This window comes from Phocoena phocoena, chromosome 16 (genome assembly GCF_963924675.1).
Source record: "Phocoena phocoena chromosome 16, mPhoPho1.1, whole genome shotgun sequence".
NCBI classification, from domain to species: Eukaryota; Metazoa; Chordata; class Mammalia; order Artiodactyla; family Phocoenidae; genus Phocoena; species Phocoena phocoena.
This window is the reverse complement of record NC_089234.1, coordinates 73389555-73531174: the sequence shown is the minus strand read 5'-3', so window position 1 is coordinate 73531174 and position 141620 is coordinate 73389555. Positions and strand designations below refer to the sequence as shown.

Below are 141620 nucleotides of genomic sequence, written 5' to 3'. Positions count from 1 at the left end.
TCTTACCTCAAAAAAATAGACACTTTTAAAATATAACCACAATACTGTTATCACATCTGAAAAGTTAACCATAATTTCTTATTTTCATCAGATATCCAATCAGTGTTCAAATTTCCAGTTGTTCCCCAAAAGTTCTTTTTACAGTTTATTTGAACCAGATCCGAGGAAGGTCCACGCTTTTAATCTATCACTGCTGTCCCACCCCATTCTTTATTCTCTGTAATATTCGTTGAAGAAATGTTTGTCTGTAGAGCCCATCCCCCTGCCCGCGTCTGCGTTTGGCTGGTTGCACGCACATGGTGGTGCATGACATCTTACCCTGACCTGGGTATTTTCTGCAGATCGGCTGCTGGATCCACAGGCCACGGGACTTTTACGCCTGTCACAGTGTGTGCTTCTAATTCGTGGGGCTGGTGAACTTTTCCTTGAAGGGACAGGCAGTAAATATTTTCAGCTTTGTGCACCATGGGGTCTCTGTTACAACTACTCAAGTGAAAGCAGCCACAGACAATGTACAAACAAATGAGACTTTAGTTATACAGACTGGTAGCCCCCTGGACAAGGCCCATGGGGTGCAGTTTGCTGGCCCTTGACCATGGATCACAACAGCAGGAAAAGCCCCCTTGACTCTGCCAGATGTGGGCCCACGCCTCCTGGGAATGACGCCCAGTAGGAGGACACGAGGGCAGCATAGAGCGCAAGTGAAACCCTTACGGTGCTTCCCATTTCTTACATGAATCTGACGTCTGCCTGCTAGAAGGATCCCCAGGAAAAAAGACTTCTTTCTCTGAATACATTCCAAGGGCAAAGCTAATGGCCTGGGCAAGGGGCTCTCTCTTGAGGAAGCTGGCGATGGTGACGGGAACAAGAGAGGGATTCCCTGGCCTTGTCACCTGCCTCCAGCTGCCACACAATCACTACTACAGCCCTGGCCTTCCCAGGGCCATCCTGCCAGTCCCAGGTGCCCAGGCCGAGGCAGCGTACCCCAGGGATGCTTGGGGCGCTGCCTGTTTGGGGCAGTGGTAAGCAGCTCCTCTGCTGGCTTACTGGGACCTCTCCAGGTATCCTTCTCGGTATGGGGTCCTGCTTTACTACTACCTGTCTTTTAGGCTCCGCCCCCTCCACCAGCTGACAGGCCGCCCAGAGAGCCCACCTCTCCTTCCTCTGCAACATGGACCCCTACTGTCAGCGTGGGCGGTGGGGAGGTCTAGCTGCTCCAAGAGGCCCGAGGAGGGTCCCAGAGAGGCCACGGTGACGCTTCCAGTGAGTTGACCTCAGCAGGCTCCCGGGTGTTCCTGGGGTGGACCTGTCCAGGTGCAGAGGTTGACGAGGACCAGCAGGGTCCAGGTGGACACATGGTAGGCAGGCATCCACAGAAAAGCCAGGCTCAGAGGTGCTGGATGGGCAAGGCTGACCCATGTACTCGTCCACGCCCCGTACCCCTGCATCCTCTGGGGTCCCAAGGTGAGCGAGGCAGAGCTGGCTTCTAGGGAGCCCTGGCCCCTCTTTGCTGGCACCCAGGGCTGTGGAGTGGACTAAGGGGAACAACTTGGAGGCCAGGGGGACCCCAGGAGCCCCACTCACCTGGGGCTGGCAAATGTCCTCCAGACATCTCATCTCAGACAGCTCGGTGCACAGGTAGAGGCTTTGAACTTCACTTGTGAAGGCCTGGGAATCCTGAACCCTGTTCTCAGAGGACGTGGACGGTATCACAGTCAGGTGCCATATACACATCCACACATACACACACACCACACACACTGCATACACATATGTATATACACACCATATACATACACATACCACACATCACACACACACACACATACACCCACTAAATACTTATACTATGGGACATACACACATACATACATATACACACCGTACACTTATACATATATCACATGTGCCATACACACTGCACATGCCACATACAGACGTGCACACACATGCACACATATACACATGCCATGTGCACATACATGTACCACACCACCCATGCCACACATACATACACCACACCTACCACATGTACACAGAAATTACACACACCACACACATGTATACACACACCCCATACATACATATATACACACTATATGCACACAGCACACACATCACATACACACGTCTATGTACATACCACATACGTACACATACCCCCCCCACACACACACCCCATACATACACCTACCACATACCACACACACATGCACGCCCCGAGAGGGAAGTCAGGACATCCCAGCACCATGGTCCCTCATGAGAATAGGCCAGGCCGAGCAACAGGAGTCCTGGGGTCAGAGTTCCTGCGGTGATGCCTCACATCTCAGACCTGAGTCTTTTTTTAAAAATTGTATTGAAGTATAGTTGATTTACAATTGTTGTGTTAATTTCTGCTGTACAGCAAAGTGACTCAGTTATATATATATATATATATATATATTCATTCTTTTCCGTACTCTTTTCCATTATGGTTTATCACAGGATATTGAATATAGTTCCCTGTGCTATACAATAGGACCTTGTTGTTTATCCATCCCATATATACTAGTTTACATCTGCTAACCCCAAACTCCCAGTCCTTCCCTCCCCCTTGGCAACCACCAGTCTGTTCTCTATATCCATGATTCTGTTTCTGTTTCAGAGATAGGTTCACTCGTGTCATATTTTAGATTCCACATATAAGTGATATCATAGATATTTGTCTCTCTTTCTGACTTGCTTCGCTTAGTATGATAATCTCTGGGTCCATCCATGTTGCTGCAAATGGCATTATTTCATCCTTTTTTATGGCTGAGTAATATTCCATTTTCTATATATAGCACATCTTCTTTATCCATTCATCTGTGGATGGACATTTAGGTTGCTTCCACATCCTGGCTATTGTAAATAGTACTGCTATGAACATAGGGGTGTGTGTATCTTTTCTAATTGTAGTTTTGTCTGGATACATGCCCAGAAGTGGGATTGCTGGACTGTATGGTAACTGTATTTTTAGTTTATTAAGGAACATCCATGCTGTTCTCCATAGTGGCTGCACCAATATTCATTCCCACCAACAGTGTAGGAGGGTTCCCTTTTCTCCACACTCTCTCCAGTCTATTTGTAGACTTTTTAATGATGACCATTTTGACCAGTGTGAGGTGGTACCTCACTGTAGTTTTGATTTGCATTTCTCTAATGGTTAGTGATGATGAGCATCTTTTCATGTGCCTATTGGCCATCCGTATATCTTCTTTGGAGAAATGTCTATATAGGTATCCTGCCCATTTTTTGACTCGGTTGTTTGTTTTTTATTATTGAGTTGTATGAGCTGTTTATATATTTTGGAAATTAAGCCCTTGTCGGTTGCATCATTTGCAAATATTTTTTCCCAGTCCGTAGGTTGCCTTTTCATTTTGTTTATGGGTTCCTTTGCTGTGCAAAAGCTTATAAGTTTGATTGATCCCATTTGTTATTTTTGCTTTTATTTCTAAGAAATAAAACTGACATAAGAAAACATTGCTATGATTTATGTCAGAGAATGTTTCGCCTATGTTCTCCTCTAGGAGTTTTATGGTGTCATGTCTTATATTTAAGTGTTTAAGCCATTTTGAGTTTATTTTTGTATACGGTGTGAGGGAGTGTTCTAACCTCATTGATTTATATGCAGCTGTCCAACTTTCCCAACACCACTTGCTGAAGGGACTCTCTTTTCCCCATTGTATATTCTTGCCTCCTTTGTCGAAGATTAATTGACCATAGGTGTGTGGGTTTATTTCTGGGCTCTCTATTCTGTTCCATTGACCCATGTGTCAGACCTGAGTCTTTTACCTCTCCAAACCTCAGTTCCTTCACCTGTGAACTGGAGAGTGTCTGTCTTTGCCCCAAAGCCGTCATGAGGGTGAGTAGAGTGGAAGTGTGCATGGTGACACTTCCTACCACGCATACCCACCCCCCTGCCAGGATATACCAGGGAACGAGAGGCCCTCATCCTGGATGAGCCTGTGCCACTCAGCCTTCAACACAGGAGGGAAGTGCTTCTCCAGAGAGGGGGACTGGCCCCAAGGCAAGGCCCAACATGGTGTGAGCCTCTTCCCTTTCGTCAGAGGCCTGGATTCAAGTGGCCTTGACCCCACTGTCACTGCTGGGCCTAATGGCAACCTGTGTGGGGAGAGTTCCAGACTTGGGGGTTAGAGCCCATCATACAACAATTTTACCGTTTTTGCAGGTCCAAGGTTGGGGCTCAGCTCCAAGTGTGCCCAATGGGAGGAGGTGGCCCTGTGCGGCTCAGGCCTCGGGTCCCCTCCAGGGACAGCTGGGTGGGCAGTCAGGGGACCCAGACCACAGGCTGCCACACCAGGGTCTGCTCTGCTGAGATCTGGATGGCGAGGTGGGTCCCCCAGTGCCCCCAGCAGCTCACGCCCTTCTCTCTGGCAGGGCCCGCAGTTCTGGGTGGGCCTTTCGGGGGCTCCTGTGTCCCACGTGAGCCCTGGTGGGTCACTCTCTCACCTGGGGCGCGCTGTGCCAGGTGCTGGGTGCAGCCCTCTTCAGCCAACCCTCCTGAAAACCTACAGAAGCAATAAATGGGAAACAGAGGCTCAGGGAGGTCTCTTGGGGTGATCGTAAACTGGGGTTTCCTCACCCTGACCTCGAGGAAGGGAGGGGTCAAGGGCATCTTTCTGGATCACCAGGAAACCAGGAAGCCTGCGCTTGGTGGTCTGTGTCCCTGCCGGGAAACGCAGCACCTCTGACTTTCTGTGCTGCCTGGAAGCCAGACTTTCTCTTGGCCAAGGGGGAGCCCAGGGAGGCCGATGAGCTGCAAACGTGCCTGTGAATCAGGGTGAATGCTGACCCTGGAGAGGTGTGAGGGCCCGGGGCTCGGCATCCTCAGGTCTCAGGCTGGATGCGACTGGGGAGGGCTGGGCCAGGTTGCATGGGCCCTGCAGCAGACCACACACAGGCTGAGGAGCTGGTCGGGCAGTTCAGCGCCAGGATCTGGAACTCTCATTCCTTTATCAGAAAATTGCCACGTTCCCTATTAGGAAGGACTGGACATTATCAAATTTAGTTCTATTGACTTCTTTTCAGAACCTATTTAATTTGTGCCAAATGAAAAATATCCTTGAATAGGGTGCTGTGTCCTGTGGAGCTGCTCTTGGGCCCTCCCAGGTGCTTTGCAGGGAAAGGAGCCGCAGCCCCAGGGCGCCCACCTTTCACCTCCTTGGCCACAAGGAGCCCCACCCTGGCAAGGGAGGAAGGGACAGCCTAGGTGGGCGTGTCCAGAGCCTAGAGGAACTGGGCAGGCTCAGTTGCTTGCTGGCTCCAGGACACACCAAGGAGGTGTGACCCAAACAGGCTGGAGCTTGGTCTTTAGAGCAGCATGGGAAGCATATGACCCAGGGTGGGAAATGAGTGATGCCCACGGTGTGCTGGGGTTGACTGGACCAAGCCTGACCCAGGTCAGTGCAATCACATTGGTTTCGGGAAAGGACTGGAGCTAGCGAGAGGGAATGGCCCCATAGCTGGTGTTGGCTGCCCCCCCACACACAGCGTCCCCAGTCTCCCTCGGACCTCATCGCCGCCATCAGTGGTCCCCAGTCATCAGATCCTGGCCTGGCAGAGAGCAACCCAGTCATTCTGGCTTGATAAAGGCGACATCAAATGAGAAAGGACAGGACCATGTCACGGGGCCATGCCCACAGTGCCTAGCAGCCGGCAAAGGCTCCCTGGTGAAGGGATGCTTACAAGCATGAAGGGTGGAGTGGAGGTGAGGGAGGAGGGCTCCAGGCAGGGAAAAGCAGGGATGGGACGCCAAGGCCAAAGGCCCCTGCTGCCTAGGGCAGGACTGACAGGCCTGGCACGGCGGGTGGGGAAGTGAGAAGAGAGCAGACAAGCAGGGCCACCTGGCTTCGGCTGGAAGAAGAATGCCACCCAGGAACAGTGGAGAGGCACATGTCCTTGGAGAGAGAGCTTTGTGTCTGGCGGGGCTGGCCCACATGGCACTTTTGTACCCCACGTTTTATTATGAAAAGTATCAAACACAGATGTTGGAAGAGTTGAAAGAGTAGCACAAGCCCACCTGGACTGAGCAGCTGTGAATACTGTTAACGCTTATTCTCTCCTCTCTCCCTCCCTCTCTCTCCTTGCACACACACACATACACATACACACCTGTACACACAGATGCACAGATAATTTTACTAAATGATTTGAAATTAAGTTGCAAATGTCATGACACTTCAGGCCTAGATATTGATATTTCAGCCTGCATCACACAAAAGGGAGGACATTTCCTTATATTCCAGTATGAGACCTTAGAAAATTAAGAATGACTCCAAAATATCATGCAGTCTCCACTCTATGCTCAGATTTCCCAAACTGATCTAAGAATCTGTTTTATGTCCTTTTTAAAAAGTCCAAACCAATCTGGGACCATGCTGCCATTTGGTTTTGCCCCTGTGGTCTTTCTAGTTGAGAAGAGCCCTTGTTATGATGTTGTCTTTCCAAAGAATCCAGGGCCCATTGTCTCATGGAAGACCCACGTCCAGGATCTGCCTGTTTCCTCATGGTGTCACTGAACTTGTTCCTCTGTCCCCTATATTGCCTGTAAACTAGAAGTTAGGCCTGGTAGCTTGATTAGATACTTCTTAGCCCATTTGAGGGAGACTGTCCTGCAGACAGGGCTTCCTTGGTGTGGACGAGGGGTTCCCAGTGAGGTCACCCACCGCCGGTCCCATTGCATGGTGAGGTGCTGACTGCCAGGCCTCCTCATTGTAAGGGCTCAGTTTCCTTGAAGGGACATTTTCTGTCCCATCTCTTGGATCGACAGAGCTGGGACCCTATAGGAACTTCCAACTGGGGACGCCAGCATGCCTGCCTGGACCAGAGAGGGCCTCTATTTACAACTGCCCAAGATATCCCGCCAAGGGACAAGTAGAGGCTGAAATCCAGCCAGGTGCCGCTCTCCAAGTGGGCGCCTGGCTGAAGACTGGCTTGATCTAGGTAGGGCCGAGTTAGGAGGAAATGTCCTGTCAACTGTGGGCCATACCACTGGCTCTGACACCCTGGGGTCAGGAGAGTGGTGTCCTGAGTCCCCACCTCCACTTGCCAGGTCTCTTACACCATCCAGTGGACCCACTGCCACCCTGAGTCCATGCTCAGAAGGTAGATGCCTTCCTCTGGGGTGAAGTGGAGGGGTAGGCAGCAGGGAGTCAGCATTTATTACTGCTCAAAATCACCCCCTAATTTCCTGGAGGCTCCTGCATGGATGCACGCAGAGCTGGGCAGGGTGAACAAGGGGTGGGCTGGGTGGGCGCAGCAGGGGAAATCGAGGAAACAGACCCTAGGCTGGGACACCCAGAGAAAAGGAGAGGTGGGTGGAGGCTGCAGTTTGCACGGGGTCTTCTCTTTCTTGTTTCTACACTCTCCCCAACCCGTGTAAGAGCGGGAGTCGGCCACCAAGACCATGACTCTCTGTCTCTCTGTCTCTGTCCTCGACACACACAAACACACACACAAACAATACACCCATGTTCATGGGGACTTTCGTCACTGGGAAGGCGGGTGTTTCTTGGCAGGGGTAGGGGGCACAGAGCAGGTGGTGAGAGGGAGAGAGGGTCTCCCTGGGGCCCCTGGAGAGAGGGGGGTAGAAGCAGCAGCTGGTGGACAGGGAGAAAATGAGGCCCTGCAGCTTCAGGCTGGGCCTGCTGGGGCCCCAGACATGACTGCAGAGCCCTGGGGAGAAGCTCAGAGCACGTTATCGAAGGGGTCGGTTCCTCAAGACAGACCATTCTGAGGGTCTTTGCTCTTTAGAATTGCCCCTGCAGGACAGCTCCAGTCCCACTTTACGGAAGAGCCTGAGGTTCAGGGAAGGAGCCTCTTCGTGGCTCTGCCTCCATGCTCTGCCATCTCTGAGTTCCAAAACCCATGGCCTTCCCCTCGGCCTCCCACAGGCCTTTCCAGAAACCTTGCCCAAGGCCAGGACGCTGGGGCTCAGCCTGCACTCCTGAACAAGCGAAAGAGAAAGCTGAACACTGAGGGCCCGGTCCCCCATCCTCTCTGGGCTCTGAGTGCCTGGGGGTGAGGCAGACACCCCAGGAGGAGGGGGCTAGGCCCTGGCGCACCTGCGACGGTGGACAGCCTGCAATGGCCGCTGGACCTCCCCACATGGTAAGGCCAGGCCTGAGAGGCTGTGTGGGACGGGGGGAGGCTGCTTCTCCAGCAGTGGTGCCGGCCTTCCTCCAAGCTGCCCTGGGCTGACCCTGAGCGATTTGAAAGGACCCCTGAGATTTCCCGCCAGCACGTGCCCTGGAGCTGAGCACAGCCCAGAGTAATCAAACAGGCCGTCAGTCTCAGGAGCCTGGAACCTCCCCTGCAGGCGGCCCGACCCTGCAGAGCCCCAGACACCCCCACGTCTCCTCCCTGAGGCTCTGCACCTCCCAGAACCTCCAACACCAGCTCAGAGCCACTCTGGAGGGGACAGGCGTGGGGCAAACGGGGAGAGGGACGGTCCTGGGGGCAGAGGGCAGAGGGAGGCAAAGGCAGGGAAGTGCCCTGACCTGCAGTGGGAGTCAAAGGTGTTTCCCACCCACCCTGGGCCCAGTGAGCCACCCACACGATCTACTTCCCCACGCCAGTAATCCCGGGAGGGAACTGGAAGCATCAGGGCCAGCGAGAGACAGACTGGCAGCCCTCATCCCTCTGAAGTTCAGAGAAGAGATCACGGAGTCAGGAGCAGGATTTAAAGCCAGGACGCCCCCCGCCCCCGCCCCAGTGCCAGTGGGCATGGGCTGATCCATCCCTGGGGACATGCACAGGGCCACCATTGACCACATCAGCGCCCTCAGTCCCAGCGTGAGCAGAGTAGAGGCACTGACCAGATGTGAGCTCAGGCGTGCGGGATGCAGTGTTCCTGGGCAGAGGTACAGTCCGCGGCCCAAATATCCCGTCTTCCAGAAGAACAAGGAACACGACACCTCCCATGAGTATAAGAAGACCGTTTTACCAGGCTGTGCGTTATGGATGGGGTCACAGATTGGACCTACTGATAAACACTCGCTTTGGGGACACATCATGGGCAGATGAGAAATTCCCGACGGCTTGATGGTCAGGGTCCCTGTGCCCCCATATAGCAAGGGGAGGGAGATGGATTCCCCCACCAACCACCCGCCCACCCAAGGCCTGTGTATCGACAGCCGACAGTGTATCAGCCGCTGCTGAGGGTGATTGATGGGGTCTGTGACTATGACTGCAGCCGCTTCCTGAGCACAGGGAGCATTTCAGGCGGGATCTGGGGTTAATGCAGCCTTCCTTATCTCCAGCTCCACTGGGAGAGAGGACGCTTTTCTGTGATTCAGCTGCCAGCTCTCCCTCGGGCTGGCAGATAAGACTGATAGAGTGAGGCTGTGCCCCTGAGAAGCAGAGCTTGTGGGCGTAGCTGAAGGGGACAGACGCTGGGCCCCGGGCAGGGGCTGCCTCACTGTCTGGACGGAGGGCCAGGGGCAGGCTGGGGCCAGCGTGTGAGCATGGGGGCTGGGAGGCAGGGTGCCCCATTCAAATCCGCACTCCATCTTCCTGCCCTGGGCTCCTGGACAGGTTATTTATCCTCTCTGAGCCTCAGTTCTCTCATCCATGAAGTGAGGGTGGCGATGCTGAATAATATCTCATGGGGATGGGTGCTAGCACTCCCTGCTAGCCGCAGGGTGACGTTTTGTGGAAGCGCTTGTTATTAGGAGGCCTGAGGAAAGACCAGGGCATTTGGCTCTGTTCCTGAGAAGACGCCAAGAGGGCAGGCAGTGGAGCTTGGGGGTAGCGCCTCCCTGACTCAGATCCTTTGGTGGGAACTTCTGCTTCCTGCAGACCCCTGGAATCAGAGCACCTGGATGGACACTAGACGGAGCTGAAGGCCACAGCAGGACATCATCCTGTCCTCTGAGCCCTCTATCTTGTGGGGAAGCACACTGCCCACTGGGGCTCTTCTTCACATTTGGGGAGGCAGGAGTGCAAACTCCAGGTTCCACTTCCCTCTGTTTTTAACTTTAAAACTTTAGAACAAGTTGAGGGAATAAAGAGCTGGGCAAGTGCTCACTTGCATTAAACTCCTTACATGCTACTTCATGTTGATTCTCATACGTTACATAGAGTTTTATGGTTGACCAAGAGCTTGGTCATCCTCAACTTCCCTTTGCTTGCTTACCCTGGGAAGAAGACAGGGCAGAGACAGGCAAAATTACTTGCCACTGTTTTACAGAACACAGGCTGTCCAAACCACAAGGCCTTAGAGAGTACCTAGGTGCCCTGAGAACTAGAGGAGATAACTCCACCAGGGCCAGAGATCAGACCTGGAAGGACAGGGGTGGGGGGGGCACCCAGGTGCCTGGGTTCTTAAAACAGGGTTTCTTCCTTCCTCGTCAATTTCATTAGTATTTTAAAAAACAGAAATAACGTTCAGCCTTATTTGTGCTTGTTTCTTCTTAATTTTTTAAAAGTTAATCTCTGCCTTTTAGCACTGCTTTACTTGCTTTTTCTGTTTTTTTAATTTAAAAACTTTAAGATATTTCTTGCTGTTCAATTAATGTATTCAAGGCTATATATTTTCCTCTAAATACCAATTTAGCCGCATTGCACAAGTTTTAATATATAGTAGTTTATATATTATATCCTGCCCTACTATGCTAAACCGTTTGAAATTTCATCTTGAATTCAGTCATTTAGGAGTACATTTCTAAATTTCCAAGAACACTTTTATGTAAGTACTTCTTAGTTTTTGATTTCCAACTTACTGCACTGTGGTCAGAGTGTGGGCTGTATGGTATTCTTTGAACGTTCATGAGACTTTCTTTCCTTTTACTTACTAATTTTTTGTCTCGTTGAGCTATCCATTTCTGATTTTGAAATATTTTAAAGCTTCCACTGAGGGGTGAATTTGTTAGTTTTATGCAAATCTTGCAAATTTGCAAGATTGTATCACTAAGGGCACACAAGTTCATGGTCAGTGAGTCATATTGGTGGACATAATTGTAGTGTCTTTCTTTATCCTCATTAATGCTTTCTGCCTTGCATTCTGTTGTGTCTGAAATTACTATTGCCATGTGAACTTTTTTTTGACATTTTGGTCTAGGACTTTCAGGGTATATATTTTATCCCTTTACCTTTTTCTATGATCTGATTTTAGGTGCAGTCGTGGGAACCAAGTTCTGCTCTGATGTAGGGACCTTAACTGGTCCTGAACCCTCAGGAATAAAGAGCCTAGAAGTGTCTGTGCTTCAGTTCGTGCTACATGCACACTCCTGCACATACACGCCTCACACACATCTACACTCTTATACAACACACACGCGCAAACACACTCTCGAAGCAGTTTTAATTAACAGAAAATTTCCATTTAAAAATAGCTACTGGTTCCTACCTGGGCATTATAGACCCTGGAGGAGATGAAGGAGATAACTGTAATTGGCACAATTCATTATACACAGAAGGAGCTTGGTGTGACCCTTCTCTCTGGGGCCTTTGTTTTCCCTTCGCTAAATGAGGCCCATCGGAGGGCATTTCCTGCTGAGCCGCTTCTAGCCACCCTGCTGGGGCCTGCTGGGAGGGGAAGTGCTCCCTAGGGGCTTTGGTTAGAAGGATGTTAACTGCGGGAGGAGGGGTGGGAGGGACTTTGGAGCAAGCGGCCAGTGAGGTCTGTGGCCCCCTTATCAGTCAGTCACACACACACTGTGCACGCATGGACACAGGGTTCTGCCTCCAGGTGTCAGACCAGGCAATTTAATTCAACAGAAATTGAGCAGCCAGCAATGTGACATCATGGTTCCTGGAAACTGAAATTGTAGCCATAACTCTAGCAACTTTTTATGTCCTTTAAGTGTTCTAAAAATTTTTTTTTAATGTGTATCTTTTCGGTGCTCTGGGCTTTGTTTCGTTACCTTCACAGGGGCTGGCCTTCCTGGGTGAGGCCCACCTGCTTGTTAGCAGCCTCTCTCTGGCCTCACTGTGGTCCCACCAGTAATTAAGCCTTTTAAGAGATGTGGGAGCTTCAATATCAGTAATTCAATCTTCCCTGTTTACTGATCTCTGCCATTAGTAGAGTTGAAAGCAAAATGTTTTAATTAAAAAGATTGGCAATAAGTTGGTGTAATGCCGTAATTTGCACAGGGCCCTCTAGAAAATGACTTGTCCGGTCTGGGTTGCTATGACAACTAATGGACGTGATCGGTGCAGTGTGAGAAGCAGCAGGGTGCGGTGGGCACAGGGAGTGGGAAGAGGGCCTTCTGAGGGGACAGAGCCACAAGGTGAGAAGGCCAGGCCTCTCCGTGAGCTCCAAGGGAGTCTTTTTACTCAGAAATTCCTTCTGCCATCTTTGCTGCCATCCCATTTGGCTTGAAGAGTCCATGCCCCTGGCTTGGCGACTCACCAGAGTCTCTAGGTACCCAGGCTAATGCCGTCACTGACCAGTGCCATCCGGGCTGGACAGTCTAGCCCAGAGTGGAGGGTGACACCCGAAGCAGCTCACCTTTGAACAAGCTGGGGGAGCCTCCCTGCCTCTGAGCTGGGCAAATACACAGAGGGGCAATGGCAGTTTCGGGGGAAGGCACTGTGCTGACCCCTCCCACACCCCTCTCCCACACAGGGGAAGTTCACGGCCACGTAAAGGGACACTGGTACTGGTACCTGGCCTCAGTTGCTGAATGGCAGCCGGGACAGCCGGGGCGCAGACACGGGAAGCCAACACACTGCAGGTCTCCCTCAGATGCTTGGAGGGCTGCACAGGAGACGCTCAGCGTCTAACTGTGGGGGCAAAGCCCCTTGTGGGAGCAAAGGAGGAGAGGCCTCATGGAAAGGGACCAGGAGGGTCTGGATCTTAATTCCTCATCTGTGAAGTGGGAATAAATGTATCTCTCAGCGACACTCTAAGGATTGACCAAGACCCCACGTTGAGTTCGACAGCTCTGCTGGTGCATGCATGGGCGTGGGGGGAGGGACCAGGGGCCCTGCCAGTCACACTCTAGGGTCCCTGTCCTCCACTCAGCTCCGGTCTGCATCGAGGGCCACAGGAAAAAGTGGGGGGCTCTGAGACAGCAGATGCAAACCGTTGGAAGTCTTGGCTTGAGCACCAGGAGAGGGGCTCACGACCTGTCCGTGAGGAGCAAAGAGGGTGGGGCAAGTGAAGGGTACACAGGTGAGATAGAGAATGGAAAGGGCTGGTCCTCGATGCCTTGAGCCACAGCTGAGAGGGGAGCAGGCACCGCTCTGTTCCAGATACCCTGATTTGCGCTGTGCCACACCTCCCCCTACCCTGCCAGGGCGGGGTGGGAGTGGGACTCTATTCTGACGGGTCCAGGCCAGGCAACACTCGCCAAGGGGCGGCCGTGAGCGTGGTGAGGTCGTGATCTTGCACACTGGGGGGATAACCCGTGGGCAGAGGCTGGGCCGTTTCTGCATGGTAAGCTTAGGTGTGGGCCCCAACGGTGGCGGGCGCCATGTGAAAGCAAGTGGCTCTCACTCAGGTGGCCTACGGTTGTCAGCACCCCAGCGTCCTCCACCCCGACCAGGGCCACTTCATTCGCAGACCAGCCCCAAATCAGGTGCCGGGGACTGCTGTGTCCCCACCCTGTGTTGCCTGCCATAGGTGCTCCTGGACATTCACCTCCACTCCCTTCTGAGTCATCCCAGACTGGAGGGCAGGCTGGCAGAGGGCAGGGCTTTCTGGAGCTGGGGAGGTGGGGAGGCAAGGAGGCCGGGGTCCTCAGCTCCGGCGCCTGCAGCCTCGTCTGACCGAGCGGAGAGCCCTCCTTATCAGCAGCCAGGAGGGCGATCGATCACGCTCCGCCGCGCTGGTGTGGAAGGACAATAAAACAGATACTGACCGCGATCCTAATCTGGCAGGCGCGCGCCCCACAGAATAGAGCGCGCTAAATGATGGGCCCAGATGCAAGTGGAGGCAAGCCCACTTCTGAGCAGGAACGAGATAAGAAAATGCCCTGGTTTATTCAATTTAATGGAATAGCGTTCAGAGGGTCTACTCTTTGCTAAGTGCTATGGGGGTACAGAGACAAATGAGATAAAATCCAGCTTTTTCTGTCCTGACAGGCAGGCACGGGGCCCCATCCTGGTGGGAGTCAGAGGAAGCAGGGTGACATATGCTCTGGGGCCCGCCTGGGGTCCAGACTCAAGGCAGGGGTAGGAAAGGCAGCATGTGAGCAGGGCGGGGGAGAGCTGCGTGCAGCTGTGTGAACTGGCAGGTCCCAGGTGGAGCCGGGCGGGTGAGCCAGAGCTGGCTGCAGACTTCGCCTTTCTCTCCATCGCTCACATCACATAAGTCGGGCACTTCGGTTCCATCCCTGTCCCCTTGCCCGGCTATGGTCTCATTCAGCACCTCCACTCCATTGCCACCTTGTGCTGGCTACTCGGACTCGTGCCCTGGGCCCTCCTCTCCCTGGGCCCCGCCTCTCTTCAGCTGGAGACTTGCCTGCCAGCTGCACGCTTCGCATCCCCTACAGCATCTGGTACCCAGGGCCCAGAACCAGACTAAGGTCCACCTCAGATCTCCCTGCCTGAACTGACCTGTCCCTGCTACTCAGGTCAAACCCCTTTGAGTCCCCTCACCACTGTCCCCTCACCCCTACATCCAATCCAAGGAAGCTCTGTTGCCAGCCTCCAGAATGCCTGATCACAGCCACCCTCACCTGGACGCACCTCACTTGAACCCCTCTCTCACGTGGACTCGTCTACCCTGTCACCTCGGCGGCTACCCTAGTCCAGCCAGACTCTGCATACCCCCCTCCCACCCCCAACACCTGCAACACCAGGATCTTCCCAAGTGCATGTTGGTCCCGTTGCTTCTGGGCTTAACCCCATCAGTAGCTGCCGATGCAGCCAAGACAAACCCACCCACCTCGCTCCTACACAGCCCTCTACCAGCTCTCGCTCACCTTCCAATTCCATCTCCTCTCCCACCTCTGCACCTGCATCAGATGCTCCGGCCACTGCTGCCCTTGTCAACCTCACCACGTCCGTCCAGCCTCTGGGTTTTGCTTGGCTGTACCTTCTGTTTGGAACGCTTTATCTCGTATCTCTGCAGGCCAGCTCCTTCCCTCCACTCAGATGTCCCCTCGGGGGCTTTCTCTCCAGCCCAGCCAGAACCCCTCCCTGGGGCCCCCTCTACTCACTCTTACCACCCCCTGAGCCGAGCTGGCTCGTGTATTCGTTTACACCCCAATGGCGAGTCTCCCCTTTCACCCTGACGTGTCAGCTGTTTGACTCTTCATCTCATTCGCTGTGATGCCCAGAGCAGGGCCTTGAAGGTGCTCAGTGCCCCAGATATGCTGATTGAATGGCCTCCTGTGCCTCTGTTTCCTCATCTGTAAAACGGGGGCAATTATAGTCGTGGGGATTAAATGAAGGATGCATCTAGGGCTTTAGGCCAGTGTTTGGTCTGATTACTATTAATGCCATTAATGTTGAGCGGCGGGGCTTCCCTGGTGGCGCAGTGGTTGGGAGTCCGCCTGCCGATGCAGGGGACACGGGTTTGGGCCCTGGTCCGGGAGGATCCCACATGCTGCGGAGCGGCTGAGCCTGTGCATCCGGAGCCTGTGCGTCCGGAGCCTGTGCTCCACAACGGGAGAGGCCACAACAGTGAGAGGCCCGCGTACCAAAAGGAAAAGAAAAAAAAAAAAAAAAAAGGTTTAAATGTTGAGCGGCTTAATCTGTTTGGGGCAGTGCAGTCAGGGAGCACAGGGAGAGCAGACAGCACAGGGCCATGAGGCCACCGTAGACTTGGCTTCACTCAGAGCAGAATACACCTTAAACAGAGTCCCTCTTTTTCGTGCTTCTTGTGTCTGCCTGCTATTTCCTCCCTCACTCAGCAGTGTCCTTGGTCAGCCTGCTCTGCTGGCTGGGGCTCCGATCTCTTTGGCTTGGGGCTGAGGAAATAACACGGGTGGCACAATTGAGCGTCCCGACGGTCCCCACGTACATATGTGCCACGCAGACCCCAGTGCCAGACTCATCTCCAAAGAACCAGGTCCCTGATTTGATTTGGCTTTGGCCTCCCAGCACCTCTCGCCCGTAGCCCGGGGCCTGTCTTTTTAGAGGATAATTGTAGGAAGTAATTCTATTTGAGGAACAATCACTCCGGCAATATGACGGTGTACTCAAAGCTAATGGATCCAGCGTCCTTGCATACTAAGGACATGTTTCCACTGAGCACAGGGTGTTCTTCGAGAGAAAGGTCTCATTATCCATCAAGGCTCTGCCCTCTGAGCTATCACCAGGCAGGCTGAGAACAGGAGCGTCAATGGGAGGCGGGGGCTCAGAGGGGCTGTGTGCACTCAGCCCCTTCCAGGGTCCGGGGCAGCCAGGGGCAGAAGCTCAGCCTGCAGGGGCCTGGGCTGTGGGCAGCTGCTCTGCACACCAACGTCATCTAACTTCAGTCTGCCCTTGAGAGGTTCCCACTGTTAGCCCATTTTACAGGTGAGGACATTGAGGATAGGAAAATAAAGGAACATACCCGAGTCCACGCAGCTGGTGAACGGGGAAGCTGCGAACCCTCTAGAAAATTGCTCATACGCCACCGCCCCCCCGCCCCACTCCCACTCTCCCTTGGCCGACTCAGTTTCCCCCTTCCTGCCTGGCTCATGGTACTGCCCCCTCACTGTTCTCCCTGCATTTTCTCTCCCCTCCAATCCGTCCCGCCCACCACCAGCTTAAACTTCTAAATGCAAAATGTTCTCACTCCCTTCTTTTTTGGTGTCTTTTTAAATTTTATTTATTTTTATTGACGTATAGTTGATTTACAGTCTTAAGTACTACTGTACAGCAAAGTGATTCAGTTAAACATACATACACATTCTTTTTTCTTAATATATATTTTTTCCATTATGGCTTATCATAGGATATTGAATACAGCTCTCTGTACTATACACTAGGACCTTGTTGTTTTTCCATTCTACAGTATTTATAAAAGCTTACATCCGCTAATCCCAACCTCCCCCTCCATCCCTCCCCCAACCCCCTCCCCCTTGGCAACCACAAGTCTGTTTTCTATGTCCGTGATTCTGTTTCTGTTTCAGAGATAGGTTCGTTTGTGTCATAGTTTAGATTCCACATATAAGTGATATCACATGGTATTTGTCTTTGTCTGTCTGACTTACTTCACTTAGTATGATCAACTCTAGTTTCATCCATGTTGCTGCAAATGGCATTATTTCGTTCTTTTTATGGCTGAGTGATATTCCATTGTATATATGTACCACATCTTCTTTATCCGTTCCTCCGTCGATGGCCACTTAGGTTGCTTCCATGTCTTGTCTATTGTAAATAGCGCTGCTATGAACATACGTAGGCATGTATCTTTTTGAATTATAGTTTTGTCGGGATATATGCCCACTCACTCCCCCGGTTAAATTCTTCCCTGCAATTCAAGAGGTGTTGGAGCTCCACGATGCTGTGCTTGTCTCAAGGCCTGTCTTGAGTTCACATTCGCCAGCCCTCTCCTGGCCACACTGCCCCCCAGGCAGCGTCCTATTCAGGCCTGGACACTTTCATTCAACAGTCATTGATTGAGGGCCCACTGTGTGTCAGGCCCGGCTCTGGGCACTCGGACACCGCAGTGACAGAACAAACAAGAAACCTGCCCAAAGGGCTGCAGTGTTCACGGAGGACAGCCCGCATTGAGGCACCAAGCAGGACAAGCACTGGAGCTAGGGCCCTGGCCAGGCGTGGCCTGGAGGATTAGAGATGAGCACGGGACCAGCGGAGGCAGGACCTGGAGGATGAGCAGGGCAAGGTCAAAGAAGTTGCTGTGGGGAGGAGGGCGGCCACTGCTGGGCTCCGGACTTAAGCCTCAGAAGGACTACTGTGGCTTCTGGGAGAGGACAGACTGTAGGGCAGGGAGGCACAGAAGAACAGGCATTGGCTAGTGCAGGAACTGAGTAAGAGACGTTAGGGCTTCGGTGGGGTGGGCAGGGAGGTGAGCAGAAGTCAGGTTCTGGTGTATTTGGAAGGTACAGGCCACAGGATCTGCTGGAAGATGCACCGTGAGGGATGGGAGGAAAAGGCGCTGGGAGACACCAGGACTTGTTACTTAAGAAACTGGAAGGTCGGAGCTGCCATCAGCTGGGATGGGGGGAGGGGGAGGCTTGCTGGGGAGGGAGACCAGGCAGGTGCCTTTTGAAAACCTACTGGACACCCCAGTGGAAGTGTGTGTGACTGGACACTGGATCTGTGAGCCCGCCGTGACATCACCGCTCTGGGCCCTTGTCCCTGGCCTCCCACAGGGTCAGCACAGCACCAAGGCAGCAAATCCCCTAGGGATCCTGGTGGATGTGATAGGACCTGGGTACCACACATGGGCCTGACACGCAGGGGTGCCTAGTGCCTGTATTGTCCCTGAGGGCCGTCCCTGCCTTAGTGGACATTCTCTGGGAGCCAGTGCCCTGACGGTGGTGAGGTGAGGGACAGGTCTGTGCCTTGGACTGGAGCAGGGGGAGGGTAGCCTGGAAGCCATGGCCCTCAGACACCTGCTGGCCCCTGTGCATCTGAGCCTTCCACTCCCAGGATTGCTGCTGCATGCCTTCCCTGGGACCAGGCCCCTGGAGGTTGAACTCCTTGCCTGTCACTGTTGAGGGATGACTTTTCTTCTCTTCACAAGCGGGCAAATTAATTCATACCATCTATTTTCCCGACTCAGATCAAAGGTTGTCAAATTCCTTTACCCACTTAATGATCTGTAATATACCTTTCTATTTCCTGACCAGGCTATTAGATGCATTAGAATTCATAATAGCCTCCTGACAGCATCTGTGCACCTGTGTACATGTGCAGGGTCAGGCAGGACCCTAGGAGGCCCCCCAGCCAGGATACAGACTTTTTCAAGAGATTCTTCAAACCAGGTCTCAGGCCATGTGGCATTCTTGGTACCAAACAGATTCTGTGGTTCATCGAAGCTAAAAATATATGACATAGATTTTTATGTTCCACCACTGCCTATTCCATGCCCATGGCAGACATTATTAATCAATTATAGGCACTCTTCACCCCAGAGTTCAGACATGGCTCCCCTACACAGCCATCAACAGATGATATTAGTGAGCGTGGACAAGGAAACCTCTTGACCATCTAGACAAGAGAAGTTAATTAATGGCTCGCACCACCCTTCCTTCCTCCCTCCCTCCCCCCTTCCTTCCTTCCCTCCCTCCCTCCCTCCCTCCCTTCCTCCTTCCTTCTTTCCTTCCTTCTTTCCTTCCTTCCTTCCTTCCTTCCTTCCTCCCTCCCTCCCTCCTTCCCTCCCTTCCTCCTTCCTTCCTTCCTTCCTTCCTTCCTTCCTTCCTCCCTCCCTTCCTCCCTTCTTCCTTCATTATGACTTCTGAGCGTGGATAACATGAGGTGACTGGGTTCCTCCAGCTGAACTTCCTCCAGGCTGTTAAAGTGGACCCAGCCCAGGACTGTATTCCAGGGTCAGGAAAGAGCAGCCCCAAGCCTGCCTACCTCCCGTCCTACAGGGCTGTTGTGTAGACCACCCCAGATGCTTGCTAGACAAGGCCGGGATTACTGGCAGTCACCAGCAAACAAGCTGTGCTCCGTTGGTTTATGATATTGGAGAGTGAACATCAAGGCCGACCGTCAAGGCTGAGGAAAGCCTATGGCCGCCTGTCCTGCCTCCTTCCCTGCGAGGAGGGGCTGCTCTCAGCCTGAGTGTGACAGCGGGTTGGGGCACAGATTCCCCACCAGCTCCCTGGTTGTTTGAGAACCGTGTCAGCACTGGCCCCTCTGCTGGCCTTGGCCCACTTGGGCCTTCCCGCTCCCTCCCTTCTGTCCTGGCTCCCAGGGCACGGCCTCCTCTCCCAGCTCTTCTCAGCTGGGCCCGAGGGACGGGCTGTTGGGAAGAGCAGAGGAGGCCAAGACGGGGGCCTGCGAGTGGGCTGAAGAGTTGTCTCCAGAGGAAGCCAGGACCTCACTGTCAGCCCGGCTCTGAGAAAAGGGCTTCAAGAAGAGGGGAGGACAGAGCTAGAGGGAAGTTTGGGGAATGGAGGCGACGCTGAACTGGCTGCCAGCTTTGCTACATGTCCCTTTGTCACCAGCCCCTTCTGGCCCCTGGTGGTTTCCGTCGACCACAGCGTGGTCTTCCTGGACCTGCAGCCATGCTCTCTGGAGCCGTGAGGCCCGCTTCCCTCACCCCTGCCTCGACCTGAGCCTTTTAAGCAAATCAGCAATGTAATTATTGATCCGTGAGAGAAAAGGAATTAATACGGCCGCCCACATCCTTTGTACAGAAGAGTATTTAACAATGAACTCTGCTTAAACTTCATAAGAGCCTCTTCAGCAAATCAGCGCACAAGTATTGATCTGGAAGCCTGCCTGTGAATCCCAGCTATCTGCTTCTCCCACTGAAGGGCCATTAGTTTGTCCTGCTGGACTCCTTTTTATGTTTATGGCCTGGTGCTTACCTCCCGGGACGTTTCTGCTGCCTCTCAGCGAGGGCTGCGCTGCCCTGTTTTGCTGACCCTCCCTTTTCCTGGAGTCTGGGCTATTGACTCAGGAGTGCCGGGCGGGTGCTCTCAGGCCGGGAGTCCTGCAGGCTCATGCTGGCTCCGCACCCAGAGGCTCACCCCAGCCCCTCCCGCCCCACAGCTGGGGCACCTGAGCCCCCCTTCTCACTCAGTGTCCCATCAACCCCAGGCATTCCGGTCTCCACATTGCAGAGCAGAAAACCAAGGCTCGAGATGTCCCCACCCTCCCAGGATTAAATAGATGGTGAGGGCCAGGAATTCAAGCCAATAGCCTGAACAACTTTCTTCTCGGAAATGGGAGTCCAGGGTTGGCATTGCCCACAGTAGAGCAAATTGGGCCAACTGTCCATGATACCACGGGCTGTAGGGCAGACGTGTCCCTCCCCAAGGAGGCCAAGGAGTCCAGCAGGGCTCAGCCTGGGCACCTGCTGAACCTGCCTCCAACAAGATGACTTTTTTTTTTTTCTTTTTGGTTCAGGGAACAATCTTTAATTGATGCCAAATCTAGAAGAAATTTTGAGAAGGATCAGGATGTTTTATCATCTTAAATTGTTCTCTCACAGATTGCTTAATTTTTTTTTAATATTTTCTTTTTTAAATTGAAGTATAGCTGTTTTACAATGTTATATTAATAACTGCTGTACAGCAAAGTGATTCAGTTATACATATATATACCTTCTTTTTTAACTGTATTCTTTTCCATCATGGTTTATCATAGGATGTTGAATATAGTTCTCTGTGCTATACGGTAGGACCTTGTTGCTTATCCATTCTATATGTAAAAGCTTACATCTGCTAATCCCAGCCTCCCACTCCATCCCTCCTCCAACCCCCTCCCCCTCGGCAACCACCAGTCTGTTGTGTATGTCCATGAGTCTGTTTCTGTTTCACAGATAGGTTCATTTGTGTCATACGTTAGATTCCACGTATAAGTGACATCATATGGTATCTGTCTTTCTCTTTCTGACGTACTTCACTAAGTATGATAATCTCTAGTTGCATCCATGTTGCTGCAGATGGCATTATTTTGTTCTTTTTTACGGCTGAGTAGTATTCCACTGTATATATGTACCACATTTTCTTTATCCATTCCTCTGTCGATGACCATTCAGGTTGCTTCCACGTCTTGTGTATTGTGAATAGTGCTGCTATGAACATAGGGGTGCATGTATCTTTTTGAGTTATAGTTTTGTCCAGGTGTATGCCCAGGGGTGGGATTCCAGCAGGATGACTTTGACCCTTGACACTTTCCTGTCCACCCTGGACACTTTCCTTTCTACCCTGGACCCAGCCTATCAGCCCACCCATGTGCCTATCACTGCATATTCATGGCCAGGGGGCCCCGTACTGGCTAACTGGGAAGTGGCGGGGGCCACCTGTGGGGAGGGTCAGTCCTACCCTCCATGGCAGTACTCTGAGCCCCTCGTCTGCCCAGCCCGGGGAGCCAGGCCACCTGTGCCTCTTGGCCTTTTTATGTCCACCCTCAGCTTAGGCTTTGATTTGAGGGGTGGGGGGTGCCAGCGGGAGCCTGAGTGAGGAGTCTGGGTCTCTGGGTTTGGCCCAGCTCAGGGCTGACTTCCGGGGGGTCCAAAACGCATGCTTCTCTGGCCGCAGTGGCTGCCTCAGTGAAAGGGGCTCAGGCTGTGGTCTCTAAGACCCCTCCAGCCCTGGCACTCTGCACGGCAGCAGAACAGGGGCCCAGAGAGTCCCACACTAAGGCCCCAAGTCACTGGCCCAGTCCCTCAGAAATGCTCAGCGCCTAAGTGTGCTGCCCTGGGAACTGGCTGCAGGATCGTCCTCCCCCTCCTCTCCATGAGACACCAGCTCCCTCCTGCCCTTGTCCTGGCTTCAGCCTCAGTGCCTCTCTTCCTTCTCTGGTCTCCTTCACACCGTCCTCTCTGTCTCTCTTTCTTCTGTCTTTGCCTCCCTGTCTGTCATTCTTTTTCCTTTCTCTTAGTCTCTTTCTTATTTTTCTCTGCTTCTCCTTCTGACATCCTGTCTGTCTGTCCAACCCATCCCCATGATGGCCCATGTCCAGTTTTCCCTGGACCAGGATTGGTGATGTTCACGGCCAGGTCTCGGGAAGGCCCCCGGTGCTGGGATGCCTGAGCCTGGAACAGGTGAGGGGCTGCCCTGCACGGGGGGCCTCTGCCCCAGTGGCTCGGAGAAGCCTCCTCCTGCCGGGAGGCTCCTGCCCTGCCGCGGCATCACAGGGAACCGCGTTGGGTAGGCTCCCCTGAGGTGAGCTCACATGGTGCCCTCCCTGCCCCTGCAGGCCTCACTGTTCCCACCCACGTTTGCTGAGCCTTACAGGCCTGAACAGCCTGGAGGCATGGGTCTGGATTCTGGAGAATCTCCCCAGCATTCAGTGGATACCATGTTTCATAGCATCCCTTCCTCACGCCCCTCCACTCCTGGCTGCTGCTGGCAGGGAGAGGCAAGGTCAGATTTGAGGGGTGACCAGGACTCTGCCCCTGTGTGGACCATCAGGGGCTGAGGGTCACTGCCAACCGCGGGCCAGGCTGGGTGAGGTGCCGTCCTCAGGCTCAGACAGCTTCTGTAGAACGCCGGTTCCCAACGGCATAAGCTCTGGTGAGAGAACATTTAGAGGCCCTTGACATGTGGGTACTGCACCCCACTGGGAAGGGTGCCCTACTGGGCCATGGGCTGGATGCTCAGGCCTTAGTTGCCTGCACCCCTGTGGGAAAACTGGGGTGAGCCAGGCAGGGGCGTCCTGGGTTCCAGGCTCCATACGTGTCCGCAGTTGCGGAAGAAGGGGCACCATGCCTCAGAGCACCCTGCCAGCTCAGAGGCTGGGACCCCAAGCTTCGTCAGGCCACCTTTAGGGCCTTCCTTAAATTCAGGCTGCATTAGGAGGGTGTTCAGACCTTGGCACAGGGGATCGGAGTAGCATCAGGTCCTCAGATTTCTCAAGAAAGAAGCTGAGGTGTGGGCAGCTGAGGGGTCCCTGCTGGCAGGGACAGGTGGCCCAGAGGGGCCGTGCAGGGAGCATTTTGAGGAACCGCCGTGCAGCTTGTTCACTTCAGCCTGTCTCCTGGAGGTTGTCACTGCTGCAAGGGCAGGGAGAGTTCCAAGAGGGGCTCTGGAAAAGGGTCGGCCCCACCCTCCCGGAGCTGCCAGCCCTCGTGGTTGGTCAAGGCATACTGGGGCCCGCTGAGCTCGCTCTGGAGCACCCTCCCCGGACCTCCCTAGGCTGGGCCCTTCCTCCGTGGACAGTTCCATCCAGGTCAGGGGCCTGCCCCCCAGAGCCCTGCCCTCCTGGCCCCTCACCTGCCACCCCCACGTCCAGGAAACTCAGAGAGCTGGTCGACAGTGGTGTGTGTCAGGAAACGCAGCCCCCCTTCTTGACTACTCTGCATCCTGCCGCCCTGAGATCAAAGGGTGTCTCCTGGGTGGCAGTTCCTGTCATCAGCCTTAATGGAAGCTCTCCCTATTAGCACACGGGCCGGGACGAGAGGCAGCCAGGAGGGAAGCGCAAGCCTCAGACCTGGGCCCTGGCCTGGGAAGGAGCGAAGGGGAAGGCTCAACCCCCTCCGCCCCAGGTCCAGCACAGGATTTAAGAGTGCTCATGCCTGGGCCTTGCCAGAACACAGTCTGCAGGCGAGACTGCCCTGGGCCCCTGGTGTCTCAGATCCGCCCACGTGGAAGGGACGTGGGGTGATAGGGTAGGGGACAGGTATATCCTGCCTCTGCTTTTCAAAATCTCAAAAGGGTGGCCATTCCCCACAACGACCCTCATGAGTGTGCAAAGAGCATGAGTGGGGCAACAGCCTGGGCCCGGGCCTGAGTCCTCTCTGCGGCCCGAGGCCTGAGGTCCCACCTTCCTTACCCATCTCCCCATGGGTGTAGCAAGGATGGGTCTCATGGCTGTCTTTGCCCTTGTCCTTCTGTGAGCCCCGTGCTCAGGCAGGGACAGTGTGTCACAGACAGCGGTCGAGGCCCTGCCCGGAAAAGCTTGTTGGGGGCCCACACCCGCATCCCTGGCAGAGTTCGATCTGGGCCGTGTCCTAGGCAGGGCACTCGGGGACAGCTCGCAGGAGGGCTGTGAAGACCTGGCAGGTGGCCGCAGGGAGAAGTGAGGACCCCTGACATTTCTTCTGCGCTCCAAAGGCCTCAGGGCCAGTGGTGCGTAAGACAAAGGACAGGAGGGACGAAGGCTGGTAAGGAGGGTCTCTGGCCAGGCCCGGAAGGGCCCTGCATGCCCACTCTGAGACGACGTGTCCTCAGCGGTCTCGGAGGTGAGGGACGGCTGCGCAGCACTGCCCCACAGCCCTCAGTTGACTCTCGTTTCTGGGCCTCCAGCAGCACGCTGTCACCATTCCCACGGAAGCACCTGCTGACAGCAGCATTCCGAGGAGAACTTGTCGCCTTGTGGCCAGTGCAGGGCTTGGGCGATAAGCCCGCCCTCATGGCACCACCACAACCAGCACCCCACTGGCTCCAGGCTGTGAAGCTGGAGGGCCGCCAGGCTGGCCCAAGGGTGCTAGAAGGCCCGTGAGACACACAAGCACCTGGACGTTGAGCCTGACCAGGGAGTGGAGCCCAGGGCGGGCAGCAGACGGACAGCTGGCTCACGACTCAGGGATCCGCAGCCTGGCCAGGCCCAGCTGGCTGTGCGGCCTTGAGCAGGCCCCTCCCTAGCAGTCAGGGCCTGAGGGTCGCGGCACAACCCCATCCCTCGGACACACTGTGGGCTCACTGGGGCCAGGTGTCCTTTGTCCCTCGTCCCTCCCAGGCTGGGTCCGCTGTCCGAGCCTTGGAGCCTCGCCAGGCGGGGAGGTTTGTGTCTGTCAGCTCCTAGCATTTAGCTGCCTCTAGCCAGGACCCCTCTGTAATTCAGTGCAGTGATATATGGAGACCCTGTTACTGACAACACGCCTATCGGGAGAGAGATGGGGGAGGGTGCTGACCAGCTGCACCTTCCTCCACGTTGCCTGGCCGGGGGCTGGCATCCCGTTTTCACAGACGGGATGTGGTAACTCCAAAGACAGGGCGTTGATAGAAGCCCATGTGGTTATTGCGTGTGACCTCCTTTCATTCCCTGGGAGTGGGGGTGGCACAGGGGCAGTGGCTGGCCTCTGGGACTCCTGATTACAGAAAGTCTGGGTCCCTGCACTGGCCAGGCTGGAGGCTCAGGCCAAGGGGCCATGGGTAGGCTGCACCCTTGCACCCAGGGCCAGACCAGGCCAAGGAGCCAGAGGGCTTGTGCAAGGTGGTGAGGCAGCTGCTGTCAGGGCTTCGCTGTAGAGGGGAGGGGGCACCCGGGGGGGCCAGTCAGCCCCTTGGAGAAAGCCCACATCTCAGCCACATGAGCGGGTACCTTAGCTGTGGACCTCCTTCCCGCACCCCCAGCTCGCACCACTACCTGCTCTGGGCCGCAGGGCGAACCCCACGTGATTCAGAGGCCAACGTCACTTCCTCTGAAACACCAGCTCAGAGACAACAGCCTGTGGGCCTAACCCCCAAACTTTCAGCTCAGGAGGACGTGAACACTCCGGGGTGGACCCGAGAATGTCGTGAGGACCCCTTGTCACCTCTAGGCAGGGACAGGCCCAGAGGGGCTCACCGTGGGGGCAGATGCAGATCCACAGGGAGGAAGGAACTCCTGCTCGATAGCAGGCCCATCACACCCAGTGGTCAGCCAGCCCAGACCAGCTCGTGGTGAGGTGTTCCCCTCGGGGCCCGCCCTGCAGCCCTGCAGATCGCTCTCCGGCCTGCGTGGGACATGCACCCAGGGCCACCTGTGTCCACCACCTATGCTGGGGGCTGCTCCACAGAGATGACCAGAGGGCAGGCCTGAGGGGCGGGCAGCAGGTGGCCAGGGACCCCCAGAACTGCCCGCGTCAGCACCAGGAAGCAAACCCCACCTTGTCTCTTCATCCAAACAGGTCCAGGTAAAGGCAGTTTCCGTCCTGGGAAATGTGGCTGGTCAGGAGGCAGGAGAGAGCCTGCGCAGTCCTGCAGGCCACAGAGACCAACGGTGGGCAGCTCTGGACGGGACGAAGCCTGCAGGCCAGCACTCCCATGAGAGCTCCCCTTACACAGGTGGGATCTGTCTGGCGTGTCAGCCACCCATGAGGACAGTCCGTGACACGTGTCACCTGAGCTCGCTCAGGGTGAAGGTGAGCTTCAGTGGCTAAAAGATCAGCCGATTGCAACAGCCAAGGCTGAGGCTGGGGAGTGGCACAGATGGGGGGTGCAGTCCCAGGCAGGGGAGGGTGAGGTGAGGCAGGTCAGAGAAGGTCATGGCGGCCTATGGCTGCCAGTCGGGGGGGCGGGGACTCAGAGCCAGCCCCCCACATTTACCGGGCTCTGGGCTGCCAGCTGGGCGCAGCTGTGGCTGGGGGTGGGAGGGAAACCTGCTCCTCCCAAAGCAAAAGGGTCAGGGAGGAACTCAGGCCCGGCCCGGCCTTTCCAAGGTGCGATCGACCCGACGACCAAGCTACTGGGACCTCTGGGCGTTGAGCTCAGGGGCGGGTTGCCTGTAAGCAAGAATCCCGCGAGCTTCATCAGCAGGCTGCCTCATGCAATATGTAACAGCTCATTAACGCGCACCCCCAGGACGGAGCCCGAAAAGACACAGGAACAGGCCTAGGTGGTTCCCCGGTGCGCCAGGCGGGGACGAGGGGTCTGCGCCCCACGGCAGAGCCTGCAGGCCTCTCCTTCTTGCTGCCCTTCCATCGCTGCCAGGCCTGCAGTCGAGGTGGGCAGCAAAGCTGGCACCAGCACCAGCACTGGGGGTCACTTACAGCCCCATCCCTTCTGAGCCCAGATGAGTCGTCAGGATCTTTCTCAACTGGGGGCCCCGGGGGCCTTAGGGGGGCTCGCAGCCCCTCCTCCTCAAAGCCACTTTGTGAACCTTGACGAGGACTTGAATATTCAACGAAAGATCCTTCACCGTCCGTTGAAGAGGCCGCAGGAGGCAGAGCCAGGATCAAATCTCAACTCCACCCCGTCTCTGTGCGACTGTTGTAGGGCAGGTCTCCTGTTGCGGGCCCCAGCTTCCCTGTCCCCAAAAAGGGCACAGCAAGCTCCATTCCAGCCATCCTGGAGACCTTGGAAATCCTCTCCCCTTACCCCACCCCATCCACACGGGGCTTACAAAAACTGGGCAACATATAACAAACAACATTTAAATGCACGACTGAGCTTTCGAGGCAGCGAGGGGCATTTCCAAAGACAGAGATGAAGAGCGAGAAAGCACAGCATGTGAACCCAGGCACTGATCTGATGCTGTGCGAATGAGAGCAGGATGGGGGGACGGCTGCCTAGCCCAGGACTGGGGCTTGAAGATACACACAAAAGACCGACTGCACCCCACGACCTCAGCATCCAGCTAGCTGGACCTGCCTTAGAGGGCTGCCAGCAGGCTAAACCACCGCCAGCTAAACCTTCACAGAAAGCTTTAGAAACTGTTAACGACTCTATCACCCAATAGCTGCACACTTCATTTTCATCAAGGAAACAAATGTTTCTTAAATTGGTAAGTTTGCCATATTGGTCAGCTGGCAAAGCCTGTCTTCAGCAAATTGATTTTTTGAAAAACCGACTTTCAGCAAATTGACTTTCCATGAATTAGCCCTTTGGTGAATGTAGCGTCTTGGCCTGCTTCCAGTTTTAAAGGTCCTAACAGGAGAGGAGTCAAGAGCTTGGGCCCTCTTCTCTGGTGGCGCAGTGGTTGAGAGTCCGCCTGCCAATGCAGGGGACACGGGTTCGTGCCCCGGTCCGGGAAGATCCCACATGCCGCAGAGCGGCTGAGCCCGTGAGCCATGGCCGCTGAGCCTGCACGTCTGGAGCCTGTGCGCCACAACGGGAGAGGCCGCAGTGGTGAGAGGCCCGCGTACCGCAAAAAAAAAAAAAAAGAGCTTGGGCCCGTGAGAGAAGGTGGGAATGGATATACTGAGCAGCAAAGTCCAACATACTCGCACGGAGCAGGGCAGAGATGCTGACTGTGTCTAAGAAGAGTCTGCATGTTCTAGTAGACAGGGAAAGAATTTCAGGGCAACTTATTAAAGTAGTAGAAGTAGAAAAGATGACCTCTGTGTTAGTTTCCTGTGACTGCTACAACAAGTTACCACAAAATTGGTGGTTGACAGCAACAGAAATTTCTTCTACAGTTCTGGTGGCTGGAAGACAGAAACCAAGTGTCAAGAAGGCAGTGTAGTTCTCCCTCCTGAGGATTTATGGGAGAATCTTTCCTTGCCTCTTCCAGCTTCTGGTGGCTGCCCTAGCTTTCCTGGGCCTGTGGCCACATCACTGCAGCCTCTGCCAGTCCTTACAAAGCCTTCTCGTCTGTGTAGGTCTGTGTAAAATCTCCCGCTGCTTCTCTCTTATAAGGATATATTTGATTGCATTTAGGGCCCACCCAGAGAACCCAGGATAAACTCCTGCTCTCGAGATCATTAATTTCAGGACATATTTGCATATAAGGTAATATTCTCAGGTTCTGGGAATTAGTGCGCGGTCGTGTCTTTGGGAACTATTACCAGCCAACCACGACTTCCAAACCATTAGGAAGAGGAAAAGGGAAGACAGAAAATTTAGTCACTCTGATAGGAGTTAGGAAGGAGAGGGAAAATAGAAGTCTAGAAAAATCCAGGACAAAAATTAAGAGCTGGAATGAAGTTCTCATAGATCAATAAAAACAATAACCACAAATGTACTCCACAGAGACTGTCAGATTGGACACAAAAGCAAAATCTAGCCTTCTGTTGCTGACAAGTGTCACACTGAAGCATAAAAAGGTAGAAGGCAAGAGGTTAGGGGAATCCTGTCACATGAGCACTAAATGTGGATGTGTTCATCCCCAAACAATATGGACTTTCAGATACCAAGTGTCACGGGGATATATATGGCCACTCGGAGAAGACACAGGAGAAAGTGAAGCTCGCTTTCCTCTACTGAACCCTCACACCTACGAGGTCAAGTCAGTCATGGCATGTGGCCTGGCTTTGCAAAGAAAAAGGCATTTCCTTGAAGGTTGTGGTGTCATGGTCAAGATCAGCTCAGGACAGCCTGGCTCCCAGAGAACAGCCCGACCAACCCCGTCCTTCTAGGGACGGGGCCGCCCAATGAGAGGCTGCAGAGCAAAGCTCGACTCCTTAAGTCAGGAACTGCCTGAACCATCTTCATCTCTATGAGTCATGTTCATCGAGACAGTGTGTGGAGGGAAAAGAGACCCAAGTACGTTGAGAGACTGTTCGAAGGCTGACATTGCTTGGGATGAGACTAGGTTAAAAAGCGAGCTGACTTACAGGAAGTGATAACAAAGCTAAAGTGATTGTGGACAAGACACAAAGGGAGAAGGAGGGGCTGACCCCTGGGGTCCAGTGTGGGGCAGTGACCAAGCACCTGGCTGGTCTTGGCATGTGGGGCCTGGCAGGAACCTGCTCCTTTCCCTCAGGGGCCTCATCTGGAAGACAGACGAGGGGTGTGCGGGTCTCTGAGGCCTGGAGGGTGTGAACTGTGTGGACCTGGGTCTCGCCGTGAGCGGCCGTAGGCCAGAGCTTTCCCTGCCAGGGATGTTCATTGTTTTTCTCAACAGCCTCCATCTCTGGGTCCTGAGCCCTCAAAGACCCTGTCAAAAGTGTGCCAGCCTTAAGCAGAACCCTGGATCCACCCTCCAGGACCTCGAAGGCCATCCTCTGTGGTTGGAAGCCTGCTTAGGGCCACACTCACCCCCGTCACACACACACACACACACACACACGCACCAGGACTTTGGACCCAGTTCTACAAATCTCAGCATGTACCAGAATTACTTCAGTATGTAATGGCCCGTCCTGATTTTTAGAAGGAGCCGTTCTTAAACTGCATGTGAAGATCATTCTGTCTGGGATCTTATGGCAAGTCTAGGGGTTGCCATGTGGGGGTCATCTCACCACGGCATTGGGAGACTTGCCCCCTTCGAGGACATCCAGCCTCCCTCTGACTGCCTCTTCTGGACAATCCCCTGCGAGGCCAGCCCCTGGTGGGTTCAAGGGAGAGACATGATCCTCTCTCGGCAGGAGAGAGTCGCCCTCTTCACCCTCGGGGTCCCCCACCCTGCATTAGCTTCCTCTTCACATCCCAAACTGTTCCAGGGACCCCAGGCTGGCAGGCCGCCCAACTTCAGAAACAGCCGTGAGCCCAGTGAGAGTGGGGAAACACACCATCCCCTAGCGGGAGGCAGGCAGCAGAATAGACTGGGGCTGGGAGCCAGAGTACCTGGGTTCAGATCCCGGCAGCACCTCTGACTGACTGTGGGACCTCTCCGAATCCCAGTGCCCTGGTCTACACTGCATGGGTCACTGGTCATGAACAGTACACCCACGTACAGAGGAGGAAGGAGGTTCAGAGTGTGAAGGGCATGCCCAGGGGTGTGCTGTTAAGTGATCTCATCCACATCCAGGCCATACAGCCAAAGCCTGTCCCAGAGCAAGGTGTATGGCTGGCACGCACTCGGGGCTCCTGGGCCTGGAGTCTCAGAACCTGTGATAGTGAATTCTATGTGTCAGCATGACTAGGTCGGTGGGGTGCCAGGATATTTGCTCAAGCAGTATTCTGAGTGTTTCTGTGAGGGTGTTTCTGGATGACATTGGCATTTTTTAAATTGAAGTATAGTTGAGTTACAGTGTTGTGTTAGTGACATTAGCATTGAATCAGAAGACGATATAAAGCAGATTTCCCTCCCTGATGCGGGTGGGCCTCATCCAGTCAGTTGAAAACCTGAATAGCACAAAAGGCTGAGCCTCCCCAGAACAAAAGGGAACTCCTCCTGCCTGACTGTTGAACTGGGACATCTATCTTTTCTGACCTTCAGACTTGAACTGAAATACTGGGTCTCAAGCCTGTCAGACTAGAACTTATCCCATCAGCATTCCTGGGTCTCCAGCTGCCAACTGCAAATCTTGGGACTTCTCAGCCTCCACAATCAGGTGAGCCAATTCTTTATAATAAATCTCCCTAGATAGATGCATAGATAGATAGATGATAGATAAATAGATAGATAGATAGATAGAAAGGGTATCTTACTGGTTCTGTTTCTCTGGAGAACCCTAATACAGAGCCCAAGAGTGGGGGATGACCCTGGGCCCACTGTACCCAGAAAGGATCCACTCTTCTGTGCTTCCAGGAAGGGCCCCTCAAGTAGGGCAGGACCACACTGCCTCATCCAGCACTTCTGGGGTTTGTGAGGTCAGCAGCCATGGGCTGAGGGAACCACCCCCAAGGTCAATGCTGCTGTGAAAAGAGGCAGCCTGGGCTGTGAAGTTCAGCGGGTTGAGGTGTAAACCTGACTCAGACCCTCAACCAGCTGTGGCCTGGGGCAAGCTATCTACCCTCAGTTACCTCTCTGTGAAATAGGGATGTGAGAGCTCTTGCCTCATAGGGTTGTAAATACCCAGTGTAGTGCTTGTCACACAGCTGACACTGGATAAGTATTAGCTGGTGGTAGAAAACCTGGAGCGCAAACAGCTGGCCCCCATAAAAGGGCCAGACTTGTCCCATATCTAGCCGTGGACAGAGGGTTAAGCCCCATTGCTGAAGAGCCCAGGACTGCATGCCAAGAGGCACCTGGCCCAGGACACCTGCAACTGTCCATCAGATGCATCTACTGGGAGTGGGAGCCCCAGGGGAGACAGAAGGTGCAGCCTCCGAGACCCCGACCTTGAAATCCTTGTTCCTCGGCGGTTTGTGTGTCCAGCGCCTCTGGGAGTGCCCAGGAGGGTAAGCCCATACTCCCCACTGGGAGGCATCCAGGGCCTGCATCTGTGCCATGGGTCATACCCTGGAGGTTGGACCTCATGGAAACCTCAGGTCCCCAGCCAAGAGTAACACCCGCAATATGCCTGTCCCATGAGAGCTGGCCCAAGAGCTAACTTCCAGGGATGTGTTGGTCACCTTGCACTTTCAACCCTCAGTGCCAATCTTGTCATCAGCTTGTCATCAGTGGTCTCAGACACCTTTGAGGACTGCTCAGCACCACGATCCAGCTCCACAATGGGCCCAGGATGTCCCTGGCTTCAGAGGGGTTCTCCAGGGGAGGGGTCCTGCAAGCCCCAGTCCATATATGCCCCACTTCCAGGCACCTGTGCTGTCTGTGACTCTTGCTGATCATACCCCTGCTGCCCCAGACTCATAGCCCAGAGCATCTTTCTATGTACAACATTCCTACTGGGGCCATTGTATCAGTCAGCTAAGGCTGCTATCCAACAGAAATTTATTTCTCACAGTTCTGAAGGCAGGGTTGGTTTCTGGTGAGGCCTCTCTTCCTAGATTGTAGGCAGCCCCCTTCTCCCTTGTCCTCACATGGGCTGTCCTCCATGCATGTGGAAAGAGGGAGAGAGAGAGGTGGAGAGCTCTCTGAGGTCTCTTCCTCTTCTTATAAGGACACCAGTCCTGGGACTTCCCTGGCGGTCCAGTGGTTAAGACTTCGCCTTCCAATGCAGGGGGTGCGGGTTCGATCCCAAGTTGGGGAGCTAAGATCCCACATGCCTTGAGGCCAAAAAACCAAGACATAAAACTGAAGCAATATTGTAACAAACTCAATAAAGACTTTAAAAATGGTCCACATCAAAAAAAATCTTAAAAAAAAAAAATAAGGACACCAGTCCTATCAGATTAGGGCCCCACCCTCATGACCCCATTTAACCTTAATTACCTCCCTTTAGGCCCGGTCTCCCAGTACAGTCACAGTAGGGACTAGGGCTTCAACATATGCATTTGAGGAGGACACAGTTTAATTCATAACTGCTCTCACGGCATGTCCCTGCCCAGCAGTGTGCTGGTGAACCCCAGGAGATCCAAGGCCCTCAGACAGAGCTGGGACAGGTCCAGGGCACCCCCAGGGGTCCTGCCTGCCCTCCGTGGAATCCAGAAACCCTGAGCCAGCCTCCCTTTAGAGGGATGGAGGTCATCAGGCACCGAGGGCCGTTAGTCCCCAGTTCTTCTCTCCCTGCTGATCCCACCACCACTGTGCTGACCCATTGCCTGTGAGCCCACGGGGTGACCCTGACAGGAGCTTGTGTTTCCATGACACATGTGGGACTTGCCATGTCCTGGAGAAGGCAAGGCCCCAAAAGAAAGAGGGCCTGGGAATCTGCATCCCAACTCCGATGCTCCAGAGCAGGTCCAGGAGCCCCATGCAGTCCATCTCCAGACCTCTGGCCTTAGGCCCTCTGCTGAGAGCTCCTTTCTGCACTCTGCAGCTTTGGGGCCTCACCCAGGAGCTCCTCAGGGCTCCCCCAAGCAGTGGTGCTCAGCACTCACCCCTCCCTAGACTAGACTCCAGGCTTCCTGGCCCAGTACGGACGTTCCTCAGGGGCTCCAGCTTACAGCTTCAGGCTGAGGTGGGGGTGTGGGGTTGAGGGTGGCAGGACCTGAGACCCAGAGCAGGTCCCAGGCCCCTGAGCCCTCATCCTGCTGGTGCTCTGCACCCTAGGGTCCCTTTGGGGGAAGACACCCATACTGTGCTCTCCTCAGATGGGCATCCCTGATTGATCCACTTACAGGGCTGCAGATGAGAGAGCCCTATGGAAGGCCAGGTTGCAGAGCCATGGCCCTCTGTGTCCCCCAAGGCTCCTGCATGGGCAGAGACCATTACTTCCTTTTAGAAAGAGCTCTTTGAAGAGGGAGGGCTTTAGAAGGAGCGTTTCCCAGCAGAGATCTCAAATCAGGCCCTGGTGTGGGATTCGCATCATTGATTTTATTGATACACAGAAAACACAGCTTGACAAAAAACAAGAAAGGGCTATTATAAATACATGAAGATGGAGCAGAGCCTGTTTTCTGGAGGGAGTGGGGCTCTCAGACTTGCCCTGAGATGCAACTCACTGCCGCCTGCCTGCCTGGATCCGACCCCTGCCTGGGGAGAGGTGGTGAGAGGCACTGGGGCCCCTGACATTTGGTGGTGACCTTCTTGGGTGGCCTCACCTGCCTCCCTGTGAGGCCCCCCAGGTCTGCTGCTCTGAGCTCTGCCCTCAGGGATCTCCTTCCCCATGCGGGCAGCACCTGGCAGGGGTGATGGGTCTAGAGATGAGGTCAGGGCTGGAATGCAGTGAGGAGGGCTGCGTTTAGGGCGTGGTGCCGGGGCCCCAGCAGGAGAGGGCACGCAGCAGAGGGGATGCTGAGGTCGGTCCCAGGAGGGCAGGGTGAGGGGTGGATGCTCGGGGGAGCTCCCCGCCACCACAGGAGCTAAGCCTTGGTGGAGACACGGCTACTCACCCCTAGGAGGGGGTTGGGACCCCCACCCATCCCCAGGTAAATGGACCCGACCAGGCTGGCTGGAGGAGGCTTCGCTGGACTCTAGGGACTGAGTTAGACTGTGCAGGAGGGAACGTCCTGGGTACGCCAAGGCCTGCCTCAGCCTTGCAGCAGGGTTCCCAGGGCCACAGAGCCAGTGGAGAGCAGTGCGGATCATGCCCACTTCCATGCGGGCTGGAGGAGAAATGATGCAGTCCAGCTGCCAGGAGGTGAGAGTGCCACACGGTTGTGGCATTTTCCATGCTGTGAGGTTGCTGGGAGGGGAAGGCCTTTCAGAGGGACATTCAGCCCAGCAGGGAAGGGACACCACCTCAGACAGGCTCCCTGTATGGCAGGGGCAAGTCTCAGGCCAGCATCTCCTGGCCTGGTTGTCACCCCGAGTAAAACGAGGTGACACCAAGGCTGGTGGGCAACTGGGAGCAGAATCCCACACAGCATCCTCCTGGCTCCAGGGAAAGACAGAGCCCTGAGTAGCAGACTTCTAGAGGCAGCCTCTTAAGTTCTTTCCTGAAGCTTCACACCTCATCCTCAGGCTACGTTGGCCTGAGTGACGGTATTTAGCTTTCTTTTTGTGAGGAAAATCCCATGGAATTGACTTCCTTTTTATATTTCCACTGGGGCTTCAGCTTATACCTTAAATGTGAGTATGTCAGGATAACAGGGGGTCAGGGGACTTGCTGGGTGCAAGTCCAGTTCTCTGAGTTGTCCATCAGGGCAATGGGAGCATGCCCGAGCTCTGCTGGCCTACTTGGGGATGGAACAGGGTGCTGGCTGACTTCATGCTGGTGACTCAGGCTCTGTTGAGAGGCTCCTGTGGGCCCCAGTGAGATCAGAGCTGCCACAGAATTCCCAAGCCACAAAGCAGAAGCTGCCACCTACCCAGGCAAGCTGATCCTCGGAGAAGCTCACCTGTATGGCCGTATTTCCTTCGAGGTAATGGGGTTGTGGGTTTCCAAGGGAAACTGGGGCTTTAGGGAGATGGGGATTCTGACTTTGATCTTTCAGCTCAGATATTTTATCTGCCAATTTTCTGATTAGTTTTTGTCTGACAGGAGCCTCAGGGCCAGCACTCAGTCCCAGGGTCTTAGGGTAGGAAATGTCATGCCCCAATTTTCCTACAGAATATTTGATCATGGTGGAGGAACCATAAAACTTTCAGTTAAACTTGGCTGATTGAGCATCTCATTTATTTTCGCTCTCTCCCCAAATCCTACCAAAGTGACCATAAATAAAAAGAGAAGTTTGAAACCTACAAAGACAAAATAAACAAGTCAATCAAAACACAGAGGAAGAGACAACCGAACAACTGATACCAACACACTGTGGGAACATGGAAAGTAGGTGATTTGGTGGAAACAGCCCTGAGTCCCATGGAGGGAAATGGATGAGAAGCAGTGACGGATCCCCAGTGTCAGGCCTCAAGACCCCCACCACATGCCTGCAGGAGGTAGGAGGTGTGTTCCCAGGTGAGCCAGAGAGGTCCTGTATTGGGAACATCAAGAACCTACTGAGAAGGGGAGGCATCATGTTGGAAGTGAGGGACAGGTGAGTGAACAGCTGCCTCCTGAGCGATGACATAGGCTCCCCACCCCCTTCTGCCATGAAGCAGCAGCGCAAGTACCAGCAGCCTTTCTGTAGCCCCCAGGCCAGAAATTAGAGGACTTTTCTCCAGGGAAATGAAATCATCCCAGAGAAAAGGCATTTAGGGAAAGATCCTTTACTTAAAATGCTGGCACATCGATCACATCTCTCTATACAAAACTTCCAATCCATCTTTTAAAATAAAAATTTTATTTTAGAAGAGCGTTAGATTTACAGAACGATTGTGAAGATAGGACAGAGAGTTCTCATATACTCCACACCCAGTTTCCCCTGTTATTAGCATCTTATGTCAATATGGTACACTTGTCACAACTAAGGTACCGATATTAATACATTATCATTAATTAAACAGTACATCTTATTTGGATTTTCATGGTTTTACCTGATGTCCTTTTTCTGTTCCAGGACCCCATCCAGGATACCACATTACATGTAATCATCGTGTCTCCTTCAGCTCCACTTGGCCATGACCGTTTCTCAGACTTTCCTTGTTTTTGATGACCTTGATAGTTTCAAGGAGTACTGGTCAGGTATTTTGTAGGGTATCCATCAGTTGGGATATGTCTGATGGTACATCATGATTAGACTGGGGTAATATGTTTTGGAGAGGAAGACCACAGAGAAAAAATGCCCTTCTCGGCTTCCCTGGTGGCGCAGTGGTTGAGAGTCCGCCTGCCGACGCAGGGGACATGGGTTCGTTCCCCGGTCCGGGAGGATCCCACATGCCGCGGAGCGGCTGGGCCCGTGAGCTGTGGCCGCTGAGCCTGCGCGTCCGGAGCCTGTGCTCCACAACGGGAGGGGCCATAGCAGTGAGAGGCACGCATACCGCAAAAAAAAAAAAAAAAAAAAAAAAAAGCCCCTCTCATCATACGACATTAAGTGTCTTTGCTGTTAATATGGCTTAGGATTGTCAATATTGACCTTGGTCACTTGGCTGAGATAGTATTTGTGAGGTTTCTCTACTATATAAAGTTACTCTTTTTTTTCTTTCTTTCTTTTCTTTTTTTTTTTTTTTTACAAAGTAGAATGTATTCTATAAAAGAAAATAACTGAGAACAGCCCACATTTAAGGAGTGGGAGTTATACTCTGCCTCTAAGTGTGGAGTATCTACAACAATTGTTTGGAATTCTTTTGCACAGGGTATTTGTCTATTCTGCCCATTTGTTTATTTATTTAGTAATTTTATTTACCTCAATATTTATTTTATACTTTGGGTTATAATCCAATACTAGTTTATTTTGTCACTCAAATTGTTCCAACTTTGGCCATTGAGAGCTTTTTCAGTTGACTCCTGTGTCCCTTTTAGCCCCATCATTATGTTTTTGTTTTGTTTTGTTTTGTTTACCACTTTCTTACTTTCTGGTACTACAAGATGCTCCAGGCTCATCTTGTATATTTCCAACCCCAGCCTAGATTCAGCCATTCTCCAAGGCGCTCTGGTTCCTTTTACCAGAGAATGGTTTTAGAAATCAAGATCTGGGGGCCGAGTGTGCTCATTGTTACTGTGGTGTTGTTGCTTCTAGGGTCTCTTAGCTGACAAAGCAAAGAAATTAGTGCCCATACTACACGTGATGGTTAATTTTCTGGGTCAACTTGGCTTGGCTATGGATCATTCTACCTTTCCCCCCTTGTTCATCTGTAATCTCCCCCTCCGACAGTGAGAAACCTGGCTCCCACCATCAACCGTCCTTATATTTAATTGTTCAGTTTCAGTATACATGTAGAATGGCTTCAGAATTGTTAACCCATACTTCTGGGAGGAACAACTATATCAACTAGAATACAGTACTTATGTACAGTTCCTTTTGTCTTTAGTCTTACAGACTCCACTCATTTCTGAAGTTACTTAGGTCAGCACGTTTTTTTCCCCATCCTCTTCAGTGAAATAATGTCTGACATTTTGAGTGCCATTAGATTCTTTTGTCACGTTCTGCATTCCATTCTAGGATCCTCCATAAATGATTTTTTTAAAAATCAGGGCTCACTGCATACGAATAGCTCTACGCCTAAGGTGTTTGTTGACAGAAATGAGCAGCAGGTGTTCTACACTGTAGCTGTTTGAAGTAGCAAGAGTAGTTGGGGCCAACAAGAGGCAGAACAAAAAAACTGCAAAAGAAAACCTAGGGAATGTGATGTCTATAGGGGGCTTTAAAAAGCTCTGACATATTTCTGGGAATCTAAAAGGTCATATGCAAGTGCAGGGCTATGCACATGCTTAGGAAAAACCTGTTAAGGACCTAATCTCTCACTTCTGGTGTAACCTGAGGCTCTCTGCAAGCAGAAAGTGAAAGTTAAGGCAAACTTGTAAACTGCATGCCTGAGCATTGAAGGTGAGCTCTGACACACACACACACACACACACACACGCACACACACACACACACACACAGTCCCTCAGAAAAGGCTAGAGGATTTATTTGTTAAAAGCATTTAAGGAAATCTCTTCCCAATCATTAGCTGATCATTAATATGTTCATTGTTATCTGCAGGAACCCATTAAGAAAATAACTTTAAAAATACAGTAAAAGAGGGCTTCCCTGGTGGCACAGTGGTTGAGAGTCCACCTGCCGATGCAGGGGACACGGGTTCGTGCCCCGGTCCAGGAAGATCCCGCATGCCGCGGAGCGGCTGGACCCATGAGCCATGGCCACTGAGCCTGCGCGTCCAGAGCCTGTTCTCCGCAACGGGAGAGGCCACAGCAGTGAGAGGCCCACGTACTGCAAAAAAAAAAAAAAAGAAAAAAGAAAAAAAAATACAGTAAAAGAAACAACAAGGACACTAAAACAGTATGCTAGAAAATATAACACAAAAGAAGGAAGTAATGGAGAAATAGAGGAACAAATCTTAGGTAGACTGACTAGAGAAAGAGAAGACTCAAATTACTAAAATCAGAAATGGAATAAATAGGGAACATTACTACCAACCATACAGAAACAAAAAGGAATACTATGAATAATTGTGTGCCAACAAATTAGGTACCTAGATAGAGTATCTATTTCACAGACTACTGAAATGGACTCAAGAATAAATAGAACTTCTGAATAGACTTATAATAAGTACAGAAGTTGAATTAATAATCAAATTATTACTCACAAAGAAAAACCAAGGCCCTGATAGCTTCACTGGTGAATTATACCAAACATTTAAAGATGAGTTGCTACCAATTCTTCACACACTCTTCTAAAAAATAGAAGGGATCACTTCCCAACTCATTCCATGAGGCCAAAAATACCTTGAATCCAAAACTCGACAAAGACACCACAATAAAAGAATACTACAGACCAATATCCCTTATAAGTATGGACACAAAAGTACTAGCAAATCAAATCCAGCAACATGTTTTTTAAAAAGGATTACATACTGTAGTCAAGTGAGATTTATCCAGGAATGCAAAGTTGGTATAACATACAAAAAAGAATCAATGTAAAATACCACATTAAAGAGAATGAAGGGAAAAGCTTCATATGATTATATCAGTAGATGTAGAAGAAGCGTTAGACAAAATACAAAATATTTTCATGTGAAAAACAATCCACAAACTAGAAATAGAAGGGAACATCCTTAATCTTCAGAAGGGCATCCATGAAAAGCCCACAAAATCATACTTAATGGTAAAAGACTGAGTACTTTCCCACTAAGATAAGGAAGAAGACAAAGATGCCTGCTTTCGTCACTTCTATTCAACACTGTACTGGAGGTTCGAACCAGGGCAATTAGACAAGAAAAAAAAGGAAAGGGGCTTCCCTGGTGGCGCAGTGGTTGAGGGTCCACCTGCCGATGCAGGGGACGCGGGTTCGTGCCCCGGTCTGGGAAGATCCCACATGCTGCGGAGAGGCTGGGCCCGTGAGCCATGGCCGCTGAGCCTGCGCGTCCGGAGCCTGTGCTCCGCAACGGGAGAGGCCACAGCAGTGAGAGGCCCATGTACCGCAAAAAAAAAAAAAAGGAAAAAGAAAAAGGAAGGAAGGAAGGGAGGGAGGGAGGGAGGGAGGGAGGAAGAAAGAAAAGGCATATAGCTTGGAAAGGCAGAATTAAAACCATCACTATTTGTAATCTTGTGCCTAAAAAATTCTGAGGAATCCTTAAGAAAACTATTAAAACTAATACATGAGTTCAGCAATCAACAGACAAAAATCCATGTACTTCTACATACTTGCAAACAACAATTTGCAAATGAGATATTTAATAGAATCAAAAAGAATTAAATACTAAGAAAACATTTTGATAAAAGATGTGCAAGATTTGTTCACTGAAGACTACAAAACGTTCCTGAAGGACCTGAAAGACGATCTAAATAAATGGAAAGGCATCCCTACTGCCCCTTGGTCAGTTAAACTCACATGAAGATCTGAGATGAAACATTGAAAATCCCTGACACAGAATCGGTGCTCTGGAAACAGCAGTTGCTCTAATGCAAACGGTTCACACAACTAACTCAACAGTTTTAATTTCACTTCTTGACACCAGGGCACTTTCTACCAACACCCTCAACCTCAGCATACTGGCAAGGAAGGAAGTCCCTCGCCTTCTGTCATCATTTTCATCCACTGATACTGATATAGGAAGTGACGCCAGAAAGAAAGGACATGATGGGCCCCTTGTTTGGGTTCTAAGAAACCCTGCCAGTGCCGAGAGCATCTGGATTCTACCAGAACGCACGGCCCCTTTGGTCTCACTGCCACCCTTACTCAGTCATCGACGTGACAAGCTTTCCTTGTCCTCACTGAGTCACACACCGTCCACCAGCACCCTGTGCTCATGAGGCTTCGTGAAGATAATGAGGATGGAGCTGCACACGTATCCATGTGTCTCCCCAGATCACGTGTGCTCCATTGTTCCAGAACCTCACTCAGAGAACACAAGTTCAAAGGTAAAATGTTAAGAATTTCAAGATGGCCATAGCCGAGATCGGCCATGCCTCCTGTCCCCTGCTCTCTGCCTGGGCTGATTCCGTGTCCACGTAATTGGGACTTCACAGGGCAGGGGTCCTCCCGTGCCCCGGGGCCTCTTCTCTCAGGGATGCCTCCTGCTGCCCAGGCTGCTCCGTTTATGGATCTGGTTCGCCCACTAGAACACGAGCTTCCAGGAGCAAGGCTATGTCTGTCCTATCGGCCACTGGCCCCAGTCCCATGCCTGGCACCTGTGCTAAATAACTATTTGCTAAATAAACGCATCAACCAGCCACTGAGTATCTGTCGAGCACCTAGGATGGGACGGGCACGTCCAGGGCCCAGAGATAGAGACAACGCAACAGCTTCTGCCCCCAGGACCTCCCACCCTTATTCCCACCTGGATGGCTTCTACCTTGCAGCTCTATGAGGTGAGTGGGGTCTGCAGGGTTGACCCATCTTGCTGATGTACAATACAAGCCTGGTTGCCAGGAGCAGAGCCAGGCCATGTGACAGCTGCCCTTTTGGCCCCAGGACCTCAGGATGCAGACCCACAGGAGTCTGAGAATGAGAAGGGCTGGGCAGGGCCCTGGCCCAGCACCCAGCTCACCCAGGCCTCCCCCGCTGCCCTGGGCTACTGGGTTGGTGTCCGGAAGGAGACCTCCCCGACTTAGAGCTGACCTGCTCCACCTTCCACTTTCCACTGCAGAGCTTCCAAGCCTGCGCAAGACCAAACATGGGTCTTCACCCAGATTTTGCAAAACGATTTGCGTTTCCTGATAGAACACCTGCTGGTGTTCAGCTGCCCTGTTTGTATACTTTTTCTTTTTAGCTCAACCTTGTTTTCCCAGAGATGATGATGACTATTTCTAATGAACTTGAGCATACTAACGTGAATTTGTCAGATTTACTTCTCACAACTTTCCTCTGAGACACTGGGCATGTAAATGAGATGCCTTCTGAGATAGGAGAGTTGGCTTCTTGCAGGGGCAGTCAGACAAGCGGACGTCTGGGGGGATGTGGCCTCTGAGCAGGGCCTCTGGCTCAGAAGACAGCCATCCTGGGAAGGGGGACCTGCACGAGCACAGTGTGAAGGTGGGAATGAGCACAGGTGGTCCAAGAAATGTTTGTAGGGGGCACGGCAGGAGCTAATGCTGGACAGAGGGAGGGTGCCAGCCCCAGAAGGGCCTTGGCCACCACCAGGGCTCCCCGTCCAGCCGTGGGCTGGGGTCACGAGGCACGAACATGATACTGCGACGAAAGCTCCCTGCACGGGGTCTCAGCGTGGTGATTGCATTACTATCCTTTCAGACTCTCCCAGCTCTGAGCCTCCCTGCCTGGGGTCCACTGTGAGCAGACACCATGGCCAGCTTCTCAGGGGGGAGATAGGGGGTGCATCCCAGAAAGGCAAGCCCAGCTCCATCACCACTGCACCCTGCTGTGCGAACGTGGATGGGCTCCAGCAGGAAAAATCAGACGTGACCACAGAATTCTTTGAATCTAAAGAGTGTCGTGGGCTGTGGAGAGCCCAGAATGATGCTGGGTCCCTGGAACGTACTTCCGTTCATGCCGAGTGCTGGTTAGAAGTCAAGAGACTAGCTCCTGCCCACTCTAGGGGTGGCGCACCCCTGGCCCCCGCCCCTGAGACCTGAGTAGGCCAGCCGGGGGCAAGGGTCAGGTGAAGCCTCTGGGTGCCCACGCCGTGGGGCTGTGAGGAGGGACCAGAGCTGGAGGGCAAGGGGCCCAACAGGTGACACCCCAGGACACAGTGCAGTGCCTACCTCACTCAACAGTGCTGGCCTGGACCCGACGTCTCCTGACCGTAGGGCAACTCTTTCCCTCCCCCAGCCCTTCCTCCCAAGGCAGGAGGGAGCTCCCAAGCCTGGAAGGGCAGCCAGCACTGGGGGACCAGTCATTCTTATCACCGCTCAGATATGAGCTCACCCTGACTTCCGTGTGTCAGGAACAAAAACAAAAAATGTCAAAATAATAGTTTTCCCAACCTTTTCCCCTCTCCCTGTCTGTTCTGAGTCCTTTCCTTGTTCCTGGGTCTTGATTGGGGTAAAAGGAACATGGATTTCCCTTGTGAGGAGTCCTGGTCTCCTGGTGGTTGTGAGGGATAGACCAGTGATAACAGTGGATTCTAAGCACGAGATAAATGTGGGCTGTTATCTTTATAGCTCTGTTGTAAACCCGGCTTCTCCTCCAGCCCAGACCAGGAGGGGCGTGTGGAGGGCTGCCTGGAGCTCTGAGCTGGTCTGAGCTCTGGAGTCTGGGGGTGGCTGGGAGTAGACAGGACTGACCTCGGGCAGGGGCCACAGCCACCAGATCCCCAAGCAGCTTCCTGGAGGAGGGTGAGCTAGAGACCAGAGGAGCTGCCCAGAGGCCAGAGCTGGACCCAAACTGAGGGCCTGCATGGCCTGAGTGAGCAGTGACTAGTTCTATAATCCAGGGCATATGTGGGCGCCGTCCTCTTAGGTCGGCCAGGAGCCTCTGCAAACACAGACCCAGTCATGGGCTGGGCGAATTCATGAGTGTGAAGCCCTGAGATGCAGCCTGGCCAGGGGCCTGCACTGTTCTGGAGTAGCAGCGGCTGCCACTTTCTCCAAATCCACCCACCTTCTTTTAATAGTTGGTGTTTTGTGTTTTTTTTTCTAGTTAATTCCCTTGGTTTTCCTTTCTGGTTATTTATTTGTTTATTTATTTATTTATTTACGGCTGCATTGGGTCTTCGCTGCCGCGCACGGGCTTTCTCTAGTTGTTGTAAGTGGGAGCTACTCTTCGTTGCGGTGCGTGGGCTTCTCATTGTGGTCGCTTCTTTTTGTTGCGGAGCATGGACTCTAGGCGAGCGGGCTCAGTGGTCGTGGCACATGGGCTCAGTAGTTGTGGCTTGCAGGCTCTAGAGTGCAGGCTCAGTAGCTGTGGTGCACGGGCTTAGTTGCTCCGTGGCATGTGGGATCTTCCCAGACCAGGGCTGAAACCTGTGTCCCCTGCATTGACAGGCAGATTCTTAACCACTGTGCTACCAGGGAAGTCCCTGGGTCTTTTTTTTTTTTTTTCTGTTTAGAAAGTTTTAAAACTATAGAAAAGTACAGACTATAGCAGACACCAGTGTTGGAATTTCTAAATGTTGAGACCTGGTCATGTTTACTTCAGAAGTTTTAAATTCATGTAAAAGCAACAAAACATTGCAGAATACCTTCCCTCCTGACTCAAGGTGCTTTCCATAATTTTGAGACATATAGACACACACATGCACACAGGGCCGATAAGCACATGTGGATGGTGAAGCCATAAATGCTTCAAAAAGAGTGTCAAGCTATGAATTTTCTTCTAAACATGTTTAACGGCATCCTATAAAGTTTGATACGTTGTATTTTCCATGACATTTAATTAAAAATGGTTCTAATTTCAAAAAAAACCACTACAATCTAAATTCGAGTTCATCCACATTGATATATACAGATCTAATTCACTCATTTTAACTTTTCCACAAGGATTCGATCTCATAAATATCTCACAATTTGTCTACTTCCTTAAGGATTTAAGTTATTTCCAGTTTTTTTTCTATAACAAACTATACCATAATGATAACATTCTTATTCAGCCTCCCAGTGGTACCCAAGGACGTGTACCCAGAATGGAATTTCCACATCTTGAGGCATGCACTTTTTCGAATTCACACGTTTCTGTCCAATCCTCTGCATGGTTGGATTAATTTGCACCCCTGTCTGTGGGTGTGAAATTTCTTACTGTTCATCATTTCATCCCCTCTTGGGATTATCAGACACCATTTTTACCCAAACTGATGCATACGAAATGGTATTCCATTTTTGTTCATTTGTATTTTCTCAGTCGCTAGTGATGTTGAACATCTGATTTCATATTTTTTATTGGCCATTCATGTTTCCTCTTCGGCAAATTGCTCTTTTTTATCCTTTGCCCTCTTTTCCGATAGGTTATTTGTATTTTTTCTTATTGATGTTTAAGTTGCTAATCTTCAGTTTGCTGTATGTACAGCAAACATCTTCTCCCTGTTGGTTGCTTTTCTCACTGAATTGTTTTTGAAGTGTAGCACCACACAGAGACTGCGTAACTCCAAATATGCAGCTCCACAAATTCTCCAAACTGCATATGTCTGTGTCACCCACCCAGGTCAGAGCACTGCCAGGTCCTGAAGCTCCTCCACACCCTTCCAATCGCTGTCTGCCGTCTGACCCATTAACGAGTGGACTCTGTTGATAGCCTTCCTTACAGTGTACAGCCTTACTCAACAGAGGGATGGCCTCCTGGTTGTGGCATATTATTCCATTTGCTAATAATTTATTTAAGGTTTTTGCATCTGTCTTCATAGAGGAGAGTGGTCAGTGGTCTGGTGATCTCCATTTTTTGCTGTTTATCGAGTTATGGTGCTCACGATGGGCTGGCTCTGTAATAACTATTTTTCAAATGTGACTTCGTAATTAACCCTGGAAGCTGTGTTAGGGATAACAAAAAGCAGCAAACAAATGCCTGTGTAACACTGGGCACAGAGTGAAGGATTCATCCCATCAGCAGAAGCCTGCAGCCTGGGGCAGGTCAGGCTGGGAGCTCAGGGACCTGGGACTGTCTGAGAGAAGAGAGTGACACATGCCTCCTGCCCATGGACTCGTGAACCGACTCATCCCCAGGCAGGGACCAGGAGCTTGGCCTGTTGGATGGAGTCTGTGATTCTGACTTTATCACCAGGTCTGTGACCCACTGGCGCAGCCCAGCAGGGCTTTGGAGAAGATGGAGGCCTGGCCACTGGGCACTCATTCATTTAACCTGCCAGCATGGGCCTGGGGATGAGGCAGGTGACCTGCTGCCCTTCCCTGGAGCAGAACAGCCTGGAGACACAGAGAGGCAGGGAGCTGGCCCTCTGCCCAGTCCTGCAGTCACAGGAGGCCTCACAGAAGAGGCACATGTGGGGATACAGAAGGGACAGTGCAGACGATGCCTAAAGCCAGGACACACGCGAGGCTGAGAGAATGGGGTGCCCCAGGATTGCAGTGGGAGAGACCAGGGCCATGGCTGGCCACCGGGTGGAGGCTGTGTGTGGCATGATGGGGTGCTGATCCCCACCTCAGAGGGAGCTGGGGTGACCTCTCCAGTGTCTGCACCCTGCCTGTGTGACGACAGTCCTCTGTGCAGAACCTCTGGGCCTCAGAGCTATGGTGAGAAGCACAAGGGCTCTGCCCAGTGCCCTGCGGTGCTGGGGGAGGAAGGGCTCAGAGGCTGGTGCCTGGTCTATGGTCCAGGCCTGCCTTCAAGGAGTCCCACCAAGCAGAGGGCATAGCCAGGTAGCCTCAGTTTGGCAGCTGGGCTGTCTCATGCTCTGGGGGATGTGCCCAGGCCATGGGAAACATGGGGTTCAGGGGTTCAGTGTCCTCCAGCTCCCATCCCCTGAGATGGCATGTACCCCTGGAGAGCTAGAACAATCCATGCCATGCCTCAGGGAAAGCCAGCTTGGAAAGACCCCAGGGAACACAGGAAAAACACAGCCCAATTCAGAAAGGAAGAAAGCTCCGAGGCAACCCCATGCCAGTGCCCCAAGTCACAGGAGGAGAAACCGAGGTAGAGAGAGCGAGGCTCATCCACAGACCCACACGCAGAGGCTTGGGGACTGTCCTCCAGGCAGACTGTGGCACCCTAAGCTGGGTTTCTGGTCGGCTGCATACAAAGGAATAAACTGTCCATCATCTCGTTACACAGGAGGCATTCAGCTCAGCCCAGAGCCAGCGGAGTCAGCGGAACAAGGACATGGAGGGCAAAATCATAACCTGTGCTGGCTTGTTTTTTATCGTTTTTATTACCTCCATCCTTTCACACAACACTGCCACTTGGACCTCCGGTGGCCCTGGGAGCAGGCAGGGCAGGCCATACTCCCATGAAACAGCTGAGGTCTGGGAGGTGCAGGGACCCACCCCCACCCCCCCGGGTGGCTAGAGAGCCTTTCCCGCTACTGCTTCTTCTTTTTTTTTTTATTGGAGTAGAGTTGATTTACAATATTTTGTTAGTTTCAGGTGTACAGTAAAGTGAATCAGTTATACATATACATACATCCACTATTTTTTTAGATTCTTTTCCCGTATAAGCCATTACAGAGCATTGAGTAGAATTCCCTGTGCTATACAGCAGGTCCCTATTATCTATTTTATATATAGTACATTGGGATTAACAGCTCGTGTTTTTCATCCTTCCCACATGCCAAGTCCGGCTGCTGAAGGAGGAGAAGAGCACCTTGGAGAGCGACATGGACCCTGAGCCTCCAGCGGACGTGCCCTGCAGACCTGCCTACAGCCTCCCGAGGCCTGCCCTGCGGAGACCAAGGGGTCGGGGTGTGATCTCAGCTACTCCCCTGCCCCTGCCCCGGCAGCCCCACAAAACCCCTTGGCCTGGACGGAGGGGCTGGTGCACACACCCCCTGCAGCGGAGGGCAGGTTCTGAAGCTGGTGCTCTCCATCTTCCCAGGCTGGAAAATCTCAGGAGGTTCCAGGGAAAAAGGCAGTTCCCCCAGATATGCCCACACCCAGCAGCTGAGGCCTGAACAGAGCTCAGATTTCTGCCATGAGAGTAACTGCCTCTCTAACTCCTGGCACCAGGCTGGGCTGCTTGGGCCCACCTCCTCAGGGACCTTCAGAGCTGCTTCCTGAGTAGTTGGGGAAGAGGTCACCTCTGAGGTTACCGGCTTCCCTGAGGTCCCTCCACTAAGTGGGCTGAACCCCGAGGTCTCCCTCCTGCCCCACCCCAGTCCGCTCAGTGACATTTCCCAGCACCTTCTCCGGGCGGGTGTGGCCCTCAGCACTTGTCATGCATTTTCATCCTCACAGCGAGCCTGAGAACGAGGTAGAGTTGTTACCCTGATTTATGGAGGAATATTCTGAGAACCCTGAGCGGCTGAGCCACTTGTCAGGGTTGGGCACCAGGGAGCGGGGCCTCTGAGTTTCCAAAATGTTTAGATAGCCTGTGACACATCCTCTTTAACAAGAAGTCCAAACTGTGCTGCCTCTCCACCCCAGACCCCTCGGTCCCCGAGGAGCAGCTCCACACACGCACGTGCATACGTGCATGCACACGCACACCTGCAGGGGAGCCCACCCTCCGCCCACCCGCAGGCGGCCATTCCCCAGGCTCCGGGGAGCAAATTACATCACAGGAAGTTGCAGTGTGAGGGACGTCCCCAGTGGAAGGTATGAGAACACATGTGGCAGAGCGGCGGGCCAGGCCCAGCTGCTGCAGATGTCTGCCACAGCTGGAGGGCCACCAGGCGCAGGGCTCTGTGCGTCTCGTCAGGGGCAGGGCCTCGGCTGAGGGTCCGCAGAGCCATAGCTGCACAGGTCTTCCAGCCAGCATGGGCCCTGTTGCTTCTCCACTCGGGAGTGCCCCTCCAGGGCACGGGGGCTTCAAGGCAGTGTTTCCTCATCTGTACAATGGGGAGAAGACCAGCACCATGACCTTCAGTGAACGGAGCCCACGCAGGTAAGGGCCTTACGGTGCCCGGCTTGGAGGCGCGAGGAACGATGTCGATGACAACGGGAAACTCGGCCTCTGCCTTCAATGAGCTGACAGCCTGCGGAGGGGGGCGAAACTGACGTGCCTGAAGCCGCGACCACTCAGTGCCGGGGCCAGACAGGTGAGCCCCCACCTCTCTTAGCAGAGAGAAGGCGAACAAGTCAATAAGGAAGATACCGGCCGACGCTGAGGGGCAGGCGCAGAAAAGGGGGCGGACAGGCTAAGGGGACAGAGATTGCTGGGAGGCGTGATTCACACAGAATGGCCGGCAGTGCTCGGGGACGACCTCTCTGGAGAAGCGACAGCTGAGCTCAAGCTGAAGAGAGCGATAAAGCCAGACAGGTGAGGAGAAAGGGGACCCGACAAAAGAAAAGTACAGGGGCCAGAGGCCAGAAGGACGGGCGGCAGTGTAGTCCCAGGGAAGGAAGTGGCTGAAGGAGAGGGGCCAGGAGGCCACGAAGGGCCCTGGGGGCCAATGGAAGGAATGCGGAATTTATTCTACCGGCGACAGGAAGCTACTAAGAGACACGCATGAAGGTGCATCAGGATCGGACTGTCGTTTTGGAAAGCTCGCTCGGGCTAATGTGTGCGTGAGTGGGGGAGGTGCTGGGGGCGCCCAGAGGGGAGCAGGGAGGCCAGGGAGAGGCTTCTGCGCTGCTCTCGGACAGAGGTGGTGGTGCTGTCCCCTCCCTTTCTTCGCCCGCCCCCCTCCTGTGAGGATGCCAGAGTTACCCAGGCCTGACCCCTCAGGCAGGCTCTCAGCACCTGGGACTCCGCCCCCCACCCCCAGATGCTGACAAGACTAAAACTTTGTCCACAGGGGAGCTTCCTGGCAGTTGGGCTCATCCGGACCTCGGGCAGGTGGGGTCTGGGCTGCAGCAGGGAGGCATCCCCACCCCATCCCACCTACTCAGCCTGCATGGCCCCCTGGGCCGCCACAGACCCAGATCAGTCTCCTAATGGCAAATGTGTAGCCCTTTCCTGGTGACTGGGACAGAGGATCCCTAATTGTCAGCAGCTGATCTCAATTAAAATAGAAACGCCTCCCTTGATTTGCACGTGGGAGCTGGAGTGGAGAGCTTGGGGATGTTTACACAGACTTGGAAGGATACTGCCCGAAATGGGTCCACAGGAGTGAAAGCAATTTATCTCGATGAGTTGGGCCCCTGGGTGATTTAATTAAGGCCAAAGCAGCCCTGGGCTTTGGCCCTCCCTGCTGGGCGTTGCAGGATGACGGTGCTGAGCTGGCCCTTCTTTCCTCCTCTCCAGGACATGAAGGTAGGAATACAGCCTCGGAAAGTGCCGATGCTCCCACTGCTTACCAGCTTGGGTTCCAGGACCTCGTACCTAGACTGCATTCCAGGCGTAGCGGGGAACACGGGGACCCCTAGGATGCTGCCCTGGGGAGGGTCAAGCATGTATGTACGGTAAGCACCCTAGGGCTCTCCACACGGCAACTGCGCACGAGGGCACAGCCAGTCAGGGGCAGGGCTGGGACCCACACCCCGGTCAGTGTGACTGACACCGCGGCCTAGTGCTGGGGAGGACGCAAGACCCGAGCGCAGTCACGTCCGAAGTGCCTGGGTGAGGGCTGAGGGAGAAGACTGTTCCTCAGGCCACAGGTGCGCCAGGCTGGGGAGGCCTCGGGGAGGAGATAGTCCTTGAGATGGATCCTGGAGAATAATTAGGACTGTTAGCTCAAAATGGAGTTCGCCAGCAGCCAACCCACCCCTTTGGCTACCAGGGCCCCTGGCAGACGCTGACAACAAAGACACAAAGGAGAGGAAAGTGTACAGCACACCGAAGCCCAAGACAGGCTATGGCAGGGCACAGCCGATGGAGCTGGGTGACAGTCACTGAACCACTGCCCCGCGGAGGAGGAAGCCGTGGTCTTACGTGGCCTGTCTGTCCTGCCCCTCAGAGCACAGCACAGCACAGGGCCCGGCAGAGACCTGGAGGGTCCCTGTGCCTGGGGGCCGGGCGGGCTGCCTACCACCCCTCCTTCTCAGGAAAGAAGGGCGGGGGAGAGGCCGGCACCCCTGCTGCCTCGCCTGCCCACTCAAGGTGTGCAGGCCCAGCCGCTCCGGGGCCCTGGGGACCAAAGGCGGAGGGTGTAAGCTCTGTGCAAACATCCTGCCTTCTCCCCAGGATATTTTCTGTAATAAAAGACCATGGAAATGTCAGCTAGTCTAAACAAATAGCCAGGTTTTACAGAGGATGAGCAGCCTACGTGCAAGCACCTCCAGGGCCCGCTTCTTGAGGTGGCTTTGAAAAATTGTGCGCCAGGAAGGAAGCTCAGAATCCTTCCTGGTGGGGCAAGCATTTAGGGCCCAGAGAGGTAAGGCTTACAGGGTTCCTGGGGAGGAAGGGGCGGGTGGACCCTGGGCCTGGTGTAGGGTGACTGTCTCAGGTGGCCCTGAGGAACTGGGCTCCCATCAGACTGGGCTCCCTCCTGAGGACCCTCAGGCAGGGCTGGCCTGTGCCCTGCGGGCAAAGGGATGGGGGAGGGGCTGACAGCAGACGACTCAGGCTCAGGGTCTCTCCCTTCCTCCCCTCCCCCTACAGGGGTCCCCTTCCTGGAGCCCCATCTTTCCTCCGTCCATCTCTGTGTTAGGGAAGGCACCCGGGGGTCTGATACCGAGGGACCTCCCAAGGTGAGCTGGGCCTCACTGCATCCACTGGACAGGGGGACAGGGAGGCCCAGAATGTGGGAAGAAACTTAACACCAGAACCTGAACATACTGGGGCCTTCTCCTGGTTGGGGCGCTGGGGGAGCCGCTAGTGCCTCAGTGCACACAGCATCCAGGGAGCTGGATCCATTAGGGGCTGGGGGGTCCCCGAGACCCTGCCGCACACAGCGGGCCCTAGGTGCCCACACAGCGGGCCCTAGGTGCCCACACTCCTTGAGGGGCAGGTCCAGCTGCAGCCACTCACAGGGCGGGGACGGACTGGGCCCAGGCTATCACCACAGTCAAGGAAGGTTGTCAGGGTGCTGGGCCCATGCGGGTTCACACGACCCCTGTGCATTGTGTCCAGGCAAGAGCCACGTGCACGGAGAGCCAGCAAGTCGGCAACGGCTCAGGACTGTGAGGCCGGCCTCTGGTGGGCAGGCTGGAGCTGCTCAGAGGGCCAGGAGGTCATTTTCAGGGCAGTGAAGGTGGGCCACCTGGCCCTGTGGCCTCATTGCAGACACTCACACCTCCTGTCACTGCTCAGGGAGGTTGAGCCCACCACAGGCAAGGCTGCCAAGACTGAGCAGGTGGGCAAGGAGCCAGGACCAAAGCCAGTGGTCAGCCCCCCGGCCAAGGCGAGGCCTCTGGGCCGGAGGCACGGGGAGAGGGGTGCAGGCTCTAGAGCCCTGTGGGCCGGGCTAGAATCCCAGCTCTACTCCTGCGTGCCGGCAGGGGGACCTTTGACCAGTAAGTCACGGAGCCTCCCAGATCCCCATTCCTCATCTGTGGAGTGGGGAAGTGATTTCCACCGCACGTGCCATGAAGAGGAGACAGTAGGATAATTTGCTTGGTGCCGGGCACGGGGCAGGGCACTCAGTCAGTGGAGGTTCGTTCCCCTCTCATTATGCCTCTGAAGTGGGTGCCAAGGCAGGCGCTTCTCATGACGGAGGACACCATCCTTGGGCCTCTGGAAGAGGCGGTCCTGTGCAGCAGGTGAAATTTTCCAAAAATGGCCACAAAAGTATTTCTAGTTCCACACACTCTCTCAGAACCTTGCCACTTTCCGCCAAGAGGGAGTCTGTTTCCTCTCCCCTTGAACTCAAGGTGGGTGCTGAGCATGGGAGGCTGAGTGCCCACATCACCTGGTCCACCTCTGGTCAGATGAACCTGGGAGAGCCCTTGCCTGGTGCAGCCTGACTCAGGAGACAGGGCCCCAGTGACCGTTCTGTCCCTCTTAGCCCACAGCCCCAGGACCAGGCTAGACTTGGAGCGCAGAATTCCCTGATCCTCAGGAATACAACCCCACCTGTCATGAACCAGAGGCTGGGCCACTCACCATTCACACTCTGTCTCATTTAATCCACAAGAGAATCCCATGCGGTCAGCCCTGTTATTTTTCATGTGAGAAAATGGAGGTTCCAAGATCAGTTGAGTCCCTTGTCTAATGTGTCCCGAGTTGACCTTGGAAGAGGCACACTAGAAAATGATGTAAAAGCCCCCACTGTAGATCACTTCCCAGTGCCCCTGTGCCAGCCGCTGCCCCATATTGCTGGGGTGAAGCAGCAGCTCTCAGCCACAGGCGCTCCCATCAATCAATATTTTTAATTACTTACATGATTGACTAATAAAATTCTCCACCGACCAATTGATTTTGTGATCAAGCGAGAGCCTCTGTTTTTATTAAAAGGTTACTTAGATGAATTTTTTTCCCCACTGAAGCGGGAGGTTGTATTTCTTTTGGTCATTTTGGAAGAAGAAAAATGGGAGGGGCCAGGAACAGGAGGAGACCCAGAGGCCAAGAAGATTACAAGCCCAAACCGAGAGACCCTGTGAATCGGCAGCCACTCACCTTTTTGTCCTGCCAAATACCCGGAGGCTCCAGCAGCCGGTCAGGCGCTGGCCAGAAGGACCCTCGGGCACACACTTTACCCAACCCAGGCTTAGCCAGAGCTGCTTCTATTGTTTTTAAAAGTAAACTGTAAACTTTCTTTTACATTTTAATGAAAGTATTGGCTTTTCAGTTCTAAAAGTAACTCACTGTGTGTGCACAGTTTGGAAAAGACAGGCAAAAACAACAAAGCAATGAGAGGGTTCTCAGCCTGGAGACTTGGCCTGAAAGGGCAGTTGATGGAGATGCTGAGAGAAGAACTGCAGGGCTGACTCCCACTTTTCCAGGGGTCCAAGGCCCCAAAGAAGCATCACCATAGAAATCACCCAGGTCCCAGTGTCCAGAGAAAGCTACTCACGGTTACTACGTCAGCGGGTTTTTGGTTTTGGTTTTCTGCTTTACCACATTGGTTTTTGACGGGTTTGGTGATGTCCTATGACTTGCACTGACCTTTAAAACTGTGTTTGTAAATGACTCAGTGTGGCCTGTCCTGTGGAGGAGCTATTGCCTGTGACCTGTCCCTGTGGTACACACGAAGGTCACCTTTCCTGGGGGGTGCCAGGCGTTGATGGGGCCAGAGGCATGGAATAGGCAGTTAGGGTGAGGGAGAGTGGGCCTAGGCCCTGGGAGAAGGGCACCACTCACGGGCCTGGGCAGCCCTTCCCTCTCCAGTCCTCAGACGCCTCACGCGGTGTGGCGATGCTTCTGCAAGGGGGCTCTCGGGCCTGGCCACGCCCAGTTATCAACAGATCGGACTGCCGCACCAGCTCAGCTCTGGGCCCCAGGCCTGCCTCTGCCTGTCATGTCCACGGTCACGGCCATCCCACTGTCCCTGATCTCACTCTGCCCGCATCTCCTGTTAACTCCTACATACCCAGCAACCGGAACAGTGGACGGCACACGGTGGGCGCTCAGTGACTGTGTGACAGGTGAATGCTGAATAAATCCACGTTAACCATGAACACTCATGATGGCTGCCAAACGGTCCTTCTGAGCCGGCCTTGGAGCTGGGAGATGATGACCTCCACGCCTGCCTTCTTAGGAAGGTCACGGCAGGTGAACAGAATGACAGGCGACGACACGCCTCTGCCTCGTGCCAGCCCGGTGTGCAGAGGCCACTCTTCTGCCCTCATGGACAGAGGCAGGAACAGACAGAGAGGGGCCGAGGGACTCCCCAAGGCCCCACAGTCAGTCTGAAATGGGGGTCTGGTTCTCTGCAGTGGACGCTTCTCAGGATGACCCAGAAGTCCAGCCCCACTTAACCAAAGCCCAGGTGACCTGCCCTCGCCTGCGTGTGAAGTCCCCAGACCCATGCGGGAGCTGTGAGGCTCTCACCAGCCCACCACCATGCCTATGGGATCCAGAACATCTCTGGAACCTAACTTACATTTAAATAAAGTAAAATTCATTTTTTTTTCCTTACAAAAAAATAACATCTATTCAAAGTGGAGAATTGAGAAATTTAAAAAACATAAAGAAAAAAAGGTCAGTTGTCCTCCTGCCCTGAGTGCTAATGACATGTCAGAGATGCAACGGCCCATGAAGGAGCTGGCCACCCCTCTCTGGATCTCAGGACGTCTGAGGGATGTGCTCACATCCAGGCCCGTTGTGACCTCCACGTTGCTGGCGGCCCTTGATGAGGTGAGTCACTCCCTCCTGGAAGCGCTTTCCTCCCTGGCCGGGACCCACAGAGCAGCAGCGGGTGGCCAAAGCAGAATCCCGGCCCACACAGATGGCCCTGGAGTCTCAGCTCACCTGCCACCCACCCCCGCTGGTCCCCTGGCCGGCTCCGCCCTCTCATCCTGACGTGGACTTCGGAATGTCCCGGGAGCCTCCGTTCTTGGTCGTCTTCTCTCTCCCTACTCCCTCCTCGGTGAACTCATCCAGGCCCTGGATTTGTGCATCTGTGCACTGATGCCACCCACGAAGACCGCTCTGATCCTCTGAAAGGCACCTCCAGGGTGACTTGTAGCAACTCCTGCTCCGTCCCTGGCACTCACACTGCTCGGCCCAGGCCTCTCCTCCAGGGCAGCGGGTGGCAACCTCGTCCTTCCCAGTGCTCCATTCAAAAGCCTGGGGGCGAAGCCACAGTGACTCTGCTGTTGTCCCCCACCCTCCATCAGCAAACCCTCCCACCCCACCCAGGGGCCCCACCCATACTGGCCCTCAACTAGACCACAGCAATCGCTCCTGACTGGTCTCCCAAGACGCACGGCCTCCCTGGGGCCCCTGGAGCCCACCAAGCATGTTGCCTCAGTCCCCCAAAGCCTGGCCTGAGACAGGGACATGGGGTGGGTAGCTGGTTTGGAAGGCGAGGGCAGGAGGCAGGAGTGAGAGAGAGGAGAGGGGTGGCCATCAGTGGGGGCTGCTGGGCTCCCCCTGAGAAGCTTTCAGGATCATGCATGGGGAGGATGTGCAGCTGGAACACTGACCACCCCCACTCCCACACCCACACCCCACTGCATAAGGGCTGCCATGACTTTATCTCCCCAGACCCTGGTCTGCCCTGGGAAGGCCCCAAGTTACTACTTTTCCTTTTGTAATAAGCAAGTCCAGTGATTCCACTCTTGCTGCTCAAACGTTCACCCACAAATTTAGCATCTGCTGATGACCCTTGTCTGTATCAATTATTATTACAATTGTTGCCAAATGATAATTTTCCTAAATTCCATCTACGTTTATTAGCTGACGTTCTACTACAAAGACTAGCTTTTGCTTTTCTATTTACTTATTTAATCCTGTTATAGATGCATGGAGTTTTAATTCTAGTGGTTATAATTCATCACTGTAATTATTGATACTTATTTTAATGCTCAAAATGTCCTGATTGGGTCAATGGGAGCCCCTTCAGGTTGTCTCCTGTGTCCCCTTGACACATCTCCATCATAGTTTGATTACTTCCTTACTTTCTGTCACAGCAAGCTATCCTAAGCCCATTTTTAAGTTCCCTGTCCCAGCCCTGGAATCAATCATTTCTCCGAGGAGCCTTGGTCCCTGGCTCCTTTTAGTGGAGACTGTATTTAGAAACCAAGGTTTGGGTACTGGATGTTGTGACTGGGGTGTTTGCAACATTTTTAAAGACTGAAAGTATCCAGGATTAGTGAGGCATGGCTGAGGAACACACTTGTCCTCAGTCAGTGAGAGAGTGACTAGAGAAGCAGTGAGGAAAGGCATTTGGCCCTACCTGTCAGATGGTGACAGGCGTGCACATGGACACAGCCGTGCCACTTGTAGGAGTCTCTTCAACCCAAACTAGAACACAAGTACACAAAAGCAACACATCAGAAACAACCAGTGTCCATGGACACAAAGTTAACTAAGGAAATTGCAGTACTCTTTCCTAAAGAACACCCAGCATACACTGAAATCAATGAACCAAATTTAAGTCGATGAATTATTTTCAGAGAAGAAGCAACTTACAGAATGCCAGGTATAGACTGATTTTTTAAAAGAATTAAGATCAGATGTGTGCATCTTACATAGGTGAGTCTGTTTGTGTAGGGAAAACTGAAAGGACACCCTCTAATCTCCTAAGCGATGTTATCCCTCTGAATCGTGGGGGAAGGTTGTGGAAGTTGAAAACATGGGAGCAGAAAATTATACTTTTCATTTCACACACTTGTGAACTATCTGAAGGTTTTATAGCAGCCACGTATTACTTTCACAATAAAAAAAAAAAAGCTTTAAGTGATAGTAGGTGAAGAAGAGACAGCCAGCTCCCCAGCTATAAGACTCTACAGCATTACTGAATACTCAAGTAGCTTTAAAAATAAAGAAGGGGCTTCCCTGGTGGCGCAGTGGTTAAGAATCCGCCTGCCAGTGCAGGGGACACAAGTTCGAGCCCTGGCCCGGGAAGATCCCACATGCCGCGGAGCAACTAAGCTGGTGCGCCACAGCTACTGAGCCTGCGCTCTAGAGCCCGCGAGCCACAACTACTGAAGCCCCGGCGCCTAGAGCCTGTGCTCCACAAGAGAAGCCACCGCAATGAGAAGCCTGCGCACCGCAACGAAGAGTAGCCCCCGCTCACGGCAGCTAGAGAAAGCCCGCGCGCAGCAACGAAGAGCCAACACAGCCAAAAATAGATAAATATTTAAAAAAAATTTTTTAAATAAAGAAAATGATGTTCATCAGAAGTGAGGTCAATCAGCTTTGGAAACAGAAGAAGGAAGAGAAAATCTTGGCAGTGTTCGCTCATACATGCCCTGGAGCACAGGAGGGGCCTTAGCCCAAGGTCTCAGTTCTCTGTGAAGTAGCCCCATAGGCTCCCCCAGGCTGAGGCTCTCAAACATTTTATTTTTTTTAAACTTTTTTAAACTAAATAAATTTATTTATTTATTTATTTACTGGCTGCATTGGGTCTCAGTTGCTGTGCGCGGGCTTTCTCAAGTTGCAGCGAGTGGGGACCACTCTTCATTGCGGTACACGGGCTTCTCATTGCAGTGGCTTCTCTTGTTGTGGAGCACAGGCTCTAGGCACGCGGGCTTCAGTAGTTGTGGCACACGGGCTCAGTAGTTGTGGCTCGCGGGCTCTAGAGCGCAGGCTCAGTAGTTGTGGTGCACGGGCTTAGTTGCTCCGCGGCATGTGGGATCTTCCCGGACCAGGGCTGGAACCCGTGTCCCCTGAATTGGCAGGTGGATTCTTAACCACTGCGCCACCAGGGAAGTCCCTCTCAAACATTTTAGATGGCACCGCCCCAGCTCTGATCCTGGCTCTCCACCCTCCTTTGGCAGGTAGCTGGCTTCCCCAGAGCAGTGCGTGGAGGGAGGGAATGAGGTGGCCGTGAAGCTCAGGACAAGACGTCTCATCAGGGCTGTGCTGTTCTTCCCTGCCTCCTGATCGTAGAGATACACGGTGAGTACCATCTGTGATTGTGAGGATGGATCCTAGAGCCAGACTTTCTGCATTCACATCTTGGCTCACTGCTTACCAACTTGGGCAAGTTCCATCAACCTCTCTGTGCCTTAGTTTTGACACCTGTAAAATGTTCCCCCTCGGGTTATTGGAAGATCAGATGAGCCAATATGCCAAGTGCTTAGGATAGTTGCCGGCATGTAATGAACACTCAAAAACGTTATTTGTATTATCATACCTAGTGGTTACAGTGGACACACCCTTGTCTCAAAATGCGATGGGAATACAGCTAGGGTTTCACTGTCACATGTGATGCTGGCTGATAGTTACAGTGGTGTGCATTAGCCAGCAATGCTTGCAGCTGCAGAAATTCCAAACACAACAGTTTAAACTAATAAGGTTTCGTTTTACCTCAGTGTACAAGAGTGCTGCAAGTTGACAGCTGCTGGCCTGGGTTCAGCAGCTCAGCCGTATCAGGGCCTGTCTCCACAAGTGCTTTGCCTCTTTTTCATGCATTCTGCCTCAGTGTTACATTATGGCTGCCTCCACTCCTGACATCACATCACCTGCAAGGCAGGAAGTAGAGAAATGGAGAGAAAACTGGAAATACCCGCCACATATGGCTCTTTTATCAAGAAAACAAGCCTTCCCAGAATCCTCCAGCTGACTGCCAATCATATCTCATTTACCAGAACAATGATATTTGACCACACTTAGTTCAAGACAGGCTGGGAATATAGTTAGCTTTTCAGCCTCAACAGCGCAGATCACAAGGGAGAGGAGGTTGGGAATGACCTTGCAGAGCCTGCCATTATTTTCTTTATCCCATGAAAGAAAAATCTGTGTGACCATGTTTAGTGAATTGGAAGTGGGTGGTGAGGTTCACCAAACATTTTCTCATGCTCTTGGGGTCCACCTAAATAGAGGCCCACCCGCTGTGAAACAAGAGGCAAACGTCCAGCTATGGGGACCAGCTGAGAGCTCACATTTCTTGGGGACTTAGAATTTTCTTGGGGGCTGAGAGCCTTGCGGAGCAGGAGCCAGGGCTTCCAAAGCCCCCAGTTCCAACTTCCAAACCCAGGCATGTCTCTGCCAGAAATGGCCATTGCTGCCAGCTCCAGGACAGTGAGGGAGCCAGAAGCAGTCTTTCTAGGCCCAGCCCTTGGCAGCAAGGGCACCTCTACTCCTTTCCTCCTGGACTGTTAACCTGCTTTCCATCTTCTGGGCTATTGGGAGCGCCGGGCAGGCCAGCCAGGGAGGAGGCGGCTCCCATGTGTGACCGCCACAGCTTCCCTTCATGTCCGCTGGGCAGGCCAGGCTGATGGTATCTAGTTCCTGAGACCCTGCAGTGAACTCAGACCCCAGATACTGTTTCTTGATAACAGCTTCACCTTTTCCATCTCTTTTAACAAATATCAACTCCTGGCTGAAACCCAAACTCCTGGCTGAAGACCAACTCCTGGCTGAGACCTCCTTGCTGCTTCCCAGAAAAAGCCTGGTCTGAGATGGCCGGGGGAGGAGAAGCAGGCTGGGCGCCCAGGAACTCCCTGCGTGCCCCAGGCAACTCAATGCCTTCTCTGGGCCCCAGTTCTGCAAAGCAAAGGGGGTGCATCAGATGCTTCCTGGGGTTGCTCTCCTCTGTACACCTTCTGCAGGTTCCCCTGGCTCACGCATCATGGCACCTGGGCTCTGCCCCAGTGCCAGGTGCTGGCTCTGTGGCCAGGCACGGGCCACCTTCAGCAGGAGGGCCATGGCCACAGTCCCAGGCCTCAGCGGAAAGGCAGTTCGATATTTCTGAGTTTGTGGGAAGTGCACTTTGAACACATTTGCATCAATGGAGGAAATAATATCTCTCCCAAGAGGCCAGAAAAGAAGGAAAATTCCATTTGTCAAGACATCCAGCCCTCGGGTCCTGATCTTACTACCTGCTTTCTTGGCCATGGAGAGGCACCAAATCCTCCTAGGCCCAGATGAAGAGGAAGGGAAACAGGTGCTGTATCAAACAAGGGGTTTTTCCTCAATTCAGTGGCAAGTTTATACTTTCAGAGTGATTTTGGCCCCCAGGCTGAGCAATAGTTTGACTCTCCAGGGCACTCTCCCCACCTGCTGGTGCCACCTTGGTCACTCTCCCAGAACTACACAGAGTCACTGCCCCCCCAAGGGCTCCTGCTCACACAGCCTGTGAGGTGGTGTTCTCAGTCACTCCATTTGCCAGATGAAGAAACCGAGGCTTAAGAAGGCCAGCCCCACAGCGGGCACCCGGACCTGGGCCTGGTCTTGCAGCCCAGCACGCTGGGACCCCTGACTGCACCCTCAGCTCGGGCCCCCAGAGTGTCTGTCCTGTCCCCAGCACCTTAGAGCTCAGTCAAATGTGTCTTGGGTTGGCTGCAAAGCTTAGGAGCCCTTTTTTTCCCCCCAGTTTCTCACACGCCACAGGAGACAAGGCTGTAGATGCAATATGAGATTAAAGGCTGAACCTCATCCAGGTCAGGAAATTCCGAGGGCAGTCGCCCAGCTCGGCTCCAGCTCACTCCATCACCCCCAGGGTCACTTGTCCGCCGTGGGAAGTCAGGGGCCGGGCGTGTGCTGCAGGGGCACCTGTGTCCTCCGGAACTTCCTGAGGACCAGACGCTCTGATTTCCCGACTGGCTCCCAGGGACGTTTCCCTCTCCCTCTCTCGGGCCTGGTTCCAGCTGCCTCCCTCCCTGCTGTGTCCTGGGTGTTTCCCTCTCCAGCTCGATCATTCCCATCAGGTCCGAATGTACTGTTATTTGCCCATCTTTCAGACATCCCTCTGTTGGACTCAGACCGTCAGGTTGCTAAGTCAGCACTCAGCCTCACATTGTGGTCACTCAGCGCTCCGGTCCCGCTGCCCCACCCTGTCCTCAGCCGCGTTGCAGACTCCCTGCCCTGGCCTCCCCACCCCTCAGTCCTCTCCTCACCTCTCCCCACACTCATGCCTGTCCCGTGGCTACAAGCACTCTACACACTGCCTGGCCTAACTGCCTCCTCAACCCTCCGTCTCAAGGTCGGACGGGCATCTGGGGCCTGTGAACCCCAACCTCCAGGTTTCCCCAAACCTGCACGCCACCACCTGCCTTTAGATGTAGGAATGCCTCCCTCACACCCCACGTCTAATCCTGTGGTCACCTTTCAAGTACACCCAGGATCTGACACCTCTGGCCATCTCCCTGCTGCTGCCCCCCACCTTCGCTAACATTTATCACCTGCCTGGACCCTGTTAAAATGTGCATCTGTTCAAAGTCTTAAAGGCTCCCTTTCCCCAGGTTCAGAGTTGAAGGTCAAATGCTAGCGTGACATCCCCCCACCCTCCCTGCCCTGCCCCTGCCTCTCACCCCTCCTGCTCTATTCCAGCCACCTTTGTCTCCTGAGCTCCCACCAACTCCTGTTCTGAATCTAACTCTGCCCCTGGGATCCTGGGGCTCAGTCTCTCCCTTCTTCAAGTCTTCTCAAATAACTCCTCCCCTCCCACTCTATTTTAAACTGCACCCCCTACCGTGGCACTCTCTACTCCTCTTTGTATGAGTTAGCTACTGCTGAGTGACAAATTAGCCCAAACTGTAGAGGCTTAAGACAACATTTGTACATTTATCTCGCAGGTTCTATGGGTCAGGAAGCTGGGTGTGGCTTAGCTGTTCCTCTGGGTCTCTCATAACTTCAGTCAAAGTGTTGGCTAGGCTGCAGTCCTCTCAGGGCTGGATCTGCATCAGGCTGTCTCATGAGGCTGTGGGCAGAAATAAGCTCCTCTTGGGCTGCCCTCAGTCCCTTGCACATGGGCCCACCTGGTGCCGCTCGAAACATCAAAGTGAGCAAGGAGGAATGGGATGGCATGCCAATAAGACAGACTCACGGTCATCTGTAACCTAGTCTTGGAAGTGCCAGCCCATCGCTCTGCCTTTCCTATGCATGAAAAGCAAGTTCCATGTCCAGCCCACACTCGGAGGGGATTGCACAAGAGTGTCAGCACCTGGAGGTGTGAACGCCTGAAGCCACTTCTGAAACTGGCGACCACACTGTTCCTGCTGGTTTTCTCATAGTATTTCTTCTCATCCGACTTACCGTTCTGTTCACTGTCTATTTCCTCAAGTGAAAATGCAAGCTCTTTGAGGGCAGGGCTTTTCTATGTTGTTGCAGGTTGTATCCTCACCACCCACACCGTCACAGCACGTAGCCGGCACTGAATAGATGCTTGTTGGGTTGTTGCCCATGAACTTCAAGAAGTCCTTTACGATGCAGGAAAACAGCCACCCTCAGTGACTGTCCTTTTATTTTCCTGTGTTACAAAGTGATCCAGTGACAAGCACTGAAGGTTGATTTCTGTAAGAGTGAAAGAGGCTGGGGTGTGAGACCCCAGTGCTGGAGCCATCCTGGTTACCACGCCCACGGTCAAGAACTCATAGACCTCACGCCCTCTCTGAGACTCAGCTTCAGCCTTGTGAAATGACGCTCGGTCCCTGAGCCTGATCTCAGAGTCTCAAGGGCTCTGTAAGGGAGTGGTGCTAATTTCATTCTTTTAAATAGGTGTTTCCAAATATTTTAAAAATCATAATTTGTTAAAAATACTCTTGGGGGACAGTTTAGCACTATCTCTCAAAGCTTTAAACGCACATACTCCTTGACCCAGCAAGTCCAGAGCCTGGACTTATGGATTTTTCACTATATTCACACATGAATGTAAAGACAGGTATACAAAGATGTGCAATGCAACTTTGTTTATTATAGCAAAAGAATGAAAACACTCCATGTCCTCAAGTAGGCGGCCAGTTAATTAAACTTGGGCTCATCCACGTAATGGGATAGCGCACAGCTATTGGGAAGACCCAGGGAAGACACATGTCCTGATGTGGGTGCATCGTCATCATTATTTAATCAACAGCGATTTCTTTAGCCTCTACTGTGTTCCAAGCATTGTTCTAGGCACCAGGGACACAGAAGAGCAAACTCCCTGTTCTTGGAAGCTTACATTATAGTGTAAAACCACACACACACACACACACGTGCAAATGAGCATGGAAAGAAATACAACAATGCAAATATAACAGGGTTCTAAGGAAAGCAAAGTGGAGCGGGAAGAGTGTGGGAGTACTGCTTCATAGCGAGTAGCCACTGAGGAACATCTGAGCAGACATCTGGGCAAAGTAGGGAGAGCTCAAGGGCATGTGGCACCAGCACCTCCCAGACAGAGCAGACAGCCAGTGCAGAGGCCCGAGTACCAACAGACATGCTGTATTTAAGGACAAGCACAGCAGGCTGGAGGAGGCCAAGTGGAGTGAGAAGGAGGGAGAGCGGGAGGCGGGGGACGCTGAGGCCAGGAAGATGGGGTGGGCTCAGGGGGGGAAGCACCCACCCATCTGAGCAGGCTCTGGACCACTCATCTTGTAGGCTGCAGACTCAGGGGCAGGCAAGCTGGTGCAGCTGCTGGGATATCGCCCCAGCTGGGTTGGGGCCTCAGCTGCCTCCTCCGTGTGATGGGCCTTGTTTTTTTCCCAGCATCACTCTGGGGCTGTGAGGAGGACAGAAGAGGTTGAGGACAAAGGTGGGAGCCCCACAGGAGGCCACTGCAACGGCCTGGGGAGGACAGCAGCTTGGACCAAGGTGCCCATGACCAACACAGGTGGGTGAGATTCTGAATACGCTCTGGAGAACCAGCAGAACATGCTACTGGATCAGATTCACGGTATAAAAGCCAGAAGGGAATCATTCGTGAACTCTTTGGTATCTGTCCTGAGAAACCGAGTGAATATGGCACCTTTTACTAAGATGGGAAAAACTGAAAAAGAAGCAAGATTTGGGGGTGGGAAAAGCAAAAATTAAGAGTTTGTTTTGGGGGGTTCCCTGGAGGTCCAGTGGTTAGGACTCTGCGTTTTCACTGACGAGGACCCGGGTTCAATCTCTGGTCGGGGAACTAAGATCCCGCCAGCTGCGCGGTGTGGCAAAAAAAAAAAAATTTGTTTTCGACGCATTAAACCTGAGTTGCCCACTGGAGGCCATGGAGGGCAGGCAGCTCAGTAAGTGGACTTCAAGGGGGAGGAGAGGCTGAGGTAGCAGAGGCGGGTTGGAGGGGAGCGTTGGGGGTGGGGTGGGCTGGGTTCAAAGCCAGGCCTGGATGAGGTCGCTCATCCAGGAGTGAGTGTGGGGTAAGCTGACGGCCCAGGGTGGGCATCCTTTGCGAACACATCCACGTTTAGAAATGGAGCCGAGGAAGGCACACGGATGAGCAAGAGGAGGGGCTGTGTCCGGGAAGCCAAGCGAGGAGAGGTCCGGGGTGGGTGTGGGGCGGCCGGCAGGCAGACGGGCCCATCCAGGGCTGCCGGGCGCTGGGCGCATGTGGACAACGGAGGGTCACCGCAGGCCAGTGGGGTGGAGGCCTTCAGCCTTCAGGCTTAGACAAGACGGGAGTCAGTGCTTCCGGCTAAGCCCTTTGACATATATTGCTGCGAGGTGGGTGTCACCTGTGCGCCAGGTGAGGAAGGAGGCCTCAGGTGAGCCGGTGAACACTGGCCCACACCAGGCAGTGGAAGAGCAGGGAGTGGGTCTGGGTCCTTGTGTGCAAACAGCTGTCCCTGCACCCGGCCAGCGCCCCCCTCGTGTTGGGGTCCAGGGAAGCCTGGCTCAGGGCGTTCTGTCACTCACAAAAGTGTCACAGGTATATAGAGTGCAGGCTTGGTGAGGCTGCAGCCCTACCCCACCCAAATACCCTGGCTGGGAGGAGCCGGCCACCCAGGGTCCCCCTGAGGCAGGTGGGAAGAGGCAGCCCGGGCGTGGGTCACACGTCCCTCCCGTGTGCCCTTGAACAGAGCGTCTGCCCTGGCAGCATCACCTCGTGCTGGCTGTGTCGTTACTGATGGAATCACAGCTTGCCAGACAAAGCAACAAGATTCATAAAACGCCGCAGGCATGACACATCCTCCCTTTGAGTTGGTCATTTGCTGAAGGAGATTCCACCGATGACTCATTCCATAGATTGGAGAGTCCTGGCATCACAGATGGCCGAAGCTGAGGAGCCTTGAGAGAGGATTACGAATGGTCTTTGGGCTGATGGGCCCACGGGGCCAAAGGAGAACACAGGTGTGGCCTGTGGAGTATGGACTCAGACTCACTTCAGCTGCAGTAGGGAGGCATTTTTTGCGCTGTGTCCCTAACTCCTGACGGTGAATCGTATCGGGCACCTGCCCCCTTGACCCAGACTCCCTGGTGTGACCTCTGGGCCATGATGTGGCAGCCTACATTTTCCCCAAATGACCACAGCAATATTTCTGCCCTACATGCTGTTCCAGAATCTTGCCATCCACCCCACCGCCCCCATTCAGATTCTATTTCCCCTCTCCTTGAAACTGCACAGGCCTTCACGGCTGCCGTGATGAAGAGAACATGGCAGAGGGATGCAGGGTGACTTCTGAGGCTAGGACGCAGAAGGTGATATGACTTTGACCACCATGTTGTAAGCAAGCCCAGCTCCTACAGGGCTGTGTGTCTGTGTCCTGGTGGATGGTTCCAGTGAAAGCAGAGGGTCTGGGCTTGCGGCCAGCACCCACCATAGTCACGTGAGGGGGAACCCTGGGTGATTCCAGCCCTGCCTGCAAGCCACCCTAAGCTAAGCGGAGTGGAGCAGAGACAAGCTACCCCAGCTGAGCACTACCTATGTTACAGACTCATAAGCAAAAGAAATAATGGGGTTGTTTTAAGACAGTTTGGGGATGGTTTGTTATTCAGCAATAAACTGACCAATAGACCTGAGAACAGTGCCCTAGGTGATCCCTCGCCTTCCCTGAATTTCTCTGTCCCAGGGATGCAGCACTCGCTCTGTGGATAACCTACTGAGGATGTGTGTGGACCCAGGGCTCCTCATCCTGGGAAGCTCTAATTGGTTTGGGTCTGTGAGAGCCACTCAAGGGGGTCTGCCACGCATGGGAAGGGAAGCGAATCATGCCTGGAAGCTTTGCCTGGGGGTTTCTATTCAATGGGAAATGTTTTCATGGTAGCAAAATGTTAAGTATTAGCCTTCAGAATGAGATATTTGGCCATTTTCCCAAAGGTTGTGAGGTCTCTGAATCCCTCCTGTGATCTTACAGCAAGCTGAGCTCTGGCCTGAGGAGAAATGGCTTTTTTTTAAGCCTCCACTGAAAACCACCAGTGGCAGGGCTGCTGTGAGAGCAAAAGCACACTGAGCAGGGTGGGCCAACGGGGCATCAAACAACATGCTGAAATTCTCTGGAATAAGTTTCACCAAGTGGGGGTCTGTGATTTTGTTTAAAATACATATTGTGTGATTACGCCTACACCAGTAATGCCCGTGAAGTCCTTTTCATTAGAACAACACTGACCTGTTACCTGTTACTACGTGAAAGGGCAAGCAATCACTCAGTAGCCCATTCCTTCCATCTCTTTGGCTGGATGGAGGTGCCCTAGATGGGTCACCATGGGGTTTTTGATCCAAGGTCTCTGCCATCGGTACAGAAAACATCACCAAGACAGCAGGAGATGTGGGCTATGGCTCTCTTGTCCACTCCAGGCCTCCCAAAGCCCACATCTCCAGCAATTCTCTGACCTCTACCCCAGCAACATCAGAGCCAACATCCCCAAAGGGCCTCGGCCCCTAGCACGCACCAGGCAGCCTTTTCCTTCAGCATCTCCTCCTGAATCTCTGGTCGGTAATAAATACATTCCAATTTGTGGATCCATAAAAACAAAACAAACTAAAAAATTAAAAGCACACAAAAAATCTGAAATACCAACACACCCCCCACCAAAAAATTAAAAAACAAATAAAACTACTAGTGCTGTAAGTTCGTTACCAGAACCTTCCTTACGGTCTATCGGTTTCCCGTGACTGCGCGGCTTGAACAATAGAAGTTTATTATCTCACAGTTCTGGAGGTCAGAAGTCTGAAATGAGGGTTGGTTCCTCTGAGGACCGTGAGAGAAGGATCTGTCCGAGGCCTCTCTCCTCAGCTCGTGTCTCTTCACCTCAACTTCCCTCTGTGCGTGTTTCTGTCCAAATTTCCCCTGTTTATAAGGACACCAGTTATATTTGATTGAGGCCCACCGCAGTGACCTCATTGTAACTTGACTACATCTGTGAAGACCCTATGTCCAAATCAGGTGACATTCTGAGGTACAGGGAGTTAAAGACTCCAACATATGGATTTGGGGGGATGCAATTCAACTCCTAATACAATGAAAAGAATAATATTAGGGTTTATGTTTGTCTCAGTAGGATTCAGGATGACTGCACGGTAGCCCAGACCAGCATCATGGGCGATTCGGTGGGCAGAGGGCACTGCCCTGGGGCCAGGAAGCCTGCTTTACTCTGTGGCCTTGGCCCATCTGTCTGGGGCCTCAGTTTCTCCATCTATATGATGAGGCTTAGATTGAGTGGTCCCTTTGGGCCTTTCTATCTCCGAGGTTGCTCAAGGTCACTAGTCCCTGGCTTTACACCACATAAGGCATGGAGGCCTGCCCCGGGGCCACCCACTGTGAGGGTGAGCAGAAGTGTGGGGATCACCCAGGGCACTCTGCCAGGCTGCGGCACGCAAAGGAGACACCAGTAGGCCTCCCTGGGAAGGGACAGGCTCTTGTGTCATCAAGAACAAGGGACCAAAATTTCCCTTCCCCCCAAAGTTTCCTCACTACTAGCTCTACAGGAGTTTTCCTTGGGGGCTGTATGGTCAGACTCCAGCAGCAGACGACGACACATCTGAAGAGCAATGACTAGGGTTTAATGTAAGAGCAGAGGGCAGGGCAGGACGTGATGAGAGGCTGGCACAGTAGGGAGCTGGTGCCCGCCCCGCCCCGGACAGCTGCCGGAACTCCAGAGTAGAGAGTGTGGCTGAGGGACAGTCGGGGCTTGGCAGGGAGGGGCTGTGGGATCAACACTTTGTCCTCCTTGCATCAGCCTCCTCTGGGGTCTCCACATCGAGGGCCATGACAGGGTATTCCTCTGCCCCGCCCCCCAGGAGCAGGTCCAAGGAGGACGGAGAGCAGGGAGCCAGCTGGAGGCAGCCTGGCTGGCCCTGACACTGGCTTGCCCACCCCCAACCCGGGTGGGGCTGGTGCATAGTGGTGCAAATCTAAGCAAGTATGGCCCTCAACGTGGAGGAGCGAGGATAACTCACGGCTCACCTGGCACAGCAGGAAGGCCAGCCCTGCAGCTGCGGTGAAGCCCATCTGCTTCTGGGCATGAGCCCCAGCTCGAAGCTCCCTGCAGAGAAGCACCCCGGGGACTGACCGGCAAGGGCTTCGACTTAAAGCTCCTCGACTGAAACAGCAGATCCTAAGTTTGCGATGGTGAGAATAAACAGTCGCTTAGGCAAGTTTCACCCTAAACCAAGAGTTTGGAGCGGTAATTCTTGCAGAGCAAAGATGGGTGAGTGATTATTACCGTCAGGAGGTTCAGCTAAGCCCAGCTCCCAGTGGGGGTCCCACTGCTCTGGTCTCCGGCAGCACCTGGCCCAGTCTGCCCTGCCCTCTTCTCCCCCGGCCGCCTCCTGTACCCCCGGAGGAGTCGGGCGCTGGGGTGAGGCCTCGTGAGATGGTGCCATGACCCAGACTTCCAGAAACCCATCAGCTGCAGGCCTGGGGCTCACCAGGGAGGTAGAGGAAGGGGGAGAAAGAGCGGATGGCTCAGATGAGCCCCTGCTCCCAGCAGCCTCCAGGGCAGCCCTAGCCCCCGGCCGCCCAGCTCCCTTCCCCAGCCCCATGGGTAGGTACGGCTGGGTGGCCCCATTTCTCATCCCTATCGATTATGCCAGCAGAGGCCTGTAGCACAGAATGTAAATCATCGTCCCTGGGGTATTTAACCCAGGGAGGGTTAGTTGGAGGTGGTATCCCTTATAAGTCCCGCATCTGATGTTTTTATATTAATTCCTATAGTGGCCAGATTAATTTTTATTCCACTGACTGTTATCTCTTCTTCATTGACTAGGAGACATTTCTGAGCAGTGCATACATATCTCGTGGAGTATCAGTCATTTAGTGGGGTGCTTCCTCTGGCTGCAAGGTTTTCATTAATGAAAAAGGAATGAAAATTCCTTTGCTCCAAAGACTCAGTCTTTGGAAATAACAATGCACAGGCCAGCCAAAGTCACTGCCACCATCACCACCGCCACCTATGTGTGCTGTCTGGAGGGGTCTATGAGACCCTGACTAAGGGTGCAGGGTCCCCTGGCCTCCCCTCTTCCCTCAGCTTCCCCAGTCCCCCCCTTGGCCATACACAGGTCCTGAGTCAGGCTCTACCAAGTGACCATGCCTTGGCAGAGACCAAGTCCCCTACAGCTGTGCATATGGTCATCCGGAAGATGGCAATAGCCGTCCTGCTCTGAGGGACCCAGTTGAAGAAATAGGTCCCCTGCAGGGGAGCAGAGCAGGCGTGTTCTGGGTGATGGCGATGGCGATAGCCCTCTTGCTCTGCAGATGGGGGAAATGCGTTTGCTGTAGCCTCCCTGAAGCTCAGTACCGTGCAAGGGTTGGGTCACAGGTCACAGTAGGATCCAGCCCGGTCACAGAAATGACCCCCCCCTTTACCTACACAGTGAGGGTGCTGGGTCCCCCAGTGGGCTCCAACAGGCCTCAGTCTCACATGAGGGACCCAGCTAAAGAAATGGGTGTTAGGAGGAGACAGCTGTATGCAAACAGAGGTGAGTCCCTGCAGGGGAGTGAAGAAAGAGTGTTCTGGGTGGGCTCCCAGCAACGCCAGGACCATGGGTGTAAGCCAGGGGCGGAAGGAGGCTGGGAATAGGGAGGAGACATAGAGGAGGAGAGGCTAACTGGGGACAGGGCGTGCTGGCGTGAGGGTGAAGCGGGTACCTTCCACCTTGAGACCCTTACCCGCATCTCTCCCATCCCATCATGCTCTGGGGCAGTGGATTCCACAGTGTGGACCCAGGACCAGCAGCATCAGGAACCCCTGGGAACTGGTCCTGAGGGCAGCCTTAGAATCTGCGGGTTGGGCTCACATAGTGTTTGACAAGCCCTGCCCTAGCATTTGAGAACCGGAGAAGCAGTGTGGAGTGAGGGAAAGAAGCCCAGAGAAAGAACCCCTGGGCTTGCACCTCACCTGTAAAATGGGATGCTGCTACCACCCGGGCAGGTGCTGTGACCCTGAATGAGTTAGAAGCTCCAGTCCAGGGCTGCCCCCAGGTGGGATGTCCATAGCCATTAGCTGTTCTCACTTGCGCCCACCCAGGACCTCCCTCCTTTTCTAGGAGAGATGATTCAGACCCCACAGTTTTGCCATCCAGGGTGACCTCACTCAGCCTTTCTTCTAGGGGTCAGACATGAATAATTAAGCCCCAAACCTTTAGGATTTTGAGAATGCTGATAAATTACAGATGCAAATGGGTAACCAATCAAACTCCGCACCCCCTGCCCCAGCCAGGGTATCCACCTGGGAAATAAAACGGAGGTCATTCCCTCCTGCCCCCCACACAGGCAAGGTCATGAGAGACCCCAACAATGATATGTAGTTTATGGGCTGCTTTCAGTTTGTGGGCAGCTGCTTCCAAGACAACCGTGAAAAAAACAAAGATTGTTGTGAATGGGGTTAAGAAATCGGCCGTATCCAAGCGTCTGGATCCTGTAAGGAAATAATTATGAGGCAGGAGCGACGCTTTAGAAGATCATAGGTGCTCCATTCAAACTCTTCTCATCCATCCCTTAGGCGGACTCCTGATGAGGGTCTTGACAAGTCCCAGGGGCTGAGGGGGTGACTTAGTGGCCTGGGGTGGGGGGCTGGGCGGGGGATAGGGAGGGCCGGCACCCAGGTCCCTGCTCAATCCCAGCCTCTCTGCATCCATCTCCTTGTGCATTCACTCCTGACACAGCCTGGGATAAAATGACCAGGACCAGGAGAGGGGTCTGGGGTGAGGAGAGGGTCTGAGACAGGCCAGGGCTAGTGGGGCGGGAGATGGAGGAGAAGGGTGGGAGGGCTGAATTATCCACAGAAATGGAAAAACTGAGGTCAGGTTTCTCAATTACAGCAGCTGGAGCTGTTGAAAATGTGGTTCCAGGTGTCCTCAGAAGGTCTCCCTTAGGTGTCACCTGAGGGGAACGAGGGGACCTCCTTGCAATCAATGTGGAGTCTCGGTGTACTGGTTGATGAGAACATTTCTCCTGCCCCCGGGAGATGTCCTGTCTGGACAACAGCACAGACACGACTGTCCCTTCCCTCCCATCCCCCACTACCCCAGTGCTCATCTCACAGCTGTGCTAGGAAGTGGCCTGCCCGTGCCCTTGAAGCCCGCGCCACCACTAAGTTCACTTGGGCTTCCTCTCAGTTCCATCTGTGTGTTTTCTGCGAGCCAGGTTCTGGCTCTCAGTGGGCCCCTCCTTTTCCCGCCTGGTGCCGTGTGCCCCCGACCCACCCACACCCGCTGTGCTGGGAGGACAAGCCCAAGGTCCGTCCACCTCGGCCAGGGGTCCTCCCTACGTGGCCCAGAGCCACAGCACAGATGACCTGGGGTGAGTTCTTCCACGCTGGCCTCATTCAAGGATGGGAGAGCTGGCATCCAGCCCCTGTCTTGGGGGGCAGGGAGAGGGCTAAACAGCACGCACGGGGTACAAGAAGCAGCCCCACATGTGGTCACTTGGTGCTCAGGCAAGAGCCGGGCAGAGGGCGGCTGCAGGACCCGGGGCTCCCTGGAGGTCCTGGGGCAGAGCCCAGGATGGGCAGGTGGGGGCCTGTCTCTAAGTCGGAAGGGAGAAGCTTCCAGACATGATTGCATCTGACCTTCTCCTTGTGTCTCCTCGCTGGCATAGGGCCTGTGGTGAGCTCAGCTCCTTCGTACTCCTGGGCGTGAGGGATCTTTGTAAAGTTTCCAATCCACAGAAAATTGCCAACCTCCGGAGGCCTCAGGGACCCCCGTCCTCCATACAGAGCCCTTCTCACCCCTGAGGACCAGCCATCAGCCTCCTCTAGGTGGGGGGATTGGGGAGGAGAGGAGTTGCTCTGAGGGACGAGAGTGCTTCTCAGCTTCTAAATCAGCTTCCCGAGAGACCCCCCATCCTCCGCCCCCCATGGCCTGGAGCACTGAGGTCTTCAGAACCTCCCAGAACATTCCTCAGTTGAGCCATCCCAGCCCAGAGCCAACCCCCAGGGAACCGGGAGAAAGAGAAGCTTCCCTTGCTGAGGATCTCTGTATCCTTATGTTTAAAGGGCCGGAGGGAAAAGAAGGATTCTGAGCTTTTAAGAGAAAGTCTCTCAACAAAACACTTCCTGATGCTCGTCTGACACTAAAAACCTATTAAAGTCATAAACTTCTCCTGCAGAACACGTCTCAAAAATGTATTTATCTAAAGGGCATCTGTGTTTGGTCTCAAACTCGAACGCTCCAAATGTCAGGCCCCAGATGATTTATTTGGGGTGCCTTGTTCCCTCCTTGTGAGTCGTCTTCCGGCTCCAGCCCCTGCTCCTGTCGCCCCTTCTGCTGATGTTTATAGACCAGACGGGCTCCCATTCACACTGAGAGGGCAGCCCAGAGGAAGAAGGGGCGCAAAGGGGCATGAGTGTGCACACGGGCGGCAAGCACTGATGCTGTCACTGCAGACGGCCACGCCCTTCCCTCCTGCCTCCTGAGCATACCTTGTGCCTCTGCCCAGGTTGTCCTCTTGGCCACGAGGGTCATTTCTCACGGCAGGTCACCCAACCGGCACTCTGAGTCCTCAGCAGGTCCCCACGCAGAGGGCTAGAGATAAATACAGCACAGTTAAACCAGGAAGCAGGACTTCCCTGGTGGTCCAGTGGTTAAGACTCTGTGCTTCCAACGCAGGGGGCATGGGTTCCATCCCTGGTTGCGGAACTAAGATCACGCATGCCTTGCGGCCAAAAAAACAAAAACAAAAACCAGGACGCACACTGGGCCCCCTTCAGATTGTCTAGACGGAGCGTTTGAGCACGGACTGGGGAGAGGGGTACTTTGCAGCCGAGCCTTCTGAGGGTTCAATAGGAGCTGAACAACAGAAGGGGCCAGGAGGAGGCAGGAAGAGCTTCCCAGGCAGAAGGAACAGCCGGTGGAGGTCAGTGGCCAGAGAACACGTGGGGAGTCTGGGACCACGGAGGGGCGCTTGGGAGCAGAGGGACAAGGGCCCTGGAGAGGGGTCGGATGCTGAGCTCCCAGCACTAGCGAGCAGGCCCTTGGGTCTCAGGCTGTTGCACAGAGTCCCCTGACAGCCCTTCATCACTGCATCTTAATATGCACGAGCTCATCAGCCCCTTTCCAAAGAGGCCCCTGAGAGCAGGGCCCTGCAGGGCTCAATCTGCCTACAGGAAGCAGGGATTTCAGGAGGCATGGTCAGGCTCGGGGGCCAAGCCCGGAGGGGAACGGAAGATTCCCCAGGGCGAGTGAGAGAGCGTGCCCAGGGTGAACCCCAGCAATGCCACTGTCGTTCTGGGCAGGGGGGTGACTACGGCATCTTCAAACCACCAGGAAACAGAGCGGCAGATGCTGGATCAGAGAGCCCACTGGGGCTGGCGAATCGGCAGGCTCTGATTTCTCCGCTCTCCCTCCAGTGGGGGAGCTTTGGGCTAGGAGCCTGCCCAGCCCCCAGAAGCCTCCGAGAGAGGCTGGGAAGGTGTTTCTTAGAGCATCAACGCCCAGCAAGCACACTAGCCACATATGACTATTTAATTTTACGTTATTATAAATTCAGTTCCTCGGTCACACCAGCCTGGCCAGTGGCCATCGCGTTGGAGAGCAGAGGGCAGCAAGTTACCACCATTGCAGGACGTTCCACTGCACAGCGCTAGGGGATGAAGGCCTGGCTGGCCGGCTTCTCAGCAAGCAGGGAGGGGCCCCATCCGGGCTGGGCGGGGGGTCTTCAGCAGGGCTGGGAGCCCCCAGTGCGCCTAAGCTCAGGTAGCAACCCTAGGGAGGTGCTGGAGAGGAAGCAAGGAGGGCACGCTAGATCTACCTGAGAACAGCGCCCCCTCCCACCTGGGGCAGCTGCAACAGCTGAGCGAGGTCTTCAGGGCACTTCCGGGGTGGGGGTGGGGAGAAGGGGGCAAGTAAGTGCCCTGCTTCTCCTGGGCCTGTCTGCAAGCACAGGGGCTCGGGGAGCCACCCAGGCTGTGCCCTCACACCCTGGGACCCCCCCCCGACAAGGGCAGGTGGCTGGCCCCCCTCTCCCCGTCTCCTCCAGCTCACAGCGCACCGCCTCATCGCCCGCAGGCCTGAGATGGATGTGGAAGTTGCACGCTGTGCCTGGAGCTGCAGCCCACACCATCCTGGGCAGGGAGGCTTTGGAAGACATCGTAGGGCGTTAAGTCAACGGACTTCCTATTTGTCAGCACACCAAGAGCACAGCACGTTTTTTCGGCTCCAAAGGACTGCCCAGGTCAGAGTCTTCACTCTGCAAATCCTGCAGGCTGTAACCCTCTCAGAGACCAGAGCTGCATCTCCCAGAGGGGTGAGGTGAGGCTGCTGAGAAGATGCTATCGTGGGGAGACAAAGGACGGCCCCCTGTCCCTGCTGGGGCACCGCAAGGAATTCCAGGGCACGTCCTGTCACCTCTCTGCTCCCTGCGGGCAGCGCCGTCCCCACAGCTCTTTGCCCAAAGTCAGCTCTCCAGGACATCCAGCCCTGATAAACACCCCGCCCCGTGTCTCACCCCATCTGGGGTCACTTCTGACTGTGCTGCATGTGTGCCTTACGTGTTGATGATTGTCCTTAAGAAGCACCCAGATTGTTTAGTTCACTGTACTTTGGAAAGGGTGCCTGGAATACAGTGAGTGCCCAGCAAATGTTTGTTAAATAAATGAACTTTTCAAGAAGAAGGGCAAATGGGAAATGTGCAGATCGGGTGAAATACAGACCCAAATATGGATTTTTAAGCAAAAACAAGTCTCAGCTTTATCCTAGTGGATCATTTTAGGTTCCATGACTGGGGAGGGGCATCCAGAGCTCCTCCCTGTGGACCCTGGTTGAACACCCCTCCCACAAAGCAGGCTCCCCTGCAGGGCTTCTGGCTCAGACCTCCCCAGCTTTGTGATTCTGCCCTCCCACAGAACATGCTATCTGTCACCAGTTTTGTTTTGGTTTTTTTCACTGTGACCCATAGACCAAATTGAGAAGCATCATCCATCTTACCTGAAGGTTTTGCCATCTCAGTCTTGAAACCGGAGAAGTCGTAAATAGGTTTTGCGATGGTAAAGGGGAAGCTTAATTTTTCATTCACCTCTAGCTAGTAACTGATGGGGAGGTCCTCCTTCGCTCCCAGAAGCAAAAGGGAAAAGAAAGGGCTTCCCAGGGACAGGACAATTTGTCAGAAAGTTATGAGAGAGCACAAGCAGGGCTGTATAGGAAGTGTGTATTGAATGATATGACACACTGGCTTCTAATTGCTGCTGCCTTTCTGATCAATAATACATGTTTTCAAAAAGCCTTCTGTTTGCATTTACACAATGGACTGTAACTACTGCAAAGGATCCATTAAGACCTATTTTAAAAAGTGCATTCGTAAAAACTTGTCTAAATCTGCATTACAAGGCAGATTATGAAACTGCCTTGGGAGATGTTTTTTCCAAAAAGCATTCAGGCCGTATCTGCCAGACTCGCCAATTCAAGCTCCCTGTTATTACCACACTCACTCGTGAGCCAGGATGGGCCTTCTCTTTGGTGTCCTTGAGGCAAGAGGCGGGCACTGCCAGGCCTGAGGCCCCATCAGGTTCCAGTGGTACCCTCGGGCTGGGGACTCGGTGTGAGCAAGCCCCCAAAAGCCTCAGTGAGGTGTCAGCATGAATCAACCCACTGCTCCTGAATGTGTAAGTATACGCCCAGATAAGTGCTGCTGTGGCAGAGAGGACTCTGGGGCTCCAGGGTTCTCCCTCCTTTCACTGACAAAGCTGCAGGTCCTATGGGGAGGGCCAGAGACAGGTGTTGGCTCCTACAGGCCGGTCTCACTGGCTGCCATCTCCATACAAGGTGTGATTCGTTACCTGTACAAGTGGGGAGCCAGAGCTGAGGGCAGCAGACAGCTTGATGTAGGGACCACCTGCTTTCCGTGTTACCTTAGCAATGTCCACTGACCGCTTTGGCCCCGGCCTCAGCGTCACAGCTGATGGGAATCAATGGTGACAGTGACAGCTCATGCTGATTGCCAGGGACTCACCTGTCTTCAGGCACCTGGGGGGATGGAGCTCTGCCTTCCTGAGGCCCAGAGACATTGCAAACACGCCGAGGTCACACAGACCAGAGACCCAGCCAGGATCCAACTCAGAGCACACCTTCAACCTTCACACAATGCCACTGCCCCCAGCCTACCACCCAGACAGCTCCTTGGACTTCAGAGGACCCTGGAAGAAGACAAAAAAAAAAAAAAAAGCTCATTTTCTGGGGAGCCAGAAACTGTGCTGATTCTGTCAATGCTTCATTTGGGTTCAGCCTCACAACACTGCAAGGCAGTTACTATATCGTTATTTACATGTTACAGATGAAGACGCTGAGGCCCCAGTGAGGCAGCTAGCCTGGTTCTTGTGCTGGGGCAAAGGAATGGAGAAGAGATTCTTGCAGAGAATGGGAGGGAAAGAGGGGAATGAGGAGAAGGGGAGAGCAGAGGAAGGAAGGGAGGAAAGGAAGGTGCGGCAGGAAATTCAGAGGAGAAAAAAAACTCCATTGGGGGACCCATGGAAGGATGAGTAGGGCAGAGTTGAGGTCAGGCCTTGTCTGAGTCTCACAGGGGTGTCTCTTACGGATATGCAGGACCCGAGGTCAGCAAGCCAAGCGCTTCACCTCTGCGCTCTCCTGGATCCTCCTCTGGTCAGATCTCTGGGCATGCACACGGGTGAGGATATGCACCCATATCCCTGTACGTGAACACAGGTGTATGCACATGTGGGTACAGGGGTACAACATATGAGGGTACAGGGGTACACATATGAGGCTCCCCAGACCTTTTTCTAAGAAGAGGGCAATGTCCCCACCATAGTGTCAGATGTCCTCTCAAGACCCCCGAGGGTGGTGGAGGAGAGTGGAAGGGCCTGAGGACTGAAGAAGGGACACAGCCTCAAATGGGCCCCTGAGGTGGTCACACGGAGTACAACCAGACATCCAGCCTGACCAGTGTCAGCCAAGGCTTGGCCAGGGTGGTCCCTGGGGGGGCACAGGGGTGGGGCTGGTTGGAAGAATGGGCCAGGCCACCCCTCTTCCTTCTGCATTCTTCTGCCACAGGAGCCTGTTGGTAACAAAGAAGCTCCCCTCAGGCCCTCCCTTCCCACTCAGGTCCCTTCCCTGTGCACAGGCCTGAATGTGCAGCCTTGGTAGTTGTTACTAGCACCAGAGGTAGGGCCTGTCTACACCCAGGGGAGTCCCCCACGGCCAACTCCAGCCCCATAAATCCAAGGGCTTGGGGCTCGGGGAGCGTGAGGCAGGCATCACAAGGTCTGGTGGCCGCAGGGTGGCTCTCCCGAGCTGGCAGCACTGTGCCCTGGCCTCCAGCCAGCAGGCCGGCTTGGACATCTCGGCCGGCAGAGTCCCCAGCCAGCCTGTCTTGGCAGCTCCTCCTCATGCCTGCAAGGGTGACTTCACTTTGACTTCATATCTGCAGAGTGATGTGCAGGGAGCCCTTATTCAGCCTTGAGCTCAGCCAGGCAAGAGGGCGGGGCTCTGTGCACAGCCGTAAGAAGAGACATTGAAATAGGGGCACCCCAGGCCTAGGTACCCTGGACCCTCCCACCCCAAGGCCCCTTAGGCTTGCATTCCTCTGTGCCTAGGTGAGGGCCAGACCACAAAAGGCAGCTAGCGGGTGAGAGTAGGACAATGGACTTTTCCCACAGAGGCCTAGAGCTCACCTCCAACCTCCAGGACCCCCCATGTTGGGGACCTAGAGTCTTCCCTTTTGAGTACTGGATGTGTTTATGGACATCATTTCTTGGGGCAAAAATTAAATTCTTTGGGGCTCCAGTTCCTCCTCGCTACTTGCTCTGCTACCCAGTCAGCCCCCCATCCTAAGAATTCTTCTGTTTGGTTGGGGAGAGGGAGTACCTACCCTCCAAGCACCCCATTAAAGCCAGCTCCAGAGTCAGCTTCCTGGTTTCATTGGTTGGACCAGTCCTAGAGAGGCGGGTTCACAAACTAATCCTAGGACACCCCTAGAGCGACCGCGGACATTGGAAGCCACAGGCCAGGCTCACCCCTGGCGTGCGCAGAAAACGCCCAGGTTCCCCTTCCCCCACCCGGGCTCTTCCCCTCCTCCCGCCTCCGGCCCCAAGAGAGGCCGCGCTCCCACCGCGCCTCCCCCCTCCGAGAAATGGCTGAAGATGCGCACCGCGCCCGGAGCCTGGAGGCGGGGCGCCTGCCTAGTCTCCACGTCCACTCGGGCGCACCCCCGCATTCCCGTGGTTTCCCTGCCCTCTCTGGGCGGCGGGGAAGGTCGAAGCGCACAGACTGAGAGCGGGCGCATAGAGTGAGGCAGAGTGGCTGTGCGTGCGGAGGTGCGCGGATTGGGGCTGCGGCTGGCGGGCCGGTACCCCGGGTCCCGCACCTCGCCCCTACTCGCGCCCCGCCCGGCCCGCACCCCGCGTCCGGCACTGGTCTCCTAAACCGCGCCCCGTGGGAACCGCACCAGGCATCGCCTGGGCGGGTACCCAGTGCCCCGCCCTTACTCCCGCACCCCGCCCGCACCCGGGCCCCGCCCGCCCCGCCCGCCCCGCCCCCTCACCGCCCCGCCCCGCCCCGCCTCGCCTCAAGCCCCGCGACCGGAGCCCGGCGCGCAGCTGCGGAGAGTACCGTGGAGCCCGCGCCCCGACGCTTTGCGCCGGTAGTGTTCGTCTCGTCCGCCGCGTCCCGGCAGGGCATGGGGCAGCCCGGCTGAGCGCCGCACCCCGCCGCCGAGACCCCCAGCCCAAGCCACCGTCCCTCTCGCCGCGGCCCCAGCGTGCACCGGCGATGGAGAAGGCGACGGCCGGCACCGTGGGGCTGCGGTTGCTGCTGCTGCTGCCGCTGCTCGGCGAAGGTGAGTCCTGCCGGGGACTGGTGCCCGCAGCGGCCGAGGCGAAGTTGGCACCGCGCGCCGAGCGGCTGAGTGGACGCATTCGGAAACGCCTTTCTGTTTGCGGCGGGCAGCGGGCTGCGCAGTTGCCGGCCGCCCGGGCTCGGCTGCGAGCGGGGTGGTGTGGTGGGCAGGGCGCCTCGGGCCCCGCGCACTGGGCGGGTCTCGGGCTGGAGCCGGACTCGGGTCGGAGCGGCACGCGGGCCGGGTGGCCGGGGTCAGTGCCCAGGGCCCTTGTCGCAGCCGCGCTCCCCAGCCTGGTGGCGCCTCGCACCACAGCAGCGTCTTGGAGCGAACCGAACGGAGCTTGTAGCCATTTCGGTGCAGGTGGGGGAGGGCGGGTGAGGTAGCCCTAGAAAGTCTGCGACTTAGGCGGGGAGGAGTTGTGTTTCTGTCAAAGATTGCTCCGTTCTCGTTTCCTTGTCGCTCTACAGGTCGGTGCATTCTTCCTCCAGCTCTGATACCCTGGCTAGCCGCGGGATGCGGAGGGGATCTACTGTTTTGAAAAATGGTTGCTTTTCCCTTGTGCGTTTTTGCCGCTCTAATCCTTAAAAATTCCAAAAGGCTGTGGTTTCTAGGGAGGCTGCCCTCGAGGGCCCGCTCGGACTGGCCCAGCGCAGCCGGCTGAGGGCCCGCCGTGGCTCCACTCCCACGCGCGGCTTCCGAGTCCCGCGCTGATGCCAGGCGGGGACACCTGAAGGTGCGGCCTTTGGGACCATTTGACGGCTCTGGGCCGACCTGTACCAAGCGCTTTTGACCATCCTGCAGTGGAGTAGGGCTGTGTGCCGCCAACATCCGTGCTGGGAGGATTAGATGTGGCCTTGCAAAGGCTGGTCAGTGCCTCCACCCCCAAAACCCTGACGGGATGAGTGAACCCCAAGGCTGTCGAATCTTTGCCCGCCCCCCCTGCCCACACACCACGAATTTTAGTTTCCCTCGAACTGTCCTTGACTTCCTCTTCTTCAGTACTCAGTATGCACCAAGTTTCCCTCTGAGAGAGGAGCTCCGGCCACCCTCCCCCTCTGCTTACAAAGGGCTTTCTCTCCCTGTGGCCTTTGGGAACAGAAGAGGTGGTGGTCCCCTGCGTCTGGCCCTGGGTCCCGCACAGACTCTGGGTTCCCAGGCCTGCCCAAGGCTTCATTAGTGTGACTGCATCTTGAGCCCAAGAGGCAGATACTGAAGCTAGAACGGACCCCCAGCCCATCATAGGGAAGGCAGGGGAGAAACCCTTTCTTTGACCTGGGGAAGGATGGGGGAAAGCATGGGGAGTCTGGGGGTCCAGTGCTGTGAGGGGAAAACAGGCAGGAGGAGGCTGCAGGCAGGGCAGAAGTAAACACAAGGTGTTTAGAAGACCTCTGGTAACTCGGGGTTGCAACTTTGTAGTTGTGGGCGGGTGATCAGGTGTGAGCCTGAAGCCAGGGCATGCTGGGCAGCCTCAGAAGCTTGTGGAGGATTTCCTATGCCTGTCCCACGCTTAGCCAGGGGTCCCAGCTGAGGCCGTGGGGGGCTGGAGTTGGGGGGTAGGGGTGCGAGGGCAGCCGGTGCCACTTGGTGGGAATGCAGGTGGCTTCTCCACAGCCTGGACGCATGGAGTTGGGTGGTCAGAGAAAGGCTCTCCAATCCAGGGAAAGCAAGTCCCCTGCCTCACCCACCCTCCCATGGGATGAGCAAGAAACCACGATTGGTGGCACTGGGGGTTGAGAGGTGGCCCCGCGATACCCAAGAGGAGACAACGGGCCCGTGGAGAGGCCTGCGGGCACCCTCTACCCGGAGTAGCAGTGCTGGAGCTGTTGAGCCTGGCTCTCAGTGAGCTGCTGCAGACCGCCACCAGTGAGCTGGGCCGCTGCTCCCACCCAGACTCGACCAGGCTGAGAGCAGCTCGGCCCCGGGGCGCCCTCTCGTGGACGCAGCCCTCCTGTGGCCAGGCCTGTTGCCTGGGGGATGGGCCGGGTCTCCAGAGGAGGAAAGCCTTCCTGTGCTGGCCCAGACACCTCCCCGAGACGGGAAGCTCTCTTCTGTGCTGGGGGACTGACGAGAAGGGGGTAGGGAGGCAACCAGATGAAGAGGCAGCGGCCGGGGAAGGGAAGCACTGCCCCAGGGCTGGTAGGGGTGGGCTCGAGGGCCTAGGGATGCTCAGAGCAAGGTCCTGGGGCATAAACAGACCCTCACGGTGTGCCCCCCTCCTCGTGTACACACTCTCATTGTGTGTGAATGCACACACCTTCAGAAAAAGGTGCCAACCCAGACACAGACTCCCAGAGCAAGACAGGACTCCTCACCCACACGCTGGTATCCGTGTTAGTGCACGCACGGCCCCCCCCTCCACACACACCCTTGAATCCACGCTCACACACTCACATTCACTCTTGGTCATCACTAAGACACACTCCTGCCCTTTCTCAAGGATATGTGATTATGAGGGCTGTGGACACACACACACTCACGCAGCGTGGCTTGGCCCTTCCCACTCCACCCTTCCCCAGGGAACCCAGCCCCTCTCTCTGCCACTCACACACACTGGGACCCCCCACATGTGTCCCCCCACAGGGACACCTGCCCCTCCCTGCTCATACTCAGGACCACAGCCCATCAACCCTGGGCATCCTGGAACCAGAGCTAAAGAACTTCCATCTAAAAGTTGTTCTTAGAAGTTTCTAGCCTTTTGCTGCTCCAGCGCAGGTACAGGCATCCCCGTGGCATGGATGAAGAAACTGAGCCCCAGCTTCTGGGGATCCCCCTGAATGTCTCAGGCTGACCCGTCACCCATCACCATCTCCCTGACCTCCAGCTGCTCCTCACCAGGCCTCACATCGCTCATCTTTCCAGCCTGGCTTCTTGGGTCCCTTTTTGCTCAGCACCTCTAGCCACAAGGAAAGACCTGCCTCTCTGCGTGCACACCCTCTGGGCCTCTCACTCCCAGGTACTGAAGAAAGGAAAGTTGGCCACGACTTAGCAGCCCCCTCTCCAGGCTGCTGGGCCCACCCCTCTGCTGTTGGACCTGGGTTTGCCGCTTTTGCCTGGACCGGCAGGTGCCAGAGCAGCCCCTCAGCCAGGAGGGCTGCTCTGCTCACTTCTTTCTCTCCCTTTCAGCCCCTTCCCTCTTTGACCAGAGATGAGTGCTGTCCTGCTCCACCAGGCTTGCCTGGGCCCAGCCTTCTCTCTCTTCCGCCCCAGCCCACTAAGCCACTCGGGCGTCTGGGAGCTGCCTGTGGCCCACACTGGCTGTCCTGGGCCCTAGCAGAGTCCAGCCTACTCAGGGACCAAGGGGCTGGGTCAGCTGGTGGGCTCCTCAGGGTGGGGTCTGTGAGCAGAAAGCAAATGGGGAAGTTTATTGAGACCCCTGCAAAATTGCCTTTATTCTGCAGAACTGCTTTAGGGACAGCTAAGTAAATCACTGTTTCCTTGGTGGTGAGAAGAAAATGGGATGCATTCACCTAATGGGGAGCTAATGGCCTTTCAGCCAGGGGAGGAGAAAACTCATTTAAAATTATGGTATCTCTTAAACTGGACATGGGGTGCCAAGGGGAAGGGAGGGCCAGGAAGCTGCTGCTTCCCCTGAGGCCTTCCCGCCTCTGTGACTTGAGAGAGGACTCCTGCATCCCCTGGTCTTCACTGGATAAGGCTGATGCCAGCAGTAGCCACCCCCAGGGGGCTCATGGCCTGCCGATCCCGTCCTGAGCACTGCCTGTCTGCTAGCTCACTGTATCCTCCCGAAACCCTGAGGGATGTAGCCTTATTTTCCCATTTCACAGGTAAGGAAACTGAGGCTCCCACAGCCTGTGAACTTGAATCCATGGAGAGGACTTTGTGTCTCCCCGCTCGGGTCCTCTGGGCCCCTTCTCTGGGCCAGTGGCGGTGGGGACCAGGAGAGGTCCTGGGAGAGGAAGGTGGCCCTGAGCCGACTCGCCCACTGGTGACCCTCCTGCTCGGGGCTCCAGGGGCCCTGGGGACAGCCTGGCCCAGGTCTGGGAGGGAAGTGTGCCACTGTGCTTCAGCACCTGAATCAGGAGCCCCTCTGGGTCTGGCTGATGCTCAGGTGGGACTGCTGCTTTAGCTGATGTCTGGGAGTCCTGCAGGTCTGGGAACTACCACCAGCTGGGGTCTGGTCATAGCCAGCCTCAGGGGAGGGGCGTGTGTCCTCTGGTGTGGCAGGAAGAGAGGCCTCTGTGCTGGTGGTGTAGGCTGGGTGTGTGGCCCCTGCACCCACCCTCTGCCTGGGGACCCAGAACCCGACAGACGGTACTGTGCTGAGGAGGGGCTGGACTTCAGGGCACACGGGTACAGCTGTGTCTCCTTGTCCAAGAAAGGGCCCTCCTGCCCGGGGCTCCAGGACAGACTGGGAGAAGAAAGTGCCGAACTGGGAAAAAGGCAGAGCTGGAGAAGTGCCCCCCCAAACAGTAGTGATGCCTTCTGTCCTACAGAAGTGTCTGCATTTCGGCTGTGGAACCCCTCCCCCTTCCCGTGGGTGTAGGAGGGGACGCTTCCTTGTGTGGGTGCAGTGTTCAGGCTCAAGCCCCCGTGTCCTCTCCTCCTTCTCGTTTTTTCTTCCTTCTCCTCGTTTTTTTCTTTTTCCTTCTCATTTCTGCAGTTGTTTTTCTGAGTAACTCAACAGTAACAGTAATAGTGATGGGCCCACAAACACTCCCCGAGGGACCACCTGCCGCCTGGGGAGCTTCTCCGGGGCTAGGGGTGCACTCCGGGAGACAACGGAACGTCCCTTTGACCTCAGAGCTGTCTCCCTGTAGGGAGAGATGGGCAGTAAAGGAGGCCCTAAGTAGCCACTTATCTCAAATATATGGGTGTGATTTCAGACTGAGGTACACGGCAGGAGGCCGGCTGAGGGTTAGGGTGGGAGGGGATGGTGGGCAGCCAGGCAGGGAAGTGGCCCTCCTGGCCCTGGGCCACAGGGGTGTGATGGCAGCGGGGGTCATCTTTTGCCCCCCCCCCACCATTTGCCTCCCCTGGGTTTTCAAGGGCCCATCTTCCACGCTTTCTGGGTGGGGGTCCTTAACCCCTGGAAGGCTGGGGCATTGGTATGGCTCAGAGAGACCAGGCCCAGGATGTCCCTCTGAGGGCCGTGACCTGGGTGGCCTGGGGAGGGCGCTCCTGGGGGGCTTGAAGGGGTGGGAAGGCTCAGGCCTCCAGAACCCACATGGCTGTCCTCTCCCTGCCTCAGAGCAGCAGAGAGTTGCGGCGTGTTTAGGGGTTCAGGGGAGGCTGTAACTCCTGAGACAGGGCTCCATCGCATCTCAGAGGACCTTAGAGGATAGGGCCCTCTTCGGGCTGCAGCTCCAGGACACCTGGGAGCCCCTGTGGACGGGACCCTCGTCCTGCCCTCCTCCCCCTGCCTGGTCCTCCCACAGTCCACCTTCCCTGAGCTCTGGGGCCAGGTGACACCTGGGCTTCATCAAGCTCTGGCCTCACAGCTATGTAATTGTGGGAGCCCCTGGGACCCGCTTCTGTCCCTGAGGCTGGGGATGTAAAGCCAGTGGCCCTCTGAGCTGTCCACTGGGCAAGGTGGGGGGCGGTGAGAGCAGCAGCGAGGTGCCACTGTTCCCTTAGCTCCTCCCCCACTGGAGCTGTCACCCCCAAGAAAGCATGGTTGTGGGCGCATTGACGCCAATGGGACCTTGGGGGGGGGCAGTTCAGGCGCCACCTGGGCCCTCAAGGAGAGCAGGTGGCCGGGCCCGAGCAAACAGCTCTGTTTGCTTTCGCCTTGTGAGTGGCTCCACAGAGTGTAGCAGCCAGGGCACCTCTGCAGAAAGGTCACCTGTGCACCTGCACAGGTGTGTGCCCACCTGGTGGTCCAGCTGGTGCAGGCTCTCCATGACATCAGCGATGCCTGGTGGGCTCTGGCAGGCAGGGACCAGTTCTGGGACCTGCTCAGGGGAGATGCCCGTGGGGGCCCCAGCCCCCCTCCCAGATTCGGGTCGCACCTTATCGCAGTCTTAAGACTTCGCTCTTCTGACATGGGCTGCTACTGTCTAGGTTCCGCAGGGCCCTGGGCTCCAGAGAAGTGCCTGAGGGGCAGGGTGGCCGGGAGAGGGAGGCAAAGCTCCGAGCTCTGCCCTGAGCACTGGCCCTGACCTGCGCTCTGACTGGAGAAAGGGTTCTGCTGCTAAAACAATCAGAAAGCCCCTGGCAAGACAGTGGATGTCAAAACTGGTTGCAGTCCCCCCCTCCCATGTGGCTATGGGATTGCCAGAAAATTCCGAGGGTTCTCACTCTTAACAAAAAGGGGAAAAGGAACAATGTAAGTTCCTAAACTTTAACTAACAGCCTGGAAAATGCTTGGGAAGATGTGTACTCTGTGTGCCAGGACCTGAGAGCGGGGTGAATGGGGGGTGACCTGAGGGCACACAGAGCGATGGTGGGAGTCCGAGTGGAGGGAAGGAGTTTACTCAGTTTCTTACTCAAACTTTCCTGCCTCTGAAACAGCCAAAGACACAGACAAAGTGAAGTGGTGGGAGACCCAGAAGCTGGGGGCAGCTGCTGCCTGCTCCCCTATCCTGCCGTTCCAGCATTGCCTGTGGGTCATCCACTGCTGTCTGTTCTCTTCTTTCTGGGAAGGAGAAAGGATGGCGTTGAGAAGCAGGGCTCTGTTCCAGCCGCCACTTAGCCATGAAGTGGGCGCAGCACCCGCTGCCTCCTTGCCTGTGGAAGCAGGGTTAACACGCACTTAGCTCTGTGAGCACTAGCTTTGCCACTGGGAGAGGTTGAGCCTTGTCAGACGGGCACCTGCAGGTGGTCTCTGTAGGAGACTCATCCAGCAGGACCACACACGTGACTCCACAGAGCCTCGTAAAGTCTCCACTGTGGACCCTCTCGAATCTTTGCTTCTGCAGCCTCCCACCCACCTGTATCTGTGAACAGGAGAGACTGTGTACTTGGGGGGTGACAGAAACCCCCAGTCTCAGCGTCTCAACACAGTCCGTTTGTCTCCTGTTCGTGGTGTCCCACTCCCCTGCCCCTGTCAGCCGCTCCACACCTGGCCGTGTGCACGGGGAGGGGCACAGAGCCCTGAGGAGCCAGGCCTGGAGGGGCCTGGGGCACTTTGCCCATGTCCACGGGCTGGTCTGTCACAGGGTCCTTCTCTCTGCAAGGGAGGCTGGCGCCCAGAACATAACATAAAATTAACTGTCCTCAAGTGAATAATTCGGTGGCATTCAGTACATTCACAGTGTTGCATAGGCATCAGCCCTGTGTAGTTCCAGAACATTTTCATCACCCCCAAAAGGAAACCCCATACCCATTAGGCAGTGTTGCCTAGTCCCCCCACCCCAGCCCCTGGCAACTGCCACTCTGCGTCTGTCTCTGTGGACTTGTCCATTTTGGATATTTAGTATAAATTGACCTTTGTGTTAGACTCCTTTTACTTAGTTTGACGTTTCAAGGTGCATCCACGTTGTAGTACGTATCAGTGCTTCGTTCCTTTTAAGGCTGAGCAACATCCCATTGCGTGCATGTAGCACATTTATTTATTCACTCACCTCTTGGTGGACGTTTGGGCTGTTTACACCTTCTGGCTCTTGTGAATAGTGCTGCTGTGAGCATTTATGTGCAAATATCTGTTTGAGTCCCTGTTTTCAGTTCTCTTAGGTGTATACTTTGCAGTAGAATTGCTGAGTCATATGGTAATTCCAAGTCTCATTTTTTGAGGAACTGGCAAACTGTTTTCCACAACAACTGAAACATTTTACAATCCCACCAGCAGTATGTGAGGGTTCCAATTTCACCACATCCTCACCAATCCTTGTTATTTTCTATTTATATTTTTAAATTGTATCCATTCCTCCTGGGTACAAAGTGGTATCTCATGTGGTTTTGATTTGCATTTCCTTAATTATTGGTGATGTTGAGCATCTTTTGTGTGCTTCTTGGCCGTTTGTATCTTCTTTGGAGAAGTGTCTATTCAGGTGCTTTGCCCGTGTTTTAATTGGGTGGGTGTGTCTTTTTGTTGTTGAGTTTGCTCTATCAAATAACCACCAAGTGTTGCAGATCAGTTTTTGTCCAGAGACATTTCAGTGTCCGAGCCGGAGGTCCCTTTTGAAGAGGACATGGGTTCCTCCAGTGTCCTTCTGTGGGGGCTGAGTCACCATGACCCCACTGGGACCCTGAGGACATTCTCAGAAGACCCGGACCCTAAAGCCACATTGAGCTCCAGTGTCCCAGAAGCAGTGGTGTCACATCTTGTATGTGAGGTGCCAATGCCCAAAGACCATCCTGTGAAGGACGCAGGGGGTGGGAGGAAGGGAGGGGTTCTGGGAACCAGTGACCCATCCTGCCCACCTGACGAGGTGGGACTCAGCAGCAGGGGAACCCAGGGCTGCCCTGTCTTGCTAAACTCTCAGTCCAGACTCTAAAAATAACCAGGCGGATCTGGTGTAAGTTGATTACCGTAATTGCAGCTGTGTGATGTCATGCTGCCAGTCCCTTGAGGCCGTTTTCCCGGGACAGCAGAACGTACCAAGGCAGTGCAGTCCGCCTGCCACCCAGAAGCTTGCACCCAGAAGCTGCATGAGTGCTGGGGCCCAGCACAGGGTGGGAAGGCCTCGACTGGGGTTAGCAGGAAGCCTTTGTGGGCCCAGGCAGGTCTGATTCAAGAGTCAGGGAGGGAGAAAGGAGAACTGGCTCTGGCTTCTACCAGCAGGTGCTCTGTCCCAGCAGTGCTTCCAGGGAGGGGTTCCTGTCCCAGTTCACAGCTGGGAACAGACCCAGAGAGGCTGAATGCCGAGCTGGCCATACAGCAAGGCAGTGAAGGAGCACGGCTCTGGCCTGCCTCTGCCCTTGTCTCTCTGCTTCCGCAAGTCATACTGAAATCTCTCCTTTGTATCTAGACCCACTTCTCAAGGTGGTACTAGGACCTGACAGGGGCAGAGTGAAGGACCCTCAAGGCTCTCTTCTGTGTCCAGCGGGCAAGGGCACGTCAGGCTTCCAGCATCCATGGGCGCCCGCGCACACAGCAGCCATGTCTGTGTCTGTGCCTGTCAGGCGGGCGCTGGCTGAGCGCCACCTGGTCATGCCTTCCTGGGCCTTTGCCCTCTTTCACTGAGACGTGAAAGAGCAAATTTACATGAGGGGCTTTTAGGGACTCCTGCCTTTTCGAGGAGGCTGAAGGAGGCTGTGGATGGTTATTTATGGTTGCATTTTCCATCTGGTTAGCAAGCAGGTGGGTGGGTGGCCCGGAGTCCCAGGTCATGGTGCCCTGGCTTTTCCGCACACGTGTGCATTGCTGTCACTGAGCAGAGGAGCCTGGTGGCCACGTACACTGGGCTGGGTGGGACCCTCGGCTTAAGTCCTGGCTCACTCTCTGTGTGGCCTTGGGCAAAGTAGCCTTTCTCTGCCTTGGTTTCGCCTTCTGTAAGACAGGAAACAAAGTTGTCGTCGTTACCTCTGGCTGTCGTCGTTACCTCTGGCAGATGTCGTGTTGATTAAGTGGGACAATGTGCGTGAAGCTCTTAGAACAGGGCCTCTCGGGAAGAAGTTAGAAGTCTCACCGGTTAATGTTGAATAAGGGCGAGAGGGGTGCTGGGGGAGGGGCAGAGATGGGCAGGACCACCTCTGTCTGAGGAGCTCTAGATAGGTGGGGTGACAGATTTAAGTCTGAATCGCAGTGCCCTGCTGGGTGTGAGGGGGGATGGTTGCCCAAGCAGTGGCACCAGGGTCCAGGCCGGGGATGTCCTGACCCGTCACCCCCAAGCCGGGGCTGGCACACCCGCCCTTGGCTGGGGCTGCAGGGCACAAGAGCCCTGGAGCCGAGCGAGCCTGGTGACCCGCACACAGTCATCAGCAGGCCACTTGGGTGGCCAGTCTTTTTCCAGCCAGGCCTTGCCCTGGGTAAGAAATTAATTGTAACCTAATTGGCAGTTTCCTTTGCACAGAAGCCGGAAAGAACTGCCAGTGAGGCTGGTGATTAACTCGGCATCAGCTGGGAAATCACATTTGGGCAGGAGCGTCCATCATCTGAGCGAGGCCTCTGCATCTGGCCTGGGCGGGTGGGGAAGCGTGGGTGGTGGCCCCGGGTGCGTGCTGGGTGCAGCCTGGGCCCCAGGCCTCTGGGAGCAGAAGGCTGGAGCTTGTGTGCCGGGGATGAGTCTGGGCTGCTGGCACCCGGGCTGCCGGGCTGCAGACCTCGGCTGCATGCCTCACTCCCCCAAACTCCAGCCTCGCCCTGACGCCTTCCCGACTCTCAGCAGAGGGCTGCGTGCATGGCGTGGTGGGGTGTCAGGGGACCCGGGCCTGGTTGCGGTTCCGCTCTGAGGGCAAGAGGCGAATTGTGTTTCCCAGTGTTGCATGGGGAGAGTGAGGTCTACAGCGAGAGCTCAGGCAAGGTGTGCATGGCAGAGCTTTTCGCACGTGTGGAGGAGGGTGCCTGTCCGTGCAGGGTCAGTGGTGCCTCTGAGGCACGGGCTGGCCCTCAGGTCTCTCCTCCGTCCAGCTGCTCTTACAGGCCACCGGCCGCCCTGTCCAGCCAGGGCCCAGGAAGACGGGCGTCCGGGGAGACGCTGCACCCCCGAATGGGGTCCCCTGCCCTCCCCACCACGGACCACACAGAGAGGGCCCAGGCTGGAGGGATGATGGTGGGAAGGGCCAGGAGAGGTGTGCTGTGTGCGAAGCCGCAAACCAGACAGGCAGGCAGGAGCGCGGGCTCTGTACCAGGCAGAACTCTCAGGAGCGTGGAGAGCCCTGGGCACCCAGTGTGTGCCAGGATGGCTGCTTGCTCCTCCTTGTGTGTGGGCCCAAGCAGCTGGCCCTTGCTGCGTGCCCAGGCCAGACCAGGAAGGCCACTCAGACTTGTGGCCACCCTGGCACGTGCTGCCCACTGAGGGCTGCTGGCAGCATTTGGGGGAGAAGAAATTTACGACTGGAATCAAGGCTGCACTAGTGGTGACTGGTGTCGTCATTGGGCGTCAGGGCAGAAGATAGCCCTGGCATTTACTGAGCGCCCAGTGTATGCACTAAGCTGGCCATCTGTTGGGTGCGCCTGCAGAGGCCAGAGTTTTCTCCATGATTTTGTAGACAAAGGCTTCAATTCGCGGCATCAGGACTGGGACAAGCTGTCAGATTTCCCCCTCAGGGAGACATTGGCTTGTGACTGAGTACAGCTGAGCTGAGCCAGGGACCCATGGACAGAGGCAGCTGGCTCTCAAAGTGAGCTGTCTGGGCTTCCCTGGTGGTTCAGTGGTTGAGCATCCGCCTGCCAATGCAGGGGACACGGGTTCGAGCCCTGGTCCGGGAAGATCCCACATGCTGCAGAGCAACTAAGCCCGTAGGCCACAGCTACTGAGCCGGTGCTCTAGAGTCCGCGAGCCACAACTACTGAAGCCCACACACCTGGAGCCTATGCTCCGCAACAAGAGAGGCCACCGCAGTGAGAAGACCGCACACCACAACAGAGTAGCCCCTGCTCGCCGCAACTAGATAAAGCCCGTGAGCAGCAACAAAGACCCAGTGGAGCCAAAAATTAATTAATTATTTTTTAAAAAGGTGAGCTTCCTGTGGATGTCAAATTACTAGAGCCCACCCAGGCCTTCGCTTCACACCTCCTCTGTGCCAGGCATCAGGCAAGGTTGTGGGGATGCAGTGGTGAGCAAGACAGGCCCAGTGCTGGCCCTGTGGGTCTTTACAGTCTCTGCTTCTTTTAGCATCAGGTCGGTGCTCTGGGAGTGAAGGGGGGAAAGGCCAGCATGGCTGGGGGAACGCGGGGAGAGGGCTGAGCTGGGCAGGAACCTGCCCAGGAGAGAAGACGGGGTGGGGGACCACGTACCCGGGGGTCGTGGGCAAGGCTGGGAAGAGTGAGCACGAGGTCCGGAGCCAGGGTACCACAGTGGGACCTGCAGGCATCGGGCACAGGAAGCCCAGCAAAGGGCTCAGAAAGACACCTGGGAACAGGCGTGTGTGGTGGCTGCCCGGGGCAGGCGGGAGGCCAGGAGCCCTCTGAACCCTGGGTGCAGAAAAGGCAGGAGGAAACTGAGTTGTTGGGCAGGGTGCACTGAGTGGTCACACAGGACTTCTGGGGTTGGCACCTTGGCACGTGTGGGGAGGAGGTGTGGCCACACAGGCAGAGGGAAGGGCTCTGAGCCAAACTCAGCTGGCCTGGGACTGGGCTCCACCTTCTCTGTGGGGAGAGCCAGGGCCAGGGCCACGTCATGACTACTGACTGTGGGTTCAGGCAGGCCCTGTGACCTCTGTGGGCCCCTTTCCCCATGAAAAAGTAGGATTATATTTCATGACTATTAATATAAAGACAAATATAATCCAGGCTGCTTTATTGTTACACAGTCCTTATTATTACATTTTTTTCTTCCTTCTGACTTTAACATCAACTAAAACATTTGTGTGGGCCCCTGGGCACTGTGCCCACTGTGTGCGCTGAGGCAGGTAGAGTGGGAAGCGCATGCCCCAGCATCTGCAGTGTCGGTGCCTATTGGAAATGGAGGACCCCTGGGACTCTGGCACTAAGGGTGGGTCCACATGGCCAGGCTTGTGTGTGCCCTCTCCCAGTGGATGGTGAGCCCCCAGCCATTCAGGTCTCTCCTGTACCTGGGTACTGTGGTGCTGTGAGCCAATTGAGGAACCACAGCAGAAACCTCCAGTGCACAGGCATTTACCTGGCTGGTGGCAGGCAGCCAGGGCAGCGTGGGTGGGATGCCAGATGGAGCCAGGAATTTACTGGTTCTGTTCTTATTCGGTTCTAAAGGAAGAGTTGTGGGCACATCTTTAAAACATACATGACACCAAAGCACAGGCAGCAAAAGAAAAAATAGATAAATTGTATTGCATCAAAATTTAAAACATCAAAGGACACGGTCAACAAAGTGAAAAGGCAGCCTGTGAAATGGGAGAAAGTATTTGCAAATCAGCTGTCTGATAAAAGGTTACTATCCAGAACATATAAAGAACTACAACTCAACAGCAACAGTAAAACCCAATTCAAAAATGGGCAAAACGGGACTTCCCTGGCAGTCCACTGGTTAAGACTTCACCTTCCAATGCAGGGGGTGCAGGTTCCATCCCTGGTTGGGGAGCTAAGATCCCACGTGCCTTGCTGCCGCAAAACCAAAACACAAAACAGAAGCAATATTGTAACAAATTTAATAAAGACTAAAAAAAAATGGGCAAAGCACTTGAACAGACATTCCTCCTGAGAAGAAGTAGCCAGTAAGCACATGAAAAGATGCTCAACATTACTGATCATTAGGGAAATGCAAATCAAAACCACAGTGTGATATAACCACACACCCATTAGGTTGGCTACTGTCAAAAAAAATGGCAATGAAATTGAGTTATTTGTAGGATGGACCTAGAGTCTGTCATACAGAGTGAAGTAAGTCAGAAAGAGAAAAACAAATACCGTATGCTAACACATACATATGGAATCTAAAGGAAAAAAAAGGTTATGAAGAACCTAGGGGCAGGACAGGAATAAAGACACAGACATAGCGAATGGACTTGAGGACATGGGGAGGGGGAAGGATAAGCTGGGACGAAGTGAGAGAGTGCCATGGACTTATATATACTACCAGAAGTAAAATAGATAGCTAGTGGGAAGCAACCACATAGCACAGGGAGATCAGCTTGGTGCTTTGTGACTACGTAGAGGGGTGGGATAGGGAGGGTGGGAGGGAGACACAAGAGGGAAGAGATATGGGGGTATATGTATATGTATAGCTAATTCACTTTGTTATAAAGCAGAAACTAACACACCGCTGTAAAGCAGTTATACTCCAAAAAAGATGTTAAAAAAAAATGGCAAATCACAAGTGTTGGCAAGGATGTGGAGAAATTAGAACCCTTTATTCACTGTTGGTGGGAATGTATAATGGTGCAGCCACTGTGAAAAACAGTGTGAAAGTTCTTCAAAAAATCAAAAATAAGATTACCATATGATCCAGCAATTCCACTTCTGAGTATACACTGAAAATCAAGGTCTCAAAGTGATATTTGTATGCCCACGTACATAGCAGAATTATTCGCAATAGCTAAAAGGTGGAAGCAACCCAACTGTCTATCAGTGGATGAATGGATAAACCAAATGTGGTATATCCATACAACAGAATACTATTCAACCTTCAGAAAGGAAGGAAATTCTGATACATGCTACAACATAGATAAACCTTGAGGACATCATGGCAAATGAAATTAAGCCAGTGACAAAAAGCCAAATGCTGTATGATTCCACTCATATGAGGTACCTGGAGTAGTCAGATTCAGAGACAAAATGTCACATGGTGGTTGCCAGGGGCTGGAGGAGGTGGGGAATGGGAGTTAGTGTTTAATAGGTGTAGAGTTTCAGTTTTGCAAGATGAAAGAGTTCTGGAGATGATGGATGGTGGTGATGGTTGAAAAACAATGTGAATTTATTTTAATGACACTGAAATGTACACTTAATGGTTAAGATGGTAAGTTATGTTATGTGTATTTTACCACAATTAATTTTAAAAACTAGGATCCTCTTTACCCCCAAATTCATTATGCTCAGCAGAGCCTTCCCTCATCTGTGCTTTTTTCCTAAGAGCAAAATTACATTACAATCCCTTGCAAAGCCAGCCTCCAGCTGGGACAAAGCATCGAGATGATGGTGTGTGAACATAGTGCAGGGTGACCCCGCCTGAGAGTGCACACGTGTGTGTGTGCGTGTGCGTGTGCACGTGCACATGTGTGAATGAGCACACATGTTCTGCCTAACGTCTCCAAGTGACAGTGTTCCTCAGTTACCAGTATGTCATTTCCTGAGCCAGCGTCAGTGATTTTGTTCTCAGTTGTTCTCATGGCTGTTTGCTCAACACCAGCTGCTGGCCTCACTAAGGCGGCTAGTGTGCTAAAGGACACCTGCATGCCCCACGAGAGCCTTGTGAGCACAGGAGGGGCATCCACGAGGCTCCATCCAGCTCATCCTGCTGCTGACCATCCACCTATGGCTCCCAGACCAAGCCAGAGTGTCATAGCCAAGTCTGATCTGATCTGAACCACCTCCCTGGCCCCACCCCCTCTCCTATCCCCAATTCTGACCATTTCCCAAATGTGCCCAACCGTTACCCACATGTGTTCATGAAACCATTTATGTATCCGTTTGTTCCTTCCTTGATTCATTTATTGGTTCACTTATTAGTTTGTTCTGTCAGACAGTTCTTTCAGGCAGAGGGTGATGTGATTTGACTAACCCTGGCTGCTCTGGGGCAAGTGGGCTGTGGGGTCAAGAGTGGGCTCAGGGCGACTGGTTGGCATCATGGTGTTGTCCAGGTGAGCGAGGTGAGGGTGCACAGCAGCTTGGGTGGGGGGTGGCAGAGGGCAGTCTGTGGGCTGGTGTAAGGGATGGAAGAGGGAAGGGCTCAGAATGAGTCTGAGGTGCATGGCACCTAGACTGGGGTGGGGAGGCTGCGTGGTTCTCGAAGCTGGACTGAGACAAGGGAGAGGATGGAGCAAGTTGGTAGAGGTGCGTCTAGCACTCAGGAGGAGGTCAGGGCTGGTGAACGTGGCAGTCCTCAGCCCAGAGGCAGTCATTCGAGCCATGGGACTGGCTGCCGTTTGCTAGAGGAGAATCTGGAGAGAGAGCACCCGGAGGATAAGCCGAGAAGGAGGAAAGCCGCATGGGGGTGAGCAGCCTGGCTAATAAGAGTGAAACTGGAGAGCACCAAACACAGGAGGTCCTAGAAGCAACCAGAGAGAAGAGAGAACACCAAGGAGGGACAATTAGAATAAGCACAGAGCTTTCAGAAGCAGGGCAGCAGAAGCATGCCTTTGAAGGACAGAATAACAGTCCTGCAGAATTCTCTACCCAGCAAAAGTGCCTTCCAAGAATGAGGTAAAAGGAGATAGGCAACATTCCAGAAAAAGAATTCAGAATAATGATAGTGAAGATGATTCAGGACCGCGGAAAAGGAATGGAGGCAAAGATCAAGAAGATGCAAGAAATGTTTAACAAACACCTAGAAGAATTAAAGAACAAACAAACAGAGATGAACAACACAATAACTGAAATGAAAAATACACTAGAAGGCATCAATAGCAGAATAACAGAGGCAGAAGAACGGATAACTGACCTGGAAGACAGAATGGTGGAATTCACTGCCATGGAACAAAATAAAGAAAAAAGAATGAAAAGAAATGAAGACAGCCTAAGAGACCTCTGGGACAACATTAAATGCAACAACATTCGCATTATAGGGGTCCCAGAAGGAAAAGAGAGAGAGAAAGGACCCGAGAAAATATTTGAAGAGATTATAGTCAAAAACATCCCTAACATGGGAAAGGAAAGCCACCCAAGTTGAGGAAGCGCAGAGAGTCCCAGGCAGGATAAACCCAAGAAGAAACACGCCAAGACACATAGTAATCAAATTGACAAAAATTAAAGACTAAGAAGAATTATTGAAATCAACAAGGGAAAAATGACAAATAACATACAAGGGAACTCACATAAGGTTAACAGCTGCTTTCTCAGCAGAAACTCTACAAGCCAGAAGGGAGTGGCAAGATATATTTAAAGTGACGAAAGGGAAGAACCTACAACCAAGATGACTCTAACCGGCAAGGATCTCATTCAGATTCAACGGAGAAATCAAAAGCTTTACAGACAAGCAAAAGCTAAGAGAATTCCATACCACCAAACCAGCTCTACAACAAATGCTAAAGGAACTTCTCTAAGTGGGAAACACAAGAGAAGAAAAGGACCTACATAAACCCATAACCATTAAGAAAATGGAGTAGTAACATACATATCGAAAATTACCTTAAACATGAATGGATTAAATGCTCCAACCAAAAGACACAGGCTCGCTGAATGAATACAAAAACAAGACCCATAAATATTCTGTCTACAAGAGACCCACTTCAGACCTAGGGACACATACAGACTGAAAGTGAGGGGATGGAAAAAGATATTCCATGCAAATGGAAATCTAAAGAAAGCTGGAGTAGCAATACTCATATCAGATAAAATAGACTTTAAAATAAAGAATGTTGGGGCTTCCCTGGTGGCGCAGTGGTTGGGAGTCCGCCTGCCGATGCAGGGGACGCGGGTTCGTGCCCCGGTCTGGGAGGATCCCACATGCCGCGGAGCGGCTGGGCCCGTGAGCCATGGCCGCTGAGCCTGTGCGTCCGGAGCCTGTGCTCCGCAGCGGGAGAGGCCACAACAGTGAGAGGCCCGCGTACAGCACAAAAAAAAAAAAAAAATAAAGAATGTTACAAGAGACAAGGAAGGACACTACATAATGATCAAGGGATCAATCCAAGAAGAAGATATAACAATTATAAATATATATGCACCCAACATAGGAGCACCTCAATACATAAGGCAACTGCTAACAGCTATAAAGGAGGAAATCAACAGTAACACAATAATAGTGGGGGACTTTAACGCCTCACTTACACCAATGGACAGATCATCCAAAATGAAAATAAATAAGGAAACAGAAGCTTTAAATGACACAATAGACCAGATAGATTTAGTTGATATTTATAGGACATTCTATCCAAAAACGGCAGATTACACTTTTTTCTCAAGTGCACACAGAACATTCTCCAGGATAGATCACATCTTGGGTCACAAATCAAGCCTCAGTAAATTTAAGAAAATTGAAATCATATCAAGCATCTTTTCTGACCACAATACTATGAGATTAAAAATCAGTTACAGGGAATAAAACATAAAAAACACAAACACATGGAGGCTAAACAATACGTTACTAAATAACCAAGAGATCACTGAAGAAATTAAAGAGGAAATCAAAAAATACCTAGAGACAATGAAAACACGAGGTTCCAAAGCCTATGGGATGCAGCAAAAGCAGTTCTAAGAGGGAAGTTTATAGCTATACAAGCCTACCTCAAGAAACAAGAAAATCTCAGTCTAACCTTATACCTAAGGGAACTAGAGAAAGAAGAACAAACAAAACCCAAAGTTAGTAGAAGGACAGAAATCATAAAGATCAGAGCAGAAATAAATGAAACAGAAACAAAACGATAGCAAAGATCAATAAAACTAAAAGCTGATTCTTTGAGAAGATAAACAAAATTGATAAACCATTAGCCAGACTCATCAAGAAAAAGAGGGAGAGGACTCAAATCAATAAAATTAGAAATGAAAAAGGGTAAGTTACAACAAACACCACAGAAATACAAAGCATCCTAAGAGACTACTGCAAGCAACTCTATGCCAGTAAAATGGGCAACCTGGAAGAAATGGACAAATTCTTAGAAAGGTATAACCTTCCAAGGCTGAACCAGGAAGAAATAGAAAATATGAACAGACCAATCAAAAGCACTGAAATTGAAACTGTGATTAAAAATCTTCCAACAAACAAAATTCCAGGACCAGATGGTTTCACATGTGAATTCTATCAAACATTTAGAGAAGAGCTAACACATCCTTCTCAAACTCTTCCAAAAAATTGCAGAGGAAGGAACGCTTCCAAACTCATTCTGTGAGGGCCACCCTCACCCTGATACCAAAACCAGACAAAGATACTACAAAAAAAGAAAATTACAGACCAATATCAGTGATGAATACAGATGCAAAAATCCTCAACAAAATACTAGCAAACAGAATCCAACAACACATTAGAAGGATCATACACCATGATCAAGTGGGATTTATCCCAGGGATGCAAGCATTCTTCAATATACGCAAATCAATCAATGTGATACACCATATTAACAAATTGAAGAACAAAAACCATATGATCATCTCAATAGATGCAAAAAAAGCTTTTGAGAAAGCTTTTGTCATACATCCATGTATGACAAAAACTCTCCAGAAAGTGGGCATAGAGGAAACCTACCTCAACATAATAAAGGCCATATACGACAGACCCACAGCAAACACCATTCTCAATGGTGAAAAACTGAAACCATTTCCTCTAAGATCAGGAACAAGACAAGGATGTCCACTCTTGCCACTGTTATTCAACATAGTTTTGGAAGTCCTAGCCATGGCAATCAGAGAAGAAAAAGAAATAAAACGAATCCAAATTGGAAAAGAAGAAGTAAAACTGTCACTGTTTGCAGATGACCTGATACTACACATAGGGAATCCTAAAGATGCCACCAGAAAACTACTAGAGCTGATCAATGAATTTGGTAAAGTTGCAGGTTACAAAATTAACGCATAGAAATCTCCTGCATTCCTATACACTAATGATGAAAAATCTGAAAGAGAAATTAAGGAAACACTCCCATTTACCATTGCAACAAAAAGAATAAAATACCTAGGAATAAACCTACCTAGGGAGACAAAAGACCTGTATTCAGAAAAGTATAAGACACTGATGAGAGAAATTATAAAGATAATACAAACAGATGGAGAGATATATTCAATGTTTTTGGATTGGAAGAATCAATATTGTGAAAATGACTATACTACCCAAAGCAATCTACAGATTCGATGCAATCCCTATCAAATTACGAATGGCATTTTTTTGCAGAACTAGAACAAAAAAATCTTAAAATTTTTATGGAAACACAAAAGACCCTGAATAGCCAAATTAGTCTTGAGGGAAAAAAACAGAGCTGGAGGAATCAGACTCCCTGACTTCAGACTATACAACAAAGCTAACCAAGATAATATGGAACTGGCAGAAAAACAGAAATATAGATCAACGGAACAGGATAGAAAGCCCAGAGATAAACCCACGCACCTATGGTCAACTAATCTATGACAAAGGAGGCAAGGATATACAATGGAGAAAAGACAGTATATTCAATAAGTGGTGCTGGGAAAACTGGACAGCTACATGGAAAACAATGAAATTAGGATACTTCCTAACACCATACACAAAAATAATCTCAAAATGGATTAGAGACCTAAATGTAAGACTGGACATTATAATGCTCTTAGAGGAAAACTTAGGAAGAACACTCTTTGACATAAATCACAGCAAGATCTTTTTGATCCACCTCCTAGAGTAATGGAAATAAAAACAAAAATAAACAAATGGGACCTAATGAAACTTAAAAGCTTTTGTAAAGCAAAGGAAACTACAAACAAGACAAAAGACAGCCTTCAGAATGGGAGAAAATATTTGCAAATGAATCAACAGACAAAGGATTAATCTCCAAAATATATAAACAGCTCATGCAGCTCAATATTAAAAACACAGGGCTTCCCTGGTGGCACAGTGGTTGAGGGTCCGCCTGCGGATGCAGGGGACGCGGGTTCGTGCCCCAGTCCAGGAGGATCCCACATGCCGTGGAGTGGCTGGGCCCGTGAGCCATGGCTGCTGAGCCTGCGCGTCCGGAGCCTGTGCTTCGTGACGAGAGAGGCCACAACCGGGAGAGGCCCGCGTACCGCAAAAAAAAAAAAAAAAAATCCAAATCCAAAAGTGGCAGAAGACCTAAATAGACATTTCTCCAAAGAAGATATACAGATGGCCAAGAAGCACAACATCACTAATCATTAGAGAAATGCAAATCAAAACTACAATGAGGTATCACCTCATACCAGTTAGAATGGGCATCATCAGAAAATCTGCAAACCACAAATGCTGGAGAGGGTGTGGAGAAAAGTGAACCCTCTTGCACTGTTGGTGGGAATGTAAATTGATACAGCCACTATGGAGAACAGTATGGAGGTTCCTTAAAAAACTAAAAATAGAATTGCCATACAACCCAGCAATCTCACTACTGGGCATATACCCAGAGAAAACCATAATTCAAAAAGACACATGTACCCCAGTGTTCATTGCAGCACTATTTATAATAGCCAGGTCATGGAAGCAACCTAAATGCCCATCAACAGATGAATGCATAAAGAAGATGTGGCACATATATGCAATGGAATATTACTCAGCCATAAAAAGGAACGAAATTGGATCTTTTGTAGAGATGTGGATGCATCTAGAGACTGGCATACAGAGTGAAGTAAGTCAGAAAGAGAAAAACAAATATTGTATATTAACGCATATATGTGGAACCTAGAAAAATGGTACAGATGAACCAGTTTGCAGGGCAGAAATAGAGACACAGATGTAGAGAACAAACACGTGGACACCAAGGGGGTAAAGTGGCGGGGCTGGGGTGTGATGAATTGGGAGATTGGGATTGACATATATAGACTAATATGTATAAAATGGATAACTAATAAGAACCTGCTATATAAAAAAATAAATAAAATTCAAAAAATAAAAAGAATGAGGTAAAAGTTTTTAAATGGAGGGGGATAAGAAAAACACAGACACAGATTCACGTTTGCTGTGAATGGATGAGGTGGAAGGTGGGGGCGTGGGAGGGGCAGCAGTGTTGCCAAGTGTCCAGTTACGTCAGCCATGGGTTCATGGTTGTTTGTCACAGAATATACTTTTGGCATAAATGTTTTGCAAAATATATTCTGTACATATCAAATATTAACTGGAATAAAGAGAAAACGTGAACGGGATATGGGAGGAGGGGCGTGAGGTGGATGAGGAGAGGGTGATGGTGCCAAGCACCCTTGTCTGGGCCTTGGGGCTGGAGGGACCCCCCACGGGGACAGCTGGCCCGCAGGGGGAGGGGTCGCCCCCGGGGAGGAGTCCACGAGATCTGGTTCCCATTCCCAGTGAAGATGATGGCATTAGGAAACCGTCTGTTAAGGAGGTTCTGCTGGGCCATAATAAGACTATCGTCTGCATGATCTGGCGCTCATCAAGGGCAGGAGCCGGGCTGCCCGGTGAGTGGATTCTGCAGGAAGGGCCTGCCTTGCACACAGATTCAGGCGCTGCTGTAACCCCACACGGTTCTCAGATCATACCATCTCACAATGTTTTTTCTTTCTTGAGAGCCCCAAATTCTGGCTTTCAAGGTGTAGTCCTAGGACATTTCTAGTTGTCTGGGGCCCTGGGTGTGTCCATGACCACAGTGAGTGTGACTCACCCTGATTAGCCAAGGGCACCTGGTTAGGAAGTAACTGCCTAGATCTGGCCTGGCATGGTCAGATGGCAGCACATCCTCCACTGAGGGTGGCGAGGAGGTCGAGGGAACCTCAGGGGAGCAGTGTGTGGCCCCTGATGGCCAGGGCTGATGAGGAGAGCTGGTGAGGTGAGCCTACGGTCAGGGCTGGGCAGGCTCAGTGTGTCTCACTAAATGAACGAGAGAATGGGGAAGGGGGGGTGAGTGTGCAACAATGTGAGAGTGTGGAACCACGTGCGTGTGAGATAAGAAGTGTATATGTAAGAGGGAGATGTGTGTGTATCAGTCTGCGTCCAGTCAGGAGACAGTACCCACACAGCAAAGGAACCAGGAGAGGTTAACGTAAGAGTTGGTCAGCAGTGGTGAGTGTAGGAGAGCTCTGTGGGCCACCCTCAGGCTAAGGGTGGACATCTAGGGAAGGGGCCCCCTCCCCAGGCTGGGGTCACAGCCCACTGCACGTGGAGAAGTTGGCTAGGTTGTGCAGGCTAGCAGGAGGCGACCCTCCAGGCACAGGGGAATTGAGGCTGTCAGCGGGCGTACAGAGGCGTCTGGTCTGGGAAGCTGTGGGAAGGTGATCGCAGGGTAAGGGCGTGGGCTGCGCTGGCACCGAGGGACGGTGTGCGTCTGGCACGTGACTGAGGTGGAGCCTAGAGGATGTCCCCACACCCTGTGCTGCAGAAGCAAGGGGTGACAACCAGAATCTCTTGTCCACCTGTGGTGTCCTCCACTGCAAAGGAGGGTGCTCAGAGCATCCCATGCGTGTCTGAGAACGTATGCCCCTGTGACCAGCGTGGGTAAGAGTGCCTGTGTGAGTGTGCACGCACGTCTGAGCTTGTGGAGAGTTAAATGAACGAGAGTGAGGTGGGGACTTGGGCCTGGTTCTGTCTGCATCCAAATACGAATAAATGACACATCCCACCCAGGCATGGAACGTTGAAAGCTGCCTTTCCGGGGAAGAAGAAGGCTGGTGGCTGCATGCGCTGCGTGAGACCGTCAGCGCCCGTGTCGCTCTACTTGTAAAGATGTTGAAGGAGGCCCTGCTCGGAGCAGAGCAGCACCTCACCCCCACTGAACCTTAGTTCCACATCTTCTCCCTGCAGGGGTGGGGCAGGGTGGGAGCAGATGGGGTCTTGGACCCATGCACCTCTGCCACCTCCTGCATGCCTGGGCATACACACACACACACACACACACACACACACACACACGCCGTGAAGGTTCTTGGGGCCTCTCCAAACGCGAGCAGGGACTTGGGCCTTTGGCAGTTGTGTCCTGAGCAGTGAGGGACCCGCTCCTCCTGTGTGAGCAAAAACCAGCTCCTTACCCCTTGCTGTGGTGCTGGGAAACTGTGTCAGGGGAGAATTCTGTCACCCGGTGACATTCAGGGATGGAAGGCAGGGATGGGACAGGCTATGCAAGTCCTGCTGTGTTGACCTGCCCGAAGTTCCAGGGGAGGCTCTCACCAGAGGCAGGTCTGAGCTTACAGGCCGGGAAGCTCTTCCTGGCAAAACGATGCTGGCAGGGAGGGGCAGTCAGCCGGCAGGGCCCTGGGCTTCCCAGCGGGACCAGCGTCTGCCCTGATCCCGACTTCCACCATCACTTTGTTAGCCATTGTACCAAACCCCGAGATGCAGAATCTCCAGCTGTTTGACCTTGGGAAAGCTTCTCACCTCCCAGCCTCAGTGTTCTTACCTGTGAAATGGAGCAGTGAAGGGATTTGCGCACGGTGATTGTGAATCCGAAGTGAGAGCTTTGTACAATATGAACCTGTGCAAAGGCTGCTCCTCCTCTCCCCAGCCTGCCCTTCTCTTATTCACAGTTGAAGAAAGCGAGGTCCAGAGGAGGCCACCCTCTGCAGAGGCTGCACAGCCCCACGAAACTGGACACCTGTGACGGCCCGTCCCAGGGTCTCCTCATTCACCCACCGGGATTGGCCATATCATTTGTGGGGCCCAGCGTGGAATGAAGATGTGGACCCCTTGTTCTAGAATTTTGAAGGGTTTCAGGACAGTGACAGCAGGGCATTAAACCAAGCACGGGGCCCTGTGGTCTCCCCAGGCTATACCCCCTTGAGGCCAGCCCTGCACCCACGTCCTCATTCCCCACCTCGGACCATGTGTTTTTCCATCTAAAAGTGTTTGTGACAAGGAGGAGATTATAAGGCAGCCGTGCCCTGAGCAGGGACCACCTGGGAGGCATTTTAAATGCATTTAAGTCTGTTTCTGCTCACAAGCATTGCCCAGCCCACAAATCCCTTTAGGCAGCAACAGACTGAGCCCCACACAGATCCCGTAGGGCCTGGCTCTGTGAGATGAGAGCGGGCAAGGCCCATTCTCTCCTGCACATGTGGTCTGTATGGTGGGGACTGGACCAGCGTGGAGGTAGGGGCTCCCGGGAGCTCGGGCCCCTCCTACCTCCCAGACCCTGGACCATTGAAAGTGCATGCACCCCAGGGGGCCCCGGAGGAGGAGCCCCGTTCTGGATCTGTTCCTCCCTACCTGGCAGGCGGGGCAGGCCTCTCCCCGCCGCCACAGAAGACCCATCTGTAAGGTCCCCCCACTGGTGGCTCCAAGGGCAGCTGGTTCTTGCACAGCTGACCGGGGCTGGGGACGGGGTGTGTGCATGTGTGTGTGTCCCCAGAGGATGAGCCGGCAGAAGCTGTGTTCCTCTCCTGACACAGGCTCAGTCGTCACACAGCATACTCTCGCTGGTACTCCGGGGGCCAGGAACGCAGACCTCACCTCTCCACGGAGGAGTCTTGCAGACCACGGAGAGCTGGTGGCCTAGCGGGCTGGCAGACACAGGCTGCCCTTGGCGGTGTGCTGTCTTGTGGACCAACATCCACCCTGGGCTCCCCACCGGCAGAGTTGCCTGCAGCTCTGTGAGACGGGACCCGCTGGCAGCATCCCAGATCACTAGCGGTCGGTGCGCGCCTGTCTGCCAGGGTGAGGAGGACACCGGCAGCCCTGGCCCTGGCTGAGCCCCTTCCCACCTAGCGTGGTGTCACAAGCCTGGGCTGCCACCAGGCCACCACCACCCTGTCAACCACTGGGAATTACAGTCATCCTCTTTGTGGCCAGGAATGCAAGCTTCCCAGGAGAAGGTGAGCCCTCGGGGACCGCCTTCCGCTGCAGGCTGGTGTTGCTGACTTGCGGTCACCACGCAGGGCTCAGCAGGGCAGTGGGCACGGTGGCGGCAGGGCCCGGCCCGCTGTGAAGTGGGGTTGAGCAGGCCGGAGAGGGGTGTGCTGCTGGAGGGACCGCCGTCCGAATCCCAGTTCTCTGGCTGTCTGTGTGTGTGCCCTTGAGTGTGCAGACAGCTTTCTTTTGTTCGCGCCTCAGTGTTTGCAAAGCAGTGGTCCCGTTGGCACCGCCGTCTGGGATTGCGAAAAAAATGGAGGGTCGGTGTGTGTGTGTGTGAGGGCCGGGGGGTTCTTGGCCTTGCACTCTGTCGGTCCAGCTGGCTGCGCTCACTGCACACCACACTGCGGCGAGGCGGCGGGCCAGGTCCTCTGGAGAAGGCAGTGGTAGAGGGAAGGGAGACCCACCCTTCTCCTGTCCGCGGGGCAGTGAGCAGCAGCGTCCTTCCCCCTGCCTGGCCACCCCCCACCCCAGAGCTCCCGCTAGAGCCTCTGACTCGCAGCCTTCGTGGACCGTTGGTTGGAGGGAAAGGAAGCCTGGCTGCTGCTCGTGATTCGGGCCCTTGTCTTGGGGCAGCAGAGCTGTGGCTGGTTCTCATCCCCCTTCTGAGCCTGCCTTCCCAGACTCAGCCTTCCCGGGCCGGGCAGGGTGCTGCCGTAGGCTGGGAGCCCGTCTGATTTCTGTGAGGAGCACAGACCAGGGGTTACTCTGCCAGGCGGCGCGGTGGGGCTCCGGCACGCTCCTAGTGGGGGACGAGCCCCATCAGGGACCCCTCTGCGGCTGTCCCTCCCCTCCCGTTGGGTGACTCTCCTCTCCTATTGGGTGAGGAGACACCACAGGAAGTACTCCTGCCTTTGTCTCAAGAGCAGTGATGAAGATGTTAAAAAAAAAATCAATATGTAAGTCATAAATTGGAAGAAGATATTTTCAAATGAAGAAAAAAGAAAAAAAAGAGCAGTGATGAGCAGTGTTGTAGGATCCTCTTTGGAACCCCAAACTGTGAGCTTCTCCCGGGAAGCTCGAGCCTGTGGAGTGAATCCTAGCTGTGTGGGAGGACCTGTCAGCCGTGGCCCATCACTCGGCCCAGCTTGCAAAAGGTCTGCTCTGAGCCGGTGCCATTGGCTGCCCTTTAACAGGAGCAGGGAAGAGTCCAGTCCTGTGGCCGTTTGGGGCTGACACAGCCCTCTGAGCTGCCTGCCTGTCTGTGGGCATCAGCTACTAAATCCCAAAGAAGTCAGCCCTGAGTGCATCTGCGGGGCAGCCTGTGTCTTCTTGGGCCAGTAGGGAGGGTGTGGGGACAGGAGGGTGGCATTCAGCCACGTGTGGGCAGCTCCTGCCGGTGGTCTCTGCCGACGAGACCCCAGGGTAGGGGAAGCAGTGTCTCAGCTCTCCCTCCCCAGAGTTCCCCAGCATGACTTCTTTCTGCGGCTCCTTGAGTGGCCTCTGCCTTGGATGGCAGGCAGTGTGATGCTCTGGGGTGGATCCTCCCCCAAGAGGCTGCAGGACAGGAAGGCCACGGCACGGAGCCTCTCTCAGGGCACAGGGCTGGCTCCTGGAGGTCCTAGCCTGCCCTTCCCTGTACCGCACCTGCAGAGGCCCAGTAACTCTGGGTCCCACTCCAGGGACAGCACTCCTAGGGAGCAGCTTTCTGAAGGTCTAGTAGGTCAGCACCAGGCGTGCAGCCCCCTTCCCTCCATCTCTGTCTTTAGTGTGGGGTGTGCAGGGCCAGGCCTTTGGCTCTAGCCAGAGCATCGCTCTCTTTCCCCACCTTCCTCTCCCCCTTTCACCTGATCCCCTTTCTCTTTCCACTCCTTCCCTCTCTCTCCCTCTGTTTCTCTCCTGCTCTCTCCCTCTCACCCTTGCTCTGTGGTCCAGGCCTGTCTGGCAGGGCAGCACCCACACTGGGCACTGGGCTGGCAGGACCGAATGCACACTTCCCTCCAAGTTGGCATTCCCAGCCTGGCTGCCTTCGAGGTCATCCTTGGGAAACCTCCCTCAGTGCAAGCAGCCTTCTAGTTTTCTTACTGTTTTACCACTTTGGGATCCAAAAGGTCTCGCCTGTTCTTTTCACCTGACTTCACCTGGCACTTGGTTGTTTCCCACACCCAAGGGAGTCCTCAAGGGCCCAGGCAGACCCAGGGTTCCTCTGCTTGTGCGGAGGACCGGCCACTCGCTCCCATGGCTGCAAGGGAAGCGGGATGTAGGTGGAAACAAACCGATGGAAAGGAGAAACCGGTTACACAAAAGTACAGTGTTTCTCATGTTTGCTTTGTGCGTTGGTACTTTTTTGTGCTTCGTAGAGTAGGTTTTTAAGCACTTGCAGGTTTTTTAACCATTGCTTGCCCATTTATCCACCTTTTAAAAAATTCTTACTATTTTATAAAACTTCTTGTGATGAAAAATGCTGAACATACACAGAGTTAGTAGGATGAGGGCTCCCGTGGGCTCACCCAGCGCAGCCATGGTCAGCATCCGCCTTCCTCGTGGCATTTACAGCTCTACCCCCAGTCCCTTGGCGATCAATTTCGGCAGAATCTACATAGGTTGAAGTGCATAAATCTTGACTGTACACTGTTAACCAGCGGATGTGCCTGTGTGAGCCACGCCCATATCGGGATACAAAGCCTTTATGTTCCCCAGAACATGCCTCCTGCCCTTCCTGGTCTGTTGCCTCCCCCGCCACCAGCAGGTAGCCAGTCTGATTTCTGTCGCTTAAAATCAGTCTGGAGCCATGACACGTGATTCTTTCATGCTGCTCCTACTTGGCAGGATGTCTGTGAGATCTGTACAGGCTGTCGTGTGCATCAGTGGCCCCGATGGACCACCGTTGGCTTATCTCTTCACCCGCTGGAGCACATCTGGACTCTTTCCAGTTCTGGGCTCTGTGAATAACCCCAGCATTTGTGAATAAGTCATTTGATGGACATATGTTTTCCTTTCTCTTGGATAAATGGAGTGGAATTTCTGGGTCACATGGTAGGAGTGTGGTTGACTTTAGCTAAAGATTTATTAGTGTTCTGTTCGTCTTTGGTGACTCCTGCCTGCCCTGCTTGTCTGGCAGCATCCTGTACCCTTGAAAACTCTGGCTCCAGGTGATTTGTTCAGAAGCCTGGGTGAACTCCCAGCTGAGTGGTTCACCTACTTATCAAACTTGGGTAATTGAGACCGATTTTGCAACGGTTTTAAGCTGCCTCACTTCCTCCTTTTTCTGTTTTAAAACGGTGTCCTTTCAGCTAGTGTTTTTTATTTAATATTTATTTATTTAGTTTGTTCATTATTTAGTTGCGCTGGGTCTTAATTGCAGCTTCCAGGCTCCTTATTTGTGGCTCGCAGTTCTCCTTAGTTGCGGCTCACCAGCTTCTTAGTTGCAGCAGGCGGGCTCCTTAGTTGTGGGATGCGAACTCTTAGTTGCAGCATGCATGTGGGATCTAGTTCCCTGACCAGGGAGCAAACCCGGGCCCCCTGCTTTGGGAGCACAGAGTCTTAACCACTGCACCACCAGGGAGGTCCCTCATCTAGTGTTTAGCTATATAGATAATTGTGTGTTGATGTACTTAGGACTGCAGATGAGAAAGACCTACTAAGATCAGAATTTTAAATTAGTGAAGTTTTCTTTTCTGGTCCACAAAGAATCTATTATTAAAATGTAAAATGGGGGATGATGGGATGAATTGGGAGATTGGGATTGACATATATACACTTTGCGTACTATGTATAAAATAGATAACTAATGAGAACCTATTCTATAGCTCAGGGAACTCTACTCAGTGCTCTGTGGTGACCTAAATGGGAAGGAAATTCAAACAGGAGGGGATATATGTATACATATAGCTGATTCACTTTGCTGTACAGCAGCAACTAATGCAACATTGTAAAGCAACTATACTCCAATTTAAAATACTGTGAAATAAAGCCACTGGGGAATACTGGTCTGCCTAGGAGGCCTGCTCTGGGCTCTGTCATCACCATCATCACCCCTCCCTCCCTCCCTCCCTCCCTCCCTCCCTCCCTCATGTGCTTCCCTGCTTCCTGCAGCCCCACTGGGACTCTACTTCTCAAGGGATGCTTACTGGGAGAGGCTGTATGTGGACCAGCCGGCCGGCATGCCCCTGCTCTACGTCCACGCCCTGCAGGACGTCCCCGAGGAGGTGCCCAGCTTCCGCCTGGGCCAGCACCTCTACGGCGCCTACCGCACACGGCTGCACGAGAACGACTGGGTCCGTATCCAGGAGGACACGGGGCTTCTCTACCTTAACCGGAGCCTGGACCACAGCTCCTGGGAGAAGCTCAGCATCCGCAGTAAGGGAGCAGCCCTGACCCCTACGCACCTCACTGCCCCCACCCCCACCCTTGCCTTAGCCTCACACAGCACACATCACACCGAGAGTGGCTTCCCCTATGGCTCCTGCTGTGTGAGAGTGGAGAGAGTGAGATGAGGCTGGCCTGCCTCTGTGCGCAGCCAGTGAGGGAGCCAGGGTGAGCTTGGGGACCACTGATGACCCTTAGGCTTTCTGAGGCTGTTTGGATTTTGGAGAACCCATGTGAAGGATTTGGGTGCTCTGTCCATGCAGGATCCAGATGCCTCTTCCAGTTGGGTTAACAAGGATTTGGGGTTGTGAGAGAGGAGTTAAGAGGAGAAAAATCCCAAGATCTTGCTTTAGCAAATGGTCTGCAACTTGCTGGAGAAGCAGCAGTTCCCACGGAAAGTGTGGCTCGCAGTTCTCCTTAGTTGCGGCTCACCGGCTCCTTAGTTGTAGCAGGTGGGCTCCTTAGTTGTGGGATGCGAACTCTTAGTTGCAGCATGCATGTGGGATCTAGTTCCCTGACCGGGGAGCAAACCCGGGCCCCCTGCTTTGGGAGCACAGAGTCTTAACCACTGCGCCACTTGTCAGCAGCAAGCTGCCCTTGACACCTGGCAGGGACTTGGGCCTGGTGCCAGAGATGGAAGTGGAGCAGGGAGGAAGGCTTGGCCAACTCCTCAGAGCAGAGGTCCCAGCTGGAGCGTAGGCCACGTGGGACCCTGGGACTTGCGGGGAGCAGGGGTCGTGGAGCAGGGTTGTGCCTTGTGGCACTAAATGGTGATCACACACCCCGTAGTGCCCCCCTCTGAGCCCCTCCACCGTAGACATGGCCTCCCTGGACCCTCACGCCAGCCCTGAGCCCCCGTGTGCGCTGAGACAGCCGGCATGCCTGGGAACACAGAGTGGGCGGCACCGCCTGGCAGGGGCAGAATGACCGCACCCATCTGCCAAGTGAAGCCAGGGTCCGCAAGTAAAGATGCCCCCCGTCAGGGCACCCCAGGCGGCTCCTGGAGGAGGTAGCACCTGACATAGGTCTTGGTTCCGCACACACTTAGTTGCCGCCGTCTGCATCTCGAGCCCCCAGTGGGGAACTTGAAGAACCAGGGCCACTGGGGTGGAGGCCAGAGTGGAATCTGCTGAGGGTCTGAGTTTCATAGGAGGCCTGTTCTGTTCGTGACTGGAGAGTGACCTCGGGTACCTGTCGGGTCCAGTCAGGAGAGAAATCAGTAATTGGAACAGGGAAAGTTTGTATAGAGAATTATTAACCACAGCAGGAGATTGGAGCAATGGAGGACAGGCTAGTAAGCACAGAGAACGAATGAATATGGGAGGAGCAGATGTGAGGGGCAGCCACTTCCCCGGGGCTGAGATAGAGGGCCCTGGAAGAGCCCCCGACCCCAGCTGAGATCCAGACCAGTTGGAGGGGGAGCTGCTGTGGTGCCTCCATGCTGGAACTTGCCAGAAATCCCCTCTCTAGGTGCTGGGGAAGTCTGTGTCTCTGAAGACAGTGAAGCTGCCTGGGGGGCGGGGGTGGGGACATGGATTCCCTGGCAGTCCAGTGCTTAGGGCTCTCTGTGCTTTCACTCCCGAGGGCCCGGGTTCAATCCCTGGTTGGGGAACTAAGATCCCGCAAGCGGCGTAGCCAAAGATAGAAAAATAGAATAGAATAAATGAAAGTGTTTTTTTTTAAAAAAAAAGAACTGCCTTGGGGAAAGGGGCGGGGCAAGAGCCCTCCCTGGGGAAGCTCTCCACTTGGTGTTGGACCCTTGGCTCAGGGCACCTCCCTGAGGAAGAGTATTTGAGCTGAGACCTAAAAAACAAGGGAGGTGGGCTGGTGAGGCACCTCGAGGAGGTGGCGGCCGGGCCAGAGAGCCCAGAGGAGCCCTGTGGACCCTGGTGAGGACTGGGCTTTGCCCCAGCCCCGAGCTCCTGCCCCCTCCCCTCCCTGTTCCGTTCCCCACCGCTGGGCAGGTGTGGCTGACACCCCGGAGGGCCTAACGACTTCTCTCTCTGCAGACGGTGGCTTCCCGCTGCTCACCGTCTACCTCCAGGTCTTCCTGTCGCCCACGTCCCTTCGTGAGGGCGAGTGCCAGTGGCCGGGCTGTGCCCGAGTGTACTTCTCCATCATCAACGCCTCCTTCCCGGCTTGCGGTGCCCTCAAACCCCGGGACCTCTGCTTCCCCGAGATGGGCCTGTCCTTCCGCATTCGGGAGAACAGGCCTCCCGGCACCTTCCACCAATTCCGCCTGCTCCCTGTGCAGTTCCTCTGCCCCAACGTCAGCGCGGCCTACAGGCTTCTAGGAGGTGAGTGCCCGCCACGTGGAGCCTTTCTCGGTGCCTGCTGAGTGCTAGGCACGGCGCTGCGGTCCCTCTGCACAAGCCGTCAAGTTTACTCTGCACCACCCCATCATCCGTTCATTCAGAAGTCCACGAGTATCTCATGTATGCCTGCCATGGGCCAGGCACTGTTCTGGGGACCAAGGATGAGAGAGCGAACGCATCAGGCCAAAATCCCACCTGCCTGGAGCTTCCATCCCGTGGGAGATGGAGACCACACACACGTGCTAAGGAAATCGGGTGGCCTCTGAAGGGACTAGGTGGGACGTAAAGCTGAGAGGGTGTGGAGTGGTGAAGACCACTGTCTCAAATCAGATGGCTGGGAAAAGGGGACACTGGAGCAAAGGGGAGGGGTGCGAGGCAAGCAGGGCGAGCCCCTTCAAGAGCACCAAGGTGGGAGCCCCATGTAGCTGGAGTGCAGTGAACCGCAGGGCAGGGCGGAGGCTGCTGAGGGCAGAGCAGAGGCTGCTGAGGGCAGAGCAGTTCCAAGTGGGGGGCAGGGCTTCCTGCCGAGGGACTGGGGAGCCATGGAAGGTATTTGGGAGGGGGCGTCATTGACAGGACATACCTTACCGTTAAGAGCTGGCTGCTGTGTTAGAAATGATTGGGGGTGGGTGGTTTAGGGGCGAGCAGAGAAACAAATTAGGAGGCAGGAGAAATCCTTGAGTGAGAGGATGAGGTCTGGGGTGAGGGTGGAAACCTTTGGGCAACAAGAAGCAGGCGAGTTGTGGGCTTGTTTGGAAGAGGGATCCTGCAGGATATCCCGGTGAGTTGGACGTGGGGTGTTGAAAGAAAGAAGGGGCCAAGCGTGGTTCCAGGATTCCGCCTGAGCAGCCACAAGGACAGTGGACCTTGCCACAAGATGGTCCTGCCACAAGATGGCCCTGGGGAGGCCAAGAGCACAGATGTGGGGAGGGGAAGGGAATTGGATCCCAGTGGAGGTGAGAGAAGGCAGCTGAGGTGCCATTAAACCATTTAAAGGCAAGGAACTGGGACTCAAAAGGGACACTTACAAGCTGGACTTACTAGTAAGTAGAACCTGGATTCACACCAGGTTGATGGCATACACACGGTAATAATGTTGAAGAAAATCTCAGTAGCGTAAGGAAAGTAGGCACTCACATTGTCCCAGCATCTTTTCATTTATCCTGCAGCAGGGATAGATGTCTTTGTGCAGAGTTGCCGGCCAAGTGTATGATTTAGCGTGCTGCCTTTTTCGCTAAAAAAAGGGTTTTTTGTAACCGTGAACAATAGAGGGACATGTTTGCATGATAAGCATTTCCCACATGTGTAATTCACATGTAATGTGTGGCTCTGATGTGATTTCCCACTGAGTGGAGTTGACAGCCCTCCCGTGCTTGGCTGTGGGGTGGTCAGTGTTGCCCTTCACTGGGTCATTTCTGGAGGATGAATTCCAGGACAGGCTTGGCTTGAAGAGTGTATTGTTCTTACCGGTCCTCCCTCACCGGGTTGTGGGAAGACACGTGAGTCACTGAACGTACAGCAGTGTCTGGCAGGGAACAGACACTTTTGTCTTCATCGTCTCCTCTTCTGGTGAAGAAACTGAGGCACAGAGAGACAGAACCACCAGCCTTGGGCCACACAGCCAGAAGGTGTGTAGGACAGGGATTCAAACCAGGCAGTCAGAAATACTTGTGCGTTAATATAAAATCACACCAGATGTCCACCATGTTTGTTTCCAGGTGGTGGAATAGCTTTATTTCTCACATTCTCTAAAATAAGCACATACCACTTCCATAATTTAAAAAAAAAAAAAAAATTCCTAAATCTTTTTTTTTCAGAAACCAGCAAATGCTGGGAGCTGAATCTCTGGGCTGAGCTGGTGCCAGCCCTCCCCACAGCAGAGGCAAGGTGTGTGAAGGGGTGTGCCCAGCCCTCCTAGGTGACCAGGCTGAGGTCCTGATGCAGGCGTCCTGGTCCCGGTCCCTCTGTTTCCCGTCAGCACCAGTGCAGGCTGCAGCCACAGTGAAACTCAGGGCACAGTTTTCACTGCAAACTGTGCTTGGAGCGCCGTGCCCCACTGTGGAGCCGAGGAGGGGCCAGGGCCCGGGGCCAGCATACACCCCAGCTCCATCCACAGGGCCCCCTCCCGTGCCGCCACTCCCGGTGGGCCCCTGAGGAAGGCAGCTCACCCTTTCCCCAGCCCGGGGGTCAACCCGGGGTTCCTGGTCTTGCTTGGTGCGCAGGTGAGAGTCTGCCCTTCCGCTGCGCTGTGGACAGCCTGGAGGTGAGCACGCGCTGGGCCCTGGACCGCGAGAAGCGGGAGAAGTATGAGCTGGTGGCTACGTGCACGGTGCGCGTCGGCGCGCGTGAGGAGGAGGTGATGGTGCCCTTCCCCGTGACCGTGTACGACGAAGACGACTCTGCGCCCAGCTTCCTTGGGGGCGTCGACACCGCCAGCGCCGTGGTGGAGTTCAAGCGGAAGGAGGTGCCTGTCCGTTTGTCTGGTGCTTGTCTGGTGTCTGTCTGTTCCGTGTCTGGATTCCTCCATCCGTCATTTATTCCTCGGTCTGTTCAGCGGTTCGTCTAGCCATCCAGACATGTGGCTGACCGTCCATCTAGCTATTCATCTTTCATTTGTCCATCAGTCTGTGTGTCGGGGATTTCTGTTGGTGTCCAGGACAGCTGAGGAGGAGAGAGGAGGCCAGACCCACCGGCACCCAGCTGACCACTGCCTTGGGAGGCCGGGGGCCCTGAGTGCCCAGTCTGTGTTGGACGCCGCGGGCGGAGCCCCAGGGCTCACATCGGCAGGGATCTCCCTGCGCCCCATCCCGGCCCCACCCTTTTCTGGTCCATGCAGGTGGAGCGTGACTGCCACCTGCTGGGCCTCGGGCTGTCCTGCAGCTGGCAGGCCAGCAGGAGCAATGGAAGGGTGGGGGCGTAGTATGTTGTCACTGCCTGCTTCTCTGGGCACCCCAAGAGCAGGTTTGGCGGATGAGCCAGGGAGAGGAAAGCACATGACACAAGGGAATGTCTCACGAGCCTGGCAGGATGCCCTGGTGGTGACACTGGGGAGCCTGGTTAGCAGTGAGAGCAGAGAGGCCCTGTGACTTTGCTCAGAACCTTCCTCGTGACCCTCTCCAGCCTGGTGTACAGAAGAGACTTGAGAGAAGAGCATTAAGATGCTTGGAGGAGGGCTTCCCTGGTGGCGCAGTGGTTGAGAGTCCGCCTGCCGATGCAGGGGATACGGGTTCGTGCTCCCGTCTGGGAAGATCCCACATGCCGCGGAGCGGCTGGGCCCGTGAGCCATGGCCACTGACCCTGCGCACCCGGAGCCTGTGCTCCGCAACCGGAGAGGCCACAACAGTGAGAGGCCCGTTTACCGCAAAAAAAAAAAAAAAAAAAAAAAAGAGATGCTTGGAGGAGAGCATTCTTGTGGATACCTGGGCTTGGATCCCAGGTCTGCTGTCTGTCACTCTATGGCACTGAGCTAACTCCTCCGCCTTGTGGGGCCTGGTTTCCTCAGGGAAGAGTAGGAGTGCTTGCTCTGCTCTATGGGGACCTAGATGAGGTCTTCAACAGAGCACCAGGGCATGTGCTCTCATCCATCCTTATGGGGCATCTGTAGATGCCTGTCACACCTGCTGCTCAGGTGAGCTGCAGTGGCCCAGGAAGGGTGACCAGGGCAGGCTGACTAGGGGCCCCAGGGAACTTGAACCCAGGTCAGTCTGTCCCTAGAGCCAGCTCTGACTGCACACACCTGGTCCACTCGTGGGGCACGTGCCTTCCCACGGTCTCTGGCTTTAAGGGCCCTAACTGGCACCCCCTGTTCTCTGTAGGGCACTGTTGTGGCCACACTACGTGTCTTCGATGCAGATGTGGTGCCAGCATCCGGGGAGCTCCTGAGACGGTACACAAGCACACTGCTCTCCGGGGATGCCTGGGCCCTCCAGACCTTCCGAGTAGAGCACTCGCCCAACGAGACCTTGGCCCAGGCCAACGGCAGCTTTGTGCGGGCAACCGTGCATGACTACAGTAAGAGAGGCCAGATGTGGCCTGGCTGGGCCCCCTGGGGAACCGGCGGCCCACTCTCCTTGGACGGGGCAGCACCCTGCACACACAGACGCCTGTCCTGGCCCTCTGAGCACCAGGCAGCCGCCCCTTTCACTCCTCCTCCCAGCCTTTGTCTCTGCTGGGCTTGCCTGGGCCACCTTGGTGGGTGTTCGCAGGCTGTCCTCTCCATGAACTGTCCTGAGGCCGACCCTGGCAGGACACCACAACACCTCCCCGTGCTGGCCACGCCAGGACTCACTGCAACACGTATGTCATCACCGAGGCCTCCCTCTGGCCCCTGGCACCTGCTTTGCCACCTCCCAGGTGCCCGAGTGCCCAGGGGTTATTATTGCCCCCTCCCCGCACCAGCAACTCTCTACTCACAAGGGGTTGATGTATCCATACAATAGCAGCTCAGTGTCCTAGAGTCGGAGGGTTCCCCGATGATTGTCCTGTCTGGCTCCTGGAATGCGCCCACCCTCAGGGCTGAGCTCCAGGTGCCCGCATTGCTCACCTGCCGGACGGGGCATACTCATCCTCAAGCTTCCCTGCCTCCCTCCCCTGCCCTCCTGCCCGTGTTTTCTAGCATCACCTTTCAAATACCACACTTGCACTTGGGTCCTTGTTTGGGGGTCTGCTTCTGGGGAACCCAGGATCACTGGTGCCTTTATCCCTTTCTGGCTGGCCTGATCCTATTTGTGTCTCATCCTCCCCTCCCCCACCGGGCCTCTGAAACTGTCTGTCCTGTGTGAGGGAAAACGTCATCCTTGCCCCTGCATACTCACTCTGGTGCCATGTGCACCAGAGCCTCCCCTCCCCCTTTCTGTCTCCACTAAACTAAAACCTCAGCCTTGGCACACGGCAGGTGCTCAGAAGCGTGGAAGCTCCCGGGTGCTGGAGGCCTGTGGAATCCAAGGGTCCACAGGGGGCTGTGGCTGTTGAGAGTTCCCAGGGGCTAGCACAGTCTTCCCAGGGCCTTGGTGGTCACGGTTCTTTACCTTGTGTGGCCTACCCCACACTCACATCACACACACACACACACACACACACACACATCCCCAAGGTTACCTCCCAGCTGAGAAGGGTCTTCTGGGCTCCCAGCTCAGCACAGCGACGCACTACTTTTAAACAGTAGTGCTACCTTAATGCCTCCTGCCAGGTCTGTTATCTGTGTCCGTGTGGGTGGAGGTACCCGTCTCCACGTGTGTGTGTGGGAAGTGCGTTGGGGAGGCATGCAGCGGCGTGGGACAGTGGTCGCAACCCGCAGGGCCCCCACCCATCATCACCGTGTACCGTCCACACAGACACACCCCCTCCCCCACCCTCCTCAGGGCTGGTTCTCAACCGGAGCCTCCCCATCTCGGAGAGCCGGGCCGTGCAGGTGGCCGTGCTGGTCAACGACTCGGACTTCCAGGGCCCGGGGGAGGGCGTCATCCTCCTCCACTTCAACGTGTCTGTGCTGCCCGTCAGCCTGCGCCTGCCCAGCACCTACTCCTTTGCCGCGAGCAGGCGGGCCCGCCGCTTCGCCCAGGTGAGCCCCCAGCCTGCTGCCTGCCTGGGGAGGGGTGTGGAGGGGCAGGAGACCCCCAGGGTGGCGTGCTCCGTTGAGCAGATTTCAAGCAGGGCTGGGGGGTGGGTGACACCCCCTCCCTGAGCTAAGTAGTGCACGGAGTGGCCCCAGGGAGCTGCAGGCACGGGGCCAGGAGGGCTGGGGCCATGGAAGAGTCATGAGCAGGGCTCGTAGGTTTTGTGGGCCCCTCTACTTTGCTGTCTCCTTTCTTGGCATCTTTAAAACATTTTGTACTCATGAAGGAGCGGCGCCAGGTAAATCTATGCATGCAGACTTGGAAAGACGTTCCCGGTGACTTAAGTGAAAAAGTGGTTTGCGTAAGTGCTGGTCTCAGGTGGCTCCCTAGGTTCAAAGCGAAGTCCTCATTGCTGGGAGTTTGCAAGTGTGCAAATGCAGGCAGCAGTTAAAGGTGGCGCCCTCTGCAGGGAAAGATAGGGAGCGCTTCTACTTTCCACTTTTCTGCAAGTCTGTTTACTAGAGCTTATTTTGCATTTGTCGTTGGAAAATAACGATTAGAAGTAGAAAAAATAAAAGTAATAAGTATTCGTCAAAGGAGATAAGGGATAGACAGGAGTGATCTCTTTTTCTCATATTAGCCAGTGTGTAACATTTTGGTGCAGTTCTTCCGAGAATGTGTCTCTTAAGCGCTTTTTAAAGTTCACTTGTGGTTACAGCAAGCATATGACTTAACGTACTGCGTTCTCCTAGTGGGGCAGCTGTGGCCACATCCTCTTTAGAACATCCCGTTTAGGGCCATCTCCTATTTTCCAGTGGTTTTGCCAGTTTCTGTGGTTGGTTCCCTTACCTCCTGGCAGCCACCCGGGGCCAGCAAACGAAGAACCCCACCCTTGGACACATCCAGGCTCCCCAACCTGCCACCCAACCTCGGGCCTTTCCTGGAGGCAGGGGTCAAGGGTGGTGGGAGGTGACAAAGCAGAGGGGCCTGAGGGGTGTCTGGGGGTCTGAGCTGGAGCAGGCACTGCTGGAGGTGGGTCATCTCTGCTCCAGCAGACTCAGGAGGGCACAGGGACCCAAGTCCCAGTGCAGCCTCAGACTCACTGTGGGCTCTCACCGGCTCCCCAGTTTCTATGATTGTAAATTGAGGATGATGACCTTGGGCAATTTTGAGGGTCACTGGAGAGAGTGGAAGTGAGCCCGGTTTGTACAGGGAAGTGCTTGGAGCCCAGCAGGTGGTTTTATTGTGGCGTCGAGTGTGGGCTTGGAGGAGCCTGGCTCTGCCCTGGGCCTGAGTCGGGCTGAGCAAGGGCATGGTGTGTGGCTGCAGGCAGGGCCCTATCCCCGCTCCCCCCACCAGGCCCCCAGCCCTCAGCCTTGACTAGTCAGAGCTTCTGATCTCAAGCCACCTGCAGCCCTTACGGTAACTCAGGTGGCTGGGCGGGTAAAAAGGAGAGTTCAACTGACCAGCTCCAGGCCCCAGTGACCACAGCTGCCAGCCTAGCACCCCTGGGAGAAGCATCCCTTCTCTCCCAGGGGTTCCAGCCCAAGTCCCAGGAAGGCCCCCTGGGTCCCATGTGGGACAGACAACCATGCTGCATGAATTGTGGCCCGGGTGCCATGTTCTGACTAGCAAGGCGAGTGACCTGGCTCGGGCGTGGACCACCCCAGGTAGGAACTTTGCTTTGCTCCCAGAGCAAAATTGGCCTGGCCAGAAGAGAGGGAGGTGTGTAGGAGGCATACAGACTGCCTTTGTGCCTGAATGAGTGAGCAAGTGAGGGATGAGCTGGGCAGGCCAGCAGCACCTCCCTGGAGGGCCAGCCCCCAAAACCAACCCCAGTGCCCCGTGTTCCTTCACCTCCGGCTCTGAGGGGCAGGTATGGGTGGTGGTCCCATGGTCTGGGCAGGGCAGGACCAGGCAGGCGGATGGTCTGCAGGTTCCGGGGGCGTGCGAGATGGGGAGATGGGGAGCTACCGTCCTGGGCTGAGTAGGAAACTGTCCTGGGACTCGGGCTGCCAGGGAGCCCCTCCAGCCACCCTCACAGGTGGTCCAGCCACCCAGCTAAGGATTCCCTGTGTCCCATGCCTAGATTGGGAAAGTCTGTGTGGAAAACTGCCAGGAGTTCAGTGGCATCCACGTGCAGTACAGGCTGCAGCTCTCCAGCGCCAACTGCAGCGCCCTGGGGGTGGTCACCTCGGCCGAGGACACCACGGGGACCCTGTTCGTGAACGACACAGAGGCCCTGCAGCGGCCCGAGTGTGCCCAACTCCAGTACACGGTAGTGGCCGTCGAACGGCCAACCCGCCGGCAAGCCCAGGCCCCACTGCTCGTCACACTGGAGGGGACGTGTGAGTGCCAGGGCTGCGGGGAGGGTCGGGCTTCTCCCACAGAAGGGCCCCGGTCCCACTCCCCCTCACTAACTGGTGGCTTCCCTGAGCCTGAGCCTTCTTCCCTGTAAGATGAGAAAACGGCGCACGCCGCACAGCCAAGCTGGAAGGATGACAGGGGCAAAGTGTAAAACAGTTTAGCCCAGAGTGACAGCATTGTGGACGGTCACTGCTGCCCATCACCTCTGTCAATGCGTCCTACCTATGCACTTGCTTTAGGGCTGCCAGATACAATAGAGGACCCTGCTTAAACGTGAATTTCAGGTAAACAAGAAGCAATTTTTTTGGTGTAAGTACGTCTCGTGCAACTTTTGCAGTGTCTCTTAGAAGACAAACTTCCAAGCGTGTCACCATGATATTAGGGACGTATTTACACAAAGCAGGGGTTCACCGTTATCTGAAGGTCAGGTTTAACTGGGTGTCCTGGGTGTCACTGGCTGAGTCTGGCCACCTCACACCCTCCCTCCATACTTATCTCAGCCCAGTAGCTGTCCCCGCTTTGTGACTGTGGTACCACCCCTTCCTCAGCAGCCCCCTCACTGCCCTGTGCCCCGGTGCTTAGTCACTACCTCCCCTCTGGGCTCAACCCGTGGGGACAGCTGAGCCACTGCTGCCCTCGCCCGTGGGTGCTGGCGGCTGGACACAGGGCCCAGGCTGGCCCCCTGTGACTTGCTTTCTGCCACCCCCAGATGTGGCAGAGGAGCCAGGCTGCCCCCTGTCTTGCGCGGTCAGCAAGAGGCGTCCCGAGTGTGAGGAATGCGGCGGCCTGGGCTCTCTGACGGGCAGGTGCGAGTGGAGACAGGGAGACGGCAAAGGTAGGCCCCGTGCAGAGCCGGGTGTTCGGGAGGGTGATGACGACTGAGTGGAGAGGGTGTCTGTGTGGCCCTGCCAGCCTCTGCGATGCCCCCCACCCCCGTCCACGCTGAGTCTCTTCCCCAGCGCCTTGTCCCCTGCTGTGACTCCTGATGCCAGGAGAGGGTGGACATTAGTGCAGGGTGGCATGAGGACATTGGGGCTGTTTATCACCGTGGGATCACAGGTGCCTGAGGCTGGACTCGCTCTGGGCTTGGGAGGGTCTGGGCCAAAGTTGGGATGTGCGTGTTTTCTTTTTATTTTATTCTAAATTTCTGTACATATATTTGTCCCTAAACTAGATGTGAATTGGCATCTGTGTCTCCATTTCTCCACCCATATACACGTAAATTACATGTGCAGTTGTGAATGTATTCACCCAATGCTTTTATTTTTTTAAACTTTTTATTTTATATTGGAGCATAGTTGATTAACAATGTTGTGTTAGTTTCAGGTTCCCAGCATAGTGAGTCAGTTATACACACACACGTATCTCTTCTTTTCCAAATTCTTTTCCCGATTAGGTTGTATGTAATATTGAGCAGAGTTCCCTGTGCTCTACAGTAGGTCCTTGTTGGTTATCCATTTAAAATATAGCAGAGTGTACATGTCAATCCCAAGCTCCCTAACTATCCCTCCCCCTAACCTTCCCCCATTCCCCCTCTGCTTTTATTTTTTTTTATTTCTTATAAATTTATTTTATTTTATTTATTTTTGGCTGCACTGGGTCTTCGTTGCTGTGCACGGGCTTTTCTCTAGTTGTGGCGAGCAGGGGCTACTCTTCGTTGTGGTATGCGGGCTCCTCACTGCGGTGGCTTCTCTTTGTTGCGGAGCACGGGCTCTAGGCACGCAGGCATCAGTAGTTGTGGCCGATGGGCTCAGTAGTCGTGACTCGTGGGCTCTAGAGCGCAGGCTCAGTAGTTACGGCACACGGGCTTAGTTGTTCTGCGGCATGTGGGATCTTCCCGGACCAGGGCTCGAACCCGTGTCCCCTGCACTGGCAGGCGGATTCTTAACCACTGCGCCACCAGGGAAGCCCTCACCCACTGCTTTTAGACACATAGTTCACAGACCCTTTTCAAAGATCCAAAAGGTGGATGAGTATAAGGTAGGTTACACTGTGCACATCATTCATAGTTGGCTTTAGTTCATAAAAACACAAACCTTAAAAAAAATTCAAAATATCCAAAACAATCTTCAGAGAAGCTCTACCTGGGAGATCCCAGCCCCGGGAGTGTGGCCCCAAGCAGGAGGAGCCTGCACATCCTTGGGCTTAGCCCACTGCTGGCTCCAAGCCTTGCTCACCGGCGTGAGGGTCCCGCTCACGGTACCGCCTTGAGAGGGTCCCAGCCTTGTCTGGTCTCTTCTGGCCTCCTTGATGTGAGCCCGGGCACAGCCCTGGGACTGCCCAGCCCTCACTGCCTGGGCTGCCCTGTACACCCCGGACCCCCAAGTTCTCCCCAGGGATGGGCTCCACGTGTGGTTTTTCTCGGCTCAGGCCTCGGTTTGCTTCTCCTTGCGGGGGGCGGTGCAGGCTTGGCCTGGGAGGCCCTGGGTGCGGCCCTCCCGGCTCTGGCCGTCTGACCAGGACGGGTGCTCCCTCGTGGTAGTAACTGCCTGCTGTGTGCCATAGGGATCACCAGGAACTTCTCCACCTGCTCCCCCAGCATCAAGACCTGCCCCGACGGCCACTGTGACGCCGTGGAAAGCAGAGACGCCAACATCTGCCCCCAGGACTGCCTCCGTAAGCACCGAGCCTGTGCGTGTACCTGAGCAAGGGCAGGGCCTGGGAAGGGGGTGTAGGTAGCAAGCTGAAGGGGCTCGGACTCCCACCTGCACTTCAGCCAGGCCAGCCGACTTCCTGGGTTGCATGTGCTGAGCCTTTTTCTAACATTTCATTTGAACAAAGGGCTCTCCTCCCCCAAGACTAGCGCCTGCTGGCCTGACCCACCCTCTCCAGTGTTGTCCTGGCCGACTCACGGGGGTGCAGCGCCCTGTCCTCCATTCCGCTGGCTCCAGGCTGCCCCTGCTGCCCGTGCTCTGCTTCTGAAAAGTAACCGTGTGTGGACCTCAGCAAGGGCCCTGGGCAGCCTGTGGGTTCCTCCTCGCACCCGCTGTGGCCAGGGGACTGGTTTGGGGGCCTGTCGTGCTGAGACTCCTGCCTGGGTGACACAGACTTCTGAGCTCACTGCGCTCCCTGGGCCTGAGAGTGCTGACATCAGGTGGGGAGGGGCCTCTCACGCTCCTGTCTGGGTGGTCTGGCTGGTCAGGTCCCCCCGAGGCTGAGTGGGCTGCTGAGTGAGTTGTGTCCATCATCAGGGGGCGGCAGCATCATTGGTGGGCACGAGCCTGGGGAGCGCCGGGGGATTAAAGCCGGCTTCGGTATCTGCAACTGCTTCCCGGAGGAGAAGAAGTGTTTCTGTGAGCCGGAAGACAGCCAAGGTGAGCTGGCTGGGCCCACGCGGGCAGGGATCCCCACACCTCCCTGAGCCCCGAGGAGCGAGGGAGGAAATTGCAGGAAGGCACGGAAACCCAGGAGACCTTTTTCCTTCCCTCAGGGTCTTGGTTCCCTCATCTGTGCAGACTGGGAGCTGGGTCAGGGTCTCTAAGACTGCCTTCTGGCCTGAAGTTGGGTGGTGTTTTTGGGGGTTTTTTGGCGTGCCATGCAGCTTGCAGGATCTTAGTTCCCCAGCCAGGGATTTTTTTTTTTTTAACATCTTTATTGGAGTATAATTGCTTTACAACGGTGTGTTAATTTCTGCTTTATAACAAGGTGAATCAGCTATACATGTATCCACATATCCCCTCCCTCTTGCGTCTCCTTCCCACCCTCCCTATCCCAACCTCCCTATCCCAACCTCCCTATCCCACCCCTCTAGGTGGTCACAAAGCACCGACCTGATCTCCCTGTGCTATGCAGCTGCTTCCCACTAGCTATCTATTTTACATTTGGTAGTGTATATATGTCCATGCCACTCTCTCACTTCTCCCCAGCTTACCCTTCCCCCTCCCCATGTCCTCACGTCCATTCTCTACGTCTGTGTCTTTATTCCTCTCCTGCCCCTAGGTTCTTCAGAACCTTTTTTTGTTTGTTTTTTTTAGATTCCATATATATGTGTTAGCATGTGGTATTTGTTTTTCTCTTTCTGACTTAACTTCACTCTGTATGACAGACTCTAGGTCCATCCACCTCACTACAAATAACTCAATATCGTTTCTTTTTATGGTTGAGTAATATTGCATGGTATATATGTGCCACATTGTCTTTATCCATTCATCTGTCGATGGACACTTAGGTTGCTTCTATTTCCAGCCAGGGATTATAGAACCCGTGCCCTTGGCAGTGAAAGCACAGATCCCTAAGCACTGAATCACCAGGGAACTCCCTGGCCCGAAGTTCTGTGGTAAGGGTTGGGCTGGAAAATTATTTCTTTCACCAGATAACTCAGTGTCTGCTCGGACTGTCCCTGTGCAGGGCCTTTGCTGGGCCCATGGCATTGGCCAAATGGGTCCCCATCCTCCTAGCCAGAGCCTCTAGGTGCTTCTTTTGGGACAGCAGGTGCCCCACTGAGCACATGCGGATGTGCTGAGCCCAGGGATGCTTTTCTGGTATTCGGGTTGTTATTGCACAGCCCTAGGTCCTGGGCCACTTTTCTTTTTTCTCTCCTTTATACTGACTATAAAGAAAATACAAAAGACATCAGGAACACAGGGGAAGAGCTGCACCTCCCCACCAGCACCCCTGGGCCTCTGGCTTCAGTGCAGCATTCTAGGGTGGGTGGGTGCAGGTGTGCATGACGTCTGTTGTGCGACCTTAGGCAGGCTGCTTATAAACTCATTCCTTCTGGAAAAGGGTGGTAACAGTCTCCAACAGCAAAAACGTACAGAACAGTTCCTGCTGTGGGCCGCTTCTGTTGGAGTGCTGGCAATTACTCTCAGACCTTCACACCAGCAGTGCTCTCCAGGATGCTCAAAGCTGGTCACAGCAGACGCTTCCCAGCTGTCCTGGGTGTGGCGGGCTGGAGAGCTGCTCTGTACCAGCTCCTGAGGGTATTCGGGGTCCCCCTCCCGGGGTGTCATCTCTCACGGCCCACCCCCACTGCCCGCAGACCCGCTGTGTGACGAGCTTTGCCGCACAGTGATCGCGGCAGCCGTGCTCTTCTCCTTCATCGTGTCCGTGCTGCTGTCCACCTTCTGCATCCACCGCTACCACAAGAACGCCCACAAGCCACCCATCGCCTCAGCTGAAATGACCTTCCGCCGGCCTGCCCAGGCCTTTCCGGTCAGCTACTCCTCATCCGGTGCCCGCCGGCCCTCGCTGGACTCCGTAGAGAACCAGGTCTCTGTGGACACCTTCAAGATCCCGGTGAGGTTCCCCGTGTGGCCTCGGGGCTGGGGAGGCAGCCGCCCCCGCGGGGAGGGGACCTGCAGGTGGCGCCGGCCTCTGGTCTCGAGCAGCTGGGAGGGGTGGGGAGGAGGGGACGGGTCACCTGGGGCTAATGCGTTCTCACCCACTGCGAGGACACCCTGAGCATTCCAGCAGCCCCCTGTCTTCACTGAGCCGCCTTCCAGGGAGGGGCGGAGAGCATGGAGCAGGGTGGAGAATGATGGGTGCTGATTTATATGGACTGAGATCTGGGCCGTTAGGATATGGGGAGGGTGGGCCGTGCTGAACCTGACCGGGAGCTATCCTGCAGATGCCCCAAGCGCTGGGAGGAGGAAGGCTTGGGGGAGGCGCTGAGGAGGACCATGGATTTTATTCTCAGAGGGTGGGACCCCTGGGGGTGGGGCCCATGTTCTGCCTTCATTTCCACAGGCCGCTCTGTTGGGAGTCTGTGGGGTGGGAGCCCCGTGATGAGGCACTGTCTCCATCCCGGCGAGAGAGGCTGGCAGGCGGGGGCTTGGTCAGGGTGGCAGCAGCAGAGAGGGGAGTCTGTCTCTGGCCCCGAGGGAGGGGGCACTGAGGGGCCTCTAGGGCACCTGTGGGGGAGCCTGGCCAGGGCCTGTGGCTGGCCGGCCGATGAAGAGTGCCACCCACAGCTAGCAGGCGTCCCGAGCCCCTCCTGCATGGCAGGGCCTGGGCCTGCAGTCAGCCTGTGCGCGTCAGACACCACCCCGACCTGGCCAGGCCACTCCTCTGCCCGCTGTGCCCTTCAGCGTGCTTGCTGGGAGCGCCCAAGTTGCTGGCAGCCGGGTACTGGGAGGGGCTGAGGGAGGTGGCCAGAGTCGAGGGTGCGTGGGAACAGAAGTTCCCCCCACGAGGCTGGGTAGGGAGCGTTGGGCCGTGTGCAGGAAGCTCGGCACCCGGGGGCCACCATCCGCAGCCCAGGGTAGGAGGTAGCCAGGATACATAGGAGGTGCCACCCAACGGGTGCTGGCCCCTCGGTGAGGGTCTGGGCCGTGAGGGCTATTCCCCGACGTGGTGGCCACAGAGGCCTCCCTCCTGAGTTCCCTAGTTGCCATCGCTCCGCAGGTGGGGTTCTCCAGCCCCAGCGGCATCTCAGCCTCCACAGCAGGCATGTGGGACGAGCCGTTTGATTCCTTTAAACGCCCTGGCGGTTTGGGGCTGAGGCGCACGGTGAGAGTGGTGCTGGTAGGTGCATGCGCAGGGGGAACTCCTCCGCAAAAACCACCCTGGGCCCGTGTTGCCTCCAGCCCAGAGCAACTCAGAGCCGGGCCCAAGGTCCGGGGGCCCCGCTGACCAGCTCCGAGGTCTTCGATGTGCTACGCAATCTTTTGGCCTTTGTTTTGTCTCGTGTAAAGTGGGGGGAATGGTTTTTGACATTTTTAAGAGGATCAAATCAGTGATATCCACCTTAGCACAGTGTCTGTGAGCAGTAAACTGTTATCCAGTGCAGTGTGGACGCCAGGGCGGTGGTGACCGTGTTGTCAGCACTGACCCTGACTATGGGTTCTTGGGGAACCTGAGATACCAGGACGCCTGGGAACTGGCTGGAAGGCGCCCCGGGCCATGGTGCTGAGAGGAGACTGCCTTGCTCCCAGATGTCAGAACACAAGGCTCTGTTCACTGGGGGACATTGCGACCCCAGTGGTGTCATCTCCGTGTGTTAGGCGAGCCTGGCAGGGCACAGCGTAAACAGCACCTGAAGCCACACCCACTCGCCGCCCAATTGCAGCGAGGCTTGGGGTAAAGGATGCCCAGTGCTGGCACAGGAAGGCAGGTTCCAGACTGGATTCAGCATCCCCAGAATTCAAGTACATGAGCCAGGCTGGGGGTCTGGGAAGCTGCCCTGGTGTGATCTTGAGTGGGCATGGTATGTGGATGGGACTTCGGTGGGAAGGCAGGGGGGTGCAGGTTCAGGGTAATGACTGGGCCTATGGGAGGAGCCGGCTTTTCCACGCGTTGGGGTGGAGGTTCCCGAGGAACATAGTGGCACCTTTCCAGGGGCTGCCACACAGGGAAGGTGTCCTTGACACTCCCACCAGTAGCCAGGGGTCCTGGGCTGGCTGGTAGGCAACTTGGGCCACTGGTGCCAGTTCGGTACTCTTGGGAGTCCTGGGGGGGTCTCTGGAAAGGGCATCTGAAGATCTGGGCTGCTGGCCAGTCAGTGCCTTGTGGCCTGGTGTCCAAAGCGGAGACGGTGCTGAGCAGCTTGGGCCTGACTCCCAGGGAAGAGGCCATGCTCCCCTGTGAGCACCTGTGGGTGCTGAGTAAGCCCCGAATCCCTCATTGGACAGACAAGGACATGGGCCTGGGCGGCACAGGGCATCTTCAGTAGACAGGGGCCAGCAAGGGTACGGACATAACGGAGTCCAGGCTGGTTTGTGGCAACACCTGCCTTCCCGTGCGGGAGACACATCATGTCACGGCACCTCAGGGCCTGACTGTGGGGTCCTGCCCTTGTACATGGTGACTATCATGGGCTGGTTCAGGTGACGGTCAGTTGTCTGCACACTGGAGCTTGTCCACCAGGTCTTGCCTTCTTTCTTTTCTCACCATCTTTCTTCCCTCTCTTCTTGTCTCCCTTCCTTCACACCCAACATAGGAGGATCCAAAGTGGGAATTCCCTCGGAAGAACTTGGTTCTTGGAAAAACTCTGGGAGAAGGAGAATTTGGAAAAGTGGTCAAGGCAACGGCCTTCCGGCTGAAAGGCAAAGCGGGGTACACGACTGTGGCTGTAAAGATGCTGAAAGGTATCTGTCCAGGCAGTACACAATGATGGTTCTGCCACGCACATCTGCGGGCGCCCCAAGGGATGGGTGAAGCCACGCAACAGCCAGGGTTCTGGCAGCTGGCCTACTGCCTCCTGAAGAGGCCCCCCCGTTGCTCTTCCTGAGTGGCTGCAGTCTGGGGATCCCCACCATGGATGATGTGGGCTGGTGTGGTCCCTGGAGAAGCAGGGTGAGGACGTTCCTCCCTTGGAAGGTTCTGGAGTGGTGCTACTTCTGTACCAGTGTTGGGTAAAGATCCGAGTTTAAATTAAAAGCCCTTTGGGTTTTGGACTGACAGCTCTCCCCAACCCAGTCTGCTGCATTCATTTCTCTCAGCCAAGCATCCACCAGAGTCCTGGTGAAGAGACCACCTGTAAGGACCAGTCCCTGCCCCCTAGGGCCCTGCCTTGCCCAATCCCCACTGGTCCTCAGCGGGTCTGCCCCGCCCCAGGCTTGCCGCAAGCTAGGCATCCTCACTGGAGTTTCTCAGCAGAGACTGGGCCCAGCCAGGCTCTGGCCCAGGGGGACCGACTGAGGGCCCAGCGGCCGTGCAGTGGACACAGTCGGCTGATGCACGCTTGGGTTCAGCAGTCGGGGGGCCGTGCCGTGCAGAGTGCTTCTGGATACTTGCCCAGGCCCTCAGACTGGGGTCGCCCCTTGCCCATGAGATCCCAGGCCCTAAGGGGCACAGTGAGACTGGCCCTGGGTCACCTACATGTGGTCCCGAGAGTCCCAGTGCCCCATCTCCCAGCTGTCTTCTCATTTCCAGACAAGTCTGCACCCAGAGGAGGTGACACAGCTAGGCACTGGGCTGTGGGACCACTAGCCCAGGAGAACTGTGTAGCCACAGCTTTTGTCTCAAAATACCTCCGCACCCAAGCTTGTGGTGGGAGCCCGAGCATGCTCTGTCCACCCTTGGGACACGCGTGCTCAGCGTGGCTGGAGGACTTCTGTGATGTCTGGCGGTCTTCACCTTTCTGCAGGGCCTCACCCGCCACTGTTGAGCACTTGGTCAGCAGGTGTTTGGGGACAACGGGGAGTCCCTTTACCTTCCCAGAAGGGTTAACGAGGGGGTCTCTGTGCACCACTGTCCTTGAGAGATGGTGATTGCAGGGAAATAATGCCATTTGTGCGTACAGCCCAGCCCTGGGAGGCTTTCCATGGAAAGATCCGCTCGTGTGGAAGTGTGCTTCTCGGGTTCTTACTCCCCGGAGGCACATGAGGCTGCTGTTGACCCTCCCACGGGCTGAGAGTAGCTCCAAGCAGTGGGACCCTTGCAGGCCTCGTCTGAACCTGGGTAGGATGTCTCTGAAGGGGATAATGGGTCTGTGCAGACCGCCCCCCCCGCCCCCCCGCTGTGGGTGCTGTGACCCAGCAGGGCTGCAGAAGGGGCTAACAGAAGGGACCGCTTTGCAACCTGCCGTGTTTACGTGCATTTCAGAGAACGCCTCGGCGAGCGAGCTGCGGGACCTGCTGTCAGAGTTCAACCTCCTGACGCAGGTCAGCCACCCGCAAGTCATCAAGCTGTACGGGGCCTGCAGCCAGGACGGTAAGGCCAGCCAGGGACCAGCAGCCGCCAGGCGCGGGCCAGGGGGCTCTGGGCCACTCCATTCTGCCTCCTTCCCCTTCCCCATCCTTTCCTCCTTGGGCGCCTGTTCTCTCTCCTCCCGGAAGCAGGGTCTCTGGCTCCTGCCTGGAGCTTGCGTGTCAGTGAGAGGGCAGGAAGGGGTGCAGCAGGAGTGCTTGTGTGAGGCCTTCCCCGCAGTGTGTTCCCTGGGCCTGCCAGGGCTGCCGTGAGGTCTCTGGGGACATCTTGGTTGTCAGCACCCTGCTCCAGGCAGAGCCCCCAAGGCAGGGAGCTCCAGAAACAAGCACTGCCTCCTGGGCACGGGGAACCAGACATGCCATAAGCTCCAGGTGACCCCAACCCCAGCCCTGCGTGGCAAAGGCGTTGTCACCATCTCTCACATAAAAGCATCCTGCTCTGCTGGTTTTCCAAACCTGCTGTACCACCCAAGGGACCTCCCACTGTGTGTGTGCGCGCGCGTGTGTGTGTGTGTGTGTGTGTGTGTGTGTGTGTGTGTTTGGGGTGTGAGGGAAACGGGGCTGACAGGGAGAGGGCAGCAGGGACACTGGTAAGAGCCAGCAGAACTCAGGGCTGGGCCTCAGGCAGGACTGCAGCCCAGAGCTGCTGAGAGCAGACAGGAGCAGGGAGCAGGTGGCCACAGGCAGATCCAGACCCTGCCTCTGTCAGCCGTCCCCAGGCCATGCTGTGGCAGGACCGAGGATGCAGAAAGGCCTGACATCCTAGCAGCAGGGGGTGCCTCCCAGGACAGTCCTGAATGTAGTGACCGGCTGCCTGGGGCACCCAGGGAAGAGGTCACGCTCGACCACCCAGGCAGCTGGCTTTCGCATGGCCCCCGCAAGGCGGAGAGCCAGTGATGTGAGAGTGAGCTGGGGCTTAAGTCCTCAGGCTGCCAGAATGCAGGCACTTGCCCCCCAGAGCAGGGCTGGGTCTGTCTGCCCAGGTGCAGAGCCTGCCCAGGGGCCCTGCGGCCTAGCCCATGCTCTGGGAAGCAGTTGCCCAGAGCTGGCCTGAGTTCGCCTGCCCGGGGCACCGCAGGCAGCCAGCCCACAGCCCCCTCTGCCCCCAGGGCCGCTGCTCCTCATTGTGGAGTATGCCAAGTACGGCTCCCTGCGGGGCTTCCTCCGAGAGAGCCGCAAGGCGGGGCCCGGCTACGTGGGCAGCAGAGACAGCCGCAACTCCAGCTACCTGGACAACCCGGAGGAGCGGGCCCTGACCATGGGCGACCTCATCTCCTTCGCCTGGCAGATCTCGCGGGGGATGCAGTACCTGGCCGAGATGAAGGTGTGTGCCGTCCCTGCCCTGCCCTCCCCTCCACCTGCCATGGGCCCGGGTGTCAGGGGTCCCTGCGGTTGTCTCCCTTGCAGCTCGTCCATCGGGACTTGGCAGCCAGAAACGTCCTAGTAGCCGAGGGGCGCAGGATGAAGATCTCGGATTTTGGTCTGTCCCGAGATGTTTACGAAGAGGATTCCTACGTGAAGAGGAGCAAGGTACCGGGTCCTGGGGCTCCCGGGCTGGGTGTGGGCGACTGTCAGGGTACCCACAGGGCAGGGGCAAGATTTTTATCTGGAGAAGATAAAGCAGGTTTTTAGAGTATAAATTTCCAACCCTCATCCCTAAACCCTTCCCCAATCCTGGGTCCCCAGAGACCCAGCTCAGGACTCAGCCCCAAGTCTGTTCCTTCTCTTCCTCAGGGCCACACGTGGTCTTGCAGAGCTGCCCGCTGGGAAGTGGGGGCCCTGCAGCTTCTCTCGCTTTTGATCACTATCCTTTTTGAAGGTCACCTAACGCTGCAGAAATAACAACCTTCTTCTCTGCAGTTGTTCCTCTTGATTCTACAGGGCGAAGGTCACTGTTACCTTTAGTCCTTTGCTTAGAGGAGAGAAATGAAATAAACCCAAGCTTGCTATTCATTCCTTGCAGAAGGGAATGAATCGCTTTACAGGTGGGGATTCTCCTGGGACGAGGGCCTGGGAACCCCTGCCTAAGAGCGTTTGGAAGATGCACCAGGAGGCCCTGGAGACAGGGTCTGGAGTCGCAATGTAGGGATTTCAGAAGCTTTTTCCGAGTCACTGAAACAGGTGGTCAGGGCCCCTTCTCGGGAAATCTGGTTCCCTGGCGCGGTCCAGTTCTCTGTGGCATTGGTCTTGACCCTCTAGTTCTGTTGCCCTCTCAGCCCCTCCCCTGCAGCCTGCCTGTGACAGACTGGACAGGGCCAGCTCACGGGTACCTTCAAGACACACAGCTAACCTGGCATTCAGAACATATGGTGCTCAAAAAGAAAAACACAAAAAGGGACGGCATACACCTCAGCTTTGCTCTGAGGGTCAGGAGAAGACCTGGTGTTGCCAGGGGCCGTGAGGATGATGTTTAATTTCTTCTGGGGTGTCTGTTGTGACAGCACATCTCAGAAGTGCTGAAGGGGAAGTGGAGAGGGGCTGCTCCCTGCCCTGTGGAGGGCGGTGGACAGAGCTTTCCTGTTGACACATAGGTCCTCAGGAAGGCCCCGTGTCATGAAGCAAGAAGCACAATGTGGCCAAGCATATCCCCCAAGAGCACAGGCTGTAGGCAGCATTGTTAGGAACACCCCCCCACGAAACAGTCACACTTCATTAAGGATATAAATCCTAAAGAAAAATTTTTTTAATTTATTTAATTTTTATTTTTGGCTGCGCTGGGTTTTCGTTGCTGTGTGCGGGCTTTCTCTATTTGCGGCGAGTGGGGACTACTCTTCATTGCGGCCCGTGGGCTTCTCATTGCAGTGGCTTCTCTTGTTGCGGAGCATGGGCTCTAGGTGCGTGGGCTCAGTAGCTGTGGCTCGCGGGCTCTAGAGCGCAGGCTCAGTAGCTGTGGCTCGCGGGCTCTAGAGCGCAGGCTCAGTAGTTGTGGCGCACAGGCTTCATTGCACTGCGGCATGTGGGATCTTCCCGGACCAGGCTCAATGTCCCCTGCATTGGGAGGCGGATTCCTAACCACTGCGCCACCAGGGAAGCCCAAGAATACTTTTTTAAAAAAGAATTATAGTAAATGTTGCATTGAAGTCTAATGCATGCCTTTTAAAAAAAAATTGATTTCTGCCTTAAGGCTGACCTATTTGTACTGAAAAGCTATTTCTCGAGTTGCATTAGAAAGGATTTGTTAGGTCTGACCCCAGCACCTCTGTGGTAGGGGGCACTCTTTCAGAGGATGCTGAAAGGGCCCTGGGATAAAATAAGAGGTAAAAACCAGCCCGAAGGCACACACACTGATTTCTTCCCTCAGAGCTTCTCAGAAGAGCCTTTAGTGTGTTTGTTTGCATCCGAAGTCCCCAAGATGGAAAATGCTGGATGTCAGTTTCTCAAACTCGTTCACCCTCAGAAATCAAGGGAGACGTTGCTGCATGGTATTCCTGGCCCACCCACTGGGCGGCAGCAGCCAGGGAAGCGGCCATAGGGGGACCTGGCTTGTGCTCAATATCAACTTCTTGGGTTTCTTCTCAACAGGGCTGTGGTGCGTGACAGGCACACGTTGCGTAGATGTGGGCAGGCCAGCTGACTCCCTCTGATGTCTCAGCCAAGCCTGGGAGGGCCAGGCTGGGGCTCCGGCCCCTGTGAGGCGCCAGTCCTCTACCCAGGAACACTCTGGTGTCATTACTCAGCATCCCCTCAGAGCTGGAAGAGCCTGGGACATGTCCCCCCTTCCCCCCACCCGCCGCCAGTTCCCAGGATGTCAGAGCTACGTTAATGCCTTTCTTTCACACTCTCTTTAGGGTCGGATCCCAGTCAAGTGGATGGCCATTGAGTCCCTCTTCGATCACATCTACACCACCCAGAGTGACGTGTGAGTGGGTATTGCCTTCCTGGGAGCGGGGGAGGTTACATGTGTATAGGGCCATGCCACCTGTCTCAACACCTCCACTGGGGGACAGTGCTGGCCCTGAGTGCCTGTCAGCTCATGCCAACCATCCACAGTAAACCCTCCAAGCTGCCGGGGCTTTGTGTATTCACTCAGCAATTGGCGAGGGCCCAGGCAGTAATTCTGAGAGCTGCTTCTTTCAGAGTGTAAGGGTGTGAGCCATAGCTGCAGACCCCCTCGCCTCCCTCCCTCTCCCCTCCCCTCTCCTCTCTGGGTGTCTCTGACACACAGGCTCAGCCAAACAGTTCCCCTCCTGTGGGCCTGAGCACAGGCTGGGCTCAAGCAGGTCCCTGGGGACTGGTCCCCGCCCAGAGGCAGGGGTGGTCTTGAGTGAGTTTCTAGGCAGGTGCCCCAAACTACTCCAAGTTGGGGACCAAAACTCAGTCTTCCAGGTCCAATTACATTTTATTTATTTATTTATTTATTTGCTGTACACGGGCCTCTCACTGTTGTGGCCTCTCCTGTTGCGGAGCACAGGCTCCGGACACACAGGCTCAGCGGCCATGGCTCACGGGCCCAGCCACTCTGCAGCATGTGGGATCTTCCCAGACCGGGGCACGAACCTGTGTCCCCTGCATCGGCAGGCGGACTCTCAACCACTGCACCACCAGGAAAGCCCCCAATTACATTTTTGATAGTTTTCAAAAATACAACAGACTTGTTTCCAAGTGTTCTGCTCTGAACAGGCTTGCATATTTTGAATAATGTGGGCTGTGAAAAGGCAGTTCTTAGACAGTTTTAACAACTGTGTTCTGATTACAAAGTTGACCGTAAGAAAATTAGAAATGCAGGGGAAAGCAAAACGAAGAGACTAAAAGCCACTAGGATCCCACCACCCCTAAGTAGCTACTGCTGGCCCTCGCAGGCATGGCCTAGAGTTTTCTGTGGCGTGCAGGTATATGCTTTTTGTTACTGTAAGTGGACTCGTGTGATAATACTGTTTTGTGATATGATTTTGTCCCCACTTCACAGTAAATTTTCTCTCACAGTTAAGTATGTTCTCTATAGCAGTGCTTTTTTTTCTTCTAAGATTCTTATGAAAATTTGCAAGCACAAGAAAAGGTGAAGGAACTGTGCAGGGAGCTCTCTGCCCTGTGGCCTAGGTCCCGCCTACGTTTTGACGTGCTTGCTTGGCTGCCCTGTGCCATCTCTGATGCTTCAGAGCATCACCTCAGGGGCCAGCCGTGTGCCCTTTCGGGTGAGGGGGCTGAGCTTGGGCAGGGGCTTGGCAGGGGTGGGGACAGGGCAGGCAGATGGCTCATCCCCACCTCTATTCCCCACCCCATCTGTTAGGTCAGCACAGGCTGAAGCTGTGAGCACTTGGGCCGCTCTCTGTACTGGGGACTCGGGGACAGACGCTGTTGGGGTGATGAGTGTCTGGTGCACAGAGGGCACTGCAGACCCAGTGCAGCCACTCACTGGTCCTCTTGTTCCCTGCAGGTGGTCCTTCGGTGTCCTGCTGTGGGAGATTGTGACCCTGGGGGGCAACCCCTACCCTGGGATTCCTCCAGAGCGGCTCTTCAACCTTCTGAAGACAGGCTACCGGATGGAGAGGCCAGACAACTGCAGCGAGGAGATGTGAGCAGGCTTTGCTCCGGCCCAGCCTTCCTCAGACACAGACACACTGGACTTTGACGGGGATGAGACACATGCACTCATTCCTTCGACGGGGATGAGACACATGCACTCATTCCTTCCCGCTCCTGGGCAGCCCTGGGTGCCAGCCCAGGGCGAGCTCGGTGGCGGGTAGTGACAGGCAGGGCATGACGGGGCAGAAGTCAGAGAACCACCCTTGGGTGTGATGGCAGATGCTGGGGACCCTTGACTCCACTGGGGGCTGGGTCGGCCTCCTGGAGGGACTTACAGGGGTGAGGGGGGGGGAGCAGGACCTGGGGAAAGGTGGTGGAAGGATGAGAGGGTGCTTCAGACCGAGGGGGCAGCTTGAGCCAGAAGCCAGAGACCTGTCCCAGGATGCTTGGAGAGGGGTGGGTAATTCAGAATGGCCCCAAGGGCACATATAGGGGAGTACACAAGTGGCGGCACAAAGGCAGGCAAGGAGTGGGCAGGGGAAGCCTGGACTTTAGCCCTAGGGCACTGGAATCTTCTCATCTGATGGTGGTTCCATCAGACGATTCTCAGAGGACAGGTTGAGAACACATGAGAAGGGGTCATCTGCAGGCAGAGAGACACTGGTCCATTCATTCTATGAAGTCTGTCATGCACCTGCCACGTGCTTGGCTCCAGGCTAGATGGGGGAGCGCAAGGGTGAGTAGGTGCCACCTCCCTGGACGGACTGGGCTGGCAGGCAGGGGCCCAGCGCACACCCACACGGTAGCTCTGGAAGCCCTGCAACCAGGCCAGGACCCCAGGGTAGGGGGGAAGGTACAAGTCAGAGTGTGATTGGCAGGTGTTTGTGTTCATACCCGGTTCGTCCTTCATAAGAGTTTTAACGACCAGCATTTCCGCCTTAGCCATCATAGCGCCAGACGCTGTGAGCCCCTGCTGACCCCTCAAACTCAGACCCACCTCAGAGAAGGATGTCAGTGACACAAAAACAGCTTTGAGGTTCGGGAACAGAGCCCCCGGGGCCCAGGGCACTATACTGAGTTTGGTGGCTATGACCGGGCAGTCCTTGCTGGATTGTCACCGCCCACCTGTGTGTCCCATCAGGTACAGTCTGATGCTGCAGTGCTGGAAGGAGGAGCCAGACAAGAGGCCAGTGTTCGCTGACATCAGCAAAGACCTGGATAAGATGATGGTTAAGAGCAGAGTGAGTACCCGGAGACGATTCCTGGTGCCAGCTTCCCGCGGGCCTCCCGCCCTCCGGTCTGTGGAGTTCCCAGCGCGGAACGCAGAGCGAGGCTGCCTGGAGGGAGTTGGTCATGCTGCCCCCAGGGGGAGCTAGCGACTGTACCCTTGTCCTTAATCCAGGCCTTTTGGGCTTCTTTTAAATCAGGAAGAAACCAAGATTCTTACCTTGACCCTTAGGAAGAGCCCTCCACAGATAGGGGTGGGAGGAAAATATTCCAGAGCCAAACAGAATCATTTTCAATAACAGAACATGAGGAAGTAGAGTTGAAATGACTGTGTCCTAAATTCATATGCTGTCAGTGGCCCGGCTAGGGGTGAGAAGTGACTAGAGACCAGCAGAGACTGTGACAGACAGGAGCCCACCAGCTGCCCCTGAAAGGCCCCTCACTGTGGACACTTGTAACCTGTATGAACATGAGTGCCGGCATGCCGGGTCTTCTGAATTTTAAGGGATATTTATTTGTTTCCCAGTTTTTTTGTTTTTTTTTTTTTGTTTGTTTGTTTGCAGTATGCGGGCCTCTCACTGTTGTGGCCTCTCCCGTTGCGGAGCACAGGCTCCGGACGTGCAGGCTCAGTGGCCATGGCTCACGGGCCCAGCCGCTCTGCGGCATGTGGGATCTTCCCAGACCGGGGCACGAACCCATGTCCCCTGCATCGGCAGGCGGACTCTCAACCACTGCGCCACCAGGGAAGCCCTGTTTCCCGGTTTTTAATAGCAACTCATTTAAATTTCTAAAACCTCTGTGTGGGCCGAACAGTCATATCCGTGTGCCTCCAAATTTACAACTCCAGGTGACTGAGGAAGTCAACAAAGTTTCCACTAACATTGATTAAGCAATCGCTGACTCCCATGTTCTGTGTTAGATGCTGGGCACGCAAGTAAACAAAACAGGCACAGACCTTGCCGTCGTGGTTTCGTCCTTCCATTGACACATTTACTAAAAGTGATTTCTTCAGAGCAAGATGCGTGGACTCGGCCACTTGTAATAAAACTCAGCATCAGAGCATCAGTGTACCGTTTGGGTGGACCCTGTGAGTGCAGGGTTGTCCCAAACAAAGGCGATAGCGGATGCCAAGAGATGGCCTTCCTAGAACAGTGCCGAGAACCAGCCAGCAAAACGCTGGAACCATTCTTTACACATTTAACCAGGGAAGTGGAAATAGCAGGTATTCAAGAATCGTCATGCTTGGGAGCTGAAGCCTATCTATAGCAGTGTCCTCTGCAAAACCCACATCAGTGCCTCAGATTTCTGAGTCCTGACATGATGTTCGAGATGCTTGGAGGGAAGCCGGAGAGTGCTTCTTGGCATTCCTGCAGTGAGTCATGGGACTGCAGCGAGCTCTCTCAGAGCCTTGGGTTTTGTAAACAGGCTGATTCTCCAGTGCTGGGCCTGGTGCCCCCAGTGCTGCAGAGAGAGAACGAGGACAGTGAGGGAGCACATTTGTGCCCCCAAGGAGGTGATTTTCGAAGGGGGAGCGATGAGGACCATGGAGCAGGGCCAGGCGAGGCAGGGGCTGGAGGAGCTCAGTGCTGGCACACTGGCGAGGGGCTCAGGTCTCACAAGAGGCCAGTAGGCATGGGGTGGGACTCTGCCGGGGCTTCTGCTCTTGGGCAGGGAGTGGCGGGCGTGTCCAGTAGTGGCCTGCGCCAGGGGTGACCAGCCCTCTCTCCCTTCCAGGACTACTTGGACCTGGCCGCGTCCACCCCATCTGATTCCCTGCTGTACGACGACGGCCTGTCGGAGGAGGAGATGCCCCTGGTGGACTGTAATAACGCTCCCCTCCCTCGAACCCTCCCCTCCACGTGGATTGAAAACAAACTCTATGGTAGAATTTCACATGCATTTACTAGATTCTAGCCACGTTGTTCCTCTCTGCACTGTCCTTACTCTCTGTAATGCTTTTTAAGAGTGTTTCTGGTCTGAATGAAGCCAAAGTCTGCTCTGAACCTTTTTGTTTGTAAATGTCTGACTTTGCATCCGTTTACATTCAGGCATTTTTACTATTATGTTTTTTTAAAAGGATGTGAAAATATGTGTAATTACCACACTGCCCAGCAACTTAGGACGATAGAGAAGAAAGAGAGCAGGGCAGAACTCTCAGGGGATATTGCGAAAATGATGACTAAGTCATTTCCTGGGTGGGTATCAAGTCATAGTACTTCTAAGTTAACTACTGGGATAAATTTACCTGATCCGGGGAGGCATTTAATTTAGAAAGGAGGAGCCAGCACCACTCTGCCTGCACTAAGAGCACAGCCAGTGGCCTCTCCCCCAGACCCTGCCTGGGTGGAAGGCAGCTCTTGGAGGCCACCTGGTGCTGGGGACCACCATGGCGGGGGGAGGGGAATGGGGGGACACACACAGACTGCTGTTTTCACATCCTTTGCGTTACAAACTGTCATGACAGTTGTCACTTATGAAGTCAGTGCAAAAAGCTGGAGCAAAATGCTTTTTGAAAGAACGTAGTCTGTGGTGCTGTGGTCTTGCAATGGACAGTAAATATGGTTCTTGCCAAAACTCCTTCTTTTGTCTTCGATTCAGTACTTGAAATTTTTTCCTGTTTCCTAACTTCATCATGGATTGTTTTGAAATCTTGGGAGTTTCAGGCATTTTTCTGCTGAGATTGTTCCTTTTGCATGCCTCCTGGGTCACTGATTCCTTACTGGCTAGCGCTACTTGCCATTTGTCCCGTCGACGCTGTGGGGCTCGCCTGCGTGCACCCTTGGTTTGGAAGATTCTCCTCCGTGGTAGGATGGGATGGAAGACAAGTAGGCTCCTTTACGTTAGAGAACTTTTTATAGAAAGTTTCCCGCTGCAGTAAGCCATGTAGTACAGCAAGGTGCTGATGCCTTATGCTGCCTTAGAAAAAGAGTTAAACAGGTCAACAAATATTTATCAGATCTGAGAGTCGGAAGCTTATAAAAGTCCAAATTGGTAGTTTCTGGTAAGCTGCAGTTACCAGAGAGCACGTGATGTTTCCGCCCAAATGTTACCCATGTTTTGGAAACCTGGAGCACGAAACTCTGCAGGCAGTTGGCCCAGAAACCAGAAGTTTGGTTTGAACCTCAAAGGGAGTTTTGCCAAGGCCTTACTGTCTGCACATGGAGTTTGGGTTCTTCAGTGCAGAACAAATGATCTGTTTTCATTTTTAGGCATGTCAGACCCGAACTGGCCTGAAGAGAGTCCTGTACCACTCACGAGAGCCGATGGCACCAACACTGGGTGTCCAAGATATGCAAATGATAGTGTATATGCTAACTGGATGGTTTCACCCTCCGCGGCACAGTTAATGGACACGTTTGATAGTTAACAGTTCTTTGTGAAAGGTAATGGACTCACAGGGGAAGAAACATACCGAGAACAGAAAGTCTGCTGGCCCCTCCTTGCACATTTCACACTGGCTGGTGATTTTCCCTCCCAGCAGACGTAGCGCTCTGGACCAGTGTCCTGAGTCCAGCACGTAGGTGTCCCTTCCTCTTCAGTCCATGGCAGCACCCAGCGCTGGTCTGGGTTCAGCAGTGAGCACCACATACTCCGTGCTCACACGTGTGGGACCCTCACGCACTCTCCGAACTGTTTGATTTTTCCGGTTGCCGCCAAACGAGGCCACACGATTTAAACATGAAGCACACACACCAAAAAGGCAGCAGGAAAAAAAAACGGGCCCAGACGACCTGTCCTTGTTCAGAATGAGAGCCCGGCCAGGCCTCATAGGGTTGTCAAAGCCCAGCCAGGGCTGGAGAGGGAGAGGGGACCTCGGGACAGGCCTCGGCTCAGCCTTCGAGATCCTGAGAATGTTTTGTTTTTTTTTTTAAATCATGGAACCTTTTCTTAGGGAGACGTTTGATTTTTATCATGATTAAAATGATTCTTAGATTTAGCACGGTGGAGAGACATGATGCCGCATTTGCTGTGTAGGTAGGTGGTGTGAGGGGAGAGGGCTCCCAGGACACAGTTGTTGCCATCGCTGAGTAATCACTAACCCCCTGACGAGAAGTGTGTGGAGGAGTGGGGCCGTTGAGTGGAGTGGCCTCATGTCCGAGGACTGCTGACCGCAGAGACTTGCGGTGAATCCCTGCACCCCACAGCCTTCAGCGTCCCCCCATCCAGCGCTGAAAAGTGGCGGAGGCTCATCTCACACATTAGTGGGGTGGAACTTGTGCCCAGTTTCAAAGGGACAGTTCAGCTAGTTAGGTTAGAAGTAGCATCGACAGTGACACCTCTGATTACGATTCTGATGGAAAAGACAGTGTTTTGGCTCTTATAGAGCTTGTGTGAAAAGGTACGTGTATCCACTCTTCCTGTGTTTGTAACATAATGCTGCTATGGTAAGACATTTTTGTTTTTTAGGTTCTGACCATGACTCGTAAGCTTCTTATCATTCTTCACTGCTTGTTTGTGGTCACAGACACTCAGCACTCCTCCCATCCTGCCGGGGTGGCTTTCAGGAAGTCCCGGCAGCTCTTCTTTCTGTCCCAGTGCTGTCACTTTGCAGGAGAGGGCCAGTTACCAAAACACTGCCTGGGCTTCATACTTAAACCACTGTGAAAGGACTTAATGTCGTCTCATTAAAATACTGGATTTTATAACCATTTCACAAAAGCAGTAAAATTATGGCATTTTTGTGGCCAGGAAGGCTTGGATGAGTATGTGGAGGAGCCGTGTGTGTGTGTGTGTGTGTGTGTGTGTGTGCCCGTGCGCGCATGCCCATGTGTGTGCACACACCCAGGAAGAGCGCTGGAGAAACACTTACTGCAGATGCATTGCGGCTTTAGTTCGGGCCATTGTTCAGACACGCTGTGTGATACGTTCTTTTACAAATATCTAGTTGTGGTAAACTTTGGGGTTTCAGCTGTGCTTAATGATAATCTTGTTAAATGCAGAAGTGGGGATAAACTTTCTCAAGTTATTAAGAATGCCTACTCAGTGTGAGTGGGTGCAGCAGGTTGTCCTCGGCAGGGTGAGAACTCCAGGTCTAACTGGCTGACCCAGTGATGGGGAATTAACCCTTGACTCATAATCTAATTGTCTATTCCTAAGTTATAAAGGTACTCATACTTATTAGCCCTATCAGACAGAGTTTTCATATGCATATACGCAGAGATGACTAACTATTAAGCATTACTGAGTATTAAGTAGCAATCTGTCCGTTATTAAAATTTGTTAAATCTATTTATGAAAGGTTATTAAACCATACCATATTAATTTGCTTTTGTAATCAAGGTGACTAAGAAAATAATCTCAGTTATGTAAATAAAATCGTGTATCTTAAAATGTGTAAACTTCTTTTCTCTTTTTAACTTCCTGGTTGGAAACATCAGGTTTCTGATTTTGAAGTTTCAGTGTAAGGAGGAAGGTGTCACAAGGGAATCTGTTGTGGTGACCACCGGGGAAGTGATACCGACTGAAGGATTAGGAGACTTGGTGATACCGTTGACTTGTCTTGCATAATACGTACACGAACAGCCACATTTATAGTCATTGTTAAAACTCAGCTCATCCTGCCATTCAAGGAATTCCTTCCTTTAGGTTTCCTTCCCTAAAATAGAGCAGCAGCCAGTGTCGAGTTCAGGTATTCTCTAGCAATTTGCTGACTGCTTATTTCTTGAAGCTGGAGTTGGACAGTTGTGGGAGAGAATGTAAAATGCACAGACATGACTGAAGGTCCATTAGAGGAAAAATTTTGACCCGAACCACTATGAAACTTAAAATACTAAATGCTTCTGTTTATGTCTTCCTGTCGGGCTGTGTAGGAATGGTATGAGCTCCTCCTCAAAAACCTGGCAAGGAGCAGGTAGGTCAATAGGGAAACGTGAGTTGTTACCAGCATAAATCTGATTTGTGGTTGCCTTGTGCATTGGATGCTGAGGGCCTGTGTCCCATCCTGGGTGCACATGTGCACACACAGTCACGTGCCCACATCACCCAGGGGCTGCCCCAGGCCCACGGTGCCACAGTTCCTGCCCTCAGCACCTGCGTCTGTTCTCAGTTTCCTCCTTCAATCTGGACCACAGGGACAGGAAATAAACGTAATTTCTAGGGTCAGTTGTTTGCTACAGCCTTTGCCTCTGAATGTTTAGAAACCATGCTGAAAAAAGTTTATACTAAAAACCCCTTTTTCAAGAGCAGAGAACTTCCATTAGGGGAGTGTGTGTGTGTGTGTGTGTATGTGTGTGTGTGTGTGTGTGTGTGGTTTATTTTTCTGAAAAAGCACATTCTCCACCAACCTCCACAAAGGATGGTATGAGGCCAGCTTATTTGGGTGGAAATGTAGTTTGAATATAATGTCTGAGAACAGGTCTTGGACAAATACTTAACGCATAAGAGAAAATTCAGAGGGAAAGCATAATTTCCCCCACTATAAATAGAGCATTTTCCCAGGCAGAGGAGCAAATGGTTTCCTCTCCTCCTTCGAGCATGTTAACATGTAGGATACTTGGATGGTGGTATTTAGGGTGGTTCTAGAAAGTGCCTGAGAAATCCTTATCTCCGTGGCCCTGGAAAAGATGTAGTAAGAGTGGGCCCCAAGGGCACAT

At 54.1% G+C, this 141620-nt stretch overlaps 1 protein-coding gene across 6 annotated transcripts; it reads left to right on the top strand.

Moving 5' to 3' along the window:
- Positions 1–78886: 78886 nt before the first annotated feature.
- Positions 78887–138394, top strand: RET (ret proto-oncogene). Of its 6 annotated transcripts, none has more exons than XM_065894416.1 (19): positions 78887–79147; positions 108238–108501; positions 110520–110807; positions 113048–113289; positions 114641–114836; positions 116186–116385; positions 118470–118728; positions 119457–119582; positions 121253–121363; positions 121939–122061; positions 123729–123985; positions 126627–126774; positions 128234–128341; positions 129447–129661; positions 129745–129867; positions 132126–132196; positions 133712–133849; positions 134942–135041; positions 136762–137601. In XM_065894416.1, the coding sequence occupies exons 1-19, from the start codon at positions 79081–79083 to the stop codon at positions 136939–136941; spliced, it is 3216 nt and encodes a 1071-aa protein (XP_065750488.1). In that variant the 5' UTR covers positions 78887–79080; the 3' UTR covers positions 136942–137601. The 6 variants fall into 6 exon arrangements, with proteins under 6 accessions (XP_065750488.1, XP_065750489.1, XP_065750491.1 ...); XM_065894417.1 differs by lacking the exon at positions 78887–79147 and adding an exon at positions 138237–138394 and having other exon boundaries at positions 108249–108501; positions 110649–110807; positions 136762–136909; XM_065894419.1 differs by lacking the exons at positions 78887–79147; positions 110520–110807 and adding an exon at positions 138237–138394 and having other exon boundaries at positions 108249–108501; positions 136762–136909.
- Positions 138395–141620: the final 3226 nt, after the last annotated feature.

Bases quoted from the DNA above. Each gene is read 5' to 3' on its own strand.
- RET (XM_065894416.1), top strand. From the start codon at position 79,081: ATGGAGAAGGCGACGGCCGGCACCGTGGGGCTGCGGTTGCTGCTGCTG. The intron at 118,729-119,456 runs GTGAGTGCCAGG...TGCCACCCCCAG, and splicing joins CGTCACACTGGAGGGGACGT to ATGTGGCAGAGGAGCCAGGC. The intron at 123,986-126,626 runs GTGAGGTTCCCC...CACCCAACATAG, and splicing joins TGGACACCTTCAAGATCCCG to GAGGATCCAAAGTGGGAATT.